This window comes from Malaclemys terrapin, chromosome 13, assembly GCF_027887155.1.
Source record: "Malaclemys terrapin pileata isolate rMalTer1 chromosome 13, rMalTer1.hap1, whole genome shotgun sequence".
Taxonomy (NCBI): Eukaryota; Metazoa; Chordata; order Testudines; family Emydidae; genus Malaclemys; species Malaclemys terrapin.
Window position 1 is genome coordinate 31,866,067 of NC_071517.1, and position 118,196 is coordinate 31,984,262.

At 49.9% G+C, this 118,196-nt stretch overlaps 1 protein-coding gene across 1 annotated transcript; it reads right to left on the reverse strand.

Annotated features, from left to right (window-relative positions):
* Positions 1 to 19,757: 19,757 nt before the first annotated feature.
* Positions 19,758 to 96,537, reverse strand: LOC128848302 (butyrophilin subfamily 2 member A1-like). Its single transcript, XM_054048215.1, has 11 exons — positions 96,432 to 96,537; positions 82,889 to 83,236; positions 67,910 to 68,191; positions 62,142 to 62,258; positions 57,925 to 57,957; positions 57,587 to 57,619; positions 57,343 to 57,375; positions 34,269 to 34,289; positions 32,156 to 32,161; positions 32,041 to 32,067; positions 19,758 to 20,311 (listed from the first exon to the last, which is right to left on the reverse strand). Exons 1-11 carry the CDS (start codon positions 96,535 to 96,537, stop codon positions 19,758 to 19,760), a joined length of 1,560 nt encoding a protein of 519 aa, XP_053904190.1.
* Positions 96,538 to 118,196: the final 21,659 nt, after the last annotated feature.

A 118,196-nucleotide genomic window follows, 5' to 3' on the forward strand; every position in this document is an offset into this window, starting at 1 on the left:
AGTCCACCACAGCGGAGCCTGTCAATCCTGGAGTTTAGAAGCGTCATTTGCGTCACTACACTACACCCGCTCCCCACCACAGTCTGCGTCCCAGGTTTAAAACATTCCCGCGAAAACAGTAATAAAGAAAACGGTGTTCATTAACAAAGTAGAAGTGATTTTATTTCTAAACGTGTGTTGGAAGGGGGTATGTAACTGGAGAGGATAGTCAACATTAACTGGGTAAAGAAATGGGGGCAGGTTCAGCTTCTCTGTACACAAACTTAAAAGTCACAGGTTACCCTGCTCACTCAGGAACCTAGCTTTCAAAGCCTCCCGGATGCACAGCGCGTCCCGCTGGGCTCTTCTAATCACCCGGCTATCTGGCTGGGCGTAATCAGAAGCCAGGCTATTTGCCTCAACCTCCCACCCCGCCATAAAGGTCTCCCCCTTGCTCTCACAGAGATTGTGGAGCACACAGCAAGCTGCTATAACAATGGGGATATTGGTTTCGCTGAGATCACAGCGAGTCAGTAAGCTTCTCCATCTCCCCTTGAGACGGCCAAAAGCACACTCCACCACCATTCTGCACTTGCTCAGCCGGTAGTTGAAGAGTTCTTTTTCACTGTCCAGGGCGCCAGTATAGGGCTTCATGAGCCAGGGCATTAGCGGGTAGGCTGGGTCCCCGAGGATGACTATAGGCATCTCCACATCCCCAAGACTTATTTTGTGGTCCGGGAAGTAAGTACCTTCCTGCAGCCGTCTAAACAGACCAGAGTTCCTGAAAACATGAGCGTCATGAACCTTGCCCGGCCATCCGATGTAGATGTTCGTAAAACATCCCCTGTGGTCCACCAGTGCTTGCAGCACCATGGAAAAGTAGCCCTTTCTGTTAATGTACTGGCTGGCCTGGTGGTCCGGTGCCAGGATAGGGATGTGAGTTCCATCTATGGCCCCACCGCAGTTTGGGAATCCCATCTCTGCGAAGCCATCTGTGATCACCTCCACGTTTCCCAGGGTCACTACCTTTGACAGCAGTACATCAACGATTGCCTTGGCTACTTGCATAACAACAACCCCCACGGTAGATTTGCCCACGCCAAAGTGGTTCGCGACTGACCGGTAGCTGTCTGGCATTGCAAGCTACCAGAGGGCTATGGCCACTCACTTCTGGACAGTCAGGGCTCCTCGCATCCGGGTGTCATTGCGCTTCAGGGCAGGGGACAGCAACTCACAAAGTTCAAGGAAAGTTCCCTTACGCATGCGAAAGTTTCGCAGCCACTGGGATTCATCCCAGACCTGCAGCACTATGCGGTCCCACCAGTCCGTGCTTGTTTCCCGGGCCCAGAATCGCCGTTCCACAACATCCACATGACCCATTGCCACCGTGATGTCCTCGGCACTGGGTCCTGTGCTTTCTGACAGGTCTGTGCTACTCTCAGACTTCAGGCCATCACCGCGGTGCCGTAGCCTCCTCGTCTGACTTATCTGCATCTGCCTCTGGGAAAGGTGGATGATAAGCTGCGAGGCGTTGAGAACGGCCACAACTGCAGCGATGGTCGCAGCGGGCTCCATGCTCGCAGTGCTGTGGCGTCCGCGCTGTCACTGACTAGAAAAGTGCGCGAACTGATTTCCCGCCGGCGCTTTCAGGGAGGGAGGGCGGGAGTGATGGATGGATGACGACAGTTACCCAAAAGCACCCTCGACACATTTTTTTACCCAGAAGGCATTGGCGGCTACACCCAGAATTCCAATGGGCAGCGGGGACTGCGGGAACTGTGGGATGGCTGCCCACAGTGCACCGCTTCCAATGTCGACACTTTTCCTGTTAGTGTGGACTCACAAAGTCGAATTACTGTCCTTAGTGTGGACACACACGTTCGAATTTGCAATATCGATTCCAAAAATTCGATTTAAGTAAAATCGAACTACTCTCGTAGTGTAGACATACCCTTAGTTTATTCTGTAGCAGTCCCCTAAAAGTGCCTGTGTTTCATGCTCCAGACATGTGCACTGCTACCCCCCCCAGCTAGGCACCCACACACCTGTCTCCTGTCCAATCCCTAGCATGATCCATGAACCTGGGGAAAATAGGTCATCCTCTGCTTTTATCTTGCCTTCATGGCCCAATTCAGCAGGTCTGCTCCCATTCAAAATCTGGCCAGAGGATTAGAGTGATTAGAGCACTTATCTGCAATATGAAGACACTATGGGTGTGGGTGAACCCATCCCCCTTGTTCAGGGAGGATAGCCCCCTACTCTGCACCACCTTCCAAGGCCCTGGCCCCCCCTTGCCCACCACCAGAGCAGCTCCAACACCACCACCATGGCCTGAGTCCCCTAGTGTCCCAAGCCACCCTTGCTGCCAGTTGGTCCACCCAAGCCATCCGCTGGCCCAAGCCACCCTTGCTGGCCGGCCAGCCCAAGTGCCAAGCTGCCAGCCTGAAATGAGCCCCCGCTTCAAGGGAGAGATGCAGCAAGGTTGGGGTCTCAGGACAGGGCCACAGCCTCAGTTTGGGGAAGCTTAGCCTTCCCTGGCCTATTATACCCACCACCCATGAAAGAGATCCAGGTTCACATCCCCTCTGAGAGAGAGAAAAGACTTGAGCTGGGGTCTCCCACACCACATAGGAGAGTGCTCTAAATATTTGTTCTAGTATCTTTCCAGGTACTAAAGTTAGGGAATTTTAGACCAGTCAGCCTAGGTCCTACTTTATTCCCCTAAAGATAGGTACAAGGTTTGCCCTTCTCCAGTCTCAGGGTCCTCCTCCTCCTCCTCCATGAGTTCGCTGAGATAATCATTAATAGCTCTGAGGTGGCTTCAGCCAGTTCCTTCAGTGCCCACAGGTAAACTTCATCAGGCTCCATCAATTTGAATACATCTAACTTACCTACATATTCTTTAACCTATTCTTTCCCTATTTTGGCTGGCACTCCTTCCCCCTTGCTGCTAATATTAATTGTGTTGAGTATCTGGTCACAATTAAACTTTTTAGTGAAGACTGAAGTAAAATAGGCATTAAACACTCCAGTGTCAGTGACTGGGATGTGGGCAATCATGCCTAGGGATCAGAATTGGAGTCTAGCCAGTACTAGGAGCCAAAATTACAGTCAGAGCTGATGTTAGGAACCTGAGTCAAGGGTCAGAACTGGGTTAGCTGGAATGAGGCAAATCAGGGGCAAGGCTGGAACAAGGCAGGTGCAATCACATTAATGCCTGATGCTTTGAAAAGCCTTTGAAATGTTACTGCTGCTGAGCTTAAGAGCTGGTCTGCTGACCCTTCCAACCAATCAGGTGCTGTAGCCAATCAAGCAGCCTAGTACAGGCCAATTGTGCTCATTAGGTTGCCCAGAGACTGGTTCTGCTGCAGGCCCTGGTTCCTGACACTCAGCCTTCTTGAGGTTGTCGGTTATTAGCTCAGCTCTCCTTCTTTGCTAAGTAGGGGGCTGCACTTTCCTTCGTCTTTCTCTTGCTCCTAACATATTTATAGAATCTCTTCTGATTGCCTTTTTGTCCCTAGCTAAGTGTAGCTAATTCCCGCAGGAACAGCGAACCGCGGCCCCTGGGAGCTGCGAGTGGTCGTACCTGTGGATGCTCAGGTAAACAAAGCGTCTCGCAGCCTGCCAGAGGCTTATCCTGAACAAGCCGCAGCCCAAGGTTCAGAACCCCTGCTGTAAGTGATTGCTTAAATACTACAGGTTGAATCTCCCTAGTCCGGCACCCTTGGGACCAGACTGACCTCCCCAGTCCAGCAAATTCCCTGGTTTCGGACCAATGTGAGCCCCACCACTCCCAGACGTTGTCCCTGGGGCACCAGCCCCTCTGCTCCCCAGGGACTCTGGGGCTCCACTGCTGGCCCCCAGCCCACCAGGGCTCCACTCCCCAGGGGCTCAGCTCCCAGCCGCTGGCCCCCTGCTTCGCTGGTGGCTGCCAGCTCCACTCTTCCCTGGTCCCACAACACTCCTGGCCCTAGCCCGTCAGTTTTTCCCTGTTGAGTGTTCCAGCCCTGGAGCACCCACTGGGTCACCGACTATGCTAGACCAGAGGTGTTGCTGGACTAGGGAAGTCCGGATTAGGGAGGTTCAACCTGTAGCGTCAATTATTATTTTCTGTGATTATTTATTATTAAAACTGTACACTAAGCAGCACAATGACATCCATGTGCACAGTGTTAACCAAAGCGTGCTAAGGAAAATAGGAGTAACCAAAACACTGCTTTTAAAAAGGAATTAAAAATAAATAAATAAAATGGAGTGAAGTTGCATTTACAGTGGCTTATAGGAAACAGAGTAACTGTCAGGCCATGGGAACAGCAGGTCAGAGACACATAAAGTGACAATAAACTATTTTATGTAACAAAGACATATACAGCAATGTGCTTTAACACCACAGCCCTGGGGGAGGGGTTGCTGAGATGGGCCAGCAAGGAACACCAGCCTCTCTGCCACATGTCTTATTTTGGTAACCACTGCAGATGGCTCACCCTATTCTGGTAACTTTTATACCCTCTGCTCCCAGAAGTCTATTTTGGCTTCTTTGTGTACTAAATTACCTATTTGTTTCTTTAAGTTGCTTGTTTGGGGGCTTTTCGGGGCTGTGGCTTCTGCCTTTTTCTTTTGGCCAGGGGGGAGGGATGTAGCGTGTGATTGGCTCCCAGTTGCACGATCTGCTAAAAAATGCTTTAAAAGGCTGCTTGCTGTTGATTTTTTTCCTTTTGCTTTTGGGTTGCCTGTGGGTGTGGTTGGTTGGCTGCCTGCAAATGGCAGAGAGAACAGACACCCACCCAGCTGTGATGGCCTCTACAGCTACAGCAGGGGACATAGAAGATGATGCTATTTGCTCCACCTGCCTGGGGTATCTGACAGCCGGTGACTATAGCGTGTGGGCACAACTTCTGCCGAGCCTGCATTGCCCAGTACTGTGCGGAAAAGGGAACGGGGACACCCCTGACCTGTCCCCAGTGCAGAGCCCAGTTCCAGAAAGGGGAGTTCAAGCCCAACACCCAGCTGAACAACATTGTACAAAAGCTCAAACAACTGGGGTTAAAACCAGGAAAAGGGCAAAAGGAGGAACTGTGTGGGAGATACCAGGAGGCTCTGAAACTCTTCTGTGAGGGGGAACAAACTCTCATCTGCGTGATCTGCAGAGAGTCCCAGGCTCACAGCGCTCACACGGTGGTGCCCATCGAGGAGGCTGCACAGGAGTACAAGGTAGGAAATGCTGTTGACTTTGCATAATTAAACCCCTTAAGGACACCAGGTTTATCCCCCTCTTCAATCCAAGGACAAACTTTCACACCTGGCTGCCTAAGGTTAGGCACCTAAACAAAAAGGGCCTGGTTTTCAGAGGGGTGAGCACTGGGGGCTGTGGATAATGGAAAAAGATCCAAACTTTTTTTGCCCCAACACTGCAAGTTTCAATGCCTGATAGAACAGGGCTGATGGCTCTTAGTGCACCTGTAACCCATCTGCCAGGTGGAGTGGGCAGCAAGAAGGGCTGGGTTCAATATGTAGGGGTTCCTTTTCAACAATACAACACAGAACCAGCCGTGCCCAACTCAGTAAGCTGGGCAAATCACACCCCACCCTGCGTGCTTTTGAGAGGCAATACTTCCTCTCTCGCAAGCACTGAGTCTGAGTATAGAAAACACAGGCGCTGGCTTCCTCATTTCCCCAGCAGTGCTCAACCCCTGCTCTGCCCCATGCCCTGCCCCCACTCTCTCCCTTCCCCCAAGACCACATCCCCACCCAGCCCTGCCTCTTCCTGCCCCATTCCGCCCCCTCCCTGAGTGCACCCCACCCTTGCCCTAAGCCTTCCCCCCCAGTGCCTTTTGCATGCCATTGAACAGCTGATCTGTGGCGAGTGGGAGGCACTGGGAGACAGGGGGAGGAGCTTATCGCAGGGCCGCCAGCAGGCGGGAGGTGTTGCAGGGGTGGGGGTGGAGCTGATCGGTGGAGCTGCCAATGAGTGCTGAGCACCCACTATGTTTTTCTGTGGTTTCTTCAGCCCTGGAGCACCCACAGAGTTGGTGACTATGGTAGAAAAGAAACTTTTAAATGAAAGGAGGGAAGTTACCCAGCATTAATTAAGGAAAATGCCCCAAGCAGGATTCATAAACATAAAACCGTGAGCAAAACACCCACCCCAGAGTGTGATGGGCAGTGTCTTCTGCTTCAGGTTTCTGAGATCTACAACCAAGAGTTTCTTTAACAGGTCCCTCACCACACCACACTCACAATGGCCGTCAGTGAAGACTCAGCTATAGAGGTGCACCTGGGGAGGGAGCAGGGGAGAAGGCACCTTGCTTGCTCCTCTGTCCAAGCACTTGCTCTGGTGTCACCACCGTGCCACACACCCAACTGGTCCATTCCACTGTCTGCCCTGCCAGCTGTCACCTGCTTCTCTATTATAACCTCTGCCGATCAGTCTTTTGAGGTTCTACCCTGCTCTTAGTGATTATCAGCTCTTAGGCTTTGTCTACACTACAAAGTTTTGTTGGCAAAAGTTATGCCACTTTAATTAAAACTGCTGTTGCATTTGCACATTAGCTCCTTGTGCGGGCAGAGTACATTCACACTAGCAGCTCTTACATCCACACAGAGAGCAGTGCACTGTGCAACTGGCCACAGGATGCTTTGGGAAAGGTTTGCAATTCCTCACGGGGCAGGTACAGCATCACATGATGCAGGTTCTCAATCACATCCTTCCAGGGGCACCCTTTTCCACCTGAAGTGTGTGGGGGCATAGGCGCCGACTCCATGGGTGCTCTGCACCCACCGAAAGCCAAACTCCCCTCACCCTCCTCCCCTGAGCGTGCCATGTCCCTGCTCCTCTGCCTACCTCCCAGCTCTTCCAGTCCAGCCGTCATCAAACAGCTGTGGTCCTAGCAAGCTCCTAGAGGGAGGGGGAGGAGTGGGAGTGTGGCACACTCCGGGAAGGAGGCGGGGAAGAGGCAGGGCCGGGGTGGGGATTTGGGAAAGGGGTTAGAATAGGGGCAGGGAGGGGGCGGAGTTGGGGCGGGGACTTTGGGGAAGGGGTTGAAATGGGGGCAGGGCAGGTGTGGGAAGAGGTGGGGCTGGGAGCAGAGGACAGGTCAAGCACCCACCGGAAAGCAGGGAAGTTGGCGCCTATGTGTGGGGGGGAGGGAGAGGACAGTGGTGTGTCTGGGGCAGGGGAGGCAGCAGGCTGACTGACCTATCCTGGAGGAGGGGAACACACACACCTCCCGCATCAGTCCCTGGCACTGCTCGGCACAGCAGTCTCTCCCGAAGCAGCCTGCTCTGCCTGCCCACCCATGGTTCTGTGGTTCCCTCCGAGTTCTCCCACAAGCCTCCTCAGCTGCTGAGAGCAGCATCCTGAGCAGCTCTGTGAGCTCTCTGTGCTGAGGAATGGCAAAGCAGCACAGGAGTCTCTCACTCCCCCCTACTACAGCCATCTGCCAGCCGCTGTGTTCCTAGTGCCCGGCAGAACAGGAGCATGCCAGTGATTTTCTCTTTGTTCCCCAAAGGGAGCAGCACACTCAGCTGTCAGATACTTCCCGGAGCTTTAAAATGGGAGGGGCGCAGTCTCAGATCAAAACACGGAGCAGAGCAATCAGGGCAGGCATTGTGGGATACTGGCGGAAACCAGTTCTGGCGACAAAACAAACAGCAGTGTCTACACTCATGGCCATCCCTACTCCACCCCTTCCCCCAAGACCCGCCTCTTCCCGACCCTGCTCCACTCCCTCCACACCCCCATTCCACCCCTTCCCCCAAGTACTTGCCCCCGCTTTTTCCAGCTTTCGACCCCTCCCCCGAGTGATGCCAGGAGCCGGCAGGATGAGACAGAGCAGGTCGGGCTGGGGCTGGGGCTCTCACTGCTGCAGGTGCCAGGCCCCCTCTGACCCCCCAGGCCACCCTGGACCCCACATCCCCCTGAAGCGTGGGGCCTGGAGGCATTGTCCTGCTCCGTCCTATGGACTCTGTCTACGCTGACAATTTGTCGATAATAGAGGGAAAGGAAAAGAAAAAAGTCTCTCGTAGTTGTGGAAGTATTTTGCGATCACTTAACAAAACAAAAGAATCCTAATAGGGCCTGAATTACATTCAGGCCTTGATTTACACGGTATTTTTTTTGCATGGTTTCAGTTATACCTGGTCAATTAATTGTGATCCTTTATTTTTGTACATGGTAGGGATTCACTTTTACACAGTGCAGCAAGGTGGCCAAGATGCATAAATCAGTGGCATAGCCAGGACCCGACACTTGGGTGGGCTGGCAGTGACAGGGGTGGGGGAGGGAAGGCAGGAGGGATGGAGCAGGAGGGATCGGGGTGCCTCCCCTTCTCTCCTCCAGCCAGCCTTGCAGGGGGCCATGGAAACTCTGGTCAGGGCCCCCCCGGTCCCGGGAGTGCACCCAGGCCATGAGAGCTTGCGCCGCTCGGTGGCGCTCCTGCTGGGGAGAGAGGTCTGGGGCTCACGCCACTCTGCCCAGTGCTCCTGCGGGTAGCAGGGCACGAGGGGTTGCCCCATTCCATTGCCTGGCACTCCTACTAGGGAGCGGGATCCAGAGCTCACCCAGCTCTGCCCGGCGCTCCTGCTGGGGGCTCGCTTTGTTCTGCCCAACACTGCTGCCAGGGAGTGGGGTGGGGGCACACTCCACTCCACCCTCCTGGCATTTATCTTGTGAGCCCAGAACCTAAACCCTTATTTCCCATAGACCATTGGTATCTTTTTACATGATTTTTATTTGCATGGTGTTTTTAAAGAACATAACCCCAGTGTAAATCGAGACCCGACTGTAGTTCTCTTTCAACGGTGGGGAGGAGCAAGTTAAACCATGCCTAGGACTCTTGGGTAAAGGCCACACCTCCCAGCAGACAAATTTGTCCCCACCCTATCTTAATTTTCACAGAGCTCTGGCATCCGAGCCCCCTGCTTAGAGAGTTCAGTTGAGGGTGAACCCCTAATTCAGGGCAGGCTAAGCACAGTTCTGCTGCCCTTTACTCATACAATTAATATAACAACATTGATAACAATATTTCACTATCCCTGCATCAGTACTAAAGTGATTTGTAACCCAACACCTGCCAAAGTTGATCACTTTGCAACAACAGCTCTGTTTGCTGGATACCTAGGCAGAGTGGGTGTGTTCATGTAAATACAGTCTGGTCCTAAAGTCTTTTCTCCTCCCCAGCTAGCTGTCGGGGGAGAGCTCATTCAGACCCTGCTTACACACCAAAACAATCTGGACCCTGAAACATCCCTGAACGTCAGTGGCACAGAAACCCACAGCTGGTATCTGTGTCCTGCTCTTCTTTCTCTCTACATATCCTCCTCTTCCAGCTCTTCCCTGTCCAGCAGCCCTGCTCCATCCATATTAACTCCTGCAGCCATTAGCCCAGATAAAGTTAGTAGGATGTGGGCTGGCCTTACAGCTTAAATACACCATTTACTATACACCAGGGTGTACACACCATGGTATTATAATTGTCTGGCAAAGTTAGGGCCATCTATGCTCTAAAATGGTTGGGTTTTGGCAGCGTGGGTGAGACAATGCGGTTCTGGAACAACATTAAAGAAACATGTTAGTGCTCCCATCTCCTGTCTGGGGCTGTGTCTGTGCTAGAGAGTGGGATGTTGGGGATGAGACACTGCTGAGGTTCCCTGCCCTCACCCCAGGAGACTGGAGGACATGGGCTGACCTTGGGGCTCTACACTGGGTTGCAGATGGAAGGGAGGGAAATGGCCTGAATTCCCTCCCCACAGGGACCAGACTCACTGACAATCTCAGTTTGGCCTGAACTGTCCCAAATTTCTGCTCCAAGTCCCTCGTCCATGGAGCTGCTTCTCTGCCCCAAGAACTCCAAGGCCATGTCTATGCTACTAGATGCTTTAGCAGCACAGCTACAATGCTACAGCTAAGTAGCTAGGGCGACCTGTGTGTTAGGTTAAGACCAGGCCCAAGTCTCTGTGCTCGCTGACAGGGCTCAGACACAGCCAGGAAGTACTGGCACTTCTCCGAAGTGACTGCCTTGTTCTCCGGGTTCTCAGCTTTGTGTTAAACTGACTCTCCAGCTGTTCTGGTTGTGAAGAAAACCTGAAAACTGACCCACGTGTAGGGGATGCAGAGAGCTGGGCACAGCAGCTCTGAGAGGTCTGAACTGCCTCAGTCCCTCAGTGAGGGGTGAACTCAGGTGCCCAGGGATGATCATTCAAATATCAACACTGTTAAGGATTTTGTTTCCTGTGTGAGAGCAGAAAGGGAGAGTCACAGCTCGGCACCATTTATTGCCAGTGACGCCTCCTTACGGTGCCACAAGCGGGTGATGTTTGGGAAATGCCACCTCTTATTTTTCCCCCAGTAAATAAGGACCAAGCCCAGAGAGTCCAGCAGAGTTCAGGATATATTCTAGCCCCATGAGGAGAGCCAGGCCACAGGAGCCATTTGGAGCCAATCAGCAACTCCATCCTGTTTTGAACATTGCACAATCTACTGTGAACAGATCATGGTATCTCCTTTTGGTGACTCACATGGGTGGAGCTTATTTTGTGGGTTGAGCTTCAAAGAATCCAGCCACCTTTGCCCCTCCCCAGGTAATTGCCAAGGTAGCCCGGGATGGGTGGGGGAGGAGGGAAGGAAGAGGACACACTGCAGTTTAAAACTTTAAAACTTTAACACTTATTGAAGGCCAGCCTTCCGATGCTCGGGCGATCATCTGGGGTGGAGTGACTGGGTGGCCGGAGGCCCCCCCCACCGTGTTCTTGGGCGCCTGGGTGAGGAGGCAATGGGATTTGGGGAGGAGGGCTGTTGGTTACACAGGGGCTGTAGCGGTGGTCTCTGCTTCTGCTGCCTTTCCTGCAGCTCAACCATCCGCTGGAGCATATCAGTTTGATGCTCCAGCAGCCAGAGCATCGACTCTTGCCTTCTGTCTGCAAGCTGACGCCACCTATCATCTTCAGCCCGCTTGCTCTCTTCAGCCCGTGATTCAGCCCGCCACCTCTCCTCTCGTTCATATTGTGCTTTTTTGCACTCTGACATTGACTGCCTCCACGCATTCTGCTGTGTACTTTCAGTGTGCGAGGACATCTGGAGCTCCGAGAACATATCATCCCGAGTCCGACGTTTTCTCCTTCTAATCTTCGCTAGCCTCTGCGAAGGAGAAACATTTGCAGCTGTTGGAAGAGAAGGGAGAGGTGGTTAAAAAAGACACATTTTAGAGAACAATGGGTACACTCTTTCACGTTAAATTTTGCTGTTCACATTACGCAGCACATGTACTTTCGTTACAAGGTCGCATTTTTCCTCTTATATTGAGGGCCTGCCGGTTTGGTGTGAGAGATCACTCACGCAGTGCCAGGCAACAGAATTCGGCTTGCAGGCAGCCATGGTAAGCCACAGTCTTTTGGCTTTTTTAACCTTCTTAACATGTGGGAATGGTTTCAAACAGTAGCGCCCTCATTTCCCATACCAAGCACCCGTTGGGTTGGCCATTTAAAATGGGTTTGCAATGTAAAAGGAGGCGCTGCGGTTTCCGGGTTAACATGCAGCACAAACCCAACTACCCACCCCCAAACACAAACCGAATTCTCTGGGATGATCACTTCACCCCTCCCCCCTACCACGTGGCTAACAGCAGGGAACATTTCTGTTCAGCCGACCAGGAACGGGCACCTCTGAATGTCCCCTTAATAAAATCACCCCATTTCAACCAGGTGACCGTGAATGATATCACTCTGCTGAGGATAACAAAGAGAGATAAGGAATGGATGTTGTCTGCATGCCAGCAAACACCGGGACCATACACTGCCATGCTTTGTTATGCAATGATTCCAGACTACGTGCTATTGGCCTGGCGTGGTAAAGTGTCCTACCATGGCGGACGGGATAAGGCAGCCCCCCCCCCCCCCCCCGAATCCTTTTGCAAACGCTTTTGGAGTACATGAAGGAGAGCTTTCTGGAGATGTCCCTGGAGGATTTCCGCTCCATCCCCATACACGTTAACAGACTTTTCCAGTAGCTGTACTGGCCGCGATTGCCAGGGCAAATTAATCATTAAACACGCTTGCTTTTAAACCATGTGTAATATTTACAAAGGTACACTCACCAGAGGTCCCTTGTGTGCCCTCAGGGTCTGGGAGCACGCCTTGGGTGAGTCCGGGGGTTACTAGTTCCAGGTCCAGGGTGATAAACATATGCTGGCTGTTGGGGAAACAGGTTTCTCCGCTTCCTTGCTGTGAGCTATCTTCATTGTCTTCATCCTCATCTTCCTCGTACCCCGAACCCGCTTCCCTGTTGCGTGTTTCTCCATTGATGGAGTCAAAGCACACGGTTGGGGTAGTGGTGGCTGCACCCCCTAGAATGGCATGCAGCTCCGCGTAGAAGCGGCATGTTTGTGGCTCTGCCCCAGACCTTCCGTTTGCCTCTCTGGCTTTGTGGTAGGCTTGCCTTAGCGCCTTAATTTTCACGCGGCACTGCTGTGTGTCCCTGTTATGGCCTCTGTCCTTCATGGCCTTTGAGACTTTTTCTAATATTTTGCCATTTTGTTTACTGCTACGGAGTTCAGCTAGCACTGATTCATCTCCTCATATGGCGAGCAGATCCCGTACTTCCCGTTCGGTCCATGATGGAGCTCTTTTGAGATCCTGGGACTCCATCACGGTTACCTGTGCTGATGAGCTCTGCAGTCACCTGTGCTCTCCACGCTGGGCAAACAGGAAATGAAATTCAAAAGTTCGTGGGGCTTTTCCTGTGTACCTGGTCAGTGCATCTGAGTGGAGAGTGCTGTCCAGAGCGGTCACAATGAAGCACTGTTGGATAGCTCCCGGAGGCCAATAACGTTGATTTCCGTCCACACTACCCCAATTCCGACCCGCAAAGGCCGATTTTAGCACTAATCCCCTCGTCGGAGGTGGAGTAAAGAAACTGGTTTAAAGGGCCCTTTAAGTCGAAAAAAAGGGCTTCGTCGTGTGAACGTGTCCAGGCTTAATTCGATTTAACGTTGCTAAATTCAACCTAAACTCCACGCCTAAATTGACAGAAGTCCCTCTTAGGCCTGGGCTGCAGATAGTGTTTGTCCCAGTGTCACTATTTTCGTTGGAGTGTATCTTCCCACCTAAATAGTTCTAGCCCCATAGCCCATAGCGCAGCTGCATCGATATCAGTATAAAAACAACACATTCTGGTAGAACTTTTTCACCGCCCCATAGGTGAATAGTTATACTGATATAAACACCTTTGTACAGGTATAACTTCCTCCATGCTAGGGGGGTGGTTAATCAAATTGGTTTAAAAAAGACACCTTTAGTTAAACTGGTGCGAGCGCGTATGTGGCCAAACCCCAGCATTTACAGTTATAGAGATTAACCTGTTAATTTGCAGTTAATGAACTTGAGTTAAAACAGGCCTAAAACTCTTCTGGAGAAATTAAATGGCGAGTCCCTTCCTGTCTCCCCGTCCAGGGGACTCCAGGTACAGACTCTTCCCCACTGACTGGCTGTCACACAGGGGAAACAGCTACTGGATTTGTGAAGACTACACGGAGAGGACTGGGAGCCATGCGATGGCTTGGCAAAGAGGGCTTAAGCCCTAGGAATCCAGGACTTGTATGAAATAGTGATGTGAAATGTGGTGGGTGGGAACTTCAGCTGCAGAGAGGCCTGGTCTTTCCTGGAAGGTAGAGCAGAGTAGCAGTGTTGGGCTGGGGAACCTCAAAGACCTTCTCTGACTGCAGGAAGACCCCATTGCTGTTGAGGACTGGGGAGAAGCTGCCACGCAGCTTCAGAGCAGTTATTTGTCTGCCTAGGTCCCCTCCACTCCCTATGCAATGATCCTTCAGCCTTCAGCTATGAATACAGTGCATGCAGGGAGTCAGCCACCTGCGTGCCTAGTGGCGTAGCAATTGCACTTATGGCCTCTTTGCCCAAGAACACTATCACATATGATAAGTATGCAGAGACATGAAGACAGGAGATGGTGGTGTGGAAAGGGTGATGGCCCCAGGGGCATGGAGGGAGATGGTGAGAGAAGCAGAGACACCAAAGACTTGGTGGAGGGTGTAAAGAAGCCATGTTCCATGGGAGTCAGAATGATCCAATGGTTATGGCACTGGACTAAGAATCAGGAGACCTGGGTTCTATTTCTTCCCTGCTTGGTAAGTCAGAAATTCTTAGTGCACAGACTGTAGATTAAAATAGGTTTGACTTCTTCAGGGACAAGAAACTGTCCAGAGCTGTGGCATTTGAGGCCCTTCCAATTAGCATGTGCTGGTTCCATCAGGCAGTTTGTGTTTCCCCTGCTTGGTTTGGGTCCCTCTTAGATCTCCAAGGAGACCTTTGAGTGCTCTGGGTAATGTTCTCTGGTTTCATTGGAAAGACAGCAGAGAACCCAGGGAATTACAGAAGGTTCTGGTCACCCTGGTGACTCTGTCATATGCTTTGCAGGAGTTCATACAGGATATCATCCAAGGCAAATGTCCTGCTTGGATTGGACTTAATTTTACAACCCCTCCAATGAAGTGGACCTGGGTGGATGGCACCCCGTTAAATCAAACTCTTTGCATCTTTCCCCATGTTAAACACATCTGAAGTGTTTTTAAACGTTAGTGAAGCTACTTGTTAATCACTCTCTGTATTCATTATTCCTGCACAATAAAGCCTCTAATCAGCTATAACAAGTGCCCATGTGAACTGATGGATGACACATTGCAGCAACGACCTCTATTGCCCATAGTAATGGCACACCGTATTTATGCAAGTTTTCAGTTGCAGAAGTTTGGCCTTTATTTATTTACTTCTGAAAAACACCAAAAGTTAGATTCTGACTGTGTGGAGACATTAACTACTACAGAAACCACATGATAACGTTTACTGTGCTTTCTATATATGGGATTATCATAAAAATGTCATAGGAAAGATCCAAATGATAACTCTAGCCTGTGGTCTTGCACATAGGTTGTTAACCCCTGGGAATTGCTGAGGGCAGATTTAATCGGGCTATATCCTGTCCCACAGATGGGATACCAGTATGTACTGAACTGAATAATGAGGTAACAGTTTACATTTGGTGTTATTTTCACTATATGGTCAATTACACAATCATGGCCATGTGACAGGGGGCTGTTAGCAGCTACAAACAGAGCCCTTTGGAAGCAAGCACCCTGGTCACTGTCCATACCCACGACACCAGGTACGGTAAGAGGAGAAGGCACTGTGTAGTTTGGGTTTGGAAGGTATGATGTTATATAAATTAACTATGACCATATACATCATTATTGCAACCACTGTCATATAGTTGCAACAAATCTTGTATAAAGATGGTCAAGTAAGATATCTATGAAAAGGTTGTAGTTTGCTGATTGTGATTAAACTACTGTATGTGTGTAGCATTTATGTATTTGAAGTTATGAGCATTGGCTATGTATTTGTATTTAAATGTGTCTGATTCTAAGTAGCACCAGTGAAGCATTTAGCCAGCTCACTGTGAAGTGACTATTCAGATTAAGTGCCCCATCAAGAAACACTTAACTGACAATGGACCCTGTGAGACTCCAATCCACATCTGATGAGCCTTCCTGGGAATGTTCGAAGTAGCATGTGAGCAATTGCTGCCACCTGCAAAGAAATGAATCATGCATGGACATGTGACTTGCCCATGTGACTCCAAACTCCATTTTCTGCTGTCATTTTCCACAGTGTACCATCTTCCACATGGTAGAGGATATAAAAAGGCCCTGGAAGCCCCTCTATTTTGTCTTCAAACCTGCTTCTGATCTCTGGAGGAACTTTGCTACCAACTGAAGCTCTAAACAAAGGACTGAAGGACGCATCCAAATCTGTGGATGTACTCCAGAGACTTAATTTGAGCCAGCAGTTTATTCCATCACTGCTATAAGCCTGAACCATGAACTTTTCAATTGTTGTATGTATTTGATTCTTTTAACCAATTTTAACTCCCATCTATGTATGCAGAGTCAGGATGAGCTCTACGCTGACATCTGGTGGTGAATTGTGGCGAGTTGTGGAAAAGAACTTCAGGGGCTGATCTTGTTTGCATCGGCACACCCACCCCACCTAGCATGAGCCCACAGCAGCCCAAATGGTCACTTTGGCTGCTGTGGGATCCCCAGTTTCTCTGTTATTGGGGCAGGGAGAATAAAGTGTTACCCTGATTATGTGACTCAAGGACAGTGGAACTGTTTTATGACAGAGGGTCTCGCCATCAACTACGTAGCACTTGCTAGACAAGGGACATGGGTTCTAACCCCCCCACACCCGTGAGTGGAGAGAAAGATTGGGGGGTAGGTATGTGTATCTGATGGTATGGGTCCCTTTTGAGGGTCTAAAACACCAATTATATCTCTACCTCTCTCCATTGTAGAATATAAGAGCTAATTTTGATTCTATTAGGAGTTTATTTACAGGCTGTTGAGCTGAATTCACTTTGGGCTAATGGTGCACCAACACTGAGGCTCCCCTACTACAAACTGAAATCACTAAGTGGCTGGTGGAGTAGAGCAGTTTGTGGGATGGCTGGAGTGGCTCACGGGATGGCTGGCGGAGCAACTGGAGTGGCTTGTGGAGCAGCTGGTGGAGCAGAGCAGTTCGCGGAACAGTTGGGAGGTAAAACTCTGCTGATAAACTTTTGAACTCTGGGGCTGCACTGACCAGGGACAGAGACTTTTGGGGTGTTGGACTTTTGGGACTTTGGTGATTTTTTTGGGTTGCTGGACTTAAGACCCTGAGGGGAAAAGGACACTGCCAAATTTACTTGGGAGTGGGTCTTTTGAACATGGTTTGTGTTATGAGTCCTGTTTGTGGTGTTTTCCCTACATAATGCCGCATTGTTTCCCTCCTTTATTAAAAGGATTTTGCTACACTCAGACTCTGTGCTTGCGAGAGGAGAAGTATTACCTCTTTGAGGTGCCCGGGGGGTGGTATGTAATTGTCCCAGGTCACTGGGTGGGGGCTCGAGATGGTTTTGCATTATGTTATTGAAACGGAACCCCTAGATACTGAACTCGGCCCTTGTTGCTGCCAATTCAGACAGGCAGAAGGGTTACATCTATATTTCTTTCTTTTTATGAATAAACCTTTAGATTTTTAGATCCTAAATGATTGGCAAAATCATGATTTGGGGGTAAGATCTGATTTTTATATTGACTTAGGTTTTGTGGCTGGTCCTTTGGGATCAGGAGAACCTTTAATAGGGGACACTGGTTTTCATAAGCAGTCATCCCTATAAGGAGTGCTACTGGTGGTACAAGGGAACTGGGGTACCTGAGGGAATTGCTTGTATGACTTCTGGTTAGCCAGTGGGGTGAAACCAAAGTCCTCTCTGTTTGGCTGGTTTGGTGTGCCTTAGAGGTGGAGAACCACCAGCCTGAGGCTGTGACTGCCCTGTTTCTCAGCAAATTGCCCTGAATTGGTACTCTCAGTAGTGTCCCACGGGAGCACCCCTTGTTACAGAAGGGCAGATGGGATCACTTGCACCTGTAGGGAGCCTGCTGAGGTCACTAGCTCAGCACTGAGAAGAAAGCAGAAGTATAAAAGGCTGAACCAGGGAGCAGTAAGGAGGCTCCTCAGAACCACTGCTATGCTGTGATGCACCATTAAAGGTAATAGAGACACTTGGTGGAGGTTCGCTGGCTGCTTAATTCACACAGAGGTCTGCCAGTCTGGGATTGCTGGAACTGATGGGGGAGCCCATTCATACTTAGACATTTAAAAATGAACATTGCCTGCAATCTCTTCATGACACTTCATGCTGTAAATTGTGAGTGACAACACATTTTTATGTCTTGTCAGACAGTAAAAACCGTGTTGTATATTAACCTATTTGCCAACATATTTTCCCATGTAATAACACAGTGAGCTTGGATAAGAAGCCACAGTAATTACACATAATTCAGTGAGAAATAGGGAAAGGAACGCAGATATTCTGACGGAAATTTTAAGGAAAAATTATCTATTTTTTTTTTATATTAACATTCCCCTGTGTTAAAATCTAGGAAAAACACACAGCTTCAGCAGCCCATGCCACCTAGACACCAGCAGACTGGATAAAAACACAAATGAATCCATCAAAAGATAACGTTAGGGTATTTATTTTCAAATAATCAAGGTAAGTTTAGGGCACGCTGACATGAATGGCATATTGTGAATAAATTTTCAAAACTGAATTATTACATTGAAAATGTTCATAACGCTTCACGTTTAAAACAAAAAGTAGTTCTAGCAATGCCATGTGATGTGCCTCCCCTCATACTCTGCTCATACTTCAAGAAATTAGGTTCAATGGCTAATTTGAAGGAATTAGACCAATCAGTCACTATTTTAACAGAGCATTCCTGAAGGTGGGGGAGCCCAGAGGGACTGAGATGAATTTCCTGGAGCAACTTTATTTTCTTTGTACTCTAAATCTCACATGACAACAAAATATCACCCTTTCGACTGATTTATGGCCGAGAAGAAAGGTTTCCTAATAAAGCTTCACCAAATTTCATGTTATATGTCATCAAGTGCCAGCGTCTTTAATACAATTAAGTTAATTTGTGATGATCCAGTAAAGGAATACAACCCCTTCTCTGTTTCTTTACCAAACTACATTTGTTTCATCCTTAGAACCAAGAACATGAAGAGCCCAGCAGTACATTGAAATCAACAGTGGACACTGACAGTACATTTCCTGCAAATAATATTTCTAAAGAAAAATAAATTAAGAAAAGGATATTGTAGAAGAGATTTCTATATATAGGAAGATAGCGTTTGAGGTTTGGAACCATGATTTGTTAATTGATGTGAGAACAAGAAAGGAAGTGTCATATCTTGATTACCGATTATATGAAGCTAGAAAGTTAAAAATCACATGAATTAATACTAACAGAAGTTCAAAGACTATTTTATAATCTTGTGTGAGTTAACTTAAATATATTGCTTAATTAATTCTATCATTTTTTCACCAATTAATTGTCAAAGATGTAGTGCAGGGGGTGGGTGTATGTGCCCGGCCTTCCAGAGAGAACCAGTCAAGACAATAAAGAGAGGAAAAGAGAGCAAGAGCAGCTGCACATGTGTAGTTGTGATGTTTATGACACATGTACATAGTAACTGAGCAACCCAGTCTGACAATTGAATAATTTTTTTGTTAAGATAAATATTTTGGATTTCTTGAAATTCCACAGCTGAAATACAAATTACACTATTTAGAGAAGTTAAACTTCAATATAGATTTGAGGGAAGAATTTAAAAAAAAAGTAAATAATTCCATTTCTAAAAATATGTTTAGAGCTTGTTTTTGACATGCTGTTGAAATGTAAATGAAAATGTTCTTGCGTTTACACCTTGTGACAATATTTTCTAAATTAAAATAATCTTTTTTCTTTCATATTTTACATTGAGATTTCACAGGGGTAGAATATTTTGACAGGAGTGAATGATCCCAGGGGTAGCAGATGGTGATGGACAAGGCAGGGGATGGGGAAAGGTGAGGACAGCAAAAACCACTAGCTGTCTGGCAGTATTTCTTACCAGCATCACCCTGTGCCAGGGATGGAGCAAACACAGGGGGAGGGGGAAAATCTGTCTTGCTGCTTCCAGCAAGTGGCACCCATTCACCCAGCCTGGGCTGGGGTTGCCAGGTGTCCAGTTCTTGACTGGAGCCTCCAGTTGAAAAGGGAAACTGGCAGCATCCGATCAGTACAAAAAGTCCAGTTCCCTGCAGTAACTGCCCCCCACCACTGGGGGGCGGGAAGAGCAGCAGTGCTTGGAGGGGCCAGTCTGTGCCGTGGGGGTCACTGTCAGGGAGAGAGAGTCCCTCCGGCCTGAGCTGGGACCGGGCAGATTTTCAGGGGAGCCGCGTTTGTACCCCAAACATAGTAACCAGGACTGAAATAAGGGCGGAGCGTCTCAGAGAAGGTGTCAGTGAAAGTGAAGAGACGGGACCTGTCAGTCACATTGTAAAACGAGACCTCTCCCGCCTCATAGTCCAGGAAAATCCCCACCCGGCTGGGCCTGATGCTCACGGGGAGGGAGGTCGAGGGGGAGGTGAGGGCCTGGTATACCCCACCCTTCAGCCACACGACCCAGTATCCATCCTCAGGTGTGAGTGTGACCTTCTCCTTCCTGCTCACAGGTTCCCTACAAACCCCCAGGTACCAGCCTATCTTGCCTCCCACCTCCACCTCCCAGTAACGCCTCCCATCCGTGAACCCCTCAGCGCCCAGTACCCAGATATCATGCTCAAATCCCTCAGACTTGTTGGGTGGATCCCAGTTTCCATGTTTCACATGTTTCCGACCCTCAGACAGGACGAGGTTGGGATTTGCCGTGTCTGGATCCAGAGTCACGTCCACTGGGGAGAGAGTCACAGAGTCAGTGCTGGGAGCAGGGGCTGGTCACTGGCATCAAAGGGAAATTAACCTGCATCCCCGTCACTCCCCATGGTGCCTGCCCCTTCCCTCGCACCCCCTCCTCCTGGCACCTTCCTCTTAGTTCTCCACCCTGCCCTTCCCCTCGCCCTCTGCCCCCCTGACACCAGCACCCCTCATCCCCCCTCTAGTGCCTTGGTGCCAGCCCCTCCCTTCACTCTTCCTCTGCCCCCCTGAGTCACATCTCTACCATTGCCCCCATCTGCTCCATGGTGCCTGCCCTTCCCTTCCCCTCTTTGGACCCCTGGTGTAAGCCCTTTCCCTCACCCCATCTCTGCATCACTGGTGCCCGCCCCTCTCCCTCCCTCCGCCTCACTGGTGCCCACATGCCCACACCCCTCTCTCTGCCCCTCTGTGTTCACCTGTTCCCTTGCCCCCACTCTGCCCCCTGGTGCCCCTCCCCTCTCCTCTCCTTGCATCTGCCCCTCTGCTCAGTCCCCACATCCCTCCTGGTGCCTGCCCTTCCCTCACCCCACTCTGTCTTCCGGGCACCCACCCCTCATGCCCTTCACCACTTTTATAACTGCCCCTTTCCTTTGCTCCCCTGTTGCCCCCCTGGGGTCTCTCCCACCCCTCACCCTCATGGCCCTCTGGCACCCGCTCTACCCCTCCCCCCTCTTTCTCCCCTTGTCACCTACACCTTCCCCCACCAACTCCTTTCCCCTGGTGCCAGCCCCTCCTTCTACCCACCCTCTGCTTTCCCAGTGCCTGCCCCTCTGTTCACCAGTAGATCTCCCCCACTGCACCTTGTTTTGTCATCTGCCACCACTGAGAACAGCCCAGCCCCATCCTCTTTGGAATTCTCCTTCAGGTAGTTGAAGGAAGCTAGCAAATCCTCCCTCACTCTTTTCTTCTGCAGACTAAATAGGCCCAGTTCCCTCAGCCTCTCCTCATAAGTCATGTGCTCCAGCCCCCTAATCATTTTTGTTGCCCTCCGCTGGACTCTCTCCAATTTGTCCACATCACTTCTGTAGTGGGTGGACCAAAACTGGATGCAATACTCCAGAGGTGGCCTCACCAGTGCCGAACAGAGGGGAATAATCACTTCCCGCGATCTGCTGACAATGCTACTACTAATACAGCCCAATATGCCGTTGGCCTTCTTGGCAACAAGGGTACACTGCTGACTCATATCCAGCTCCTCATCCACTGTAATCCCCAGGTCCTTGTTCTTGGTGCCTGCCCATTTGCTCCCCCGCCTCATGATCTTGGCACCTGCCCCACCCTTCATCCCTTCCACCTCCTGGTGCCCGCTCCTCTTGCCCTCACTGATTGCCCTTGTGCCTGCCCCTTCCTTCTTCCCCTCCACCTCCCCTTCTGCTCCTGTCACCTGCCCCTCTCCTTTCCTCTCCCAGCATCAGCCTGTCCCTTTCCCCCCACATATTAAACTCTCCTTCCGGTGTCCCAGCTTTTTCTTAAAAATGGGCAAATTGTCCTGTATTTTCTGTCTCTGCCCCATCAGTAGTGGCAGGTCCTGCTGCTGGCTGGATCCCTGCTCACCAGACACCCACCCACTAGTGGTGAGGAGGAGGTGGCCAGTGGATGACGATGGGGGTGGGTTTGCAAGGCTGGTGTGGGGTGAAGATGCAGAACGCAGGGCTGGACTCTCCCTCTGCTGGTCCATCAGTGCAGCCCCCATTGCGTGCCAGCTCTCAGCCAGCAGGGCCCTAACCCCGTCCCGTTTCTGGCCAGCGCTGGCTTCGCGCTGCGAGCTGCGGTAGCTGGTGAGAGCAGGCAGGCACCAGGCGGCAGCTGGTTACATGTTGCCCCTTCTTCCCACCCCTCGGCCCTTTACATGTTCCCCCTCTCACTGTCCTCTCCCTGTTTTGCTCCTTCCTGCCCCCAGCCCCACTGCTCCTCCATATCTGCTGCCTCCCAGTGGGGCACATCCTAGGGTTACCATACGTCCGGATTTTCCCGGACATGTCCGGCTTTTTGGGCTCCAAATCCCCATCCGGGGGGAAATCCCAAAAAGCCAGACATGTCCGGGAAAATCGGGACATGCGGGGCCAGCGGTGCCGAGCCGGGGGCTCGGGGGCCGGGCCGGCGGTGCGGGGCCGGGCCGGGGGCTCGGGGGCCGGGCCGGCGGTGCGGTGCCAGGGGCCGAGCCGGGGACCGGCAGTGCTGGGCGGGCCGGGGGTGCTCGGCTGGGGTCCCGGGGGCCGGGCCGGGGACCGGCAGTGCTGGGCGGGCCGAGGGTGCTCGGCCGCGGTCCCGGGGCCGGGCTGGGGACCGGCAGTGCTGGGCGGGCCGGGGGTGCTCGGCCGGGGGCCGGGCCCCGGGCCGGCACCCCAGGGCCCGACCCGACCCAGGCTGGAGACGCCGGGGGGGCCAGACTGGGACGCGCCTCCTCCTCCCACACCCCCCTTACCTGCTTCAGGCTTCCTGCGAATCAAATGTTCGCGGGAAGCAGGGGAGGGGGCGGAGTTGGGGCGGGGACTTTGGGGAAGGGGCAGAGTTGGGCGGGGCGGGGGCGGGGCTGGGGGTGGGGTCCCGTGGAGTGTCCTCCTTTTGGAGGCTCAAAATATGGTAACCCTAGCACATCCTGCTCCCAGTACTGTGTGAAGAACCAGCCCCTGATCTGAGAGCTCAGCAGCTCACCAGCGGCCTCGCCGGCAGGCTCTTTCCTTCCCCCACTGCCTCTGGCTGGGCCAGCACTCTGGGAAAGCCCAAGACCTTCCAGCCCAGGGCAATAGCTAGGAGGAGCCAAGCCCTGCATGTGCCAACGTCCCCTGCCCCCCCCAGCGCTGGCACAAGGAAGCCTCTCCTCTCCTTAGCTAAGCTCTGGAGTGGGGGAGGGGGGGCGTGATTTTCAGCCTGTTCATGTCCCAAACCTGAAGTCTCCATAGCAGTCCCCAGGGTAGGGTCCTGCCCCCAGGGAGTGCGGAGCTACTCCATCCCCTAGGCACCCTCCCTGCTGAGCTGCCTCTCTTGCCTGGTTCGCTGAAGCCCCTGCAATCAGATTCCCTGGGCCCTGGTGCACAATGCATCCTTAGGGCTTAACCCCTTCCTGCCTGCGCTAGAGTAAGAGGAGGCTGGCTAGGTTATGTCAGTGGTCATCCCCTGCTATAACCCCTCCCCTCACTGGGGTTATGGATGACTAGGGGCAAGGGACAAGTGGTACTGTGGAGTCGCAGGCACCTGGGAGGCAGAGGCATATGAGGGATGGGGAATCCCTGTTGCTTTGGAGGGGGGATTTCCTCACTTCCTGCCCCCTCCATCTGGGAGAAGGTGCATCGGGTGCCAGTCCCAGTCCATACCTGTGCAGTGCGTCTGCACTAGGAGTTTGCACCGGGGCAGCTACATCGGTGCAAGGAAGCCCCAGCAGACTCATAGACTCATAGACTTTAAGGTCAGAAGGGACCATTATGATCATCTAGTCTGACCTCCCGCATGATGCAGGCCACAAAAGCTGACCCACCCACTCCTGGAATAATTCTCTCCCTTGACTCAGCTGTTGAAGTCCCCAAATCATGATTTAAAGACTTCAAGTCGCAGAGAATCCTCCAGCAAGCGACCCCTGCCCCATGCTGCGGAGGAAGGCGAAAAACCTCCAGGGCCTCTGCCAATTTACCCTGGAGGAAAATTCCTTCCCGACCCCAAATATGGCGATCAGCAGAACCCCGAGCATGCGGGCAAGATTCTCCAGCCAGACCCACGTTGACCATTGATACTAATTACCAGCGATGGCATGTTATTGACTTATTGACTAAAATCATGTTATCCCATCAAACCATCCCCTCCATTATCAAGCTTAATCTTAAAGCCAGAGAGGTTTTTCACCCCCACCGTTTCCCTCGGAAGGCTATTCCAGAACTTCACCCCTCTGACGGTTAGAAACCGTTGTCTAATTTCAAGCCTAAACTTCCCGACGGCCAGTTTATATCCATTTGTTCTCGTGTCCACATTAGTACTAAGCTGAAATAATTCCTAATAATAATTCAGCCTGAGACAATGCTGTGCCAGGGGCCATAACCCCTCCCCTCACTGGGGTTATCGGTCAGTAATTACAGGGTCACTGGAGCAGGGGAGCTGGACTCTGGGCTCCAAGATACAGCATGACCCACTGGGCTGCAGAGTCATTCTCACCCCCACGCTCTGGCCCAGTGCCCATGGCAGTGTTTAGACACAGGGGGGCATCTTCAACAGGAGAGATTGAGGGAGCCCCACATCAGACACCCAGAGCCCAGCGGTTCCAGCCCTCACCTGAGAGGAGGAGACCCACATTCCAATTCCTGCCTCACATCACACATGGGGCACCTTTTGTTGTTCATTGAAACTAGTCAGCAAACTCAACATGGATTCTGGAATAGTTTCAATCAAAGCAAAAATATAAACTATTTCTCCAAAACATTTCTCCCAGCCCCACTGCAAACCTGTCTGAGCAACTTAGGAGTCCAAACTCCAGAGACTTGCAGTGAGTGACTGTCAACATCCCCAGAAACTCACAGTTACGGGCAGGCCATGTTCAGGGCATCAGCTATGAAACATTCCAGAGCTGCTGTTAAATTTGCCCTTGGTAGAAAAATTCCCTCCTCCAGACCCTGATCTCACCCCCACATCAGGCTGAAAATGAAGACTTGGCTCCAGCCTGAACTCTCTGCCCAGAGAGATTTGTCCAATGGACTCTGCAGCTGCACCTGGGTGTCTCCCAGAGCGGATAATGGTCCCAGAGACAGTCTCAGATCCTCAGGGGCTCAGGTTCCTCAATCTAATGACTGCGCCAGCCACCCTCTCACTCTCATTAATTGGCCCTGGGTCAGACACGCTGGGAACTTTCACACCCAGACACTGGAGACACTTTGGATTCATCTACACAGCCCGTGGCAGCAAGTCTCAGAGCCAAGTGGACAGACTGAGGTTTGTGGGGCTCCTGCTATGGCGCTAAAAAGAGCCATACAGACCTTCTGGCTCAGTCTGAATTTCAGGCTCTTAAGCCCAGGGAGCAGGGAGGGCTTCAAACCCAGGCTCCAGCCCCAGACACAACATCTACACAGCTGTGTTTAATGCTGTAGCACAAACCCCACAAGCCGATGTCTGTCACCCCGGCTGTGAGACTCGCCCAGGAGGGCTGACAGAGCAGCACGGCACAGACACCTTCCATGACTGTGGGATGTTCACTCTCCCAGGCTGGTGTCTGGAGGGCCAGCAACAGCCAAGGGTGTTCCAGCTCCCATTGCTGGAAGTGCCCAGGCACCCCACAGTGACGTCCTGAGGAGGGCCAGTGACTGGAAAGAGTCACCCTGACGCACCGCAGACAGGACTTGTCCAATGCTGTGCACTGACTGTGGGCAGGATGGGAACATAAGATGGGGCTGCCTCCAGGAGCAAGGATGGGCAGACTGGCCTGGTTTCCCAGAACACTCGGGGAACAGGGGAGTTCCAGGTTACTAAAGACACCCTGCCATGGCGAGGTCAGGCCCAGGACTGTGGGAACCCCATTTTGGGCTGGGAAAAGTGACCCCCCCCTAGGGTTAATTTGTTTCGAGTGCAGGGAAAGGGGACATGTAAAAAGATGCTGCCCTACAAGAACTTTGGATTTTGGGCAGAGGGGATGTCGCTATGGGGCAGGAAGAGCTTCTAGTACTGGGTAAAATGGGTAGCTAAGAAAGCAGGCCCTGGGGTATAAGCATCAGAAGGAGAGGCGAGCCATGGGTTTCAGACGTCCCTCTGCTTACCAGGGATACCTTAGCCTCACTCCCAGGTTCAAAGCTTGGGAATTGGGGGTGCTTGAGCAGCTTCCCCCAAGAACCTGAAAGGACTCCTTTGGAAAATGATCCAACCAGCAGCTTAGTGGACAGACGGCTCTCTGGGTCAGGGGATCTGGGGCAGAAGTTAAATGTGATTCAGCATTTCTGGTGGTCCGAGGAGAGGGGTGTGTCAAGAGCTCTGAGCAGGCTATTGAACAGCAAATGGGTCAATGCACTGAAAAAGGAATAGGGCATTTGGCAGAAGAAATTCTGCTCTAGCTCCCAAGAAACCCAGCCATTGAAGCTAAAGCTCCAGCACCCATGTGAGCCAAGGACTGATGTGATTACTGATATTCAGGAGAAACTCACAGCTGCTGAATGTACCAAGCGCCAGGCACCAACGCACAAGGAGGAAGTGGCAGTTGGAATTGCCAATACCCCTGGTCAAGGAGCCCAGGCCCTAGAGGAGAAGCAGCACCTGGAGACCAGAATAGTTCAGCCAAGAGAGGAGTAAAGCAACAGGGAGATGGGGAACAACAGTCTCAAGGCAGCCAAACTGCAGGCAGCCAAGGTAGAAAATGAGCCAGGCAAGAGCAAAGTTACCCAGGAGCCAAAATGGGAAGGGCTTGAACAAGCCCTAGGCCTTGCGAAGGAGGGGCCCAGAAAGGGCTGCAGGATGTGTCTGGTGTGGCTGGGAAACTAGAGGACGGTTTGCTGGAACACATGAGCTGCCACACCACTTAGAAGGAAGAGAGTTGGAGAAAGTGAGACTGAGGGTATGTCTGCAACTGAGCTGGGAGATGAGATTCCCAGCTCATGTAAACGTACCTGCACTACCTCTGCTCAGGCTAGCATGCTGAAGGCAGCAGTGTAGCCAGGGTAGTGTGGGCAGCTCGGGCCAGCTGCCTGAGTACGCACCAAGGGGGGCTGGGCGGGTTTGTACTCAGGCAGTAGCTGAAGCTGCCACCTGTGCTACCCTGGCCACATGGCTATGTTAGGTGCTAGCTCAGCTACGTCTACATGAGCTGGGAATCACACCTCTTAGCTCCAATGTAGATGTTTCCTAATAGAGGAGAAGGAACAGATTCTGAAACTAGTTAATGAACTAGACAGACTAAAGCTGATGGCTCAGGAGAGGGCAGAGGTGCAGGCTGAGGGCTCTGGTGTGTGCGATAAGAGAGAGCCCAGCAATAAATTACCAGGAGGCTGAATTTACACAGGGGAGTGCAGTGATGCCATGGGTGTCCTTGGAGGTTTTTAGGGGAACAAGTGGATCACCCACTGAAGGGCTGGATGTAAACAGGCACAGATACGGAGGTGCTGGCTAAAAGGGAAGCTGCAGTAGTTGCTGTGTCCTCTACAGCGACCCAGCAAACCCACCCACTAATGAACTGGCGAGAGCTAGAAGAAAAGGTTGCTGCAGCTGAGGGGAGCAGGGCAGAAGGCCTTGCACAGCTGAACACCCTCCAGGCCCAAAGGCTGAGGAGGAGCTGGAGGAGATGCGCTGACAAGGGACTGGATCTCAGCGCAAGCCATCTAGCGGGAGCAGGAGCTGGCCAGTCTCAGCACTGGAAGGTAACCAGGGAACAGCAGTGTTTGTTGCTGCAGAAGGAGCTGACGATCCTCCAGAATCAGTTTAAGATCGAGTATGGAACGAAGCCCAGTTCTGAGATGCATATGAAGCAGGAGAGCCCTTGTGGAAAGAGATCACATTATGGCAGAGAGAGAAGATGAATCCTCTCCAGAAAATAGAGCAGCTGGGCAGCGAGCTATGCCAGCCAGCTGGAGACAAGGTCAGCGCTGTGGTGGGTGCAGAGGTACAGGACCATCGGGTGGAAGATGGGCTGTCTGAGGTGGGGATTCTGGTTGCTAAAGGGAAAATCCACCATGTTAATAACATAAAAACACATATCCAAGTAGGGTGAACAGATAATAAATGTAAAAAATTGGGACAGAGGGTGGGGGGAAATATGCATCTTTATAAGAAAAGACCCCAAATATTGGGACTGTCCCTATAAAATCTGGACATCTGGTCACCCTACATCCCAGAGGAAGCTGAAATAAGAAGGGAAGAGACAAGAGACCTCTCCCCTGCAGAGGCCTGGAAGAGCAACACAAAGCCTGAACTGGAGCTGGGCTATAAAGAAGTCCATCCGAAAGGAAAAGACGACCCCCCAGGGAGGAGCAGGAAGATGCTTTTCCAACTGAGAACATTACACACAGTCATGTGGGCAGAGGAGGATCCAGAATGGGCTCCCAAAGCTCCTTTGCTGAAGGCTGCAGGAAAAAGGACGTGGCCAGTAGTAATTAATGATGCAAAGAAGGAGCTAGTCTGAATGAAAGAGACCTTGGAAGAGACTCACTGCAGATTTATGTGAATTCAGGGGACATCATTACTTGGTAGTTGTGGATGATTTTTCCAGGTATGTAGAAATAGTGTACTTGGAAGACCTAACACACCAGAGTGTTATTGAGCAACTGAAGTGCACTTTTGGTCATTTCAGGATTCCAGAAGAACTTGTGACAGAGCATGGACCACAATTCACTGCAGCAGAATTTAATTTATCCAAATAAAATATGGCCTTCCTCATATTACTAGCAGCCCATATTACTCACAAGCGAATGGAGAAGCTGTACAGAGGAGTCGGATCTTACGCGGGGGTTAGGTTCTGAAGTCAGCGCGTAAGGCGAAAATCGCATGTAGTCAAACGCTCATTGAGTGGAATGGCGGCCGGACTCGCCCGCACTACAGGTACTGTATTTAAATTGTTATTTTTCTTTTTTTGTTTTTTGCCGAGTGCGTCTAGTTAAAATTGCGTAAGTTAAATGCGCCTATGATGTGACTCCACTGTACAGACAGCCAAGAATATCCTACAGCAGAAAGATCCATTCTTTGCTCTTCTGAGTTACAGATCAACACCAATAGCAGCTCCTGAATACAGTGTTGCACAACTCCCGATGGGAAGACAACTCAGAACTGCCCTCCCAACATAGGGAGTAGCCAAATCTGATGAAAAGGCAAAAAGAGCTTAGGAACACTTTTACAACAGACACCACTCAGAGACCTACCAGGTCTAGAACCTGGTGACGGTGTTTGTGTCAAACTGGATGGAGAAAAAGAATGGAATACTCCAGGTGTCGTAAAAAATAATTCAGCACCCAGGTTGTATGTGATCGAGACTGACAGAGGAGAGCTCAGCAGAAACTGTCAATATCTACAGTTTGTTCCTCAAAAAGAACAATCGACAGAGCAAACTCTACAGATGGTGGATGCAGAGCAAGAAGACGACTCAAGGATACCAGACGGACCACAGTCAGTCATTGCAACTAATGAACACCCAGAGGACCAATCCATTACATATTCGTGTCATGTAATTAGAAGACCAGTACCACTCAGAGACACCTGACAGACTGACCCGTACTGCACTCCAAATACATTGTGACAGTGTCAATACTGTAAATGGTAGGAATGTAGGATTTAAAGGGGGAGATGGAATGGAATGCTAAACTGTATTATACTGTTCAGCCACTAGGTGCTGCTGTGTGCTAAATACATTATTAAAACACTCCTCAGTCAGACCTGGCAGAGCATTAATTGATCTTACACTGAACACAGCTGGTGTGTATCTGGCTCGGAGGAAAGCGCTGTGGTGTGGCCAGTCCATATCTGGCACAGGAGCATAACACCAGTGGTGAAAGTTCAGTGATATTGACTACCTCTGCGATGGCCAGAGGGCCTGACTTAGGTTTGGTCTACACTACAGAGTCAGTCTGACGTAAGGCAGCTTATGTTGACCTAATTATGTCAGTGTACACACAACAGCCTTGCTCCCACTGATGTAAGTGCTGCACTACACCGACATAATAACTCCACCTGCACAAGAGGCATAGGGCTAATGTCGGTGTAGTTAGGGTGATGCAGTGTTGGTGCAGGCACTGCCTTACTTACATCAGTTGTTGGCTGTCGTTAATTTCATGGCTCCAGAGCAGTGAAATTATAAAGAAAGCCCAGGCCTATGGTGGGTTTCAGCTGAAGCCCGGCTGCCTCCATCCTAGCTCCCTGCTAAGGGAGGTGAGAAGCCTGGGTGGCTGCCCAAGATCCCCGTGGGGCAGCTGGGCTCCTGGCGGGGAGCTGGGCACAGCTGAGAAAAGGAAGGCAGTGTGGACAACAGCCACCCCAGTAATTACTGCCGTGGCTGTAAGGCGACCTAACATAGGTTGACTTAAGTTTGCAGTGTAGACATGCCCTTACAGAAGGTACAAGTGCTGTCCTAGGAACCAGCAGATCTAGGCCCAGCTTCGCCACAGGCTGCCCATGTGACCTTGGACAAGTCACTGAGTCTCTCTGTGTTTCAATTCCCCAGCTGTGAAATGGGGATAATCGTCATGGGCGGTGGGTAAAATAGGCCAGGCTCTGGCCCCGCCCATGTTCCACACTTTCCCCCAAGCCATTGCCCAAGCCGGCGGGAGGTCAGCTTTGCCGCTGGCCAGAGGCTAACAACCCGGTGCTGGGGGCGGTGCAGAGGCCAGCCGGTGACCTGGCACTGGGGGCCGGCACTGGGGCGGTATGGTGCTGGTGCCGGCCAGTGGCTCAGGACAGTTTGGCCAGGGCTCCTCTGGCTGCTGGGGGGAGCAAGCGCATTCAGGGTGCTGGTTGATGGGGGGGTGCGGACATTTGGGGCTCCAGCAGATGGGGGTTGGGAGAGAATGGGGCCTTGGGCAGAAGGGGCTGGGCCATGTGGCTAGTTTCCCTGAAGGGAGGCACATGTGCCACCCACGATAATCATCCTTCCATCCCCCACCCTGTGTCCATCTGGTCTATTCAGACTGGGGAAGGGATGGTCTGTTCTGTGTTTTATAGCTCCCAGCACCCAGGGCCCTGAGCATGGCTGGAAACTCCAGGCCGTCCTGCACTGCAAATAGTATCAGTGTGTTTAGGGTCAGATTGTGCCACACTGACTCACGCTGGGCAGCCCCTCAAGTCCCATCGCACCAGGGTGGCAGAATCCGGCCTTTAACTCAAAAAGAAATTATATTTGTTTTATGCTGCCCTCAGATTTCCCAAGTGCTGCAGATGTTCCTGTTGAAGCCTGCACCTGGGGTGCGGAGTTGTCCTGGGGGAGCTGGAGTGTGGATAACTGAGCAAGGGACAGTCGGGGCTTGTGGTCCAGGGGAGAGGAGGGGAGGGGATGCTTCTCCTCTTTCCCTTAGAAGTAACTTTAAGGGTTTGTCTACACAGGGAAAAGCCCTGAGTGGCTAGTGCAGAACAGCTAGTCAGCACTGCCTGCCTGTGTGGACACTCTGATTCCACGCTAAGAGTGCCCTTGTCTGCTTTGGGTTAATCCACATTGGAACTGAGTGCCCTCACCCCCTGCTGCAGACTGAGTGCAGAATAATAGTGTCCACACGGGGAGTTAGTGCGGAATAGCTTTAAATTCACACCCTCACTATTATGGCGCAGAACAGCAATTCCACACTAGCCATGCTGGGCTCTTCCCTGTGAATTCCCCACGCCGACAAACCCTCAGTGTGGGGTGAGGAAGCTTAAATTCCTTGTTCCTCACCCAAGCAACCCTTCTAGAGCCACCAGCTGCCCCTCTGCCCTCCACCCACACTCTGCCTCTGCATCCAGCAGGTTTGGATAAGCTCATCGGCTGGATGTTTCTGCCAAACAATGGTGAGCAGTGAAATAAATAAATAATTGACTAGAGGCTATAACATAGCAACAGAGAGCAGTTAAACAGTTGCCTCCAGCTTCCCCCTCACAGCAGGTACCGTGTGTGTGTGTGTGTGTGTGTGGAACCTGGGTATTCTCTATTCTCTCTCTCTCTACCTTTCACATGGACAATGACATTTCCCCCCACCCCTTAGTTATTCTGAGAGCTGTAAGAGGACTGAGCAGGGACCAAGTATCCCAGGAGAATGGGACTGAGAGGGACTGCGGCAGTATCAGCGTTAGTTACCTGCGTATCCTCGGGCTCTGGTGAGTCCTGAAATAATCAGACATGAGAATTTACACAAACGAAATGCAGCCTCAGCAAGTCACACACTGTGAAAAACAAACGACACGGAGCTTACCCAGTTCTGCCAGAGGGTCCATGGGAATGAGAGGGGAGAAAAGGGAAAAAAGAACATAAATGAATCAACAGGAGAGATTCTCAGTAACAAAAGTGCCCAGTTCTAAACCCACATTACATTGGCCTCAGTGGGAATTTTGCCTGAGTAAGGACAGCAGGATTGGGCTCCTAATCAGTAGTTAGGGCTTCTCCTTTATTGCACCTGATCCCCCAAAACCTCCCCCAAGAAATCAATGAGGCTGCACCTATGAGTCAGGGGGGCAGATAAAGGGCCCGGTTCTCTCCCTGCTCCAGTCACTGTGTGCAGGGATGGTGCAAACTGGTTGGGACCAGGCCTTGAACATCAGAGAATTCCCCTGGCATAGGGAGAGCCCAGCTGGGGTAAAACAGCATAACTGGCTCCTATGCCAATTGCCCCCCTCATCCTGGTGTAGGGGGCATGTCAGGGCTGGGACTGAGGGGCTGGGGTGTGTGTGCTGGGGCGGGGCAGGGCACATCACCAATTCTCAGGGACCACAGCCAGCTGGAATCAGAACAGCCCTGGGGGCAGCCTGAGAACCAGGGAGCCATAACCAGCTCCCGCCCTGCCCCCGCCCCCCACCTAGAGCAAGTCCTGGCCCAGCAGAGAACCTGTGCCTGCAGCTCAGAGAACTCTTCCTTCATAAGTGTCTCCATCCTCTGGGTGATGCTGGTGACCCCAAGGAGTGATGAGCTCCTACAACTCCTGCCGGCTTCAGTGTGATCAGACCCATGTGCCTGAGCCTACAGGTGGTGTGTGTGGTGTGTGGGAACCAATAGGGCTCAAAGGGCCCAATCCTGCTCCAAGGAAACCTATGTGTGCGGGAGAACATCCATGGCGAGTTCACAGGGTGGGCCCTATTCATGTAAAATAATTATTGTTCTTGTTACAGGGGGTCTTTGGTGTCAGTAAGTGAAGTGTGTTTGTTTGTGTTTAAGACTGTATTTCCAAGGATTATTGTGAAAAATAAAACAATTAATATTAGGGTTGCCAGGTGTCTGGTTTTTGCCTGGAACACCTGGTCGAAAAGGGACCCTGGTGGCTCCGGTCTGCAGTGCTGACCGGGCCATTAAAAGTCCAGTCTGCAGTGCAGTGGGGCTAAGGCAGGCTCCCTGCCTGCGCTGGCTCCGTGTGACTCCTGGAAGCATCCAGCATGTCCTTGCAGCCCCTAGGCACAGGGGTGATCAGGGAAGCTCTGAGCACTGCCCCTGCCCTGAGTGGCGGCTCCACAGCTCCCATTGGCCGGGAACCAGGGCTAGTTTGAGGTGCGGGGGCGGTGTCTGCGGGCACTGAGGCACCTGGCCGACCCTGCACCTAGGAGCCGGACATACTGGCTGCTTCTAGGAGCTACTCAGAGCCAGGGCAGGCAGGGAGCCCCGCTGACTGGGAGCCGCCTGCAGTAAGCGCCACCAGGTTGGAGCCCGCACCACAAACCCTCTCCAGCACCCCAACCCCCAGCCCCAGTTTGGAACCCTGTCCTGCACCCTAACTCCCTCCCAGAGCCCACACCCCAACCCCCTGCCCCAGACCTGAGCTCCCACCGGCACCCAAACTCCCTCCTGGAGCCCACACCCCCTCCCACACCCCAAACCCCTGCTCCAGCCTTGAGCCTGCTTCCACACTTCAAACCCCTTGGCTCCTGCCCGGACCCCCTCCTGCACCCCAAACCCCTCATCCCTGGCCCCACCCCAGAGCCCACACCCTGAGCTGGAGCCTTCACCCCCTCCTGCACCCCTGCCCCAGCCCAGTGAAAATGAGTGAGGGTGGGGGAGAGTGAGCGACAGAGGGAGGGGCGATGGAGTGAGTGGGAGCTCGGCCTCAGAGAAGGCGCAGGGCCTAGGGGAAGAGGCAGGGCAGAGGGTGGGGCAAGAGTGTATGGTATTGTGGTATTGGCAACTGTAGTTAATATTCATATTTCAATACCACAAATTTTCCATCCATTATTTCTGGGTAATATCTGGATTTCCCATTGTCATGTACATTACCTGTAACAGTAACACATTAATTTTTTACATTAACACGTCTTTGCACACACAGCTCTGAGTGTTCCTTTTCCAATTTAAAGCATAATCAAAACTAGTAAAAACACACATACCTTTCACTGCCTCATATTCCGCTGGAAAGTAAAAGACACCCTGAGTTAACAATGAGTCTCAAAACTTAATGGGAAATAGTCAAGCGAAAAACAAGGTCTCCCTCACTGGTGATACGAATGTTTTGCAAGATTTGTCCATAAGATGCTAAGCAGAGCACAGCACAGGACCCGGCTTCTTATGGAGGCAGGGACCCAAGGTGTCCTGCACCAGCTGTTACATGTACTATGTTATACACCTCAGACACTGCACAGGTAAACCTGGACCAGAGAGCAGGGCTTCCTGGCTCCACATCACTACTCTCTGTCCCTCCCATATTGATCCCTGAAACTCTCCCCACCTGCCCCTTTTCATCCCCCATTCTCTGCACAGACACACACACCTTTAAGTAGGGTTTCCAAATTTTGGTTGGATGTATTCCTGGAGATGTCATCACATGACATAATCTTTAATTAAAGATTAATCTTTAATTCCTGGAGACTCCAGGCCAATCCTGGAGGGTTGGCAACCCTACCTTTAAGCCCCACCCGATGTCATACCTGCATATCCCATAGCCAGTCTCCTGCCCCACTCCACATTGTTATTTGCATTCCAGTTGCATTTAGAGGTGACACTCAGGACAGGGCTCCACGGCACTAGGTCCTGTACGCACACATTCAGGGCAGGGCCCCATGGCGCTAAGTCCTGTACGCACACACTTAGGGCCGGGCCCCACTGCACTAGGTCCTGTACGCACACACTCAGGCCGGGCCCCATGGCACTAGGTCCTGTACACACACACTCAGGGCCAGGCCCCACAGCCAGGGCTGGATTAACTGTTCTGGGGGCCAGGGGCTAGTTGATTTTGTGGGGCCCCCTAGGGTCTGGGGTTGGGCCAAAAATGAGGGGTTCAGTATGTGGGAGGGGACTGCCAGGGAGTGGGCTGGGTCTGGGGGGTCTGGGAGGGAGGGTGCAGGATCAGGCTGGGGGGTGGGAGGGCGGGGTTTGGGAGGAGGGTAGGGTGCTGAAGCAGGCTAGGGGTGGGGATGTGGGGTCTGGGAGGGAGGGAGGGTGTAGAAGCAGGCTGGGGTGGGGGGCCTGGGAGGGAGGTAGGGTGCAGGAGCGAGCTGGGGGGGTGCAGGAGCAAGCTGGGGGTGGGAGTGCAGAGTCTGGGAGGGAGGTAGGGTGCAGGAGAGGGCTGGCGGGGTGCAGGGTCTAGGAGGGAGGTAGGGCACAGGAGCAGGCTAGGGGTGGGGTGGAGGGTCTGGGAGGGAGGGAGGGTGCAGCAGTGGGGTGGGGGGGTGCAGGGCCTGGGAGGAAGGGAGGGTGTAAGAGGGGGCTGGCATACAGGGTGATTACCTGGTGCTCCCACTTGGTACGGGGGGAGGGACACCTGCAGGCACTGCCCCCCACAGCTCCCATTGACTCCGATTCCCAGCCAATGGGAGCGGCGGGGGTGGAGCGAGCGAAGCACTGGGACAGGGAGCTTCCCTGCGTTAGCAGTGACCGGGCTCCAGCCCGGGGCAGGTGGGGGAGGAATGGGTCAGCAGTGCACAGAGCCGCTTCCCCCCTGCCAGGCAAAGCAGGCCAAGAATGCACCACCAGTTTATGATGCCTGAGGATTTGTCAGTTGTGCCAGATGCGGTTCTGGACTCAACTAAAACCCAGGAAGGAAGTTTCCTAAGCCTGTGTCTGTTGGGGGTAATGACTTGCCCATGGAGGGAGCTACCCCAATCTCCAAACGTTTGTCTGGGAACAAAGGGGCGGAAATTCCAAACTTTGTGAATGTTAAGAATGGCAGTTTATCTGCTGGGGGAGAGTTTGTTTCCAATCTTCTGTCTGAGGAGCAGACAGAATGTGCCTCTCAGCTTATGCTGATCGAGGATATGTCAGTTGTCTCAGAAGTTGTTCTGGACTCAACTGAAACCCAGAAAGATGCTCAGGAAGATGTTTCTGTAGAGCAACCCCTAGCTAAAAAGGGAAAAGACAAAATTTCTGGGGAAAATGAATTGTTTCCTAAAAGTGCTCCTGAAGGAGTAAAACATCATGCCAGCTTTTTTTGCTGCAACTGAAGGGTGTGGAAGTGAGTTGATTGAGTTAGCTCAGAATGAATCATTGCCCGTAGCAAGCAACAGTGTAGGTGCTGAGATATTTGGTTCAGTTTCTAGCTGCCAAAGTTTCTCAACTGTGTATGAATCCGCTGACTTTGTTTTAGAAAGATTCAGGGTGGAAGCCATCCCTACTAAAGCCAACGCTGCCTGTCACTGCTAAGCAGTTCTTTACATGCACCTGGGATGGCCGCTGTTCTATAGTGAATTGGGCCAGCCCCAGTGTTTGTCAGGTAGAAATCCTGAATGGGAAAAGTGGGAAACCCTGGCAGAAATGGTTTCATTCTTCACAGCTCAAAGAGTGGAAGGGTAAACCACCTGACCCTCAAGGAATATCATAACTGTCTTCTCCATCCTGTCGGCCACCCTTCTTGGCCAGCAAGAAGGAACAGCTTTTGGGACATTGGAAAATACACATTGAGTGGGCTGGTCAATGCCTACCCTGATGTTGAGACAGGAAAAGGACAGAAAGGCCCTTGACTTATTATGGCTACCCTCACGTAGGTCACTACTTCATGTTTACCCTATAATGTTGGTCCCAGATTCTCCCAGTATATACGGGGGGAGTGTGGGAATTTGTTCTCTCTTCTCTGCCCCCTCACAGGTCCTGAACATGAGCCATGACATCCCACTGATGCACCAGCACCCTGCTGTTCACCAAGTGTATGGAGTCTAATGCTGTCCAGGCTCTATGATGTACCTGTGATCCTTCTGAACCTCTGGAGGTGCTTGCCAGCTGGAGTCCAGGAAGTCAAATTGCTGTGCCACTTGCATGGATTCTATGGAAATGGGAGCAACCCCCTGGCCCTGCAGCATCACTACCAGTTCTATGCTGTTGGCAACTCCTCAGGTTGCCTCTTGGAAAGCATTGCCAATTGCACACAGAGTGCCACCGGAGAGTCACTCAAGTTTTGTTATGAAACTAAGACCACCCCAGACTCCATCCCATTCTTCTGTAAGCCGTTGTGGTCTCGAACGGGACATAAATCATCAAACACACCCAGTGACAGCCTCCTGGGTGGTGGAAGGTGCAGGGTAGCCCTGGTTTCCTCCGCTGTTTGGGGAACAACCATGCCCCGACATGTCATCATTGTTATTGGAACTCAGACACCTCTGTTACCTGGAGAGGAACTGCAGTTGTCTCTGATCACGCCAGCAGGGAAGAATATCACATGGTTCCTCGTAATCTGGGAACCGCTGAACTGGACTTTAGCTGGACATGACTTGATTCAGCAAGGTCCCCCAGACTGGGTAATTCAATTAAAGGGTGCATATTGTGACAAGCTCATGCCAACAATTTGGTTTAAATTCTATGGGCATATTGCCATTTTGGAGAGATTTCATGAGCCCAGTTTGTACAGAGTGGAATTGGGCCAACAACAAAAAACAATTTTAAATTTCAATGCTCTGATCACAAACCTTGCTCCCCTCTGATGTTTAAGAGCCCCAATTTCAGGACCCCATGTGTTGAAATTGGATCAACAAGAGCATTTGGTTTTTTAACCTCAGATATCTCTGAAGGAGGGTCAAATGCACTTAGAGGACATGAATATCTCTCACATTGCACCTGCATGTGCTCCCTTGATTGGAACTAGCCATAAGGGTTGGGATGAAGGGGTAAAAGATGGTTACTCACCGTTGTAACTGTTGTTCTTCGAGATGTGTTGCTCATATCCATTCCATTAGGTGTGTGCGCGCCGCGTGCACGATCGTCGGAAGATTTTCTACCCTAGCAACACCGGCGGGTCGGCTGTGGAGCCCCCTAGAGTGGCGCCTTCATGGCGCTGAATATATACCCCAGCCGACCCGGCGCCCCCTCAGTTCCTTCTTGCCGGCTACTCCGACAGTGGGGACGGGGGGCGGGTTTGGAATGGATATGAGCAACACATCTCGAAGAACAACAGTTACAACGGTGAGTAACCGTCTTTTCTTCTTCGAGTGCTTGCTCATATCCATTCCATTAGGTGACTCCCAAGCCCAACTTAGGTGGTGGGGTCGGAGTGAGACATTGCTGTGTGCAAAACCGCTGATCCGAAAGCAGCATCGTCTCTGGACTGCTGCACTAGTGCATAGTGAGCTGTAAATGTGTGGACTGATGACCAAACCGCTGCTCTACAAATGTCCTGGATCGGAACTTGTGCCAGGAAAGCCGTCGAGGAAGCCTGGGCCCTCGTGGAGTGAGCGGTGAGGTGCGGTGCTGAGACACCTGCCAGGTCATAGCAAGTCCGGATGCAAGACGTAATCCAGGAGGATAGGCGTTGTGAGGAGACCGGTGAGCCTTTCATTCGGTCGGCCACTGCAACGAAGAGTTGCGTCGTCTTTCTAAAGTGCCTTGTGCGGTCAATATAGAAAGCCAGGGCCCTGCGTACGTCCAGGGAATGCAAACGTTGATCCTGGCGAGTGGCATGTGGTTTAGGATGAAAGACCGGGAGAAATATATCCTGGTTGATATGAAAAGGAGAAACCACCTTAGGGAGAAAGGCAGGATGTGGACGAAGCTGCACTTTATCCTTATGAAAAACTGTGTAAGGGGGCTCAGATGTAAGCGCCCTGAGTTCAGAAATGCGCCTTGCTGAGGTGATGGCTACGAGGAAGGCTGTCTTCCAGGATAGGTACAGAAGTGAACAGGTGGCCAGTGGCTCGAATGGAGGACCTGTGAGCTTGGAGAGAACCAGGTTGAGGTCCCACGTCGGAACGGGCTGACGTTGCTGTGGGTACAGCCGGTCTAAGCCCTTGAGGAATCTAACGACCATCGGGTTAGAGAATACCGAAGACGCGAGTTCCCCTGGGTGAAAAGCCGATATAGCGGCCAGGTGAACTCTAATTGAAGATATCGCCAACCCTTGCTGTTTTAGGGAGAGGAGATATTCCAATATGAGAGGAATAGGTGCCTGTAACGGGGACGTGGCTCGTAGTTCGCACCAACAGGAGAACCGCTTCCACTTGGCCAAGTATGTGGTCCATGTTGAGGGCTTCCTACTGCTCAGCAGAATCTGTTGGACAGAGTGCGAGCACTGCTGCTCTGCCTGGGTGAACCATGGAGCAGCCACGCCGTGAGGTGGAGTGATTGCAGGTCGGGGTGACGCAGGCGGCCGTGGTCCTGAGAGATGAGATCCGGGCATAATGGAAGCGGGATCGGTGTCTGAACCGAGAGCTCCAACAGCGTGGTGTACCAATGTTGTCTCGGCCACGCTGGGGCGATCAGAATCACCTGTGCCTGGTCTCTGCGCAATTTGAGCAGTACCTTGTGGACCAGAGGAAACGGAGGGAAGGCATAAAACAGGTGGTCTTTCCAGGGAAGGAGAAACGCATCCGAGAGGGAGCCCGGAGCTCGACCTTGCAGGGAGCAGAACACGTGGCACTTCCTGTTGTCTCGAGATGCAAACAGGTCTATCTGGGGAAACCCCCACTTCTGGAAGACGGAATGTATGATGTCCGGACGGATAGACCACTCGTGCGTCTGGAAGGACCTGCTGAGTCGGTCCGCTAAAGTGTTCTGGACTCCAGGGAGGAACGATGCCGTGAGATGGATTGAGTGGGCGATGCAGAAGTCCCACAGGCGAATGGCCTCTTGGCATAGAATTGACGAACGTGCTCCTCCTTGTTTGTTGATGTAAAACATGGCCGTGGTGTTGTCGATGAGAACTAACACACATCGGCCACGTAGGAGGTTGAGAAATGCCTGGCACGCCAGGCGCACCGCCATCAGTTCCCGAACATTGATGTGCAGGGCTAGCTGGGATGCAGTCCACAGGCCCTGGGTATAGTGTTCGTCGAGATGGGCGCCCCAACCCAGAGATGAGGCGTCCGTGACTAGGTGCAGAGAGGGTTGTGGGGCGTGAAATGGCATCCCCTCGCAAACCACATTGCGATCTAGCCACCAGGTGAGGGAGGTCAGGACCGAGTTCGGGACCGTGACCACCATGTTCAGGCTGTCCCGATGTGGGCAGTATATTGATGACACCCAGGTTTGAAGTGGGCGAAGCCGAAGTCTGGCATGCCTGGTTACGTACGTGCAGGAAGCCATGTGACCCAGCAGGGTAAGGCACGACCTCACCGTGGTAGTTGGGAAGGCCTTGAGCCCTTGAATGAGGCTCGTGATGGTGCCAAAGCGGTTGTCTGGCAGGATGGCTTGTGCACGTCTGGAGTCTAGGACTGCGCCGATGAATTCTATTCTCTGGGTAGGTTCTAGAGTGGATTTGTCCTTGTTGAGTAGGATGCCCAACTCGTTGAATGTGTGCACTATCATGTGGACGTGCGCTCGAACTTGTTCTTTGGTGCGACCGCGTACCAGCCAGTCGTCTAGGTACGGGAACACCTGTATCCCTTGCCGACGAAGGTACGCTGCCACGACAGCCATACATTTCGTGAACACCCGTGGGGCCGAGGATAGGCCGAAGGGAAGGACTGCAAATTGGTAGTGCACCCTGCTTACCACGAATCGCAGGAAGCGTCTGTGAGGCGGGTAAATTGCAATGTGAAAGTATGCGTCTTTCATGTCGAAGGCGGCGAACCAGTCTCCAGGATCGAGGGAAGGGATAATGGCCCCCAGAGAGACCATGCGGAACTTCAACTTTAGTACGAATTTGTTGAGTCCACGCAAGTCCAAGATAGGTCGCAGACCTCCTTTGGACTTGGGAATGAGGAAGTAACGGGAATAGAATCCCCTGCCCCTTAACTCCACTGGAACCTCCTCTATGGCCCCCATAGCGAGGAGCGTAGAAACTTCCTGTATAAGAAGTTGCTCGTGAGAAGGGTCCCTGAAGAGGGATGGAGAAGGGGGGTGGGAGGGGGGGATTGAAGAAAACTGGATAGCGTATCCCCTCTCCACCGTGCGAAGGACCCAACGGTCCGAAGTTATAAGGCACCAAACACGGTGGAAGTGGGAGAGGAGATCCCGAAAGGAGGGGGCTGGATCCTGGGGGATGACTGGGGCGCCGTCCTCGACCGCACCTTCAAAAGTTCTGCTTGGGGCCTGAAGGTGGTCTAGGTGGCCCCTGGTTCTGACCAGGTTGAGGGCCGGTCCACCTTCTTCTACCACCTCGCCCTCGCCTCCGGGCCGAGTCCTGTCTCTGACGAGGCGGGGGGGGGGGTAGAAGCGCTGAGGCTGCGGTCTAAATGGCCTGCGCTGAGGGCCCACAACATGCATCCCCAGGGAGCGCATGATCGTCCTGGAGTCCTTGAGGCTCTGCAGGCGAGAGTCCGTCTTTTCTGAAAACAACCCTTGACCTTCGAAGGGTAGATCCTGCAGGGTTTGCTGCAGTTCCTGAGGCAGACCCGAGACCTGGAGCCAGGAGATCCTCCGCATAGCGATACCTGAGGCCAGGGTTCTCGCAGCAGAGTCCGCTATGTCTAAGGAGGCCTGTAAGGAGGTCCGAGCCACCTTCTTACCCTCCTCTACCAGGGCTCCAAACTCCTCTCTGGACTCTAGGGGAACCAACTCCTTGAACTTCCCCATAGAGTTCCAGGAGTTAAAGCTATAGCGGCTCAAGAGCGCCTGCTGGTTAGCCGCTCTAAGTTGCAGCCCTCCGGCTGAGTAAACTTTACGGCCGAATAAATCGAGGCGCTTAGCCTCCTTTGATTTGGGCGCTGCGGCCTGCTGACCGTGGCGCTCCCTTGCGTTCACTGATGCCACCACCAGTGAACACGGCTGGGGGTGGGTATACAAGTACCCGTAGTCTTTAGACGGGACAAAGTATTTCCTTTCCACCCCTCTCGCTGTGGGTGGGATAGAGGCAGGAGTCTGCCATATCGTAGAAGCATTGGCCTGTATCGTGCGGATCAGGGGTAACGCCACCCTCGATGGGGCATCCGCTCCGAGGATATTCACGATCGGGTCGTGCACCTCCACTATCTCCTCCGCCTGCAGGTCCATATTACGGGCCATCCTGCGCAGAAGATCCTGGTGAGCCCGAAGATCTATTGGAGGTGGGCCTGTGCACGATGTGCCCGCCGCTGCCTCATCCGTAGAAGAAGAGGAAGATGCCTCCGGTGGAACAGGATCCAAGGGCTGGTCCTGGTCTCCCTGTTCCTGGGCCGGAGCATCACCTGCGCCTGGGTCCAGGGCGTCAGGTGGTGCGGACACAGAAGCCTCCATGCCCCCTGGCGGAGGCCGAGAAATGGTGGACTCCGGGGCCCTTCTGACGGAGTGACCGGAGCGAGAGGTCGAAGCAATTGGAGCCCCTTGCGCCTGATGGTACGCCCACGGGGTCCAAAACGACCAGTGAGATGGGCCATGAGAATGGTCCTCTGTCATGTCCTGCCAATGTCCCAAGTCCTGTCCCTCGGCTTGCCCCTGAGGGGGGTATGCCGATCTCGAGAGGTCCTCCGAGGAGCGGGACACCGATCTCGATGGCCACGGCGGTGCCGAGAGCGTCGAGACGATTCCCGTGGGCTGCGGTGCCGCACTGTGCCGGTCCGGAGATGATCTATCTCTACGCGGTGCCGGCGATCGGTGCCGGGACCGCGACCGGTGCCGATGACCTCGTCGGTGCCGGGAGTCGGATCTGGACCTCGACGAGGACCTGGAGTATGTCCGGTGCCGGGAGCGGCCTCTCGACGTCGAGCGTCGGCCGTAGCGGTGCCGAGAACTACGTCTCGACGTTGATCGGTGCCGACGATCATAGCGGTGCCGAGACGTAGAGCGGTGCCGCGAAGATCTTGGCCGCGAGTACGACCGGTGCCGAGGCGATATTCGGTGCCGGGACTGCGAGCGGCGTGGGGACCTGCTTCGGGACCTGGATCGGTGCCGAGGTTCCAGCCCTTGCGATGGAGGGCGCATTAAGGCAGGTTTCCCCCTCGACTGGACCGGGCGAGTCAACGGTGCCGTCGGTGCCGGTGGTTGAGGCGGTGCCGGCTCCGTGAGAGCTATTAAGTCTCTCGCCGCCGCAAAGGTCTCTGGAGTCGACGGGAGGCACTGTATCACCGCCGGCCTCGGTGGAGACGCTATCTGCACCGGACTCAACGGCCTCGGCGCCGGAGTCGACGGTGCTGGAGGCACCTGTTTCCGGTGCTCCACCGGCGGACGCGGCTCTACCCCCGGCACTGGGGGAGCCGGCGTCTTCGGCACGGAGGTCCCCGTCTTATGGGCTTTTTTATGCCCCGGGGATAATGACCGGCGCCGAGGCACTTGCTGTGCTTGCGGTGCCGACGAGGTCCGGTGCCGGGGAGGCTTGTCCGACGCCACTCGCGTGGTCGTCATAGCCGGTGCCGCCGGGGCACTGCGCACCGAGGCGCTAGGTGCCGGGGCCTGACTTGTAGATGGAGCGTCCGGACTAAGTGCCGCCTCCATCAGGAGTTGCCGGAGCCGAAAGTCCCGCTCCTTCTTGGTCCTTGGTCTGAAGGCCTTACAGATCTTGCACTTATCTGTTTGATGGGACTCTCCCAGGCACTTCAGACAGGAGTCGTGCGGGTCGCTCGTGGGCATAGGCTTAGCGCAGGAGGCGCACTGCTTGAAGCCGGGAGCGTTGGGCATGAGCCCGGCCCCGCGGCCGGGGGAGAAAGGGGGAGACGACCCCCTTAATCCCCTGAACTACAATAACAACTAAAACAACTTTAAACTATTTAACTATTTAACTATAAACACTAGAACTACAACTATAACTATAACTGCGAATGACTAACTAAGCTAGGGAGAGTGGAGAAGAGCTAAGCAGCGCTCCACAGTTCCAACGACCGTCAGGGGCGGTAAGAAGGAACTGAGGGGGCGCCGGGTCGGCTGGGGTATATATTCAGCGCCATGAAGGCGCCACTCTAGGGGGCTCCACAGCCGACCCGCCGGTGTTGCTAGGGTAGAAAATCTTCCGACGATCGTGCACGCGGCGCGCACACACCTAATGGAATGGATATGAGCAAGCACTCGAAGAAGAACCTGGGAATAAGTCTCACTGTTCCTTTGATGTTATCCAGGAAGAGGGGTATGCTATTGTCTATGCTGGTAAAGCATATGTGTGTGTGTAAGGACAAGATGTAATATTGTATTAATTAATGGACATTGGATCCAACCCATGGTGCCTTACATTAACTGCTGTTTCTATAATGTAACCACCATTGCTAGTTGTAATATTAAGTTTACTGTGCCTATATGGACTGTACAACGGTTAAATGCCTATCCTAAGCTCTACAAGGAGGTTTCCCCCATTTCACTGGGAATGGGTCTCACTGCAATTAAGGCAATATTAACTCATCCCTCTTTACAAACTGAGCTGCAGAAGCTAAGAACTTTGGGGTCGAATGGCAAACTCGAGATTCAACACCACAACCAGGAGATCTCTAGGCTGGCAGCCAATTACAAACACAGGCCATCACTCCTGGTGGGAGACTTTGCTTGGGTGGAGCTCCAGTGCAACAGGTCTTTTCAATATCCTGCTTCACCCCATTGTGGTGATCATCGGTTTCTAAATGATACTAGCAATTGGTCTGGTTCTGCTGGTTTGTTGGATACAACGACTGATGCGTCGACTACAATGGATGGAATATCAGACCCGGTACCACGGAGTAAGGATGTGATGGGGATACTCGCTCAGCGCAAGCACCCCATCAATGTGGGGACTTGATACCAGTCAGCTCTGTGTTCTTGGGGAACCAGGGCACAATATCTAGCCTGTCTGACTCATGGAAAACACCCCCCCACACACACCAGTCTCTGCTTGAACCAAAATGGATCAGAGAAAAGGCTTGCAGAGAACAGTGAAGTGCGTTGGGAGACACACCTAGGCCCCTCCTCACAAGGTTGACAAGATTAAGACATCTCCATTAGCATACAGAATGGAGAGCAGAGAAGCGCACTGAACTCTGGGACCAGAAAAGCAGGGAAGCACTGCATCATGGGGGATCTCTGCTCCAGATGTTAATGAACCTACGCCCCTGCACACACCCAGCTCAGCACTTATAAGACCAATTCTAGTAATGAATCCTTAATTGATATCCAAAATACTGATGCAGCCTAATTGCATTGTGAGCTCCCTGGAAGAAAACACCACCCATAGCCAAGACTGATCAGCTCCTATTGTCTAGCCTAAAGAAAACCCTTGAGTCATCAGTTTACCCATAAACAAATCTAGTGTTTTCTCTTGAACCATTGTCAAGTATCAGGGGGTAGCCGTGTTAGTCTGTATCTACAAAAACAACAAAGAGTCTGGTGGCACCTTAAAGACTAACAGATTTATTTGGGCATAAGCTTTCGTGAGTAAAAACCTCACTTCTTCAGATGCAACTGAAGAAGTGAGGTTTTTACTCACGAAAGCTTATGCCCAAATAAATCTGTTAGTTTTTAAGGTGCCACCAGACTCTTTGTTGTTCTTGAACCATTGTATTTCTCTACAAAAAGCCCTATCTATGCCCAAGTAAGTGTTCTGATGCATGGACCCAAACTGCATCTGAGACTCCATCTCCTGACTGATCGTGCTGGGGAATCTGCCTGTCTCCAGCACTCAGGACCCTGAGCTACCACCATCACCTGGGAACCCCGACCAGTTCAAGCTTCAGGGAGCGGTGAGATCCTCTTCTTTCTCTCTCTCTGTTTTCTTTTATACCTCAGGTATTAACCTTTAATAATGTAACTGTTATGTTGGTTTAGGCTCTCCTTGTGTGGTTATCACTATTATTCAATAAATAACTTTTATGGTTAAGCTGGTTGTCTCTCTCTCTCTCTCTCTCTCTCTCTTTGAACTTTACTCTTTTGTGTTTTTAGCTTCCCATTTACTCTGGAGCAACACTTCTTTTACCTAAGCTAAAGATCCCTGTAGCGCCCAAAAATCCTGTGGGGTTTGCTCATCAAGTGGGTTACTACCAGTACAATTGTGATGTGAAAGTGTGATAGGGACGTGCCAAACCTGTGACATACGAGGGTGGCCGCCTGTAAGTGCTGTTCGACCCAGCCTGCTCAGGCTTACTCTATTTTGGTGCGGTACGTTTGGCACATAAGGGTGGCAGCTTGAGAGTGCTGCTTGACCCAGTCCACTGAGTCCAGGGGTATATAAGGGGTCAGCTTGAAAGTGCTGCTTGACCCGGTCTGCTCAGACTTGCTCTGTTAATGTGTGTGTGTGTTCATCCGGTTCTGGGGCTGGAGGAACCCATCCCTGGGGAACCTAGGTCCTGCAGGATAGCTCCATTGGGAGGGGACTTGCATAAGGGAGAAGTAGAGCTCCATATGAACACACAAGTGACACAAGCAGTACATTGATAGAAATCTCCCCCCCCAAGAATAACCCTAATAAATGAGCATACCCCAAAGTAATGGGAAAATCTGGTAACAGAGGAGAGCAGGGGGCCAAGCACTGGGCTCTGGGGGGTGTTCTCTGAAAGAGGGAGACAGGAAGAGACTGAGCCAACAAAACAGACACGGAAGAAGTGATTAGAAAGGCAGGAGAACTAGGAGGGAGATGTGAAAGCCAAGGATTTAATGGAGACAAGTGGTCTGGTCAATGGTGTCAGAAGAAGGAGGAGCATGAAGCTAGCACAAAGAAGATGAGGATCACACAGAAGCCATAGGATCTGTCCAGGAAGGTCATTAGAGACTTTGGCGAGAGTGATTTCAGGGGAGTGCAGGGGACAGAAGCCGGACTGGAGTGGGTCTAGGATGGAATTGGAGGAGAGAAACTCCAGACAGCAATTGTAGACAGAGCATTCACTGAGCTTAGAGATGGAAGGCAGAAGGGGCAGTAGGTAGACAGGGAACTGGGGTCAGGGATGGAAAGTGTGAAGATGGGAGAGACTAATGTCACAGGGTGTCTGGTCTTTTAAGGGGAGTTGGGCCCAGCCCCACCCTGTGACTAATCAGCTGATGCTGAGGCCAGGGATCAGGTGATGGCTTAAAGATCCCTTGTCCTCATAAAAGCCTGGCCAGCAAGTCTCTCAGCTAAGGAGAGCTTCAGGGATCAGGAAGACACCTGCAGGACACCCTAGGACAGGGAAAAGAGCCCTGTTCATGTCTGATTGTCAGACAAAGGGCCTGTGGGGTGTGATCCTGCAGGGAGGGGCCAGGCCCCTGCAGAAGAGCCCAGCTCAGGGGAAAGGACATGACTGATATGCTGAACTTGTGCTAAACAGTTTTGAAGAAATAAAACCAAAGCTGGGAGGGAAGGGCCCTGAGACCCTGTGGCTGGAGAGTGTTGGTGGGGCACAGGCTGGTGGGACAGCCCCATGCTGGCACAAAGCCATATTGGTATGGACAGGGGAAGGGTTGGAGGAGAGGGGGAGGTTAGTTAAAGAGAAGGGTGCATGAGAGATGCAAGCGAGGGGAAGGAGATCGGGGATGGGTGTGGAGGGGTTGGAGGAGGAGAGAAGAGGTGTAACTTTTGGAAGGGATGGAGGGGTGAGGTCTTGTTTGATCTTGTGCATTTTCTCTGTAAAGAAACCAGTGAGATCCTGTGCAGAGCGACATGGGGCGGGTGTGTGGGGGGATTGAGGAGGGAGTCATGGGTGGCAAATTGGTGGCTGGGGTCGGTTGTGGGAGTCAGTTAGGTGGGGAAGTTCATCTGTTTAGCTGGAATGGAAGGAGAATTTTGGGAAGGAGACAAACCCTCCTGCTTCAGAGCCTAAGTCAACCTCTGAGTGAGGGGGGTTAGGAAGACACTTTGGCTAAAGGCAGGTTATTCCATCACTGGCCACTAGAGGGTCTCTTGCAACATCCTCTGAACCAGCTGGTATAGTACTGGCCACTGTCCCAGACAGGATCCCAGGCTAGGGGACCCCACTCTGCTTTACTTGGTCCACTCCTGGGTTCTTCAAAGGTCCTGTTTTAAGCCTCCATTCAGCAAAGAAATTAAGCAGATACGTAAGTAGTTAGCTGAATTGGGGCATTAGTGACTATACATCTAAGGGACAAAGAGTCCTGTGGCACGCTTTTTACAGATCCAGACTAACACGGCTACCCCCTGATACTATACATCTAAGGGACGGTTCATTACAGATACCTAGAGAACTATCCCCATGTAAAAGCTGTTAGCTTGAAGTTCAGGGTTTTCTGAAAGTCAACCTATAAACTAATGTTATAGTAACAAAAACATGAAAACAAAGTTTTAACAAGGATTCAAACAGGAAATTGGACAGGCATCCAGATCTCTGAGGCAGCTTCGAAAACCTCAGCCTCATTGTGTGAAAGGCTGCAAATTCCCTGCCCCAGCCTTCTTGCAGCCACTATGAGTAGAACTGACCAGTAGGTGAGAAATACCTTATGAGACAGGATAACCTGCTAACAAGTATAGGCTATAGATTGTGTTTCTTATACCTGTAATTTTATGTTTCCAAATCTACATTTGCTTTCATTTGAGTCTCTGTCTGAGGCTCTATTAATTAAACTTCAGTTTGGTTTTACTGTAGACGTGTCTAAGTGCCTGGTGCAAAGGAGTGTGTTGAACAAAGGTGAAGCCAGTAAGCGGGAGTGCACTGGTTCCACTGAGGCAGCAGATTGTGCATGAGCAAACAGCTGGTAAAAGGAATTTACAAGCTGAATTGTTTTTTTTGTTTCTTTCTACTCGGGGATAGCTAGTTAGAAAGTCTCTGTTACCTCAGCAGCAGCCTGAGCTGAGTGCATCCCAGTTTCAGTCAACTGCAGAGGGGTGTGGCCCAGCACAGGAAAACAGGAAAATGACTACCAAAGAAGTAGCTAACAAACTAGAACTGGCCAGACTAGAAGGAGAAGAAAATGGAAAAAAAAAAAAAAACATCAGAGACTGCTTCAATTAAAAAAAACTCGAGCAAGAAGCTGAAAAGAAAGCCAAAGAGGAGGCCCATGAAAGAGAAGAGAAAGCCAAAGAGGAGGCCCACAAGAGAGCTATGGAGCTGAAAGAAAAAGAGATGGAGGAGAGGGAAAAAGAGAGGAAGCATGAATTGGAATTAGCAAGGGCTAGGCCGGATATACCAGCCAATCCTAGCAACCCCTCTCCAGGTACCCCTTCCCATCCCAGAAAATTCCCCACCTACAAGGCAGGCGATGATACTGAGGCCTTCTTAGAAAATTTTGAAAGGGCCTGCCTTGGATACAGCATCACTACAGACCAGTACATGGTAGAGCTGAGGCCGCAGCTCAGTGGACCCTTAGCAGAGGTGGCAGCTGAAATGCCTAAGGAACACATGAACAGTTATGAACTTTTTAAAAACAAGGCCAGACTCAGAATGGGGTTAACACCCGAGCATGCCCGTCGGCGGTTCAGAGCCCTAAGGTGGAAACCAGACGTGTCATTTACCCGACATGCCTACCACATTGACAAAAATTGTGATGCCTGGGTATCAGGAGCAAATGTTAAATCTCTGGAAGATCTGCTTTCCCTAGTAAAAATGGAGCAGTTTTTAGAGGGTGTTCCTGAGGAAATAGAAAGGTACATCCTAGATGGGAAGCCCAAAACTGTAACCGAGGCGAGGGAGATTGGAGCCAAATGGGTGGAGGTGGCAGAAAAGAAAAAAACTAGTAGCAGTTGTGTGGGGATGTATCATCCCTACACTAACCTAATGGAAAGTTCCATGAGGAGGTAAGGGTCACGATGGGACACTTGCAAGGTAATAAATCATGGCCTTATGTAAGGCCCCCTGGTGGTCTAGGGATTATATAAAATGAGGTAAACAAGGTAATAAATCATGGCCTTATGTAAGGGCCCCTGGTGGTCTAGGGATTATATAAGATGAGGTAAACAAGGTGATAAATCATGGCCTTATGTAAGGAACGGTTGAACCAATCGGTGTGGGGCTATACATGTGATAAACACATGATTCTCCTTCTTGTCCAATCCATAGATGTGTGATTATAGCCTAATTGGGTTATGTAATGTTGAGAAAAACTATAAAAGAAAGCTTGTAATAAACAGGATTCGATTCAGCTTGCAACCACATTGGTCGTGTGCTTTATCCGCTCCGCATGGAACCCCACACAGTTGGAGCGAATATCAGAAGGGGCAAGCCGAAACAAAATCTTACCACCGGGGACAACCCAAGGCCCCACCCACATCCCAAGGTAAACCTCAGACGCCTTCTCACCCCACCACACCAGTCTCCACCAACCAACATCGCCCCGGTAATACCTTAGCAGGGCGATGTTTTAAATGTAATGAACTGGGACATATAAAGGCTCACTGCCCCAAGAACCCCAACCGATTACAGTTCATTACACCACAATCACACCAAAGATCCCCAGACCCAGATGCCTCTCTCATACCCTCGGAGTGAAGGGAAACCTTGAGAGTGGGCGGAAAGAAGGTTATCGCTTGGAGGGACACTGGGGCACAAGTGTCAACTATCCACCAATCCCTAGTAGACCCCAAACTCATCAACCCGGAGGTTCCAGTGACAATTCAACCCTTCATGTCACAGTCTGTAACCTTGCCTACAGCCAAGTTGCATGTTCAGTACAAGGGCTGGTCAGGAATGTGGACTTTTGCAATCTATGACAATTACCCCATCCCCATGCTGCTGGGGGAAGACTTGGCCAACCATGTGAAGCTAGCCAAGAGGGTGGGAATAGTCACCCGCAGCCAGGCTAAGCAAGCTTTCACCCCCATCCCTGTTCCTGAGCCGTCCACCAGGGCCCCGTCTGTGTTACCAGAGACCCAAACAAAGGTGGTGGAACTGGATCCCCTGCCAACGACTGCAACAGCCGTAGTGAATCCAATCCCAGAGACCCAGCCAAAGCCAGTCCCAGAACCGGAACTGGCAATGCAACCAGCAACAGAACCATTGCCAGCACTGAGTCCAGCGCTTGCAAACCCGTCTACCACTCCAACGCCAGAGGGCACCAGCGAGCCTGAACTGGCAGAAGCAGCAGATAACCCTATCCATGAGTCTCAGCCAGAGCCTGAAATACCACATAGTACACCAGCGGACAGCGGTTCACAGTCAATGGAAACAGCCCCAGCACCTGCATCACTTCCAGAGGGACCAAGCCCCAGTCCACAGTCCAAGGAGGAACTGATGTCTCCAGCATCAAGGGAACAGTTCCAGGCCGAGCAGGAAGCAGATGACAGCCTTCAGAAAGCTTGGGCGACGGCACAGAGCACCCCACCGCCTCTCAGCTCTTCTAACTGATCCTGGTTTGTTGTAGAACAAGGACTTTTATACAAGGAGACTCTTTCTGGTGGGCACCAGGAAGACTGGCATCCTCAAAGACAGTTGGTAGTTCCCACTAAGTATCGGGTAAAGCTCTTGAGCTTAGCCCATGATCATCCCAGTGGCCATTCTGGGGTGAACAGAACCAAAGACCGGTTGGGGAAGTCCTTCCACTGGGAGGGAATGGGCAAGGACGTTGCTAATTATTTCCGATCTTGTGAGGTGTGCCAACGAGTGGGAAAGCCCCAAGACCAGGTTAAAGCCCCTCTCCAGCCACTACCCATAATTGAGGTCCCATTTCAGCAAGTAGCTGTGGATATTCTGGGTCCTTTCCCAAAGAAGACACCCAGAGGAAAGCAGTACATACTGACTTTCATGGATTTTAGTACCCGATGGCCGGAAGCAGTACCCTTAAGCAACACCAGGGCTAAAAGTGTGTGCCAGGCATTAGCAGACATTTTTGCCAGGGTAGGGTGGCCCTCCGACATCCTTACAGATTCGGGAACTAATTTCCTGGCAGGGACCATGAAAAACCTGTGGGAAGCTCATGGGGTGAATCACTTGGTTGCCACCCCTTATCACCATCAAACCAATGGCCTGGTGGAGAGGTTTAATGGAACTTTGGGGGCCATGATACGTAAATTCGTAAATGAACACTCCAATGATTGGGACCTAGTGTTGCAGCAGTTGCTTTTTGCCTACAGGGCTGTACCACATCCCAGTTTAGGGTTTTCACCATTTGAACTTGTGTATGGCCGCGAGGTTAAGGGGCCATTACAGTTGGTGAAGCAGCAATGGGAGGGGTTTACGCCTTGTCCAGGAACTAACATTCTAGACTTTGTAAGCAACCTACATAGCACCCTCCGACACTCTTTAGCCCTTGCTAAAGAAAACCTAAAGGATGCTCAGGAAGAGCAAAAGGCCTGGTATGATAAACATTCCAGAGAACGGTCCTTCAAAGTCATGGTCTTAAAGGCGCTCCAGGCCCATAAAATGGAAGCGTCGTGGGAAGGACCATTCACGGTCCAGGAGCGCCTAGGAGCTGTTAACTATCTCATAGCCTCCCCCACCTCCAACATAAAGCCTAAGGTATACCATGTTAATTCTCTTAAGCCCTTTTATTCCAGAGAATTAAACGTTTGCCAGTTTACAGCCCAGGAAACAGATGACGCGAAGTGGCCTGAAGGTGTCTACTACGAAGGAAAAAGGGATGGTGGTGTGGAAGAGGTGAACCTCTCCGCGACCCTTGGACGTCTGCAGCGACAGCAGATCAAGGAGCTGTGCACAAGCTTTGCACCAATTTTCTCAGCCACTCCAGGATGGACTGAACAGGCATACCACTCCATTGACACAGGTAATGCTCCCCCGATTAGAACCCCACCCTACCGGGAGTCACCTCATGCCCAAACTGCTATACAAAGGGAGATCCAGGACATGCTATAGATGGGTATAATCCGCCCCTCTAACAGTGCATGGGCATCTCCAGTGGTTCTAGTTCCCAAACCAGATGGGGAAATATGCTTTTGGGTGGACTACCGTAAGCTAAATGCTGAAACTCGTCCTGACAACTATCCAATGCCACGCACAGATGAGCTATTGGAGAAATTGGGACATGCCCAATTCATCTCTACTTTAGACTTAACCAAAGGGTACTGGCAAGTACCACTAGATGAACCCGCTAAGGAAAGGTCAGCCTTCGTCACCCCGGCAGGGGTGTATGAATTCAATGTACTCCCTTTTGGGTTGCGAAATGCACCCGCCACCTTCCAAAGACTTGTAGATGGTCTCCTAGTGGAATTGGGAGAATCTGCAGTTGCCTACCTCGATGATGTGGCCATTTTTTCTGATTCATGGACAGAACACCTGGAGCACCTGGAAAAAGTCTTCGAGTGCATCCGGCAGGCAGGACTAACTGTTAAGGCTAAAAAGTGTCAAATAGGCCAAAACAGAGTGACTTACCTGGGGCACCAGGTGGGTCAAGGAACTATAAATCCCCTACAGGCCAAAGTGGATGCTATCCAAAAGTGGCCAGTTCCAAAGTCAAAGAAACAGGTCCAATCCTTCTTAGGCTTGGCTGGATATTATAGGTGATTTGTACCCCACTACAGCCAAATCGCCGCCCCACTGACAGACCTAACCAGAAAGAAACAGCCAAATGCAGTTCAGTGGACTGATGAGTGTCAAAAGGCCTTTAACCAGCTTAAGGCGACACTCATGTCTGACCCTGTGCTAAGGGCCCCAGACTTTGACAAACCGTTCCTAGTAACCACAGATGCGTCCGAGCGGGGTGTGGGAGCAGTTTTAATGCAGGAAGGACCGGATCAAGAATTCCATCCTGTCGTGTTTCTCAGCAAGAAGCTGTCTGAGAGGGAAAGCCACTGGTCAATCAGCGAAAAGGAATGCTACGCTATTGTGTACGTGCTGGAAAAGCTACGCCCATATGTTTGGGGATGGCGTTTCCAACTACAAACAGACCATGCTGCGCTACAGTGGCTTCATACCGCCAAGGGGAATAACAAAAAACTTCTTCGGTGGAGTTTAGCTCTCCAAGATTTTGATTTTGAAATACAACACATTTCAGGGGCTTCTAACAAAGTGGCTGATGCACTCTCCCGGGAAAAAGCAACAGAGGGTCCTGTGGCACCTTTGAGACTAACAGAAGTATTGGGAGCATAAGCTTTCGTGGGTAAGAACCTCACTTCTTCAGATGCAAGTAATGGAAATCTCCAGAGGCAGGTATAAATCAGTATGGAGATAACGAGGTTAGTTCAATCAGGGAGGGTGAGGTGCTCTGCTAGCAGTTGAGGTGTGAACACCAAGGGAGGAGAAACTGCTTCTGTAGTTGGATAGCCATTCACAGTCTTTGTTTAATCCTGATCTGATGGTGTCAAATTTGCAAATGAACTGGAGCTCAGCAGTTTCTCTTTGGAGTCTGGTCCTGAAGTCTTTTTGCTGTAAGATGGCTACCTTTACATCTGCTATTGTGTGGCCAGGGAGGTTGAAGTGTTCTCCTACAGGTTTTTGTATATTGCCATTCCTGATATGACTTGTGTCCATTTATCCTCTTGCGTAGTGACTGTCCAGTTTGGCCAATGTACATAGCAGAGGGGCATTGCTGGCATATGATGGCACATATAACATTGGTGAACGTGCAGGTGAATGAGCCGGTGATGTTGTAGCTGATCTGGTTAGGTCCTGTGATGGTTTTGCTGGTGTAGATATGTGGGCAGAGTTGGTATCGAGGTTTGTTGCATGGGTTGATTCCTGAGTTAGAGTTGTTATGGTGCAGTGAGTGGTTGCTGGTGAGAATATGCTTAAGGTTGGCAGGTTGTCTGTGGGCGAGGACTGGCCTGCCTCCCAAGGTCTGTGAAAGTGAGGGATCATTGTCCAGGATGGGTTGTAGATCACTGATGATGCGTTGGAGAGGTTTAAGCTGAGGACTGTAGGTGATGGCCAGTGGAGTTCTGTTGGTTTCTCTTCTGGGCCTGTCTTGTAGCAGGAGGCTTCTGGGTACACATCTGGCTCTGTTGATTTGTTTGTTTATTTCCTTGTGTGGGTATCGTAGTTTTGAGAATGCTTGGTGAAGATCTTGTAGGTGTTGGTCTCTGTTTGAGGGGTTGGAGCAGATGCGATTGTACCTCAGTGCTTGGCTGTAGATGATGGATCGTGTGGTGTGACCGGGGTGGAAGCTGGAGGCATGAAGGTAGGCGTAGCGGTCGGTGGGTTTTCGGTATAGGGTGGTGTTAATGTGGCCATCGCTTATTTGTACGGTGGTGTCTAGGAAGTGGACCTCCCATGTAGATTGGTCCAGGCTGAGGTTGATGGTGGGGTGGAAGCTGTTGAAATCATGGTGGAATTCTTCCAGGGTCTCCTTCCCATGGATCCAGATGACACAAATGGACACAAGTCAGATACCAGGAATGGCAATATACAAAACCCTGTAGGATTACCCTGTAAAGTTATTTTCCATCCTGATTTTACAGAGATGATTTTTACCTTTTTCTTTAATTAAAAGCCTTCTTTTTAAGAACCTGATTGATTTTTCCTTGTTTTTAGATCCAAGGGGGTTGGATCTTGATCCACCAGGAGTTGGTGGGAGGAAGGAGGGGGGATGGTTAATTTCTCCTTGTTTTAAGATCCAAGGGGTTTGGATCTGTATTCACCAGGGAATTGGTGAAGAGTTTCTCAAGGCTTCCCAGGGAAGGGAATTAGCTTTGGGAATGGTGGCAGCGGACCAAATCTAAGCTGGTAGTTAAGCTTAGAAGTTTTCATGCAGGCCCCCACATTTGTACCCTAAAGCTCAGAGTGGGGAAGCAGCCTTGACAGAGCCTCACATGAGAATGTCCCACCGCCCAGTGGTTAGAACATTCTCCTGTGAGGTAGAAGATCCTTGTTTAAATGCCTTCACCTCATCTGGCAGAGATGGGGGACTTGAACCAGAGTCTCCCACAGCCCAGCTTGGTACCCTAACTCCTGGGCTAAATGTTACATGGGAGGCTCACTGTCTCTCCATTTCCCACCTCATTCTGTGTGCTGTTGGGTGGCCTCTGAGCACATCTACTGGATCAGGCCCCACGAGTGAGCTAGATGCTCGTCCCCTCCATTTATGTGTCTCCAGGGGCACAGGTGGGAGATGGCTGCCTTACTGTAGACATCTGGGCACCTGTGTGCTCCACGTGCCCAGAGGCAGAAACTTAGACACTGAGAGAACTTTTACACCAGAGATTAATGCCCTGAGTGAGTTTAGGCACCTATGGGGTAGGTTTTAGCTAAGTGGGGTTTTGTGGATCACGGTGCCTAAAACTGGGATTGAGAGGCCTATGTCTGGGCTTCAGATAACTAAGTTTCTTCATAGATCCAGGCCATAATGCACAATGCAATTCCCAGATAAAAACTACATTAATGTGGAGTTAAGGCTGAGGGGATGTACTTGTAACTTAAGGGTAAAACACATTACAGGAGGAATGTTGTAATTATTCCCAAACCAAGTGTTATACACCCAGGAAATACGGTTAAATTATGGTTAAATTATAAAAGAAATCTATGGTCTAGAAATGCAGCTAAGGCACCTAAACAACCTTAACTCTACCCTGTAGTAAGATCATGAGGGGAAAATTGAAAAACATTGTGTGCCTTTAAAAAGAAGTTTTATTTAATGTAGAACCACACACACTACTCTGCACTGATCAGACCTGTATGGTTATTGTATGGAGTCACTGCAGGGTGGAGCTGAGGTTGTGGGTGTGCGTGGTCACTGAGGGTGAAATCCCTCCCCCCCATATTACATGGGCATGGAAGGGTCAGAACACAGGGGGTTCCTGGGTGAGGGATCCTGTCAAACACTGGACAAGTCTCTCCAGGTTCATCTACCTGGCACAAAAAACCTTGTGTCAGTGGGTCTGAGCCTGGGGCAACTGACTCAGGCTTGCAGTGCTCGCACTACAGAGCTGAAAGTAGCAGTGTAGAAGTTTCTGCTTGGGCTTGCACCTGGGTTCTGAAACCCAGCGATGGGGGAGGGTCTCAGAGCCAGGGCTCCAGCCCAAGTGGGAACGGCTACACTGCTAGATTTAGCCTTGGATTACAAGCCCCAGTCAGTTGACCCAGGTGCTGAGACTTGCAGCCACAGGTGGTTTTTTGCACTGTACACGTACCCACAGTCTCCAGCAATGAGACTTACCGAGCTGGGCTGGTGTATTCATGGCCCTGGGCTCCAGGTGCCATTTCTGTAATTCCCATGGGGTTTATTAGGACAAATGGGCCCTTCACCCTTCAGAGCGTGTCTGTGTCAGTGTGAGCAGCTCTGAGACATTCCTTGTCACACATTCAAACAGGCTGTAACTCCACTTGCTCAAATTGAGCTAAAGGTGTTAAACAGTGGCTTTCAATTGAGTTAGTTCGCTTGACTGACTTGACATGAAATCTTCAGTGCATCCCATTGGTCCCAGACACTGACCTTTCTGCCTCTTCATCTCAGATTGCAGGGTTTCTAGGGGGAGAAAAGGGAGAGAGGTGAGATTTCACCCTGTCATATTTATAACGGTAACCCACAGCTAATGTAATTGGTCCAGACACTGACCTTTCTCTCTCTCCATCTCAGATCGCAGGGTCTCTAGAGGGAGAAAAAAGGGAGAGGTGAGATTTCACCCTGATGTGTTTATGGGGATAATGTTAATTTTGTAACAGGCCCAGACACTGACCTTTCTCTTGTTCCCGTTCAGACAGCAGGGTCTCTAGAAAGAGAAAAGGGTGAGAGGTGATGCATCAATTCATAGATTCCAAGGCCAGGTGGGACCATTGTGATCACCTAGTCTGACCCCTGCATAACACAAACCAGGGGACTTCCCCACAATAATTCCTACAGCAGATCATTTAGAAAAATATCCAATCTTGATTTACAAACTGCCAGTGCTGGAGAATCCACCACGGCCCTTGGGAAATTGTTCCAATCATTAATTAATAATGGCAAGATTTCACCCTATTTTATTTATGGGGATAACTCTACTGTCAGCTAGTGTAAAGGGATCCAAACACTGACCTTTCTCGCTCTCCATCTCAGATTGCAGAATCTCTAGAGGGAGAAAAAGGCGAGAGGGGAGATTTCACCGTCGTGTTTATGGTGCAGTTCCAGATTTTAACGTAATTGTGCTGTAACTATGAAAGCGAGGCAGACAGACTGACAAACAGGACACACAGACAGATCTGTCTCAACAACCCTGCACTGACCATCCCTCACTTCCCTCCCCCACTGACCATCACGTCTAAGAGCTGCTCTAAGTGTCCCCCGCCCAGGAGCCATCCCTGCTTCCTGGGACCCGTCACACTCCTGTCTGATCTGTCTGTTGCGGGGGAGAGGAGAGAAGGCCTCTTTTTTTATCCAGTTCCCTGTCTGCTCCCGTCTGTGCCCATCCCCTGAAAAGCCCCAGCTCTCCCCAGCTCCTGATTGTGGGGATGGGGGAGGGAAGTGAAGGATGGGAATGGGGCATTGACCTGAGCTGGATAAGGGACAGGGTCTGATTGGCTCCATCATAGGTCAACTCCTGGCCATGTCTCACTAGGTCATGCCTATTCCCTGATCAGTGATATCTGGAACAGCTCCTTCTAGGGCCTGTGTAGATGGGGTGCCCCAGCTAAGAATGGGGTGGAGGGGTCTTTCTTTAGCTGGATGCTTGGGTCAGCATGAGCCAGGGAAGGTGTGTGGATGGGCCTCCACAGGCATCGCCTCTAAGATCAGCTCTTTCCTACTTGGAGCTCATCCACTTGGTGCATCAGCCCTGAGGTACCAACACTATTGGAAATGGAGGTAGCGTCATGTCTGACAGTCACTGCTGAGCACAGCCTGAGTGAGACCATCTTGTGACCCAGTGTGAGCAGCATCTCAGACCAGCTGTGTAAGTCCCGAGTGTGTTTTTGTTATTACAGCGTCCTAGCCAAAGATCACCAGTGCAGCTAGTGTGGAGAATTCTCTGAAAGGCCCAGGGAACAAGACAGTGACAGTTAATTGTTCTGATTTTTTTAGTGCTTGGAAATGAGCCCAACATAGCCCTCTCTGGACACATAGACAAATTTTACATATGAGTGAAAATGAGTGAATCCCTGTTTGATGGGGTCTATCACCCCTGCACTGGTCCAACAAGGGCTGTACACAGCCTCTGGGTGCAAGAGGCCATGCTTCCTTGCCCCTCCTGGACACGCTCCAACTGGACGCTGGATATACAAGGGAGCAGTTCAGCCCAGTTTGGGCTGACAGTGGAAGAGAGCGTACGCACGCTCTGAGCTCCTGCCAAGAAGCTGCTAGAGCTGCAGACTGTGGCAGCTGAACACACCGATTCCACAGCAGGACCACCGTTGACCGCAGAGACAGAGGAAGACAGATGGCTGCTGCTGGTGGAGGAAATGCCATCACTGGAATCATGGGTGGGAAGCAGCCCAGGAAGAGTATTTCTTGAGGTTGGAACCTGAATCTGAAAACAGGGCTACTGGTTTCATAGGGCTCTGGCTTGGGACCCAGTGGAGCAGGGTCCCCCTACCCCTTCCTGCACCTACCACTGGGTGCAGGGGCCACCCCACAGATTGGGCACTACTGCCTGAGATGGTGACTATTAGGCACTGCTATTGGAGGCTAGAGCCACTGGTTGTTAAAGCCCCGGATTGATTGACTTTCGCTGCTAGGCCTCACTGCCCTGAGGATAGGGGCAGCTGTATTGACTCTGGCCATGGGGCCTCACTGCCTTGAGGGCGAGGGCAAGGGCAGCCCCATATATTCTGGTCACAGGTCCTCTCTGCTCTCCACACCCTCCCTGCCTAGGTGCTCAGCATGATGGGATTGCTTGCCCAAATGATCACTTTTGGCTGACCAATTTAGTTGGGGATTGGTCCTGCTTTGATCAGGGGGTTGGACTAGATGACCTCCTGAGGTCCCTTCCAACCCTGAGATTCTATGATTCTATGTGGGATCCCCCATCTCCTTGTTATTGGGGCAGGAGTAATAAAGGGTTGTTATCCTTGGTGTGTGAATCAAGGGCAGCAGAACTGTATTTGGCATAACTGATTGAAGGACTCACCCTCAACTAAATGGCACTCGCTAGGCAGGGGACATGGGCTCCAAAGCCTAGTGAGGCTGGCCAGGCAGCCAGCCATTTATTTGATCCTTTAGCTCTGCTGTGTAATAACAAAGTTAATTTGGACTCTATTGAGAGTTTTATTATACACCCCAGAGCTGAAATCACTGATATCTAGGTCTAACTGTTAGACCTGCTTTGGGACAGTGTCTCTGATGTAAAAGACTGCCTAGTGTGTACCAGCCAGTGAGGCTCCCACACTCTAACAGCTGAAATCATGAGAGCTGTGCTAAGTGGCGGGGGGGGGGGGGGAACCTGAAAACATCCTGGTGGATTGGTGTAGCAATTGGCCAGTAGAGTGGCTGGGGAAGAGAAGTAGAGTGCCAATTGTCTGGCAGAGTAGCGGGTGAAGAGGCACAGTGATCAGCCAGCATGGTGGCTGGCGAAGAGGAGTGGCAAGCAATTGCCTGGGCAGCAGAGCTACTAATGTGCCTGCTTACCCCCTCTCCACCCAGGGTGGGAGGTGAACTCTGCAGATGCACCTCTGGACTCTGGGTCTGCACTGACCCAGAACAACAACTGTGAGTGGGGTGCAGAGAAGGGATGGGCATGTTACAGGGACATTTGGTTGCTGGACTTAAGAACCTGAGGGGAAAAGGACAGTGCCTGAGTCTTTGGTTCATTGTTTATGAACCCTGTTTCTGGTGTTTTCCCAAATTAATGCCGGGTTATTTTCCTCCTTTTATTAAAAGTTTCTTTCTACACTGAGACTTTGTGCTTGCAAGAGGGAAAGTATTGCCTCCTAGAGACACCCAGAGGGTGGTATATAATTATCCCAGGTTACTGGGTGGAGGCTCAAGCTGGTTTTGTGTTGCATTGATGAAGAGAAACCCCTAGATATTGCACCTGGCCCTTGTTGCTGCCAGTTCCAACAGGCAGAAGGTTTACAGGTGACAGTTCTAAAGGTACAACACCCAGTTCCAGCTTTCACAAGTACAAAGCACAGCTCCTCTCTGCTTCTCTGAATTACCTGCTTCTGTCCTCATTGTAAATCATTGTAATAGACATTTCCCCTTCCCAATTCTTCAGATACTTGTAAATTCCCACACAGCACTTCAGGTGAGAAAACCCTGGCTGGGACTTTCACAGCTGCCTTGGGGGGTTGCACACTTGGTGCCCATTCATTTAAACAAAAATTGAGTATTCAGATCCCTTAGGCAGCTTTGAAAACCCCAGCATTGCTAGAAATGGCCAGATCACTGAAGGCCAATTTCTGCCCCTTGTGATCAGAGGAAAACCTATAGCTGAGCACTTGTACTACAGTAGAGAGTTTATTGCCCTGTCCCTGTAGCAGGATCTCAGGGCTTGTCTACACCTACAGCACTGCAGCTGCACCGCTGGAGCACTTAGTGGAGATGCTACCTACACTGAAAGAAGAGCCTGTCCCATTGGGGTAGGTACTGCACCTCCCCGAGAGCTAGGTCGGAATCACTGAGTTGCTCACGGGTGAGGATTTCCCACACCTCCGAGCGAGGGATGTAGTTCTACCGACAGAAGTGTGCAGTGTAGATCCACCCTCAGGCTGAGCGCAGCAAGTTTCAGCGCAGTAACTTGCCAGTGTAGACAGGCTCCCAGCACTGGGAGCTATGCCCCTCAAGGAGTGGTTTTCCTAGAGCGCAGGGAGAGCTCTCTCTGAGCGCTGGCGCGTGACCACACTGTACATAAGGTAATTGCTAACCTCTCCATTATCACTACTTTCCCATTTGCAGCTCCTACTCATCTAGATGGGGCTGGGGAGGGGCATGCACAGACGGAGGGGGCAGAACTGGAACCGAAGAAATTCCTTCTCTCCCCCTACTTTCTGTTAGTTTTTTCTTGCCAAGTTACAAATGTCAGCGCTTCAAGCCCAGCTCACCGAGCCCCCCCCACGGGTGTTTCAATGTAAGCAGTACTGATCCCCATGGAATAGGTCAGAATCCCATTTGATTGGGATCCTTTAGTGAGCGTTGAAGGGGTGAAGCCATTTGACACTTCTTAGCTCAAATGTGAAGTCATCGTTCATCCTCCTGCCACTGCCCATTGCCTGAAACTCTTCTGAACATGGAATCAAAGCCCCTTAATCCCGGTATCTTTACTTTTGTTTTTCATTTTTCTCTCTCCCGCCACCCCAAATTCCCCCCTTTCGTTACTTCACCTGTTGCTCTGTGTCGCCTCCAGAAGCAGTAACCGGCCAGGGCCATGAGAACAGCCAGGAGAGCCAGGATCACCCAGAAAGCCACTTTTGAGGGATTGACTCGTGGGAAAAACAGCTCTGCAAGAGAAAGTTCCATTGACTTGGGAACAAACACGCAGAATAAAGGCAGGACTCTGCGACAGTGGTGATACCGTGACTAGTTAAAAGACTCTCACAGGGAAATACACTGTGAGATGTCAAGTATCAGAGGGGTAGCTGTGTTAGTCTGGATCTGTAAAAAGCAACAGAGAGTCCTGTGGCACCTTTAGGACTAACAGATATATTGGAGCGTAAGCTTTCGTGGGTGAATGCCCACTTCATCGGATGCATGTCTCCACTGTGAGATGTGGCTCCTTTGTGCTTTATTATTAAGTCAATGACAGTCCAGGCTTTATTCGTCTTATTGATCATGGTTCGTTAATGGGAGGGGGCGTGTTGGAGGTAGGGAGGGGGTAGGGTCATAGGCGCCAACTTCTAATGGCGCCGGTGCAGTGGGTGCTCGACCCCCCTCTGCCCATTCCAACCCCTTCCCCAAAGTCCCCGCCCCAACTCCGGCCCCTCCCTGCCCCTATTCGACTCCTTCCTCAAATCCCTGCCCCAGCCCCGCCTCTTCCCCATTTCCTCCCCTGAGCACGCCATGTTCCGGCTCCTACCCCCTCCCTCCCAGAGCTTGCTACAGCTGTTTGGCGGCAGCAAGCGCTGGGAAATAGGCAGAGAAGCGGGAACACGGCATGCTTAGGGGAGGAGGCAGAGGCGGAGGTGAGGCAGGGGGACGGGGCAGGGAGCTTGGCTGCGGGTGGGTGCAGAGCACCCGTTAATTTTTCCCTGTGGGTGCTCCAGACTCGGAGCACCCATGGAGTCAGCACCTATGGGTAGGGAGGAGCTCTGCTGTGTTACATCTATGCTCCACTGGCACAAATTCAGGTATTCCCTAGGCTGCTCTAACTGATCCCCAAGCTGCAGCCAGTGCAGACTGGCCCTCAGAATCAGAGAATTGTGACCAGCTCCCTGACATCCCCGACTCCCCGGTGCTCAGAGGGGCTCAGCCACATGAGAGAGTCTGACCCAAAATATGTTATTGCAGGATTTTAATACAAACAAAACTTGAGCCTGGAGAGTCAGATTAAAAATTCCTCCAGAGTCCTCTTCCCTGGGCCCTGGGGCGATGCTGATGACAGGGTCCTTGCTATGTGATTAGTGTGGTGTATTGAAAACTGTGTAGAAATCAGAAATTGTCACTCTGAATCCTGAGGGGTTTTCTGATGCTGCTTGCAGGCTAGGGGGCTCTGTAAGGAGCATGCAGTGTGGGGCCTCTGCAGTCACTCTGCACAGAGCCGGGTGGGCTGTGTTCTACCTCCCTGCCTCAGGGAGCAGCCTGCTTTGTCTCTCTCTGTATTTGGCTGTTGTGTGTTAGAGTTCTGGATTCCTGGGAATAAAGCAGCGTTACATTGCAACCTTCCAGGAAGAGTATTTGTTTTGTTTCTCACTCTCTGTGGGTATGCTGTGAACACAACAATCATGTGATACCAGGCATACCATAAGCTTATCAGCAGTGCAGCACTATGAGATCTCAGATGAATAGTGATTAACATATGCAACATCATTATTATTAGAGTGATGAACTATTCATTCTGTATTAACAAAGTTATTTGGTACATAATAATACAGAAAAATATAAACTTTTTTTCTAAAAATCAAGATGCTTTTTAGCAAAAAGTTTGTTTCTGCATGTTTTGGGCCTGATCCTTTATTGTTAACACTGCCAAAAACTCTCATTGACCTGGTTATGCAGGGAAGGTAGGATCTGTCCCATTGTGTGACCGTGAAATAAAAAACTACAACATACATTCATGGGCGATGCTGGCTGTAGATCTCTCTGATTATCGCCTTCTGAGCAATTAAGTACAAGTTATGACCTGATCCTCAGTTATGACTTGGGGAAAACTCTGGTGATGGGATTTTGCCAGAGTCTGAACTGCAGGACGGGGCCCATAGCGCAGCTCTCACATTGATGTGGGAGTTTCAGATGTTATCTAAGTAGCGATGCTCAGACCATATCCAGGGCTCTCTTGTGCTAGTCAGGAAAAATGACTTCATTAGCCAGATTTTCATAAACACTCAGCAGCACCCAGCAGCTCTCAGTGAAAAGAAAGGAGAATTTCCCCCCACCCCAAGAACTGCGATGGTCACAGCACACACAGAGAGCAGTTAGACACAGACATCAATACTCTTGCTGGAAGGTTGCAGCGTAACGTGACTTTATTCCTTAGAATCCAGAACCTTAACCCACAAGAACCCCACAATGGAGTCTCTAAGGCAGTGGGCCTTTACATAACACTGTGACACACTGCACCCCACATAAACCCCTGAACCCCCATGTTCACCACTGTTATATGGTTATGATCTATTTTGTACAAAGTATGCCTTGTGAAGTATCATTTGAAATTCATAATTTACTGAATATCATTGTTCTGTTAAAATGTGTACGTTAACATTGTACGTGGAGCTATGAGATTTTACTGTTTGTTTGTGAAATATGTTGTAATTCTGGGGAATGTCCATTGACTAGCTCCTCAGAGACAACAAAGAACTGACAACAGGTGATGGAAAGCTATTAACTGCTGAGGCAACTATTTGCCATCAAGGGGACTGTAAAAAGATTTGCATATCATCCCCAGTGACATCTCAAACGTCACGTACACAGATGGTGCGAACAAGAAATGTACAGTTCTCCTGATAGACTCTTTGACTTTCACATACACAGGGGACTGTTCTGTCTATGCCCCAGTGGGGAGTAATCCTCAAAGAGAGGAGGACGGTATAAAATAATAGACAGGTATCTTCACATTACCTCTCCTCCCCCATCTCTACTCACAGCAATAGGATTGCTTGAAAGCCAGTAGGAGCATCATTGAACTGTGTGTGTGGAGGGAAGGGGAGAGTTGGTCCTAGCTGGAAGGCTTTCCAGTTAGTTTGGACTGCAGTAAGTTTTTGGGTGTGAGAAACCTTTTTGCTTTCAAATCTTACTTAGCTTGGTAAAGTTTAGGAATTAGTTTTTGGTTTTATTTTTTATTTCTTTTGTAACCAATTCTGACCTTTATGCCTTATCACTTAAAATCTGTCTTTTTCTAGTTAATAAACTTGTTTTATTGTTTTACCTAAACTAGTGTGTTTTGGTAAAGTGTTTGGGAAATCTCTACTCAGGTTAACAAAGGCACCAGCAAAATCATTTCCTTTGACGAAATGACTGACTATTAATGAGCTTACATTGTTCAGTAGTGTGCTGGACACTACAGGATGCACATTTCCGGGTACAAGGCTCGGGAATTTGCGAGTGTCACCCTATATGTAGTTCATAAGTGGCTGGGAAAGAATTCATGTAACTTGCTGGGAATGACTTTACATGCTAACCGCTGCGTGTGGGCAGAGCCCAGAGAGGCTGTTTTTCACTAGCAAAGCCATGTAACAGGCATCCTGGGCTGGAGAGTTAAAGGGACACAGCAGTTCAACAGTCCAGAATGTACCCTAGGGCATGTCACAAACAGGACTTTACTTCTTAGAATCCAGAACCATAGCACACAAGAACCAAGCCACAGAGGGGAGGCTGCTCCTTGCTTTACGTTGGCTTGTCTATAGGAACAGTTAGTGTGCGGCAGGCTAGGATGTAAATGCACCTTGCACTAGCCTGCTGCACACTAACTGGCTGTGTGCACCATGCGAGTGTGCACTACAAGTTCCCTGGTGCCTTTTGATCTGTTCCTGTTTCAAAACAGGGTAGAACAAAGCACACTATGGAATTACTAGTGTACGTAGCAGGGTCCACATGGACAGTTAGTATGTGGCAGGCTAGTGAGAGGCAGATTTACAGCCCAGCTTGCCACAAACTAACTGTTTCTGTAGACTCGCAGGATTTTCTATAGAGCACTCTAGTCTGCTAACAGGACCTGGCAAACACCCCTCTTTTAAAGTGATAGCTTGAAATTCCAACACAGTCCTCACTACACCACAAGAACAAAGGAGAATTCCCGCCCCCACCCCTACTGAGAAGAATGATGATTGCTGGTGTGAAATTACACTCCATATTCTTTATGAAAATATGCTTATGATATGGATATGACATAACTGAGATGTACTTTATGCAAGACGGCCCCTGTGAGGTATCATTGGAAAGGTTATGATTTACTGAATATGATTATCCCATTTGTATCCATGTATCATTTTTGTATCTGAAGTTAGGAATATTGACTATGTATCTGTATTTCAACTATGCTACTTTGGGTGATGGCCACTGCTAACACTTCAGGTACAACACTGGAGAAGCCAGACAGGGCCAATGGCCCATCAGTGAGGACAACGGACTGTGAAAAGTCTTGGCCTTCCTGCAGATGCTCCATACTGCCACTGATGGATGCTGTGATGCTACAGAGTCAGGTGACCTGGTCACCTGATACTAACGTCCATTTTGGACTGCTGAACTTTTCCACTGGTGGGTGGGAAATCAAACAAAGGATTCCTGCTTTATCAAAATCCTATATAAGGTGGGGGTTGGAAAAAATCAAGGTCTTCAGTTCATTTCTCCTTTGCCTCCCCACCCAAAGAGACACTGAAAAACATCTGGAAACAAGAACTGGAGGGGCCAGGGAAGGGATGAACTGCTTGACCCAGGCAGGAAAGATATCTGGCCTGTGAAGGAATCTACCTAAGACCTACCTCTATCTAGGGTGAGGAATTGCTATATGTAACCAATTTCCCTAGTGAATCTAGCTTAGTTTGTGTGCTTTGTTTTATTTTCTTAGTAGTCTGCTTTGTTCTGTTTGCTACCTCTTTAACCTCTTAAAATCCATCTTTTGTAGTTAATAAACATATTTCTTGTTCATAATATAACCCAGTTTATATAATTTTTAACTGAGGGCGTGGGAAGTTGTGCATACCTTCCTCCACATTGAGGGAAGGGATGAATTTCATGTAAGTTTGGGTCTGCACTCCAACAGAGGTGAACACCTGGTGCTGTGGCAAGTCCTTTAAGTTGAGTCTCCCCAGAGCTGATATCATGTATCATTCTGCAGCTGGGTGTGTTCCTGCCTGTGTGCTTGGTTGGAAGAGGCTTGTGAGCCTGGCCCAGAAAAACCAGGTAAAGGGGACCCAGGCTGGCAGAATAGACTGACTCAATGGCATCCCAATACATCAGGTGGCATCTCAAGGGGGTCTGACCAATCACAGCTCGGTACTGAGCTATTATGAAAATGTGGCCAATGGTGTCCCAGCCTGCAAGGTGCTAAACACCCTTAGCTCCTACTGGAGTCAAAGGGTATATTTATATTGCAATTAGACACCCGCAGCTGGCCCGTGCCAACTAACTCAGGTGCGCTGGGCTCAGGCTAAGGGGCTGTCTAATGGCAGTGTAGATGGACTTAGGCTGAAGCTCGAGCTCTGGGACCCTGACAGGGTCCTAGAGCCCGGTCTCCAGCCCAAGCCTGAACGTCTACACTACCATTTAACAGCCCCTTAGCCTGAGCCCCTTAGCCTGAACCAGCTGGCACAGGCCACCAGCAGGTGTCTAACTGCAGTGTAGACATCTCCCAAGAGAACTGAGGTTGCTCAAGACTTTACAAGACGTGCTCAGCACCTTGAACTGTCAGGCCAATAAATAGGAGACACAATGATAAATACTCTCCGCTCATGTCTGCAGCATCTCGGTCTATCCATGTGTGGCACGGACGGGCACTGACCTGCTATGGAAATCACTGACTCTCTCTCCTGGTTGAGTCGGGGATTCCTGACACAGCAGGACACTTTCTGGTTGGACTCTTCTGTCAGAACAATGGCAATTTCTGTTTGAAACAGGCCATTGGCCTCTGGGGTTATTTCTTCAGAGGCTGATGGTAAGAGCTGGCCCTGGAGATCTCTCCACTGAGCCTTGGGTGGTGGGTACCATCCGGATGATCGACACACAACCTGGATCCCTCCTTCCTGATGTCCCACCACAGAGATGACAGGAGCAGAGCCCATATCTACAGAAGAAATAAATGAACTTGTGATAATCCTACAGTGCCCAGTAATGAGCTAAAAGCTTTATTACATTGTTATCAAAAGCCATTTCTTATTAAACTAATAATCGGATGTGAGTTCATGAGTGTGGTTGGTCAGTTAATATGGCCAGATTAATATTGATATACAGTAAAATTAATATTATATTAGGGCTTTTAAACTGGTATAGTTAATCAAGTACAAATTCTTGTGTGGACACTCTTAAATCAAGAAGGAATTGACTCAAGCTAAATCAATATAAGCCATTTCCAAACTCATTTAGGAGTGTCCACACAGAGCTTTGCACTAGTTCATCAAAACCAGTGTACATGTATGTGTAGACAAGCATTAAATTAATTTACAAATAAAAAACCTTGTTATAGGGGATTTCAGGTTTCTTGGCAGTGCCTTGTACCCATCCAGAATAAAGATGTCAATAGCAGAAAACTGGTACAACTGAAAGCCCGGAAATACACTCAGGCCATGTCTACAGTGCAAGTTACAGCGCAGTAACTTGCTCGCTCAGGAGTGTGAAAAATCAACCCCCCACCAAATGCAGCAAGTTTGGGCACTGTAAAGCACCAGTGAAGACAGGCTCCAAGCACCTGGAGCTATTCCCCTCATTGAGGTGGATTACATAGAGCGCTGAGAGAGCTCTCTCCCAAGCACTTGCGGATGACCACACTATCAGAACAAAGTGCTGTTGTAAGGTTTTGAGGTTTTTAGCCCTGTGGTGGGGCGAGTGCCCTACCCCCCTGTGAAAGTGGGCTAAGACAGGCCAGAGAGGCTGTGCAAAGCGGCAGCCAATCACGGAGAGCCTGCTAGAGAGCCAATCAGGACTGGGCAGGAGGCGGCCAATCAGGGCCGGGCTCAGCCCTATATAAAGGCTGCCCATGAGAGGAGCAGTGAGCCTCTCTCAGACCTTCAGAGGGGAAGGGCTGGCTCCCGAGAGGCCAGGCCAGGCCAGGCCAGGCCAGGCCAGGCCAGGCCAGGCCAGGCCAGGCCAGGCCAGGCCAGGCCAGGCCAGGCCAGGCCAGGCCAGGCCAGGCCAGGCGGAAGGGAACTCCAGCTTAGTACCTGCCAGGCTGCAGGCCCTGATAGAAGGGCCCACAAGGTGCAAAGGGACTGAAGGGGAAGCAGCCCAGGGAAGAGAGATGGACAAAGGGGCGCAAAGGAGGGCAGGGAGGCTGTTGCCAGAAGGTCCCTGGGCCGGGACCCAGAGTAGAGGAAGGGACTGGGTCCCCCACTTTCCCCCTTGTATTATACCTGGCTGTTGGAAGTGGCCATAGCGGACTGCATCAGACCCCTGATGGAAGGGGTTAGAGTTTGGGGTGTGGTTGGCCTCTGGGGTGAAGTGAAAGACTGCTGTTAGGGCCCCCTCACACACACACCCCGGAATGGACTAGGGGGCACTGCCAGAGGGCAGTGTCCTAAAGGGGATGCTGCAAGCAGAAGGAAGCAACATGGATCCAGGTGCCAACGGAGGGCGAGAGACAGACGGGACACCACCAGGAGATGGTGCTCCCCATGGACTGAGCTAATTCCCAGATGTGCCAGTGGGAGGTGCTATGGTGGTGAATCCCAACCCTGTCACAAGCCCATGTTTACACTGGCAAATTAAAGTGCTCCAACTTGCTGGCTCGGGGTGTGAAAAATCACCCTGCCGAGTGCAGCAAGTTTGAGCGCTTTAAAACGCTAGTGTAGACAGGCTCCTAGCGCTTGGAGCTAATCCCCTTGTGAAGGTGGATTACCAGGAGCGCTGGGAGAGCTCTCTCCCAGCACTCACAGTGCGTCCACATTCGCACATCAAAGCGCTGCTGCGGCAGCATTTTGAACTTATAAGTGTAGACATAGCCTCAGTGTAGACCTAGCCTCAGCAAAACAGAAAGACAAACACTCAACAAGAAAATGTAGGATTTAAAGTAACACCTCCCACACCTGATCACACTTGGAGTTTTTTTATTATTGATGAGCTAAACTGAAATAAAATTATCTTAATCTGAAACAAGAGTCTTGTACCTTAATCAAAGGTGTGAATTCAAACTGATTTCATTATGGTGGGGTCAGTATGTGTGTGTGTGCAGAGATGCCATTAGGTTGTTTGGAAATTTCACACAGACCAACCTAGAGAGGGAAATGACCTACAAAGAGAGACAAAGAAGCTAGGAAAAGAACAGGAGTACTTGTGGCACCTTAGAGACTAACAAATTTATTAGAGCATAAGCTTTCATGGGCTACAAAGAAGTGGGCTGTAACCCACAAAAGCTTATGCTCTAATAAATGTTAGTCTCTAAGGTGCCACAAGTACTCCTGTTCTTTTTGCGGATACAGACTAACACGGCTGCTACCCTGAAACCTGTCAAAGAAGCTACGAGTGTCTGGAGCCTTCCCCATATGGGATTCTTGCCCAGAAGAGCACAGGCTGCGGAATGCTCACCCAGAAGGGGTGTGACTCACATGGCTTCAGTCTGACAGACTCATGGGAAATGCCCAAGAGCCACAGACAAGGACTGAGGTTAAAGTGCCTAAGGTGAAAATTCTATGTAACCCCCCGTGCTCCTGTTGCTGTTCCTTTTAAACAGCGCACTGATTCCAGCTAGCTGGGGACTAGCAGGTAAACAAAGGGAAAAGTTCATGAGCCCTTGCAGTAAGCTCAGTAGGGCATCTCCAAGGGTGGGGGCCAATTCCACTCCCAAATACAGTAAAAGCTGTTTTATCCAGCATGTTGGGGCAATGGGGGGTACTGGTGAGTGAAAAATGCCGGTTAACTGAGGGAGGGAGTTTGGGTGCAGAGTTGGGGGTTGGGGCGCAGGAGGGGGTGTGGAGTGCAAGCTCTGGGAGGGAGTTTGGGTGCTGGAGGGGGCTTGGGGCAGGGGGTTGGGGAGCAGAAAGGGGGCGCTCACCTCAGGCTGCTCTCTGCAAGCGGCGACCTGTCCTGACTGCTCCTAGACAGAGGCATGGCAGGTGGCTCTGTGCGCTGCCCCCACCCCACCCTGAGGAAACTGCAGCCAGTGGGAGCTGCAGGGGTGGCGCCTGTGGGTGGAGGTAGCATGCAGATCCTCCTGGCCACCCCTCTGCCTAGGAGCAGCAGGGACAGGTCGCTGTTTACAGGGAGCTGCCCAAAGGTAGTGCCCCCCAAATCTTGCACCCTGCCCCCCCTCCTGCCCCGCAACCTCCTGCCCCAAGCCCCCTCCCGCACCCAAACTCCCTCCCAGAGCCTGCACCCCAGCCCTGCACCCCAACCCTCTGCACAACCCCTCCTGCACGCCAACCCTCTGCGAGCCCTGTGCCAAGTGGACCATAAACTGGAATTTCAATAATGATCAGAAATTCCGGTTTATAGAGCTTTCTGGTTGGTGAAGTGCTGGATAAAATAGCTTTTACTGTATAAAGAAAAAAAATTACCAAAATCTTCAGTTATTTCAGCCAGACCCAGAGGGAGATAGCCACATCAGATCTCCATCCTGACAGTCACAGGCCTGTTTTACTCATTGCAGCAAGAAGATAGCCACAAGGAGAAGGTAACCAGCCTATTTGAAGAACTGGATGCTTGTTCAGCTCATGGCGGTGTGGTGACATTAATGCCACATCAGTAATGTATGTTTTAAATGCACAGGATTTGTGGCCTGTGAACCATTTGGTACTGAAGAAATCTGTATGTTTGATGCTAATTTTATTGTTGTTGTTTGCAAAGTATTTGCTGTATGGATGTCATGATAAGATTGTGTCTAGATTTATGAGGAGTCTCAGTTAACTCTCAGATTGTCCTCTTACAAGCTTAATGATTGTTTTAGTTTGAGCAGCTTTATTCTATTGTGGTGTCTTGGGGCATGTTTGCACTAGGGGCCGTATCGACGCATAACGATCGATCCCCCGGGGGTCAATTTATCTACACTAGACACGATAAATTGACTGCTGAGCGCTCTCCCATCGACTCTGGTACTCCACCGAAATGAGAAGCGCAGGCAGAGTTGACGGGAGAGCGTTAGCTATCGAATAACTGCTGTGTAGACACTGTGGTAACGAGATCTAAGTATGTCAACTTCAGCTATGCTATTCACGTAGCTGAAGTTGTGAAACTGAGATAGATCCTGCGCAGTAATGTAGACAAGCCCTTTGTCCAGTTTGGAATAAATTCAGGCTATGAGCATCCACGACTGTCCAAATGTGCATATTTATCCCATGTGTTATTATCCACAGGTGGGAGTTCTGCTGTCCAACCAAACTGAATGCACTCACTCTCCCTGCAGTAACATGGAATTATAGTGGGTGCTTGTGTAACCAAAGTTTGGTGAGTTACGTTTACAATACAGAAGGGAATTACCTTGTTGTGGTTATAAAGTGAACTCTGTGTAATACTCAATCATGGCTATGATCAGAGGTGAAAGTGGGCTGGTGCGTGCTGGAGCAGCACTCCGGCAAGAGCCGGGTGCCGCTCCGGCCTGCACATGGATGACTTTTGTTTCCCCCTGTCGGCGGGCCTGCTGGTACGGTCTGGCAGTGCTGCTGCACCCGTGAGTGGTGGGGGCGCAGGCCCAACCCCTGCTGACAGCTTCAGGCCCCTGCTAATCCCCCAGGCTGCGTCGCTCAGGGGACAGGCCTTGGATGGAGTGCAAGCACATAGGGGCAAGGCGGGGGCTTCCCTGCCCTGCCCCTTTTGCCTGAGGCCCCACCCCTTCTGGGGGCCAAATCCGCCCCCCCTGTTACGGACGCTGGCCTCCACTTTCACTCCTGGCTATGATTGGCTGCTCAGGTTACCCACAATTGACAATTACTGTGCTGTGTATGGGAGGGAGTGGCTGGAAGGGTTTTAAGTAGAATGTAACATTGTCAGTGCATTGGAATTATTGTCTATGATTGTCTGTCTTACAGCAGCGATTAGAGGCCCCAGCTGAAACTGGAGCTCTGGTGTGTTGGGAACTATACACACATCACAGGAGACAGCCTGTGCCCTGAAGAGTTTACAGTCTAAACAGGCAAGATGGACAAAGGGTGAGAGAGGAAACAGAGGCACAGAGACTTGCCCAAGTTCTTGCGCTGCTCAGTGGTAAAGGCAGGACTAAAAGCGCTGTCCCTTGACACTCAGTGCACTGCGCTATCCACCAGGCAATCATGTCTCTCATTTAGTGCTGTTCTAGCTTATGTGCACATGCTTCATATTCTCTACCAGTAGTGGGAAGCTGGCGCTGCTACATAAACCTGCAGTTTCCTGAGCAGGAACAAGAGACTGGCTCTCCCTTTTATGAACACAGACAATGCCTCTCAGCAGGGACAAAGGGTTGGATGAGAAAAACCATTGGAAGGAGCTGTGCACTGCTTAACTGATGGGCAGGGAGGCTAAAGTCTTCCACTACTTCCACTTAGGCCTGGTCTACACTATGACTTTAATTCGGATTTAGCAGCGTTAAATCGAATTAACCCTGCACCCGTCCACACAACGAAGCCATTTATTTTGAAAGAAAGGGCTCTTAAAATCGATTTCTGTACTCCACCCCGACGAGCGGAGTAGCGCCAAAATCGATTTTGTCATTTCGAATTAGGGTTAGTGTGGCCACAATTCGATGGTATTGGCCTCCGGGAGCTATCCCACAGTGCACCATTGTGACCACTCTGGACAGCAATCTGAACTCGGATGCACTGGCCAGGTAGACAGGAAAAGCCCCGCGAACATTTGAATTTCATTTCCTGTTTGCCCAGCGTGGAGAGCACAGGTGACCAGAGATAGCTCATCAGCACAGGTAACTATGCAGGCCGATAATCGAAAAAGAGCACCAGCATGGACCGTACGGGAGGTACTGGATCTGATCGCTATATGGGGAGAGGATTCAGTGCTAGCAGAACTTCATTCAAAAAGACGAAATGCCAAAACTTTTGAAAAAATCTCCAAGGGCATGATGGAGAAAGGACACAATAGGGACTCAGATCAGAGCTGCGTGAAAGTCAAGGAGCTCAGACAAGCCTATCAAAAAACAAAGGAGGCAAACGGTCGCTCCGGGTCAGAGCCGCGGACATGCCGCTTCTACGCCGAGCTGCATGCAGTTCTAGGGGGGGCCGCCACCACTACCCCACCTCTGACCGTGGATTCCGAGGCGGGGATAATCTCATCAGCTACACCTGAGGATTCTGCGGACGGGGAAGAGGAGGAGGAGGACGAGCTTGCAGAGAGCACCCAGCACTCCGTTCTCCCCAACAGCCAGGATCTTTTTCTCAGCCTGACTGAAGTACCCTCCCAACCCAGTATCCAAGACCATGACCCCATGGAAGGGACCTCAGGTGAGTTTACCTTTTAAAATATAAAACTTGTTTTAAAAGCAAGGGTTTTTAATGATTACTTTGCCCTGAGGACTTGGAATGCATTCGCAGCCAGTACAGCTACTGGAAAAGTCTGTTAACATGTCTGGGGATGGAGCAGAAATCCTCCAGGGACATCTCCATGAAGGTCTCCTGGAGGTACTCCAAAAGCCTTGCCACAAGGTTTCTGGGCAGTGCAGCCTTATTCCGTCCTCCGTGGTAGGACACTTGACCATGCCATGCTTGCAGCAAGTAATCTGGTATCATTGCATGACAAAGCCTGGCAGCGTATGGTCCCGGTGTTTGCTGGCATTCAAGCAACATCCGTTCTTTATCTTGCTGTGTAATCCTCAGGAGAGTGATATCGCTCATGGTAACCTGGTTGAAATACGGGAATTTAATTAAGGGGACAGAGGTGGCCGTTCCTACTGGGCTGTTTGCCTGTGGCTGAAAAGAAATCCTTCCCTACAGTTAGCCAAGCGCGGGGGGGGGGGGGGAGGGAATTGGCCCAGAGCTTTTCGCGTTTGGCTAGCGGGGATCTTCCCTGATACCAGCCATGCGGTGGGGGGAGGGGTAAAACGATCATCCCAGAGAATTCATGGCGGGTGGGGGGTGTTAGTTTGGTTCCTGCAGGGATCTTCCCTGATACCAGCCACGCGGTGGGGGGAGGGATAAAGCGATCATCCAGAGAATTGGATGGGGGGGGTTAGTTTGTTATCTGTTGCTGAAGGTTAACAGGAAAACCGCAGCACTCAACGGGCTTTGCTTGGTATGTGGGAAAGGAGGGCGCAGAAGCCGAAAGACAATGGCTTACCATGGCCGCATGCAAGCCGAATTCTGTTGCCCGGACCTGCATCTGTGATCTTTAGCAGCAAAGCCACAGGCACTCAATATTAAGAGGCAAAATGCGACCTTGCACAGAAATCACATGTGCTATGTAATGTGAATAGTGTTGGTCACCGTGAAAGAGTATAAGCATTGTTCTGCAAAATGTATCTTTTTAAAAAAAATTCTCTCCTTTTTTCCCTCCCTCCAGCAGCTGCAAATTCTTCAAGCCTCCCTCCTCCGTCCCGAAGGCTATCACAGATAAGGCGTCGGAAAAAGGAGACGCGAGACAATATGTTCGCAGAAATCATGGAATCCACCCGCAGTGACAGAGCTCATCTGAATGAGTGGAAGGACACGGTTTCAAAGTATAGGAAAGAAGCCAGTGAACGTGAGGACAGGAGGGACCAACATGAGGACAGGAGGGACCAACATGAGGACAGGAGGGACGCTCAAGATGAGAGGTGGCGGTAGGAAGATCAGAGGAGGCAGGATGCAACGCTGGGGCTGCTGTGTGAGCAAACAGACATGCTCCGGCGTCTGGTGGAGCTTCAGGAATGGCAGCAGGATAACAGAGTGCCGCTACAGCCCCTGTATAACCACCCTCCCCCGTCACCATGTTCCATAGCCTCCTCACCCAGACGTGTAAGAACGCGGGGGGGGGGGGGCAGAGGCTCCGTACACCTTCCCATTCCACCCCAGTGGACAGCCCAAGCAAAAGGCTATCATTTTTTTAACCTTTTTTTAGTGGCCTTTTCCTTCCCGCCGATCCTCCTCCCAAACCCCACCCGCTTTCCCTCCCTCTTTTTATAATCTATTAATAAAGAATAAATGATTTTTAAATGATAGTGACTTTATTTGGTTTGAAAGCAAGCTGGGGGAAGGGGGAGGGTGGGTTCCTTACAGAGAATGAGTCAATAAAGGGGGCGGGTTTTCATGAAGGAGAAACAAACAGATATTTCACATTGTAGCCTGGCCAGTCATGAAACTGCTTTTCAAAGCTTCTCTGATGCACAGTGCTTCCTGGTGTGCTCTTCTAATCACTCTGGTGTCTGGCTGCGCGTAATCAGCAGCCAGGCGATTTGCCTCAGCCTCCCACCCCACCATAAAGGTCTCCCCCTTACTTTCACAGAGATTGTGGAGCACACAGCAAGCAGAAATAACAATGGGGAGATTGGTTTGGCTGAGTCTGAGCGAGTCAGTAACGATCGCCAGCGACCTTTTAAACGGCCAAATGCACATTCTACCACCATTCTGCACTTGCTCAGCCTGTAGTTGAACAGCTCCTGACTCCTGTCCAGGCTGCCTGTGTACGGCTTCATGAGCCATGGCATTAAGGGGTAGGCTGGGTCCCCAAGAATAACTATTGGCATTTCAACATCCCCAACGGTTATTTTCTGGTCCGGGAAGTAAGTTCCTTGCTGCAGCCCTTTAAACAGAGTAGTGTTCCTGAAGACGCGAGCGTCATGAACCCTTCCCGGCCAGCCCACGTTGATGTTGGTGAAACGTCCCTTGTGATCCACAAGTGCTTGCAGCACCATTGAAAAGTACCCCTTGCGGTGTATGTACTGGGTACCCTGGTGCTCCGGTGACAAGATAGGGATATGGGTTCCATCTATCGCCCCACCACAGTTAGGGAATCCCATTGCAGCAAAGCAATCCACTATGACCTGCACATTTCCCAAAGTCACTACCTTTCATAGCAGCACCTGAGTGATTGCTTTGGCTACTTGCATCACAGCAGCCCCACAGTAGATTTGCCCACTCCAAATTGATTCCCGACTGACCGGTAGCTGTCTGGCGTTGCAAGCTTCCACAGGGCTATCGCCACTCGCTTCTCAACTGTGAGGGCTGCTCTCATCTTGGTATTCTGGCATTTCAGGGCAGGGGACAGCAAGTCACAAAGTCCCATGAAAGTGCCCTTACGCATGCGAAAGTTCCGCAGCCACTGGGAATCATCCCACACCTGCAACACTATGTGGTCCCACCAGTCTGTGCTTGTTTCCCTTGCCCAGAATCAGCGTTCCATGGATAGAACCTGCCCCATTAACAACATGATCTCCAAAGCACCGGGGCCCGTGGTTTGAGAGAATTCAGTGTCCGTGTCCATGTCCATGTCCTCATCACACTTGTCTCTGTGCTGCCGCCGCCGCTGCCTCCTCACCTTGTTTTTCTGGTCCTGGCTCAGCATAAACTCCATGAGAACGCGCGAGGTGTTTACAATGTTCATGAGCTGAGAGATCTCCATGCTTGCCGTGGTATGGAGTCTGCAGTGTTCACCCAGGAAAAAAGGCGCGAAATGGTTGTCTGCCGTCTATTGCTTTCATGGAGGGAAGGAGGGGTGAGGCTGTACCCAGAACCACCTGCGACAATGTTTTTTGTCCCATCAGGCACTGGGATCTCAACCCAGAATTCCAATGGGTGGGGGAGACTGTGGGAACTATGGGATAGCTACCCACAGTGCAACGCTCCAGAAATCGACGCTAGCCCCGGTACATGGACGCACACCGCCGAATTAATATGCTTAGTGTGGCCGCATACATTCGACTTTATACAATCTGTTTCCCAAATTCGAATTATATAAATTCGGATTAATCCCGTAGTGTAGATATACCCTTAGTTACAAAAATAATTTTACAAACATTTGTGACCCCCTTGGGGCTTAGAGAGCATGGCCCCTTCAAACCTGTCCTGGGGCAAAGGAAGTGCTGTGTGTTCCAGGGGGCGGAGGGTGGAGACAGGGTGAGTGTGTCTGTAGCTCCCAACAAGAGGGCTACAACAAGAGGCCCTCACACAGTGACAGCAGCCAAGAACCTGCCCAAAGCCCAGGAGTGACAGAGCGGTTGGCTGGGGACACCCCAGGACGGGAGCCAGGAGGAGCACTGTGCCAGGGAGGAATCTCCTGAGAAGGACAAACCGGAGCCAGACCCAGTTTTGCTGTCACCCAGAACTGTATGGGGCTGTGAGTACTTGGGTTTGTGACTGCATTGGGAATAAGGAGGGCATTATTATACCTTGTGTTAGCCAGGTAAGTGGAAAGGTTGTCGCTCTGTGTCAGTTTGCAGAGAGTGGCAGAAGAGGGCACTGGAGGGGTTTGCTGTGGAAAATTAACTGGTGTCAAAGATAACCAGGAGCACCCAAGACTCACTGCTGCATGGGAACTTGACCCAGGACTCCTGAACTGTGAGTGTAGATGCAGTGCTTGGCATCTCCCATTTTTAATTGTGGTATCACTGGGCCCGTGGTACCTTGGGTTGACTGTAACCTCTTTTACCGGCGCTCCCATATTTCCCCCCGTTGTTTTTCTATCTTCATCCCTCTGTAAATAAATATTTCCCTTTTCTATATTCACTGATCTATTCTGGTGTGTGTGTATTTACACCAGTGGGGTTTCGAACAGGTGCCCCTGGGGTGGAAGGGAGTTACCCCGCTGTGTTCCAGTGTGCACCTGTTCTTGGCTAGAGCCGCTCTGCAGAGCAGACTCCATCTTGGCTATGAGGGCTCTCTAGTTACATATTAATCCCACAAAGTACTTCCCAACGCAGAATTACAGTTTTCCAGCAGGGCCTTGTGTCTTTCCAAATGCAGAGAGCAGCTAAACTTACATTCCTGAAACCCAAGAGATACAAAGTAACAGCACACACCGCCCCAGCCTTGCAACCTGAATTTTGACTCCTGGGACTGGCAACACTGGTCTACAATTTTTGAGAAGTCGTCTGCTTCAGAGATAAAATGTGCTATTTATTATGTATTTTGATGTGCTGAATTCAAATATGACAATTAAAACAACTGATTGGCTACTGTTTCTAAGATATTTAAGTTTTTACATTTTATGTCTATATATATTGTGTAGATAGTAGAGTTTTAGTCATACATTGTAAACCTAGGTCTTTTCATGTGTTTATGGTTGCTTTACATGATAATATTTCACCTGCCCTGTTTATGTAACACTTTAAAAATCAGCCAAAGGGTTATATAAATAAAATTTATTATGAAACAAAAGGCAAAATCTATTATGTACATAGTTTAGTCCTATTCAGTGTCTACTCGGCGCTTCTTGGCTTGTCTCTTGTATTCATTAAATGGAGCATCTCTTGTCATTGTCCAGCAATAGTCTGCAAGCATTTGCCCTGATAGCGTTTCTCCATTGTTGCAATGTCCTGGTGAAATCGCTCACCGTGCTCGTCGCTCACTGCTCCGCAGTTCGGTGGAAAAAAATCTAGATGAGAGTGCAAAAAATGTATCTTTAGTGACATGTTGCAACCAAGGCTTTTGTATGCCTTGGGGAGGTTTTCCACCAACAACCTGTAGTTGTCTGCCTTGTTGTTTCCAAGAAATTTTATTGCCACTAACTGGAAGGCTTTTCCTTGCCACACAGTGCATGGTCAAATGCATCATCTCGAAGAAGTTCACGAATCTGAGGACCAACAAAGACACCTTCCTTTATCTTAGTGTCACTTAACCTTGGGAATTTTCCATGGAGGTACTTGAAAGCTGCTTGTGTTTTGTCAATGGCCTTGACAAAGTTCTTCATCAGACCCAGCTTGATGTGTAAGGGTGGTAACAAAATCTTCCTTGATTCAACAAGTGGTGGATGCTGAACACTTTTCCTCCCAGGCTCCAATGACTGTTGGAGTGGCCAATCTTTCTTGATGTAGTGGGAATCTCGTGCCCGACTATCCCATTCGCAACAAAAACAGCAGTACTTTGTGTATCCAGTCTGCAGACCAAGCAAGAGAGCAACAACCTTCAAATCACCACAAAGCTGCCACTGATGTTGGTCATAGTTTATGCACCTCAAAAGTTGTTTCATGTTGTCATAGCTTTCCTTCAGATGGACTGCATGACCAACTGGAATTGATGGCAAAATATTGCCATTATGCAGTAAAACAGCTTTAAGACTCGTCTTCGATGAATCAATGGACAGTCTCCACTCATCTGGATTGTGAACGATGTTGAGGGCTGCCATCACACCATCGATGTTGTTGCAGGCTACAAGATCACCTTCCATGAAGAAGAATGGGACAAGATCCTTTGGACGGTCACGGAACATGGAAACCCTAACATCACCTGCCAGGAGATTCCACTGCTGTAGTCTGGAGCCCAACAGCTCTGCCTTACTCTTGGGTAGTTCCAAATCCCTGACAAGGTCATTCAGTTCACCTTGTGTTATGAGGTGTGGTTCAGAGGAGGAGGATGGGAGAAAATGTGGGTCCTGTGACATTGATGGTTCAGGACCAGAAGTTTCATCCTCTTCCTCTTCCTCGTCTGACTCAAGTGAGAACGATTCTGGTGCATCAGGAACCGGCAGTCCTTCTCTGTGGGGTACTGGGAGTATAGCTGATGGAATGTTTGGATAATGCACAGTCCACTTTTTCTTCTTTGACACACCTTTCCCAACTGGAGGCACCATGCAGAAGTAACAATTGTTGGTATGATCTGTTGGCTCTCTCCAAATCATTGGCACTGCAAAAGGCATAGAGTTCCTTTTCCTGTTCAACCACTGGCCAAGATTTGTTGCACTAGTGTTGCAGCATATGTGTGGGGCCCACCTCTTGTCCTGATCTCCAATTTTGCAGCCAAAATAAAGGTGATAGGCTTTCTTAACCATAGTGGTTATACTGCGCTTTTGTGATGCAAAAGTCACTTCACCACAAACATAGCAGAAGTTATCTGCACTGTTCACACAAGTACGAGGCATCTCTGCTCACTTTGGCTAAACAGAAATGTGTCCCTCTGCAAAATCAAACACTGGCAAATAAGAGAGCACAACACTGTATGATTTCTAGAGCTGATATAGGGCAATTTGTTCAGCAGAGTGATGTAAGCTTCGTTATGATTGCATCATCCGTGACTTCTAGGAATAACATGATGCAATTCATATCATGTATGACGCAATACCAGCTTCAGATTGCATCATTCATTGTTTTGCCTAAAAAGCAAGTACTGTCCAAACCCAGTCATAGATTTATTCATAGATCCAGTCAAAGATGTATTTTAGTCATTTCTGGTTTAAATTGAGATCCCTTCCCTTTATAACTCACTTATCCTCCGCCATTCCCAAGTCAAGGGTCGTATATACTGACCCAATAGCATATCTTGAAAACTAGAGCCAATCAACAATTTGAAGCATCATTTTCGTTCTCAGTGACCCAGAATTAGTAAAGTTTGACTACATTTATTTCAGAAGCATTTTGGCTGTAGAGCAGTGCAATAGGTGCGGGGAGCGGTTCAGTGAGGGTGGTGCCATAATAAATAGGCCTGAGGAAGGTGCCATTGCTGGTGTTGTATTTCTTGGATTTGGATTCCAGCATCTATCTGCCTGCACTCCCACTGCCTTCCCCGTGTTTGGAGTCACTGTAGTGACTGGTGAAGGGATTCATTACAGCAGGCTGGCAGAGCTGTCGCTGTGATATGATCACATATGTCTCATTTCAGTGCTGAGGTCTGCAGCTGTAGGCTGCATCAATAGAAGTGCACAGAAGTGTCTTCCAGCTATGGGGATTGTCAGCAGTCTGGTGTTTGCTGCACCTGCCCTAAACCTCATTTCCTGGTTACAGAACTAGCTACACCTGTGCCCTGGCTGGTCTGTCTGGCAGCACCTTCAGCGGTCAGGCCTCCTGCCTGCACCTGTCCTGCGGGGCGGGGGGAATTCCTCAGTTCTCCCATCCTTAGACCAGACTCTGGGTTATGGGACCCTGTGTATCAACCACTGGGGGCACCAGACACAAGCCGAGAATCAATCCCAACTGGTGACTCCCCAGTCTGGGGAGGATCAGCCATTGTTTGCCCCAGGTGTGCACAAAACAGTTGTAATAACCACAACATGCTAATATCACCTGACTTTTTATTGGTGTTTGTGTATCTTCTTAACCCCTTGCTTTAATGCAGTGTCTCTTAACCTTTCTAGATTACTGTACCCCTTTCAGGAGTCTGATTTGTCTTGCATACCACCAAAGTTTCACCACCCTTAAAAACTACTTGCTTACAAAATCAGACATAAAAATACAAAATGTCAAGGCCACACTATTCCTGAAGAATTGCTGACTTCTCATTTTTACCACATAATTATAAAATAAATCAATTTGAATATAAATATTGAACTTGCATTTCAGTGAATAGCGTATAGAGCAATATAAACAAGTCATTGTCTGTATGAAATTTTAGTTTGTACTGACTTCACTGGTGCTTTTTATGTAGCTTGTTGTAAAACTAGGCAAATATCTAGATGAGTTGATGTACCCCTTGGGAGATCTCTGCGTACCCCCAGGGGTACATGTACCCCTGATTGAGAACCATTGCTCAGGTGACCTCAAATTTAGCCTACGAACCCTACCCCAGACTCCAATGAGTCACAACAATTTTCAAGACAATCTGATTATGAGTGTGAATTTTAGAGCCCTTAGGGGAAAAAATTGTTGTTAAACAGTGAACTAGAACAAACCTTAACCAGAGCAGAGCTACTGACCCACTATAATGAGAAAAATCAGCTGTCATTTCACAATGACCCCTCTGACTCCACTTATTACCCCGTTGAAGACATCGAAGTACCACAAGTCACTGACCTGCCACCTGCAGTTCCAATAGAGCTTCTTCATAATAGACACTGGAGTCAAAATAACACGTGTACTGCCCATCATCAGAGGGTCGGATATCGCGTATTCTCAGGAAAACTCTCCCATTGGTGATGTCGCCTTTCAAGAGCTCAGTTCTCCCTTCATATTCCAGCATCTGCTCTCCATACTGATCGTTCCCATCAAGGTACAGGTGCACAACTTCAGAGTACTTGGATCGGAACCATCTCACCTCCATGTTCTCAGCGCTCATCCTGGGGGAGAGGTAGCAGGGGAGGATGGCCTCACCCCCTAGGGAGGCAGTGACTGGATGGTCAGGTCCAGTCACTGTGAACTGTGCTGTGAAATGTACAATGAAAAATGGAAATTAAATAGTGAGAGGTGGCATTAATTCAGCAGTAAGATCCACAGTGAGAGCGCACTCTGCATTAGAAGTGAACGTCATGTCCCCATGCAATGCCCTAGACACGTCTATGAGTGCAGAGAGTCACAGGCTTGGAACTGCACCTCTGACCCCTCTGTGGTCTGCTCAAGGAATGGCCCCTTAGGTCTTAGCCCTCCAGCTGTCACCTCTCTCTGGGCCGGGACCCACGTCCCTCTCCCTCACACTGGGGTTTCAGGTCCTGCAATTCACTGTGGTTTTCCCAGCAGGCCTGACCAAAAACCAGCACCTGTTCTTTGCTTTCTGTCCCAGGGCTATGAACAGTGTATGCCAGTAACCAAACAGCTCCTGCACTTAGGATGGAAGAATCCCATGCACCGCTACAGGCTGGCAGCAGTTCTGCACAAAAGGACCTGGGGATTACAGTGGACAAGAAGCTGGATATGAGTCAGCAGTGTGCCCTTGTTGCCAAGAAGGCCAACAGCATATTGCACTGCATTAGTAGGAGCATTGACAGCAGATCGAGGGAAGTGATTATTCTCCTCTATTTGGCACTGGTGAGGCTACACCTGGAGTATTGCGTCCAGTTTTGGTCCCCCCACTACAGAAAGGATGTGGACAAATTGGAGAGAGTCCAGTGGAGGGCAACGAAAATGATTAGGGGTCTGGGGCACATGACTTATGAGGAGAGGCTGAGGGAACTGTGGTTATTTAGTCTGCAGAAGAGAAGAGTGGGGGGATTTGATAGCAGCCTTCAACTACCTGAAGGGGGATTCCAAAGAGGATGGAGCTGGGCTGTTCTCAGTGATGGCAGATGACAGAACAAGGAGCAATGGTCTCAAGTTGCAGTGGGGGAGGTCTAGGTTGGATATTAGGAAACACTATTTCACCAGGAGGGTGGTGAAGCACTGGAATGGGTTACCTAGGGAGATGGTGGAATCTCCATCCTTAGAGATTTTTAAGGCCCTGCTTGACAAAGCCTTGGCTGGGATGATTTAGTACATATTGGTCCTGCTTGGAGCAGGGGATTGGACTATATAACCTCCTGAGGTCTCTTCCAACCCTAATATTCTATGATTCTATGACATGATAAAAGGGAGAGACATTTTGTCATGCTCACTCTCTTCCACCTACATCTACATCTTCCACCAGCACTAAGCGATTGAAACGCTGATGAAAGGGGAGAGCCTGACTGAAAAGTAACCAGCCAGCCTGTAGTGAGAAGCATCTAAGCTTTTAAGGACATTGAAAGTGTTAAGATCAGCGTAGAATGGGTTTTGCTTTTATTTCATTTGACCAAATCTGACTTGTTATGCTTTGACTTATAATCACTTAAATCTACCTCTATAGTTAATAAATCTGTTTGTTTATTCTACCTGAAGCAGTGAATTTGGTTTGTAGTGTGTCAGGCCTCTGGTCAGTTCAATCCAGCTTTTAAACCAAAAATCTTTGTTCTCTTAGACTTCTGGACCTGGTCTCAGGGCCGGCCTTAGGGAAAATGGTGCCCTGGGCAAACTTGTATTTTGGTGCCTCCCCCCATCACCCTTGGCACCCACAATCTTCCCACTTCCCCATCACCTCCTTGCCCCAGTGCTTAATTTATATTGAAAGAGGTGCTAGAGCTCAATCCCGGCACAAATTAAGCACTGGCTGGGTGGTCTGATAGTGGTGGCTGCTGGTTGGGTGTCCAGCTCTGAAGGCAACAGCGCTGCCAGCAGCAGCGCAGAAGTAAGGGTGGCGTGATATATGGTATAATGCTACCCTGACTGCTGCTGTGACTCGTGGTGCCTGGCACTCAGTCTGCAGCTCAAGGCAGGCTTTACACTATCACACAGGGGCTGCATCTTGCCAGAGCCCGCAGCCCCTTGGTCCACTCCTGGCTCACCGGGTGTCATTTCTGATTTTGGGGAGTGGGGGCAACTTTAACTGTGATTACAGGGGCTACTTAGGTACCTGAAAACTCTAGGGTTTGTTTTTTTTATATAACTTAGTAATTAGCTGACCGGAGCACTGTATCTATTTCCTAGAGGTAAGCAGGTTCTGAATGAACTCTCCCCTGAGAGCTAGCTGAGAGGGGGAGAGACTTCAGGAGCAAACTGTATTTACATGAACACACCTACTCTGCATAAATATCTAGCAGACAGAAGCTGTGTAGCTCCAAGTGATCAACTGTGGCTGGTGCTGGGTTACAGATCACTGAATGCAGGGGTAGTAAAATGCTGTTATCAGTGTTGTTGTCTTTATTGTCTGAGTAGAAGGGAGCAGAACTGTGCTTAACCTGTCCCAAATGAGAGGTCACCTCACTAAGCCAGGGGCTTTAATACCAGATCCCTCCTGAGAAAGCAGAGAGGGGGTGGGGACAAATGTTTTAGCGAGGAGGTGTGGATGCTCCCTAAGGGTCCCTGGGGTGGGTTAACTTGTTCCAACCCATGGTTCAAAGGTAGAGCTAATAGGCTCCATTAGGAGCCTTTTGTTATTGTAAGTGCTTAAAAGAGCTGACAATCACTTCTGGTGGGACGGCGTCTCTGCCCAGCCTCAGAGCTGACAGTCACTAAGAGCTGGATAGAACCTCAAGAGACCGACCTGCCGAGATCACAGCAGACACAGGTGGAAGAAGGTGATTGGCAAGAGGAACAGGGGCTGGTGGGGTAACTAGCCAGAGCAAGTGCTCAGAGAGTAGATCAAACCAGGTGCCTTCTTCCCCGGGAGGGAGGTGAATTCACACAGATGCACCTTGGATCCCTGGGTCCTCACTGACCGAGGACAACCACTGTGAGTGGGGTGTGGTGAGGGAGCAGAGAGGGGCACAGAAAAGGAACTTTTGGTTGTAGAACTCAAGAGCATGAGGCAGAAGACTCTGCCCTACACACTCTGGGGTGAGTGTCCTGCTCACACTTTTATGATTAGGAATCCTGCTTGTGGCATTTTTCCGAATTAATGTCAGCTGACTTACCCCCTCCTTTCATTTAGGCCTTGGCTACACTTGAGAGTTACAGTGCAATAAAGCCGCCCACAGTGCTGTACCTCACTCCCTGTCCACACTGGCAAGGCACGTACAGCGCTGTATCTCCGTGGCTACAGCACTGCAGGTACTCCACCTCCCCGAGAGGATTAACAGCTGCTGTGGAGTGGCTGAGACACTGCTGCTCCAGCGTGAACAGGGAGTAACCTTATTACGCAGTGATTGACCTCCAGAAACTCCCCATAATCCTTTTAACTGAAGCTTCCTCTTTTGTTCCGCTCTTTGTTTTGTTGTGAACTCCGGATGCTCCGTTTCGGGAGCTGCTTATCAAAAAAAAAAAAAAAACACAGCTACTGTTTGCTATGAATGAGTAGAGGCAGGCAGGGGGGCTCCCTTTGTAATGCCCACAGCTAATGTTTGCTTGAAGAGAGAGCGGAACGGGGCGGGGCAAAGGGGGGTTGGGGTCCATTTCGGCAAGCGGCTGCTTATCTGGTCTATGAGAAACAAAACAAACAGCTGCTGTTTGCTTTCAGTGAGTGAGAAAGGGGTGGGGGGGGGGGTCGGAACTTACAAAGCAGCACTCTCTCTTCCCCCGCGCTCCCTGTCACACTCCACCCCCCCTTTTGAAAAGCACATTGCAGCCACTTGAACGCTGGGATAGCTGCCCATAATGCACTGCTCCCAATGCCACTGCAAATGCTGCAAATGTGGCCACGACAGTGCGCTGTCAGCTGTTAGTGTGGACAGACAGCAGCGCTTTCTCTACTCAGCTGTACGAAGATAGGTTTAACTCACAGCGCTGTACAGCTGCAAGTGTAGCCATACCCTGAGTTTCTTTTCAACACTCAGACTCTGTGCTTGTGAGTGGGGAAGTGTTGTCTCTCAGAGGCACCCAGGGGTGGTGTGTAATTTGCCCAGGTTACTGAGTGGGGATTGGAGCCAGTTCTGGGTTGTTGAAGAGGAATCCCTATGTAGCAGGGCAGTTACTCCGCTCCTAGGATTAGAAGTTGAAAAGCAGCTGAGGTAGGCTTATTGGGGAGGGTCTCACTCCAGCCGTGGAATGAGAAGGGCCTAGCTGCCTGGAAGCACAGGGTATCTTAAACAGAGCAGTGCTGGGGAAGGGCAGGCAGAGCTGGGGAGCTCTGGCTAGGCAAAACCCTAGGCTGAGGCTTTGCTAAAGGCTAAGGAGGTACTGGGGCTGCAGGGAGGTAGCTGGGGGCTAGAAAGGCAGCAGGTCCAGCCCCCTTGCCAATGATGAGTGGCCATTTCAGACTGCAGTTGGCCCCAGTGAGAGGGGGCTAGATGACGACTGGCAGTAGCCACTGAGGCAAGATGGGTATAGGGGGGTGGGGTTCCCCTGGGAGGGGAGACCCAGAGTGTGGGGGCACTGCTGTGGGGCAGAACCCCAAGGCAAGGGGCACCGGGGTCCAGGAGGGACATTGGGGCCTGAGGGTCACCGGCCAGCAGGGGGCACTCAGAGTGGAGAGCTAATTCCCAAGGTGACCAACAGGAGGAGCTGCCAACTCCACCTGGAAAAAATGTTACATATAAAAAGAAAGAAAAAATATATACAAACTCCAATTAAAGCCACATTTTAAGTTTATATGTAAATTTAGAACAATCAGGAGATAATACAGCTAAATATTCCCAATCCCAAGCCTTGAGCTATCAATTCTGGAGCTTTAACACAGATATAAGAAACACAAGTGTGATACTTTGTACTCCATCTTTAGTAGAGATAAATAAAATCTGCTTACTTTCACTAACAGACACACTCTCTTTTATGGCCATTATCTATTCTATTCTAGTCAATTGTTTTTTTACTCCATTAAAATGTATTTACTTAATTAAAAAAATTTATTTTTCTCTTTTATCACGAACGGGATTTTATGTTTCTAATTACTTTGGCATTTGTGTTTACCCATCACAATCATGTACATGATTCACTAACATTTGACCCCATCATTGCTGTTAGTATCAGACTTGGAACCACTTTTATTTTCATATGAATTTTAAGTTATTTTACAGACTAAAAATGCCATTTGAAAATAAGTGACCTTCATCTGCACAATGGCTAAAGTTACGTGTTTAGCATTTGTTGTTGTTGTTAAACTGGCACTGCTAAGGTGAGTACAAGCTACATTTAAGATTTAGAAGTATACTATTATTTAATTGTATTTATTTAAATAATAAATGGCAAAGCACAATATGGTAATAAAAGTATTAATGATAATTACTTCAGCCAGGACAGGTTAAGCATTTTAGAACTCACTACTCAAAGAGTTAAATTTAAGCGTAAGAGAGAAATAAGATTATGAAATGCACAGACCAGTAATCCTTAAACTTTGAAAGTATAAAATGACAGGGAATATATGTTCATTGTGCATTTCAACAGGAACTACCAAGAATTAATAACAGTAGTACAAGCGTGTGTTGGGGGGAGAGTTTGTGTGTGTTGGGAGAGTGTGAGAAAGTGCGCTGTCTCTTTAAGCACAGCACTCATTAGTCTGAAGGCCTTTTTCAGAAGGCAGCAGCGGCCAGCAGCTCCCACTTTTGACCCAGAGGCAGCAGCACTAACTCTTGTCCCCGTACCTTAGCTCAGTGAAGACTGGTTACAAGGTCGGGGGTTGGGGACACCCCAACATCAGACCCCCACCCCTCACTCTGCACAGCAGACAAGAGGCTCCCAGGAGCAGCTCGGCCAGGGACACCTCCAACCAGAAGCAGCAGCGGCTGCAGTTGGACGCAGAGCAGCGGCAGGAGGAGATACAGGACCACCCTGCTCCGGAGGCGCCCCCTCAGCAAGACGCCTTGGGTGGTCACCCAGACCACCCACGCCTAAGGCCAGCCCTGCCTTGTCTAAGGCCTGGTCTACACTACAAGTTTAGGTCGAATTTAGCAGCATTAAATCGAATTAAGCCTGGACACGTCCACATGATGAAGCCCTTTTTTTCGATTTAAAGGGCCCTTTAAACCGGTTTCTTTACTCCACCTCCGACGAGGGGATTAATGCTGAAATCGGCCTTTCCGGGTTGGATTTGGGGTAGTGTGATGGAATTTGATGGTATTGGCCTCCGGGAGCTATCCCACAGTGCTTCATTGTGACCGCTCTGGACAGCACTCTCAACTCAGATGCACTGACCAGGTAGTGCATCTGCGAACTTTTGAATTTCATTTCCTGTTTGCCCAGCGTAGAAAGCACAGGTGACCACGCAGAGCTCATCAGCACAGGTAACCATGATGGAGTCCCAGGATCACAAAAGAGCTCCAGCATGGACCGAATGGGAGGTACAGGATCTGCTCACCATATGGGGAGATGAATCAATGCTAGCTGAACTACATTGCAGTAAACGAAATGGCAAAACATTAGAAAAAGTCTCAAAGGCCATGAAGGATAGAGGCCATAACACGGATGCACAGCAGTGCCGCGTGAAAATTAAGGAGCTAAGGCAAGCCTACCACAAAGCCAGAGAGGCAAACGGAAGGTCCAGGGCAGAGCCGCAGACATGCCGCTTCTACGCGTCGCTGCATGCCATGCTAGGGGGTGCAGCCACCACTACCCCAACTGTGTGCTTTGACTCCATCAATGGAGAATCATGCAACAGGGAAGCGGGTTCGGGTTACGAGGAAGATGATGATGAAGACAATGAAGATAGCTCACAGCAAGGAAGTGGAGAAACCGGTTTCCCCGACAGCCAGGATATGTTTATCACCCTGGACCTGGAACCAGTAACCCCCGAACTCACCCAAGGCATGCTCCCAGACCCTGAGGGCGCACAAGGGACCTCTGTGAGTGTATCTTTGTAAATATTACACATGGTTTAAAAGCAAGCGTGTTTAATGATTAATGATTAATTTGCCTTGGCAATCGCGGCCAGTACAGCTACTGGAAAAGTCTGTTAATGTGTATAGGGATGGAGCAGAAATCCTCCAGGGACATCTCCAGAAAGCTCTCCTCCATGTACTCCCAAAGCCTTTGCAAAAGGTTTCTGGGGAGGGCTGCCTTATCCCGTCCGCCATGGTAGGACACTTTACCATGCCAGGCCAGTAGCACATAGTCTGGAATCATTGCATAACAAAGCATGGCAACGTATGGTCCCGGTGTTTGCTGGCATGCAGACAACATCCATTCCTTATCTCTCTTTGTTATCCTCAGCAGAGTGATATCATTCACGGTCACCTGGTTGAAATGGGGTGATTTTATTAAGGGGACATTCAGAGGTGCCCATTCCTGCTCGGCTGAACAGAAATATTCCCTGCTGTTAGCCACGCGGTGGGGGGAGGGGTGAAGTGATCATCCCAGAGAATTGGGTGTGGGAGGGGGGGAGGTTTAGTTGGGTTTGTGCTGCATGTTAACCCAGAAACTGCAGCCCCTCCTTTTACATTGCAAACCCATTTTAAATGGCCAACCCAACGGGTGCTTGGTATGGGAAATGAGGGCACTGCTGTTTGAAACCATTCCCACATGTTATGAATGTTAAAAAAGCCAAAAGACTGTGACTTACCATGGCTGCCTGCAAGCCGAATTCTGTTGCCTGGCACTGCGTGAGTGATCTCTCACACCAAACCGGCAGGCCCTCAATATAAGAGGAAAAATGCGACCTTGTAACGAAAGCACATGTGCTGTGTAATGTGAACAGCAAAATTTAACGTGAAAGAGTGTACCCATTGTTCTCTAAAATGTGTCTTTTTAACCACCTCTCCCTTTTCCTCCACCAGCTGCAAATGTTTCTCCTTCGCAGAGGCTAGTGAAGATTAGAAGGAGAAAACTGCGGACTCGGGATCATATGTTCTCAGAGCTCCAGATGTCCTCGCACGCTGAAAGAGCACAGCAGAATGCGTGGAGGCAGTCAATCTCAGAGTGCAAAAAAGCACAGTATGAACGAGAGGAGAGGTGGCGGGCTGAATCGCGGGATGAACAGAGGAAGTGGCGGGCTGAAGATGATAGGTGGCGTCAGCTTGCTGACAGAAGGCAAGAGTCGATGCTCCGGCTGCTGGAGCATCAACCTGATATGCTCCAGCGTATGGTTGAGCTGCAGGAAAGGCAGCAGGAGCAGAGACCGCCACTACAGCCCCTGTATAACCAACAACCCTCCTCCCCAAGTTCCGCAGCCTCCTCACCCAGACGCCCAAGAACGCGGTGGGGGAGGCCCTCCGGCCACCTAGCCACTCCACCCCAGAGGATTGCCCAAGCATGAGAAGGCTGGCCTTCAATAAGAGTTATAGTTTTAAAGGTTTAAAGTGCAGTGTGTCCTTGTCCTTCCCTCCTCCCCCACCCCTCCCGGGCTACCTTGGCAGTTATCCCCCTAGTTGTGTGATGAATTAATAAAGAATGCATGAATGTGAAGTAACAATGACTTTATTGTCTCTGCAAGCGGTGCTCGAAGGGGGGGTGGGGAGGGTGGTTAGTTTACAGGAAAGTAGAGTGAACCGCGGGGAAAGAGGCGGAGGGTTCATCAAGGAGAAACAAACAGAAGTTTCACACGGTAGCCTGGCCAGTCACAAAACTCGTTTTCAAAGCTTCTCTTAAGCGCACCGGGCCCTGCTGTATTCTTCTAACTGCCCCGGTGTCTGGCTGCGCGTAATCAGCGGCCAGGTGATTTGCCTCAACCTCCCACCCCGCCATCAATGTCTCCCCCTTACTCTCAAAGATACTGTGGAGCGCACAGCAAGCAGCAATAACAATGGGGATATTGGTTTCGCTGAGGTCTATCCGAGTCAGTAAACTGCACCAGCGCGCTTTTAAACGTCCAAATGCACATTCTACCACCATTCTGCACTTGCTCAGCCTATAGTTGAACAGGTCCTGACTACTGTCCAGGCTGCCTGTGTACGGCTTCATGAGCCAAGGCATTAAGGGGTAGGCTGGGTCCCCAAGGATAACTATTGGCATTTCAACATCCCCAACGATTATTTTCTGGTCCGGGAAGAAAGTCCCTTCCTCCAGCTTTTGAAACAGACCAGAGTTCCTGAAGACGCGAGCATCATGTACCTTTCCCGGCCATCCCACGTTGATGTTAGTGAAACGTCCCTTGTGATCCACCAGGGTTTGCAGCAGCATTGAAAGGTACCCCTTGCGGTTTATGTACTCGGTGGCTTGGTGCTCCGGTGACAAGATAGGGATATGGGTTCTGTCTATCGCCCCACCACAGTTAGGGAATCCCATTGCAGCAAAGCCATCCACTATGACTTGCACATTTCCCAGAGTCACTACCCTTGATACCAGCAGGTCTTTGATTGCGTTGGTTACTTGGATCACAGCAGCCCCCCACAGTAGATTTGCCCACTCCAAATTGATTCCCGACTGACCGGTAGCTGTCTGGTGTTGCAAGCTTCCACAGGGCTATCGCCACTCGCTTCTCAACTGTGAGGACTGCTCTCATCTTGGTATTCTACTGCTTCAGGGCAGGGGAAAGCAAGTCAAAGTTCCATGAAAGTGCCCTTACGCATGCAAAAGTTTCGCAGCCACTGGGAATCGTCCCACACCTGCAACACGATGCGGTCCCACCAGTCTGTGCTTGTTTCCTGGGCCCAGAATTAGCGTTCCATGGCATGAACCTGCCCCAGTAACACCATGATTTGCACATTACTGGGGTCTGTACTTTGTGAGAGGTCTATGTCCATGTCAATTTCTTCATCACTCTCGTTGCCATGCTGCAATCACCTCCTCGCCTGGTTTTGCTTTGGCATGTTCTGGCTCTGCATGTACTCTAGGACAATGCGCGTGGTGTTTATAGTGCTCATAATTGCCGCAGTGATCTGAGCGGGCTCCATGATCCCAGTGCTATGGCGTCTGGGCTGAAAAAAGGCGTGAAACTATTGTCTGACGGAGGGAGGGAGGGAGGTGCGAGTGACAACATGGCTTACAGGGAATTAAAATCAACAAATGTGACTGTGCATCAGGGAGAAACACAAACAACTGTCACACAGAATGGCCCCCCCAAAGATTGAACTCAAAACCCTGGGTTTAGCAGGCCGTTGATTTCGCAGAGGGAGAGGGAAGCAAATGAATACAGAACAAATCTGGTCCATTTACTGTTTGGATCTACTCCATCTATCTTTTACATCTTAGGCTGGCAGCAGACGGTGTAGCATGACTGATAGCCATCGGCATCTTCTGGGTGCTTGGCAGAAGATGCTGCATTATGACTGCTAGCCATCATCGTCAAGACGGTTCAATAGGACTGCCAGCAGGACTGAGTCTCCAGGAGACAAAACATGTCTGCCCAGGCGCCTCTGACTGACCTCACTGAGGAGTACGACGATGACGGATATCAATCGTAATACACCATCTGCTGCCAAAAGGCAAGGAGCTGCTGCTGTATAGCAATGCAGTCCCACATCTGCCAGCACCCAGATAGCCGATGACGGCTACCACTCATACTGCACCGTCTATTGCCAAAAGGCAATTAGCTGCTGCTGTGTAGCAATGCAGTACCACGTCTGCCGGCACCCAGATGACATATGGTGACTGTGAGCTGAGTGGGCTCCATGCTTGCCGTGGTATGTCGTCTGCACAAGTAACCCAGGAAAAAAGGCGCAAAACGATTGTCTGCCGTTGCTTTCATGGAGGGGGGGCCTGATGACATGTACCCAGAATCCCCTGCGACACTGTTTTTGCCCCATCAGGCGTTGGGATCTCAACCCAGAATTCCAATGGGCAGCGGAGACTGCAGGAACTGTGGGATAGCTACCCACAGTGCAATGCTCCGGAAGTCAACGCTAGCCTCAGTACTGTGGATGCAGTCCGCTGACTTAATGCACTTAGAGCATTTTGTGTGGGGACAACACACATTCGACCTTTTAAAAACAATTTCTAAACAAATTCGACCTAATTTCGTAGTGTAAACATACCCTAACCCAGTTTATGCAACTCTCCCTGGGGTGGTACTTCTCTGGAGCTGCTACCTGTCCCAGAAGTAATTACCCCCCATGGTGTGTAGCTCCTGAAGGAGGTGGGGTAACCCTCCACCATGGCATAGATTACAATCCCAGTCCCACAAAGATACATATAATATGTATAGAGGCCATAGATAAGAGGGACACAAAAATACACAGAACATTCATAAAGTGAATTTGACAGTCCCCAAAATGTCACATGTGGTTGCAATATCTGCCACGCAGAGTTCACCTGTGAGTGTTAGACACTGTCTCTGTATCAGAGGGGTAGCCGTGTTAGTCTGGATCTGTAAAAAGCAACAGAGGGTCCTGTGGCACCTTTAAGACTAACAGATGAATTGGAGCATAAGCTTTCATGGGTGAATACCCACTTCACTGATCCTACTCAGGGCTGGGAGCTTCTGCAACATTTTTTTTTTTCAAATTCAAAACAAGCAAGCTCAGAGAGTGAGTGTACTTAGGTCAGAAGAGCAAGCCCCCTCCTTGTGATACCAGTAGACAGGGCTGTGGGGAGACGGGAGCAGGGGCTGGCTGCTGCACAATGAGGTTAGAAGCCCAGCTTTGGATGTCATTGCTTCACTGCTAGAGCAGCAGAGCTAATGAATGAGCACCTGAGATCTTCCCCTGCTGGCAACAAACATGAGGTGTCACACCACAAACATTGCTTAAATTACACTTAAAACTTTCCCATTTTTTCCAACTCTCTCATTTTGTAGTGAAATGGCCACACTGGGCACTGCCATTATTCTATCATTTGGTCCCACTACTCTGTGGGAGTCTTTCCTTTGCCAACAATGTGCTTTGGGTCAGGTCCATCAGCTGTGACACAGAAACAGATTCCCCTGGGAATGTCTGGATTTTACCAAATCTCCCCAAAGTGGGGTTGCACTTTTCTATTCTAGGACCTTTTCCCCAGGTAACTTTTGAGGAGCTGCTACCCTCAAGTAGCCATTTTGCAGCTTTTTGCTGTATCTTCCCTTCCAGTTGGTAAATATTCATATCTCCTGATGTATTTACTGTTTAACATCTGAGGGTGGCAGAGTCTCAAACTTGAGTGCAATCGGTGAATTTCATGGAGGTGATATTTACTCTCTCAGATCCTTACAGCAACACACCAGAAACCTCCTTCTAACTTAACCCTTTGTATTTATTATAACTATTTGTATAAACCCTTCAGTGAACATAAACCTACGCCAATCTGAACAATTTGTATGATTTGGCTGCCAAAATGTGTTATAGATCTATATGCTGCTAACATCCATCATTTAATTATACTCTAGATAGTGATTCTTTTTAAAGGTATAGACTGTAGTGTTAATAAAAATAATGTTTAAATAAATATATTGGGCTACTTTTGAAGTGACTGTGGACTATTGACGCAGTAAAAAATAGCCCTGGGAATCATGGTTAAAGCCGCCCCCCATCTGAAATGGTGCCCCAATCATGCTGCTCCAGCACTGGGACCTCTTCATCTGCAGGAGGGGTGCTGTAAAAGCCAGCAAGGTGTAAAGAGATTAAAACAGATCATCACGACACAGGCGATGGCTTTAAAGGTAACGTCAGAGGTCAGATAATGGAGGGGAGAAGGAGGCAGATAAAGTAAAGGAAACAGAGAGCCAGTCACTGTGGAACTGCACAGGATGGGAGGGTGGGAGGTGGGGGTGTCTTGGTGGAGAGACTCAGCATTCAGAGAGAGCCCATTAAATTAGCAGGATGGAAACCACAGTAGGAGGGAACCGAAATGACCGAGTGGCTGTGGAGGCAGCCCTGCGGGTGGAGTGGGTCACTATACGGGCTTCACAGAAGGCACAGAATGAAAAAGCCAGCAAACATCCTCACTGTGAGAGAAGGTCTAGCTCTGAGTCCTAGTCAGATGTGCCTAGTGCAGTATGAATGACTTGTGGGTTGTTACTTCTAAACTGGAGAGTCTAGGATTCAGGGCTCCTTCGTGGCTGAAGAGTCTGATTTGTGACATATACGGTCTGGCAATGCAGTGTCTAGGAATTGGTAGTGTCTTTTTAAATAGTTTGCAAGCCCTGTAGTGGTGCTCACTGTGTTCTGTGTTTTTGAAGCTGCCAGAAATCAGCCAGAGCAGTAGGATGGATGTAGTGTCAAGGCCAGACATGATGGTGTATAGATAGTAACCATGGTCAGTGGGGACCCAGCTGTGCCCTGTGCTTTCTCCATGTTGCTGGTTGTGGGCTTATAACATGGTTTATAAGACAAGGCAGTGATGCTAGATGGATGGTGATGACCAGCAATACCAACAGCGAGGAGGCCGGAGCTCCTACCTGATGCCAGCCTGTGAACCTGTAGAGTAAGGCAGAGAGCGACGTAGCCAGGCAGAGCGGAGCTCACTGTGGAGCTGGGGGAGAACGAGGGAACCTTCCCCATCATCGTAGCTTGGTCTGGGGAACAGGAGAAATAACAAACCAGACAGTGAGTGAGTGTGAAACAGTGCCAGTGCCATGGTTGTCTGACTTTCACAGCCATGGTCCATGGATCAGTTATGTTTACACTAGCGCACTTCCCAATATTCATAGACTAAGGTCAGAGGGGCCATTAGATCATCTAGTCTGATCTGTGCCATGGGCCAAACACTCTCACCCATTTACCCCTGTACTCAGCCCAAACTTGTGTTTGACTAAAGCACCTTCCAGAAAATCACTAATCCTTGATCTGAAGACAGCAAGAGATGGACAATGCACCACTTCCCCGGGTAGTTTGTTCCAATGATTAATCACCCTCAGTGTTACAATTCTATGCCTTATTTCTAATTTGAATTTGTCCAGTTTTAACTTCCAGCCATTGGTTCTTGTTATTCCTTTCTACCCTATATTAGAGAGAACTTTAGTACCCTGTATTTTCTCCATGAAGGTGTTAAGGAGTGTGGGGGAGTCTGGGCCCTGCACCCCCCACTTCCTGTGACTCACCATGACTCTCAGGCAGCCAGAAAACAGAAGGTTTATTAGACGACAGGAACACAGTCTGTGACGTTATGAGTGTAATATAATATTTCATTAGAAGATGACAGGGCCAGAAAGAGTTAAACTCACCGACTGACCTGACCCATGAGTGAACCTTAAGGACTGGTTAGGAAGATATGTAAATTAATAGAGCTTTGAAATGCAAGTCTGCATTGTTAGAGATCTCAAGGGTAGATGTTTGCTCAGGTCTTGTGATGTAAGCAAACAAGTCTTGTCTATTGCTATAACTTTAATGCAAAGATCAAAAGAGGAATATTAACATTTATGATACTTGAGTGAAATAGTATTATTGTCTATATGTCTCTTTGAAGGTTATGGTAACCTGTATCTGAACTGTTTAATGGATAAATTATCCTGTGCTAATTGCCATGATGTTTGGGAGAAGGAGAGTTAGGCCTATTGTTTTCTCGGGCCGAAAAGCTGCTGGAAATGTATAAGAACCCTGGGACATGATCCTACTTTATCTCAGATCTGCTTTGGGTTTCAAGAGGGGGAAACCTTAAGCCATAAGGATTGAGATTCCCAGTTATTGACTGGAGCAACCCTGAATATGGACATTGGACTATAACCTATGGACTATTTCTAAAAGGACTTTTGGCAACTACAAGCTCACCTCTGCTATGTATCTGAACCTCAAGAATTGAATTCAAGTCTATGTATATTGATCTTTTAACCAACACTCTCTCTCTTTTCTTTTTTAATAAATTTTAGCTTAGTTAATAAGAATTGGCTATAAGCGTGTATTTTGGGTAAGATCTAAGTTATAATTGAAACTGGGTATGTGGCTGATCCTTTGGGATTGGAAGAACCTTTTCTTTTATATGATGAAGTAAGATTTTCAGTAATCATCATCATATCTGACAGGTGTGTCTGGACGGAGGTCTGAGGCTGGGTACTTTAAGGGAACTGCGTTGTTTGGACTTCTGAGTAACCAGTGAGGTACTATAGAAGCTGTTTTGTGCTGGTTTGGTAGATCTAAGTATTGGAATAACCACCAGCTTTTGGGGTTTGTCTGCCCTGTTCTGTTTGCAGTTCACCCTGATTGAGTGACCTCAGCTGACTCCCACGGGCAGCACCGTCACACAGTCCAAAACAGGGCTTGTAGGTACAGACGACAGGACCCCCTCAGTCAGGTCCATCTTGGGGGCTGGGAGCCCGGACCCCGGTCCTGAGCCTCCCTCCATTTCCCTAGCCAGCTCCAAACTGAGACCCCCTCCAGCCATCTCCCCCAGCCACCCATCTCCCCTGTCTCCTCCTCCAGCCTTTGTCCAGTTTCCCGGGCAGAAGGTATCACCTGGCTCCAACCCCCTCTGGGGCTCAGGTTACATGCTCACGTATCATCCCCCAAGTGAAGTCACACCCTGATATCCCACCACCATCCAGCACCAATGCAGACAGTACCAGTAATACTCCCCACTCCATCACAGAAGGTGTGACAGATGGGGAACTTTACTGAAATATTTTAATGAACTATCTGTAGGACTCTACTGATCCCCTTGGCATCACTACTGCTTTGGGGGAAAGAATTGCTTCTCTCACTGGTACTAGGCCGAACAGGCCAGATATCTGAGATGTAGAGCCACTCAGAGTGTCTGAGCTGGAATCAACACATATCAATGGAAAAAATGAGGAGTCCTGTGGCACCTTAAAGACTAACAAATTTATTTGTGCATAAGCTTTCGTGGGCTGGAACCCACTTCGTCAGATGCATGAAGTGGAAACTTCAATAAGCAGATATGTATACACATGCAGAGATGGGTGTGTTACATTACTATGCGGAGGACCAGTGCTAATGAGGTCAATTCAATCAGGGGGGATGTGGCCCACTCCCAACAGTTGATAAGAAGGTGAGATCACATAATAAAGGAGGCCGACAAAGGAGGTGCTGTAGTCATCATGAATAGGTCAGATTACGAACGGGAGGCTGCTAGGCAACTTTCCAACAACATATTCTACAGGTCACTATCCTCTGACCCACTGAGGAGTACCAAAGGAAACTACACCATCTGCTCAAGGAAATCCCTGAAGCAGCACAGGAACAAATCTACACAGACACAAACTCATAGAGCCCCAACGAGGGGTATTCTATCCACTACCAAAGATCCGTAAACCTGGGAATCCTGGAGATCCCATTATCTCAGGTATCGGCACTCTTATAGCAGGATTGTCTGGCTATTCGGACTCTCTCCTCAGGTCCTATGCTACCAGCACTCCTAGCTATCTTTGAGACACCACTGACTTCCTGAGGAAACTACAATCCATTGGTGATCTTCCAGAAAACACCATCCTGGTCCCTACGGATGTAGAAGGTCTCTACATCAACATTCCACACAAAGATGGCCTACAAGCCGTCAGGAACAGTATCCCCGATGATGTCATCACACACCTGGTGGCTGAGCTTTGACTCTGTTTTCACCCACAACCATTTCAGATTTGGGGACGATTTATTCCTTCAAGTCAGCGGCACTGCTATGGGTACCCACATGGCCCCACAGTATGCCAACATTTTTATGGCTGACAGAATAACACTTCCTCAGCTCTCGTCCCCAGGTACCCGTCCTCTACTTGCACTACACTGATGACATCATCTGGACCCATGGGAAGGAGACCCTTGAAGAATTCCATTGGGACTTCAACAGTTTCCACCCCACCATCAACCTCAGCCTGGACCAGTCCACACAAGTGTGGAAGCAGAGAAAGAACTGACTGGCAGGAGATTGAAATGCATGACAGTTTGTTAGCAAGAGTCAAGCTAACTCTAACCCTAATAACGCAAGATTTGTAGAAGCGAGGATTGTGTGAGGAGAGTGGGAAAGAACTGTGTGAGAAGTTGTTGCGACCTTGTGTAGATAATATTGTATGTAGACTAGAGTCTAAAGAAGTGAGGAAAATAAGATATCAAGGTGGCCTATGTATAAACAAAATGCAGCTGTTGCTTGTCTTTGTCTGTAACAAAAGGTATAAATGCTCACTGTAATTGTTTATCTGGTGAGAGACCTGTTCAGCTCTCTCCCTCTATGCAATTGCAAGAGAAAATAAAGTATCTGACTTTGCTGTACCCAACCAAAAAGTGAGAACTGTGTTTTTCTCCAACAATTTGGGGGCTCGTCCAGGATGGCAACGCCTGCAGAGGCGCCAGCAGCTGCTATGGATCGTTCCCCTTCGAATCCCATGGCACCACAATAGAGGTATGAGACCTTTTGAAATCTCTATTGCGGTATCAGAGGAGGACTGCCCGTGGAGACCGTCTGACCCTGTTGGGCTCACGCCACCCAAACTTATTGACTGTGCAGCAGGATCAGATGCAGAGCGGTACTGGGGAACTGTTTTGCCGCCCCCAATAAGGTAGTTGTATGCGGTACCGGGGAACTGTTAGTTTGGCAAGTTACAGTGGATCAGTATATTTGATTTGGGAGAAATGAAGTAACAGCTGCCCAAATTGAGCACTCCTGAATTTTGAGGTGTTCAAATCTGGAAGGCAGGTGCTGGGGTGGGGAGGGGCAGGGGGCCTGTGGCTCCGCAGGGGAGAACGGCAGCATGTATGCAGTAGTGTGTCTGGTGCTGCGCGAAGCCAGACACACTGGTCTGAGTGGCACGGTAAGGGGGCTGGGGGGTTGGAGAAGGGGTAGGGAGTTCTGGGGGGGGGCAGTCAAGGGACAGGGAGCAAGGGGGGTTGGATGGGGCAGAGGTTCGGGGGGGCAGTGAGAAGGGGGGGTTAGATGGGTCAGGGGTTTGGGGGGGCAGTCAGGGGACAGGCAGCAGTCGGATAGGCATGGGAGTCCCGGGGGTTTGTCAGGGGACAGGTAGGGGGTGGGGTCCTAGGGTGGAAGTTGGGGGGGTCTCAGGAGGGGGCAGTTGGGGACAAAGACCATTGGAGCTTAGATAGGGGGTGGGGTCCTGGGGGGCAGTTGGGGCAGGGGTCCCAGGAGGGGGTGATCAGGGGACAGGGAGCAGGGGGGTTGGATGGGTTGGGGTTTCTGTGCGAGGCAGTTGGAGGGAGTGGATGGGGGCACTGTGGGGCTACCCTCCCTCCCCATGGAGTGTCCTATTTTTTGAATGTTAAAATATGGAATCCCTACTCACAGTGCAGCTCTCCATTCATAGCAGGCTGCAGCATGAGGTCTCAGATTCCTCACTCCCTCCCCCTTTCCTGTTGGTAGTGGCCAAAGGAATGCTGGGAAATGTAGTTCTTTCCCTGCTCCAGGGCTGGCTCTATAGGCAGGGAGCTAACCAAGGAACTACAGCTCCCAAGGCCCCCTCTTGGTTCTCAGCTCCCATGCTGGATCCCTGCCGCCCCTGCAAATGGGCTGCCCCAAGCACGTGCTTGCTTTGCTGGTGCCTAGAGCCGGCCCTGCCTGAGGGCAGTAGCAGCGTCCCCTGCCTCCCTTGGGGTGAGGGTCCCCTGGGATACAAAGGGCCTAATGGGCACAGACAGCTGCAATTTACACTCGGAGGGGGAGCTTTTTACAAACACAGGAGAGTTAGGATCAATGGACCTTTTGAGCTTTATAAAATCTCCCCCTCCCTGCATCAGTTGCACCTAGTCTGGCCCCAAGTGTTTCCCTTCCATCTTTCACCCTCTCGTTCTGGAGCCTCACGGCAGTGAGCTGAAGATGAAAACACCCGCATACTCCCAACAGCGCCCCACAGGAACATTACACCAGCGATCAGTTATTAGCCCGTCAGTAAATGGAGCAGAACAGTAAACAAACGCAAACCTGGCAGTGGAGAAGGGACTGGGCAGGTCTCTGAATCTGTGTGGGCATTTCTACAGCCACAGCTGAGTTCCCAGTAGAAAAGTGACAGTTTATCCCCCAGATCCCAGGAACGAGCAGCAGCTCGTCTGACTAATCAGCCTGGAACTATCCAGGGGAGCAGTTCAGCTGGGGTTGCAGTGAGTGACCCCCTACCTGCGGTGTCCTGTGGAGTCGTTTCTGAGCTGTTCCAGTCTCTCCAGGGGGCTCCCAGCTTTGCTAGCACCCAGAGCCATTCTCCCTAGGCAGAGCTCCTGCTCCCAGTGACTGGTTCCCTTTCCCAGGCTGTAACATCCATCCCGCCGGAGGGGTCAGGGAACCGCAGGGGTTAACTCCAGCCTGCCCCTGAGCTTTTCATTTAGTTAATGCATTTTATATTGAATGGAAGCCCCGTCCTCTCTTGGCACATCCACCAGCTTCAAAAGTGAAAGAAGGATCAAGGCTGGAATGTGACTGTGACTGGGTCTGCCTCACAGGATGGTTATGGCACAAAGATCAAATTCCTCTGACACACCCACAGGGCTAGGGAGAGGGCAGCTTCGGTGCCAGCAGCCTCAGCTCTGCAGGTTGCCTGGTGACGGCCAGTTCTGCAGGCTGTTTGTCCTGTGCTCTACGAATCTCTGTAATTCCTTCAGCCCTGTGTAAAGAAAGGGACCAAATCCTGTGCAGCAGCCCCTAGACTCAGTGGCCATGTTAATTCATTCCAGTTCCCTGATGTAAGATTAACCAGTGATTATTTGGGGGGGCAGGGTTTTGGTCTATGCTCTCCAGTGGGCCAGCCCTACTCCTTGGGCCTCCACTTCTGCAGTGTTATTCAGACAGCCTGGTCCAGATCCACTTTTCCGGGCCCTGGCTGCTCTGCTCTTCCCCTAGAAACCAGTCCCAGCTGGGCAGGGAGACGTAATATAAAATGGTGCCTGGCTGAGTGCAACAAACCTCCTGAATTCTGTGGGATCTTGGAAAATGCTGAATTCCTTCACTGTGGAATGTTGTGATAATTGGGCCACACATCCACCCAAATTGTCAGCTGAGCTGTGAGAAGTGAGAGAAAATATCACAATAGCACATAGCAATAAATGCTGATAGGAAAAGCTGCAAAAAGAGTCGGTGCTACCCCGTTGGGGGCCCTAAGAGAGAATAGTGTGTGTGGGAGGGGAGGGGTGGCCTTTACCCACCCCTGTGAATTCTAACTGCATTATTTCCAAAAATCAGGCCCCCTGAGCTGCTCGGGGCTCTAAGCAACTGCTTAGTCAGCTTATGCCAGACGCCGGCTCTGGTGGGAGACAGACCGACTGAATTAATCCCCACAGACAGACTCCTGGTTTAACTCCAGGACTGTGTTCAGATCGTGCCTGGTTAACATGAGGAGGGTGGGATGGGAAATCAATGGAGCACAATGGGTTCATCTGAAATTAGGCCTAGCTGGTGAACAAAATAATGAGGGGATGTGCTATTACACCCACCACTGCCCTTGGGGACTTCTGAAAGAGAACCCTGGGGAAAATTAGCTGACACTGGCTGACTGGGAGCCGGGTGGGCTGGAAAGAGTGAGCTTCAACATCATGGCTGCCACCCCCACCATGTGTTAGGCCCTCAGAATCCATCATTACGCAGATGGGCCTTCATAGCCCTGATCCAGAGAGATGTGCTGACCAGACCAAGCCAAGGAGGGACCCAGGTGACATCACCACCTCCACCAACTCTGGCTACATCCCTGGGCTAAGAGACTTTGTCTCTCTCTCTCAATCACACACACACCTCTTTGTGTGTCCTTTTCCTTCCCTACCTTATTTTTATTCTCTCCAGTCCCTCTCCTTTTGTCTTCTGTATATTTTGTAGTGGAGGCACTAAAAGCAATGATCTAAACCGCTGGATGCTTGTACAAGTTTGCTCTGTCCTTGGAGTGGCTGATCAGACCATGTGCTGTGATTCTCCAGCAGCAAGGCTGCGAGTCAGAGTCAGACCCCCAGACAGAAGATGCATTCTCTCTCTGCTGTTCTTTTCTCTCCCCTCCATGGGACTTTGGCTCAGATGTCTGGGGCAGTTCACTCCTCTCAGAGCTACTGTTTCAGGCTGTCTGCAGACTCAGGCAGTCATTGCCTGTTCTCATTTTCAAGGTTATTGCCTAAAAGTCTTTAAATCATGACTTGAGAACTTCAGTAACTCAGCCAGCAGCTATGGGTCTATTACAAGAGGGGGTGGGTGAGGTTCTGTAGCCTGTGCCATGCAGTAGGTCAGACTAGATCACAATGGTCCCTTCTACCCTTGAAGTCGATGAGTAAATTAATTGGGTGCCCAATCCCCATTAATTTCAAATGGGAGCTGGGCCTCCAAATCTTCTTTGAAAATCCCACCTGTGATTATTGAAGATGCAGATGGAGACTCTGGAGCCCAGTTCTGCAGCAACAGGTGAATTCTGCAGCCTGAGAATTGAGGAATTCACTGCGCCCAGATGAAATTAAGGAAATAATGTTTATGTAACACCCACCTGCCCAGGCTTCCTGCCGCACTAGAGAGAAACACAGGTCTGGTTATGAGGAGTGTGACAAGGGCTGGCAGCCTGGCAGGAGTTCAGCAGACACCCAAGATAATCAGACAAAACCCTCTCCACAGTGTCAGTTTCATTCATAGATTTCCTGGTGCAATTAAATAAAACAATTTAGCAGAGTCTGTGGCCACGTTCCCTTCATGCAGCTGCACAGGCTGAGACCTCATGGGCAGAGCCCCCTCTAGGGATTAGAGACAGTCACTCTCCCTGTCCAGTGGTTGTTTCACCTCTCTGCTGAGACTCCAAACAGCATCTGTGTCGGTGCTGATTGTGAGGGTGGATGAGGCGATGTGGAATAGACTAAGACCCAACAGCTCACTTCACACAGGTCACCTGACATCATCCACATATTCTCCTGTGCTATTACTGACCGATTGTATCAGTGCCCCAGCAGTGAAAGCCGGGTGTGGGCCAATGCCCAGCCACTTCTCTGTAACAGAAACCTTTTCGAAGGATCACTGGATTATATTTGTCCTTCCAGCTGCTTCAATACCTCAGTATCTCCCCTGCATTTCCCTAGAATCTTTCGTACAAATTATTGCTGGGAACATTTGTCTTTTACTTTTCCATAAGGTTGATTTCTTTTTCTTTATTAAATTCTTCCAAAATTAATGAAAGACTAAATATATAAATTACAAGGTTGCAGAGCGCACAGGGATGGATGCAGTATAAGAACCTGACTAGATCAGGAGGAATCACACCCCTGCTGTGGTAAAACCTGCCAGAGGGGTTGCAGCTGGAGGAAGTCTCCATGGGGCTCCCGTACAGGAATACACTTCACACAGCTCTGTCAGTGGTGGGGGCTGCTCTCCCACAGACTGAGCCAGAGACTTGCCCCAGAACTGGCCGGTGCTGAGGGACCAGCAGGAAGTCAGGAGGCCCCAAGCCCCAGGCAGTGCCCATGGCCATCCCTGGGAAACACAACATCTAGGGAGCAGCACTACCAGGAAGTCCCCTGTGATCACAGCTGCCCTTGGGGAACCCCATAAAGGAGGATCCCCACCATGAATGGGAAGGTGCAGAAAATATCATATGGCCCCAGGTGATATTGCCTTTTCCAATGAATCTCCACTAGGCTGAGGGAGGGACAATGGGTGTCCCCAGCTCTGGCCCATCCATTCCCCTCACCATCTGCTGTAGGATCCATGGAGCACACTCTGCAGGGGGGGGCAGTGTCACAGAGACCTCTGAGCCCATTCACATGGGAGCAGGGGACCCTGGTGCAGAGGTTTCCTGTGAGAGCAGATCTGGGCAGGGGGGCAAGAGTCACCTCCGTATTTGCTAACTTTTCTTCACACCAGTTTGTGCTGAAAGGCTCCTTGTCTCTGGAGGCAGGAATTGTTGTAACGTTCAGACTTTACAGCAATAAATAATATGGGTAGCACCATAAAACGTTCCTTTATCAGGTCAACGGTTGCTTGTGATGGCCAGGGACACATTAACTGTCTGGCTCTTGGGAAGTTTCATTATTAAGAAGAGAAGGAAAAAAAGTTACAAAATTTAATCTAACATTAAACAATGTAACAATAGTGGTAGATACTGGCTCACACAGGGGACAAGGATAAGGGTACAGAACCCCTCATCGGGCAAGCTCTCACCCTTCCCCAATCACCCCCTCTCCTGCTGCCACCGATCTGCCCCTTGTGCCCCTCCCGGTCTCCCACCCTTCTCTTATCTTAGCCTGTTCCCTTCTGTCCTTGGCAAATCCAGTCACATGATCCCCCGTGTGGTCTGTCTGTTCCTGATGCTGGGAGGGGGAATCAACACTTCTCAGCTCGATGCTTTAAACCTGTGAGCCCCTGTCCCGCTCCCATTCGGTGAATGGTTAAAACCTCCACTGACGTCAGTGGGGGCTACAGCTGGGCCCCATGTGGGGTCCTCCCATGTGATTGCCAGTGGCTCTGGCACCAGAGAGATGTCGGGGCAAAATCCAGTCACTTCAGCCTGTTTGCCCCAAACTCTCCTCCCTCTACAAGGGCAGAACCAGGATTTTAAACCTGGTGATTACATGGGGATGTCCACTCCACACTGTGTTTATACCATGTTAGCAGCTCAGTGACATGCAAGTTACTCCTCAGTGTGGAAATACCCTGATTGCTCAAGCAGGAGGACACGAGACTTTCACTGGCTGCTATTTCGCCCAGTGCCTGGTAAATAATTTGCCTGACTGATCTGACCCCACCCAGTCTCCCCACCCAGTACAAAGAAACACTGTAACTGAACTTTCCCCTCATCCTGTGTCATTTGTGACCCGATTACAATCTGTATGAGCCTGTTTAACAGCAGGAGAGAGGAGCAGATGGTGAAGGATGGTGGACAATGAGTAGAGAGGTGTAAAAGCTGAATATACTCTGTGGCTCAGGACCAGAGGCGGATGCATAGCTCACATTCACCAGTGAGTTAAAAATGCACTAAGAAGATTTCAGGAGAGGCGGGAATATCTCAAAGCTTATGTAGGCAGTCAGGGTTATGGAAGTTTCTACAAATATAAATGCTATAGAACACTAAGGATTCAACCCCCCTCCCATTTCGAACCTCCCTTTGCTTTCTAGGGCAAGCATTGGCCACATTCTCCTGGCCTTTAGACAGTGTAAAGTGGAGAACATTTAGTCCCTGAACTGTCCTTGCATGCAGTGAAGGGACTCTGCAGACCAGCAATACAGACAGACTTGCACAACTTATACTAAATTCCATGTTGGCAAAGGCAAGCAGATTTTGCTACTAGTAGCAGATACTGACTTGCATGGTATCCTGTCACAATTTGCTACCCTCCCTCCTTTCTGATCACTCTAAGGATAGTAAATTATAACAAATGAGGGTACACCTCTCACAATTTTTTACCGTTCCCATCCTCTGGACCTGCAGTAGCAAATTATGACAGGGCAGCACACACACACACACACACCCATATGTCACAATTTGCTACCTCTCACCTCTATCCTCCTCTGGTCCGGGGTAGCTAATTGTGATGGATTAGGTCAGACAGCTCAAGTTCACATGGAGGATGGTCCTCTGGGCTCCTGACTCCTTCATTGGCCTTCCTGCCCTGTCAATCAGGTTGACCTGTAGCCTTGGCCTCTCCCCATTGGCCCTGGGGACTGCCAGTTTTAGGATCTTAATTTCTCTTCAGCCTTTCCCCTTTCTTTCGGGAGAGTGCCAAACCTCCACTAAGTTACAGTACAGGGCCAACAGCCCCTACATTCCCCCTTTCTAAAATTCTGCCACATCCAGAATGTCCACACCAGCACATCCAGGTGCCACATTAACAACATTTACAAGCATTTTATATATACATGAATATTTAACATATTTAATATTCTATGTCCACTTCTTTATCTTATACATGATAACATTCACTAATACAATGCACATACATAATCATCTGTAAGTTTAATGGATGTTTCACCTTTCTTAGTTCCCTGGAACCACCTTAACACTAGTGGTTTATTACCCATACTTTCTATTCCCCGTTCCTGAGTAACACTGGGTCAATTTGAGGGATCTGACAATTTTCATCAGGGTTTGGGTTCACTCTACTCTGTTCCCCTTAGGATTCAGTTTATGTGACTAGAACCACACTCACACTGGTATCAGTCTCCTTGAGGCATGCTGATCTGTGCCTCCTATGGTCCCTAATTGGACGAAGAGTGCAATGTTTTAGCTGGTCCCTAAGCACTACTCTCTCAGGACCTCCTCATCCAGGCTGGATGGTGTAAACTGGCAGCTCGGGGTTGTTGTGAGCAAGTACAATGTGGAGATTTGACTCCCACTTGTCCTATATTTTGTTACATCCCCAGTTTCTATGGTTACGAACTAGTACATGGTCACCAGGTCTGATGAAAGCCCCACTGGTTTTGTGATCAGAAGTCCTCTTCCTACTTTGGGCTGTGTCTTGAGTTGTGCTGTTTTCAGTTAAAGTCTGCAGCTTTGGGGCTTAGCCCAGACCCTGGGTCAGTGTTGGGCAGGCTAGTGCGTCTGCCCCATCAAGGCGGGGTTCTGGGGGGCCCGGGCTGGCAGGGAAAACTGGCTCAGAGGTGATTTCAGCACATCAGGTGACAGTCCCAAGGGGATCTCTCTGACCCAATCCGTCACAGTTTCCATACTTTTCTAAGAGAAGCTGAAATGTCTTCTCTACATCTGTCTTGTCAGCTGTTGCCCTGAACTTCCCTATGGATCTGGTCTGGCTTTTGCCATGTTCTTCCACAAAATCCATGTGATCTTCAATTCTCAACACCTGTAGATCTGCTTTCACTGACTTAATCCAGTCTTCTATCATGATGTCCCCTGGCTTTGTTGGCAAGCTGTTGAACTCATATATCTTCCAGTCTCATGGAACATAAATCGTAGGAGACTTCTTAGCTGCATCAGCATGCTGGTCTATCACCACCTTAGCCAATGATAAAACTTCTCACTGCTCAGATCTAGCTTGTTGTAATGCCTCAGCCTGTTCAGTAATGTGTGCTGAAGTTCAGAAAACTGCATGTGTAGTTCTTCAGTTCCAGCCTTTATAGATTTCTGACCCAGACCTGGACAGTACTACCAGAATTCAACCAGTAAACAAATGGGGAAAATCCCATGGATAGGATCCTGTTTGCGATGCCAATTATGTCAATTTTCAGAATAGCAGCCGTGTTAGTCTGTATCCGCAAAAAGAAGAACAGGAGTACTTGTGGCACCTTAGAGACTAACAAATTTATTAGAGCATAAGCTTTCGTGGACTACAGCCCACTTCTTCGGATGCATATAGAATGGAACATCTATATGCATCCGAAGAAGTGGGCTGTAGTCCACGAAAGCTAATGCTCTAATAAATTTGTTAGTCTCTAAGGTGCCACAAGTAATTATGTCAATGGGGGAATGGTCCCACTATTGTGGGGAACTTTCCTGGCTTCTGCACTACCCCAGTGGAATTGGATAGCGAGAGGATCTGAGGTCTCACTCCCACTCCCTTTACCTGGAGTTATAAGAGGCAACAGTCTGTAACCCACTAATGCCCTTTTGACTGGCAAAGTGTTAACAGGCCACTTATCCTTGATCAGTCATCTAGTCCAGTCCCCTGTTCTGAGGTCTAAGGCCTTGTCTATACTACAAAGTTCAGTCGAGTTAAGGCAGCTTATGTCGACCTAAATACATAGGTGAACGTACTGCAATGCTACTCCCACTCATTTAACTCTCATTTAAGGCCATTGCAAAGAAACTAAATGAATTCTTCGCATTGGTCTTCACGGCTGAGGATGTGAGGGAGATTCCCAAAACTGAGCCATTCTTTTTAGGTGACAGATCTGAGGAATCCGTCCCAGATTGAGGCATCATTAGAGGAGGTTTTGGAACAAGTAGATAAACTGAACAGTAATAAGTCACCAGGACCAGATGGTATTCACCCAAGAGTTCTGAAGAAACTCAAATGTGAAATTGCAGAACTAACTGTAGTCTGTAACCTATTGTTTAAATCAGCTTATGTACCAGATTACTGGAGGATAGCTATTGTGACGCCAATTTTTAAAAAGAACTCCAGAGGTGATCCCGGCAATTATAGGCCTGTAAGCCTGATTCAGTACTGGGAAAACTGGTTGAAATTATAATAAAGAACAATATTGTCAGACATATAGGTGAACATAATTTGTTGAGGAAGAGTCAACATGGATTTAGTAAAGGAAAATCATGTCTCACCAATCTGCTAGAATTCTTTGAGAGGGGTCAATAAGCATGTGGACAAAGGGGATCCAGTGGATATAGGTACCTAGTTTTCAGAAAGCCTTTGACAAGGTCCCTCACCAAAGGCTCTTAAGCAAGATAAGAGGGAAGGTGCTCTCATGGATTAGTAACTGGTTAAAAGATAGGAAACAAAGGGTAGGTATAAACGGTCAGTTTTCAGAATGGAGAGAGGTAAATAGTGGTGTCCTCCAGGGGTCTGTTCTTGGACCAGTCCCATTCAACATATTCATAAATGATCTAGAAAAGGGGGTAAACAGTGAGGTGGCAAAATTTGCAGATGATATAAAATTACTAAAGATAGTTAAGACCCAGGCAGACTGTGAAGAGCTACAAAAGGATCTCTCAAAACTGGGTGACTGGGCAACAAAATGGCAGATGAAATTTAATGTTGATAAATACAAAGTAATGCACATTGGAAAGCATAATCCCAACTATACATATAAAATGATGGGCTCTAAATTAGCTGTCATCACTCAAGAAAGAGATCTCAGAGTTATTGTGGATAGTTCTCTGAAAACATCCACTCAGTGTGCAGTGGCAGTCAAAAAAGTGAACAGAATGCCAGGAATAATTAAGAAAGGGATAGATAATAGGACAGAAAATATCATCTTGCCTCTATACAAATCCATGGTATGCCCACATCTTGAATACTGTGTGCAGATGTGGTTGCCCCATCTCAAAAAAGATATATTAGAATTGGAAAAAGTTCAGAAAAGGGCTAAAAAATGATTAGGGGTATGGAACAGTTTCCTTATGAGGAGAGATTAATAAGACTGGGACTTTTAAGCTTGGAAAAGAGACGGCTAAGGGGAGATATGATTGAGGTCTATAAAATTATGACTGGTGTAGAGAAAGTAGATAAGGAAGTGTTGTTTACTACTTCTCATAACAGAAGAACTAGGGTCACCAAATGAAATTAATAAGCAGCAGGTTTAAAACAAACAAAAGGAAGTATTTCTTCACACAACACACAGTCAACCTGTGGAACTCCTTGCCAGAGGATGTTGTGAAGGCCAAGACCATAACAGGATTCAAAAAAGAACTAGATAAATTCATGGAGGATAGGTCCATCAATGGCTATTAGCCAGGATGGGCAGGGATGGTGTCCTTAGTCTCTGTTTGCCAGAAGCTTGGAATGAGCGACAGGAGATGGATCACTTGATGATTGCCTATTGTGTTCATTCCCTCTGGGGCACCAGCATTGGGCACTGTTGGAAGACAGGATACTGGGCTAGATTGGCCTTGGTCTGACCCAGTATGGCCATTCTTATGTTTTCCTGCAACCCCAGCATAATAAAACCAACTTGACAAGAGGTGTAGCACTTAGGGTGACCAAGTTAGAATGACACAGTTGTCAGTGTAGACCAGGAGTGGGCAAACTACAGCCTGCAGACTGCATCTGGCCCATCAGACCTTTTATTCTGTCCCTTGAGCTCCATTGCCTTGCTCCGCGTGCATGGCACTCCCACGTATTCAGGACCTGCATGACGGGCGTGAGGGCATGCATGTTACTCTAGCTTACAACCCAAATGTGCTTCATGCACAGAGCCTGGAACGTGGAAGCCCAGGTGCTTGCTACTTGTTCACTTAGGTGACTCTGATGTTTTAGTAATGTCAATTTTCCATTGCTGAGGATAAAACAAAGGGTAGATGGCCAGGGAGTGCTCAGTGGCAGTTTTCAAAGTTGTGGGCTGTTGGGACCTACATGGGAGGAGATTTCTGAGAGCAGGGGTCTGATGAATCTCAATGAATTCCAATGACTGGAGCTGACCTCTGGAAAGGTGCTGGTACCAGGGATGCTGGGGGTGCGGCAAGAACCCCTGGCTTGAAGTGGCTTCCATCATATACAGGGTTTTCAGTTTGGTTCAATGACTCTCAGCACCCCCATTATACAAATTGTTCCAGCACCTCTGCTTGCCCCTGCCCTCCAGAGAAAGGACACCAAAATGAGTGATGCCCTAATAGTGGAGAAGGGAATGACGATCGCTGTGTGGAAGCTGGCAACTCCAGACTGCTACCGATCAGTCACAAATCCATTTGGAGTTGGGAAGTCCACAGTGGGGGTTGCAATGATGCAAGTTAATCACCTCCTGCTTGTCTGTTTGTTAATCACCTTCCCCAAACATTAACCACCTACAAAGACTGTGACTCTGGGTAATTTGCATGAAATAGTGGATGGTTTTGCAGCAATGGGATTCCCTGATTGCGGTGGGCGATAGATTGAACACATATCCCCATTTTGGCCCCAGACCACCTTGCGATGGAGTACATCAAGATAAAGGGGTACTTTTCTATGGTATTGCAAGCACTGATGGATTAGCTGGGTTGTTTCACCAACATCAATGCAGGCTGGTCTGGGAAGGTGCATGAAACATGCATCTTCAGGAACACTGGCCAGTACAGAAAGCTGCAAACAGGGACTTTTTTTCCAGACCAGAAGATTCCCGTTGGCAATATGGAAATGCCAATAGTGAACCTTGGAGACCCAGCCTACTCCTTGCTCCTGTGGCTCATGAAGCCTTACACTGGCAACTTTGAAGTCTGCAGCAATGAGAGCTTCAACAACAGGCACAGCAGGCACAGAATGACTGTTGAATGTGTCTTTGGTCACTTAAAGAGGCACTGGCGCTGCCTTTTTGGCAGGTTAGACTTCAGTGAGAAAAATATTCCCATTGTCATAGTACCTGTGTGCTCTGCATAACATTTATGATGGTAAGAGGGAGAAGTTTCCGACTATGCTCCTGCCTGTTTCCTATCCTGACTATCCATTCACAGTTTTTCATTGATAGCTTCTCCCCATGCTCTCTTCTTACAATCCAAAGCATCTGAGGATTGCATGACATCCCGGAACATTTTTTCCTTATTCCTCTTGTTTTGTATCTTTATCAGATGGAGCCGCTCAGGTGGTGTGCAGGAGGAGACCTCAAGGACACATCTGCAGATGCTAAAGAAACAAGACACAGAGGCATTATTGTGAGTGCATTCTCACCCTTGATCCAAATGAGTTAAAAACACAGTTTTATCACTTTCCCTTGGCTGGCACACGGCACAGTGAGAGCCCCAGGCATGATGAATTTGGCCCCAGGGGGAAGGGTGAGATAAGACAAAGGGTGGGGGGGTTCAGAGAGGTATCACTACAAGACACTGTTCTGAATACTGGCACTGTTTTCCAGTAGTTTATTTCACTCATGAGAGGAAATGAGGATGTAAGGGTGAAGCTCCTCTGTGCGTGCGGCTGCAGGCCGGGTCCATATGCTGCTTGCCTATGTGCTGCTATGTTGCCTGCAGAAGTATTTGGCAATTGGCATGGCAAAGTTTCCTATCATGGGGGAAGAAACAGAGCAGCCCTCCCAAGAAACCTTTGGCAGAGGATTGCCGAGTACCTTCCTGTCTTTCCTTTGCTTTGGAATAGTTTGAATGGGTTCAGTTGCCCTGGCCTTCGATAACACAGCCCTTCATTAGAAATAGTCAGTGACTCAGCACAGTTAATCAATGGAGCTTAGTCTACGTAGGGAACTGGCTAGTGCTAGTGCAGGTGCTTTCTGGAAGTCTCAGCAGACAGGCCAGGTATCCGCTGGACATGGAGTGTGAGAAAACTCTCACCCCCAGAGGCCCTGCCAGGCCAGCAATGTCCCAGACTGTGCATCTGCATGAAGGGACAATGGCCTGGGGCTCAGACAATCTGTTGTATTTTGGTTGCACAAGAAAACTCATCAATTATCCCAGGTCTCTAGCTGAGAGTCTGTGCAGTGCCCAGCCCTGCCACACCCCTCATAATCAGGTAAATGTGAGGCTTTCTTTCCCTCACCCCCAGGAGATGGAAACCTTGGAGAACAGTGGCTTTACATGCAATTTCTTTTTATGTTAGTGACTCTCAGAGAGGAGGAAAAAACAAGGCAGAGCTGAGTGTCACCTGCCAAAGTGAGTGGGTCGGCTCCAAATGTGTCACTCACTGGCACTGCTGGGGATGTTTCTTTAAGAGGACTTTGATCCTTGTACTTTACTCAGCATGTGACAAGGATTCCTGTTACGATAACTTCCCAGCTACTGAGTTACTTTCATTTCTGAAGCTGGTGGGAGCAGCAGATACAGGCAGCGATTCCATTCAGTTACAAATGCAGTAAATTAACAACAGACACAAAGGAACAGGACAGAGTGAAACTCCCTGGCTGTGACTCATGTGCTGAATGGGTGAAACTGCTTCAGCAAAGGGAGGTTTCATAGGAAGCACGAACTCATGGATGCTAGAAAAATTGAGAGCTTCGAAGGATCCTGAAGCTGCTTGGAGGAAGTGTCCCTGCAGGACTCAGCAGGTAAGGGATCTTCCAGCGCTGGAACTAGACTTGTTTGATATTTCCTCGTCCTCAGATGAGCTGTCAGTGTCACTGGGCCCCTCTCCCAGGTTTGTCAGGGGTAAACTGCCGCTCCCATACTTTGAGTGTAAATTTGGCTGCAGAAACGCACACACATGATGATCAGTAAGTGTTTGATTTTGGTAACATCACAATGTGCTTAGTCCATTCCAGTCACACAATGAGGCAGAGTCTTTGCCCCACAGAGCTTCTAGCCTGAAGATTGAGAGAAGGTTTTTCCCTTTGCTGGTTCATTGGGCTTTAGCAGGGGCCCTGCAGTAGAGCTCATTTGCTCCTGCTGTTTTGCTGCCTGATGGGAGCTGTAGTTAGTGAATCGCTTCCTTAAGTGATGGTATTGGCTGTGTGTGGCTCCCCTTCCTTACCACTGGATGGATTCATAAGAGGACTTAGTTGCCTGTCACTTTAGGTACCTAGAAAAAAATCCCAGAATCAGGACACACTGGGATTCACAAAACCCTGCTCATCTGCGGCCAGACCCTGCAGTGCTACAATCACTTGGTGCCTAAATTTTTGCAGTAACAGTTTACAGGTGCTTATTTTTCTGCCTCTGAGCATTTTCCCTACTCCGATCCTCCCAAATGCTCGAAGGGTCACTCCCTACCCCAACCAAGGGGTAAAGACACCCCAAGGGTGCAGCCAAGTCGGCTGACATATGGAGGAGGGTGGGTTCATGGCCCTCCTCACTCCCTGGAAGATGAGTGGGAGGGGGTAGTGGCAGGTTCCCATCTCTGTTTCAACCCTCAAGGCATTGGGGTGGCAGGAGGCCCATGAAAACTCCCCATGTGCACCCTGCTAGTGTCATCCAAAAGATAAGGCCCAAGGGAGGGTGTGAAACTGCTCTGAACTGTGTTATGAAAACGATCTGTTTGAGTAATGAAAGTCTGTGCTGTAAGAATCTTGAAATTGCCTGGTAGGAAAGCTACCAAATGGATGGGAAATTGATTTTGGCATCTATGGAAAACATCTGTAGTTTTACCTGAACTTGGAAGGCATCTGAGTCCCAAGGTAGCAGGAGATTTGAACATTCCCAAGTCACTGGTTGAAGAGATCTCGCTCAGTTTGATGTCAAAGGGGAAAGAGATGTGACAAAGTGGGAATTGTCTGTAATATTTTTTATGAACTATCTGTATGACTATGCACCTATCACTTGGCAGCAGTATCCATTGGGGGAAAGAATTGATTTTCTCCCTGGGACATGGGAGATGAAGGCAGGTATCCCACACATAGAGCTGCTTGGGCTTTCTGGGCTGGAATCAACACACTGGAATGGCCGACCCTACAGAGACAATGGAAACCACAATGACTAAATATTAACACTGAGCTGCAGGGGCAGCTGAACATGGGAGCACAACATGGCTGTGTCTGGAGAGCAAAGAGGAGAGGTGTCAGGGTTAGGTTAGGCAGAGCAGGGTACACAGACACAGAGTGCTGCTGGAATGGGGAGACAAAGAAGACAGGGCAGGCGAGGATGGGCCCGGTGACAGCCTGGCTTCCACTCAGAGGAACCAGCACCCCCAACTACCAACTACCCCCACCAGCGCCCCAGGGGGAGACCCAGTTCTCCCTCCCCCATCCTCCCCATCAGTACCCCTGGGGGAGACCCAGTTCCCCCTGCACCATCCTCCCCCACCAGCACCCATGGGGGAGACTGGACCTCCCCTAGTTCACCCTGCTACATCCCCTCCACCAGCACCCCTGGTTTAGGGAGGGTCAGGTCCAGTTTGGTCTGGGGAGGGATGTGGGTTGGATCCAGTTTGGAGGGTTGGCCTGGTCTTTTGGGGGCACAGCTGGTCCTAATCTCTATGCCTCTCTGCCGGGGGGGGGGGGGGGGGGAAGAGGACTAGCAAGACTAGTATGAATAACGCTACTGTAAATACAATGTAATAGAGTTTTTTATATTTTTTATTTTTTAAATGTTTTAAACAGTTTTTAAATTCGCCCCAGTTTCATGCAGAAATGTAATTCAAGCCCTGGTAGTTCCTATGGGAAATGTGATGGATGAGATAATGGGATGGTTCCCCCTCTCTCTCTCTCACACACACACACACACACACACTCTCTCTCTCACACACACACACACACACACACACACACACACCCCGTAGCCAGGTTCTAACATCAGGGGGAGCGAACACATAAAAAAAGGCACCACCCGACATATCAAATTACTAATTAATCCACTCCCTCCCACTTCCCGCCCCCTGACTGCCCCCCTCAGAAACCTCAACACCTCCCCGCTCCTTGTCCCCTGACTGCCCCCTCCTGGGTCCCCTGTCCCTAACTGCCTCCCAGGACCCCACCCCCTACCTAAGCCTCCCTGCTCCTTGTCCCCTGACTGCCTCCTCCTGAGACCCCCCACCCTAACTGCCCCCCAGGACCCTACCTCCTACCTGTCCCCTGACTGCCCCAACCCTTATCCACCCCCTCCACCCCCAGACAGACCCCCAGGACTCCCACACCTATCCAACCGCTCACCGCCCCCTGACAGGACCCCCAATATACACCGAGACACACCCCATAATCCAAAGTGGGAGGGGGGGGCGAGGGACCACACACAGCTCCTGCCTTTGAGGGTACATGGGCAGCTGCTTCTGGGGTAGCACCTGGCTTTAGTGTTTAGCCAGAAGCCTTTGCGAGCAGGCAGAAGGATACTGCTATCAAAGGGAGCGCTTGATTTTAGAGTCTGGTACAAACAGACCTAGCAGAGAACACAACAATAGCACTGCCTCTGCCATCCCAGCAAGAGCCCATAAACAAAAGAGGCAGAGACGTGTTTAATACAGTGCATGGGGTCGGGAGAGAGTACAGACAAAGGGACAGGGCATGGAGAAAAAATGCAGAGACGGAGAGAAGGAGAAAGTGAGGAAGAAGGAGAAGCCAGGAGGCTGTGTCTCTGGAGCAGGGGTCCCCAACTCTGTGGGGCTCTGTGGGATTGGCCCAGGAAATGAAAATCTCTTAACCACACAGAATTAACTGCTCCGAAATCCTTGTGTGCCATGGCTGCAAGCTTAAAAGAGCTTAAGCTGTGAGATGCATGAACTTCCTCAATAAATATCTCGTGCGGTGCCTCAAGCAGGTTTGCATTGTATTACCCAGATGAAAAGTCCAGCAGAGAAAGCTTGCAACTTTCCCTATAATCCTGCATAGGGCCCGTAAATCCTAAGGGCAGCCCTGGTTATGAGAGAGGCAGCTAAAAGCAATGCCCTAAACAGCTTGCTGCTGGGACAAGCTGCCAGGTCTCAGAGCCCAGGTCCCACCATGTGCTGGGCTCGTGTTTCTCCAGCAGTGAAATTGCAAGTGAGGGGCAGCACCTGAGATAGAAGCTGCATTTTCTCTCTTTGTTTTTTCTTGTCTCTCCTCTTTTGTGTGTTTGTCTTGTTTTGTCTTCTTAGCAAACATGACTGGACTTACGAACAACAGCAACAACAACAGAGCCAGACCTAAGCTTGTAGTGTAGACCAGCCCTAAGAGGCTTTTTCCTTTTAAAAACTCTCTCCAACTAAAGGGAAAGGAAACCAGGGATGTTGTTAAATGAAAGACTAATTTAATATTTTATACTTCAAATGCTTTAACTGTTTTTCCTTCTTTTTCGTTATCTTTAATAAAAGATTGAAAATATTTGCCATGGTGCTAAGTGGGCTGAGGTCTCTGTATACCAAATCCAAGCCCATTTTAACTG

Coding starts and splice junctions, on each gene's coding strand:
- LOC128848302 (XM_054048215.1), bottom strand. CDS start 96,537: ATGATGGGGAAGGTTCCCTCGTTCTCCCCCAGCTCCACAGTGAGCTCC. Junction 83,237..96,431: donor GGTTCACAGGCTGGCATCAG/GTAGGAGCTCCG, acceptor TACATTTCACAG/CACAGTTCACAGTGACTGGA. Junction 57,958..62,141: donor GAGGCGACACAGAGCAACAG/GTGAAGTAACGA, acceptor TTCTCCCTCTAG/AGATTCTGCAATCTGAGATG.